This window comes from Pipra filicauda, unplaced genomic scaffold (genome assembly GCF_003945595.2).
Source record: "Pipra filicauda isolate LSUMZ 115617 unplaced genomic scaffold, ASM394559v2 scaffold23_size5868930_pilon, whole genome shotgun sequence".
In the NCBI taxonomy this organism is placed as follows: domain Eukaryota; kingdom Metazoa; phylum Chordata; class Aves; order Passeriformes; family Pipridae; genus Pipra; species Pipra filicauda.
The window spans coordinates 2,996,096-3,140,274 of NW_024104354.1; the positions used below are offsets into that span (position 1 = coordinate 2,996,096).

Below are 144,179 nucleotides of genomic sequence, written 5' to 3' on the forward strand. Positions count from 1 at the left end.
ATATTTCTGGAAAAATCAGAAGTATCCCTTCAACTGACTTATCCATTAAAACTAAGCCTTTAAAGTTGTGTCTGGATTGCAATAACCAAGTTATTCACTAGGCAAAATGGAGACGGCCTGCAACAGGTGTTTTATGAAATGATGAGGTGCTTGAGTGATGAGTAACAGATATGGGTTGTGCTGCATTAATGGGAATAAGAATACTGAGAAATAGTAATGCTCCTGGATGCTGATTTGACTTTACAAAGTTTAGGTGACTTCCCTAGGGTTGCTTTACAGAAATTTGTCAGCATAATAGTTTTATTGTGAAAATATTCTATCAAAATTGCAAATACTCACTTTGCAATTTTAGAGAGAAGTAGCTTTCTCTGTCACATTTCATCTGCTATCTAAATCCTTGATTAATTTTTTTTTTGTCTTCATAGCAATTTTCAGAATTACCTGTCTTACATTGTTGTTTCAGAACTACCTTTTAAGTTCTCATCATCCTATATAGGAAGTTGTCAGTGTTTTTCTGGTAAGTTCTGTGTATTCTGTGTATTGCAAGGAATGGTGACATCTACAATTTTCTTGCAGTACAAAATGAGTTCTAGGTACTTAATGATATTTCAAAATTCATATAAAGACAAGAATGTATCTGGGAGAGAAACATTACATGTTTGCAAATAATCAGGTGTGTGATGGCATGAATGTATGATGACATGAAGGCTAATGAAATACGTGTTACTTTGAATAGCGATCTCACTATCTACGTAAAAGGATGCTATGAGTATAGTTGCTATTAACTCTGGGGCTGCTAGCCACTGTGATATGCCTGTAATTCCCTGGAAACTAGATTTGATAGGTATAGGATCTTTTAGGAAGACACAATTTTGTGCCATTTCTGCTCTTGGAGATCAGCTTAGATATTATGTGAATATGTGTGTATATTTAGAAACACATGTTGCTGTATTAATTAGTTACTAGCGTAACTAATTTGTATTGTCATGGACTTGTAATTCACTGTCTGGCTCTGTAGTTATATTTATTAAAATATGTTAATACTCATTATGTTAACACATCTATGAAAGCATTCCATTACTTGTCATAATTTGGGAATTACATTTGAAATTGGAATATTGTTGCTGTTTAAAGTTTGACCTTTTGAAACATGCTACTGATTTTTAGAACTATTATGGCACCATCTGCTGACCAATATACAGACTGGCAATGTCACCTGGTTACCTCTTTGTGAATGAACTTCCAGTTTAGGAAGCAGAATCATGAGGAGAAAGGGTGATTCTTTTAGTTGGCTTACATTTGGGAAAAATTATTTTTAGTAGGAGATATTATTACAAAGGCAAAAGTCTGAATCATAACACAGGTTTAGTTGTCTAGTCACCTGGATTATTGCTTAAGGCTTCTCCATGAACTGTAAAGCTTTAAAAGAAGGAATTTGAGGGTTTTTTTGCTATATGTGGCATATAGGATTGTTCTTGTTTATCAAAGTGTTACCTTTTAAGCCTACGAAGAGGAGCCATAACAGCATAAGATGAGTTCAGGCCCCAGCTCCAGTGGTCTCGTCGCAGCCTGGGAAACCAATGGGCTTTGACAGCCTTCTGCCCTGTGGCTACTGCAGAGATTCATAAAAAAGCCGACTCTGCCGTCTGTCTCTTTAGTTTCTGCAGTTAACCTTGATTTTTTTTTATGCACAGTGGTCATCAGGGAAGGAGCAAACTGAAACAGTGTCACATTTGGTGTGTAAATACCTAGATTTGAGTTTAATTGCTAGAGATAATCTTTGAATAATCATTCAAAAATAAGTGATTAGATTTTATGCATGTAAGACATACCCATTTCCTGTGGGTTTGCTGTTGTAAAATTTTTTTATCGTGTTCAGTAGTTTGCTAAAGTGTTGATCTTTGACTTTAGTCTCATCTATTCTTTTTTTTAGGAATGTGCTTAAAAATGAATGTAATCCAAATTATTAAATTCAATTTTCAAAGTATATTTGTATGTATATATCGTTCTGTGTCTTTATAAATACAGATAAGGATGCAAGTTCCCATGGGAGAACTGGGGCTTTCTTGGATTGATATTTGACCAGAGAACAATATTTAATTGGGAACCATGTGATGTAAATGTCAGGTTGATATAACTAAGCTGATTTTAGGGATGTTTTTGCTTTCTTAAGGATCTCAAAACTGAAAACTGCTTTCTTGAGTTGTTAATTTATTCCTTTGTTCCCAGCACTCCATGTCTTTGCAATTGTAGTAATCCATCTAAACAATAACTAAATGGAGAAATTGGATTAACTTTTTGCCTTTTCTGCTAATAGAATGTGTGCTGGTTATACTGGTACCTTCAGCAAAACAATGCTACACAGAACTATGGGATGCCATGAGTTTTCTTATTTACATACTGGTGATAAAATACAAGTTTTAAAATTTAAAAAATCTAAAATAAGGTTATTTAGTTAGTACATTCAGCCTGATTTGAAATATAAATTATTGTACTCATCAGAAAATAATTTATGCTTTTGAAAATATCTTCTAGGTATAGTACCTGGTTTCCTCAGGTATTACCTACTGGTTAAACTAGACTCATTTACACTCTAAAATTTGAATGAATATTCCAGCTAGGATTTTACTTTTTTATGGTTTTTACATCAACAAATCTTATGTGTCGAAAGCAGCAAGCATACTGTTGATATAAATGATGTGTCCTAACAAACTGAAATGCGGAGCAGTCTTCTGCTGTGCTTCAGAGTATTTGGAATATTTATGAAGGTAACAATTTTAAAAATAAATATGGTGCTCCAGGAAATTACATGGCTTTTAGGTGCACTGAGCTATACTTTATTTCAGAAGAAGTAGGTTGATAATTTATTTTTTTTCCTTCTATGACATGATGGTTTATCTGTGAATCCTAGTAGACTGGTGGAGGTATAACTATCAAAACAATTTTTATTTCTTGAGTTTGCTATAAATTTCAGTGGCAAACTGAAAAAAGAAAAGTTTACGACTACCTCTTTCTACTTTTTTCTACTTTATGTACTCAGAAAATAAGTAAAATGAGATCCAGAAACGTATGGAAAAAGGATTTGGTTTGTTCATCTATGCTGATAAATAAGAAATGCCATAATAGAAACAGTGAATTAAAACGTGGATCATCACAGAAAGCTTCATTTCATGGCAGTTGGTTTTAGCTCAACGTTGTCTGTGATCTTGGAACTATTATTTTTTTTTTCTTTCCCTTTCTCTCGCCTTTTTTTTTCTTTCATGTTATACTTGGTATGTCTTCTTTTTATATCTTACCTATAGTGTTAGGAATCCTTCTGGTCAGAAAACTGCATTTCAAGAATTGCTGCTAGGAACTGGAAGAAAGGTATCAACCAACTGACCAATCTGTATATTTGAGAGGAAAGAGTGGTAAGGAAAGAAGTTAGCATTCTGTTCAGCCTTCAGGCCTCAACTCTGGCCAGCATTAGTATCTTCTCAGTGGAATAAAAAATGGAGAGGAAGGGATGAATGGAGAGGAGAGAGAATATCTGTTGTCCTTAGTTGCTTCCTGATCAGCACCCTTGCTTGGGGAAGTTGTAGAGTTATGATTAGGGCAGATTATCTGCTCCCTGATAAAGTGTGACCTGTTTTAACAAAGTCATTTTCTCTTCAGCAATTGCCACATTGTTTCTAGTACTTTTTGACATCCCACCCCCACCTTGGTCCTTGCAGTTTGAGTAGACATTCAATCTGCATGAGCCAAGTTTTCTGGAGGATTACAAAAGATACAGGTGTTATCACTTGTTTTAATGTGCAGGGGTTTAATGTCAATTGCAAAATCTATCAAGATTTTTCCCTCTCTGTTCAGATATTGGTAATACTTCTATTTGAGCATCTCCCTTAAGATTCCTTCTCTGTTGTCTACTCTTGCTGCAATATTCTTATTCTCTTTTCTCAATGCAAAATGAAATGGATTTAATGTTACCTTGCAATACAAAAAAGGTAAGATGAGGAGAACCCTATCCTGCTGCAGCTGTTATAGAGCTTAAGAAAATTATAGGGGCAAAAATATATACTGTGCTTAATACTATGTAGTAAGAGCAAATGAGAGTTTACTTGGAGACAGGAGAGGAAGAGAACACGATTGAAATTTAGAACTCTGAATTCTCAATCTAATTTGATTTATTTCTTCTCAATCTGAGACAAATGCTGTCTGCTTCTTATTTCCATTTTCTTTCTGGCGCATTATTGGCTGGGTGGGATCTCGTGAGATCTTTGCTATCAGTGCAGGAGGGGATCAGGAAAAAGCCCTTTCCGGAAAACGGTGATTACGTGATCTGCTTGACTACAGTGAAAGTAACATCAGAGGCTTTACAAACTGCAGCAGTAGACTGATGGCAGAACTCCAGTGTTTTGTCTCTCCTATCTCTGTTTTTCGGTGAAGTAAACACTGGAGGATCGGACAGAGCATTGAGATAGGGAGTATGGTGAAGGTAGGTAGACCCAATTTTCTGTTCCTCGAAGGGTGACTAATCCATGCTTAAAATGCAACTCTAGAAAAAAGGTTATGTAGTAGAGAAGGTAGGCATTTTGGGAAAACTATGCCTTGTACTGTTGGTCAGTGCCCTTGTTCAGTAAATTCATCTACTTCTTCACAGTTCATTCAGACTACTGAGAGTATAAAGAAATATACAGGCTTAGGAAACAGGTGTGTTTTGTTTTGTAGGTATTTCCTCTCTATTCCTAATTTTTTTTTCCTTGGAAACGAGTTTATATGAAACTGAGCTCCTGAAAGAAAGTGCCTTCTGCTGTAGGCATCGAATGAAGGCTTTAAGTGGACATGGACAGACCTATTCAGACAGCACAGGGGCTGTAACAAGGTTCCCTTGTTTCTGCAGTATAAACCCAAGTTTTCCTTTTAACTATAACTTTATGAAAACCTGGACACATTGAGATGCAGAACCTTTATTTCACACTGAGCAAGTTTGTACCACCCACTGCTTTCCTGTCTAAATTTAATCAGTTAAGATGTGTAAACTTGATGTCCTCAGTTTCTTTTATTGTTAGAACAATATCATAGAATCATAGAATCATAGAATCATAGAATCATAGAATCATAGAATCATAGAATCATAGAATCATAGAATCATAGAATCATAGAATCATAGAATCATAGAATCGATTGGGTTGGAAAAGACCTCCGAGATCATCGAGTCCAACCCTTGGTCCAAATCCAGTCCATTTACTAGATCATGGCACTCAGTGCCACGTCCAATCTGCGTTTAAAAATCTCCAGGGATGGTGAATCCACCACCTCTCTGGGCAGCCCATTCCAATGCCTGATTACTCTCTCTGTAAAGAATTTTCTCCTGATATCCAACTTAAATTTCCCCTGGCGGAGCTTAAGCCCGTGCCCCCTTGTCCTATTGCTGAGTGCCCGAGAGAAGAGACCAACCCCCACCTGGCTAGAACTTCCCTTCAGGTAGTTATAGACGGTGATGAGGTCACCTCTGAGCCTCCTCTTCTCCAGGCTAAACAACCCCAGCTCCCTCAGCCTCTCCCATAGGACTTATGCTCCAGTCCTTCACCAGCCTTGTGCCTTCTCTGGACCCGCTCCAGCCACCTCAATATCCTTTCTGAACTGAGGGGCCCAGAACTGAAACAATATCAAGGTGTGGCCTCACAACGCGCAGAGTACAGGGGAAGGATCACTTCCCTGCTCCTGCTGGCCCCGCTATTTTTGATACAGGACAAGATCCCATTGGCCTTCTTGGCCACCTGGGCACACTGTTGGTTCATGTTGAGCTTCCTGTCAATTAGTACCCCCAGGTCCCTTTCTGCCTGGCTGCTTTCCAGCCACTCTGTGCCCAGCCTGTAGCGCTGCAGGGGGTTGTTGTGGCCAAAGTGCAGGACCCGGCACTTGGCTTTATTGAACTTCATCCCATTGGAATCAGCCCATCTCTCAAGTCTATCCAGATCCCTCTGCAGAGCTCTCCTGCCTTCCAGCAGGTCGACACTCCCTCCCAGTTTGGTGTCATCAGCAATGTGTTTACTTTGCTCAGTTCAAAGGAATTTTCTAGAGATGTCTCCTTTTGACCATATAACCAAAATGTGATCTTAATTTTGAGAGTGGTAGATAATGAATTTTTATTAGTTTGTACATTTATTTTATGCATTTCTTCATATTTTGAAAAGTAAAAAAGCATGCAGGAAGTATAGTGGTTTTCCTGTTCTTCTTTGAAGATTTGCTTATCAATTTTTCTGAAATTGTTTTAGCTACTTTGTGAGAAGGAATTAGTTCTATTTTAGAGCTATATGTGAAAAAACCCCACACCATCTCTGTTAATAATGAAACCTGAATTTATTAAGCAGCATGGATTGTTATTCACTAATCAGCAGAAATTTTGATTTTTCTCTCAGGAAAAGTTGATTTTCTATATATATTTATTTTTTTGTTTGATAACAAAATTTTACATTATAACATTAAGATAGATAACCTACCATTAGGTAAGAACAACAGCATTTCTGTGTAAAATTCCAAGGTGATAGCAAAACGTAATTTGACTAGTAGTAGCTTTAAAACTAGCATACTAGTACATAGCTTTAAATAGCAAATTCTTGAATCTCAACCGTCAAATGGAAAGCTGCCTTTCAGAGGCCTGTTACCTCTAAGATAAATAATACTTATATGATGTTTGCTACTCTATCACAACAAGCTTTATTAATATTAATAAAACTTCAAGTATTTTATTAAAAGTGATAGAAATTACATAACTGTAATACTTAAGCTTGAAATATATTTAGAAGTCTCTAGTGTACTAGTAAAGATACTCACTTTTCATTTACATTTCCCCATAGGGGAATGTTTTGGGTTTAGATGGTGAAATGCTAAGTGCTGAACAAAGAAACACCCACAACATTGGGTCTCAAGAAGCTTACTTAATATGAATTTGTAATAGTTCAAGGCTCCTTTGTCTAAGCTTCTTTATAAGGTAACTGTCAAGATTTTTTCCTTTGACTTAGTATTGTTCATCTCTTTTGTCAGAATGGCTTCTCTTGTATATTTCGGCATCTATTAACTTCCTTAATTTTTTCCCCCCTCCTTGGGAATAGCTTAGTTTAACTATTTCTGACTGCCTGTGAATGTGATTTGGAAAGCTGGAGGCAAAGTATTGCTGCTGCCTTGTGACCTAAACTAGTTCCCAGTTGACTTCAAGTGCAGTTAAAAGTGTTGAGTGAGTTAATTGCATCCAGCCTGAACTAGATAACCTACTTGACTCTTTTTTTGGGCAGGGGTGAGGCAACAGCTGTTGAGTTTAGCAGGAGTGCAGAACTAATAACCTCTTGACTCTACAAGCATGCAGTGATCACCATCAGTTGTAATGAAGAGGGTCCAATGTTGTAAAGATAAAAATGTTATGTTGTAAGTAACCTGCTAAACTTCAGGCCAGACAAACAGACCATCAGTTTAAAATTAATTGTTTTCAGAAGGGTGTAAAAAAAATGCCAGTAACATCTAATGGAATCTAACTATTTTAAACTTGTGTTGGACCCTCACATGCTTATTTTTGTTGACTCACTTCAATACATTGGATAAAGAATAGTTATATTACATTTTCAAAGCAATGCAGCAAAATCCAGTGCCATGCAGATAACAAAATTTGTTCATTTTAGTTAATATTTTTTCAATACATATTACTAATGTTAAGATTAATTATTATTATTGCATATCCTGTTGTTACAGTATTATGATGTCTTTAATTTCACTGAAGGAAGAGTAGTTAAAAGTGATGAGAGTATAAGCATTATGTATGATTTTTTTTTGTTGCTTGATATGAACTCCTGATTAAGAACGCAATGTTAATGTAAAAAAGTATGCTTGCCAGCATTATTATTAACTTCAATAGTATCACTGACTTATAATTTCCAATTTTTTTTTATATTCAGTCTAGTGCTCACCATCCTTTTGTCCTGTTCTTTGGTAATCTTGCTCTTTCATTTTCTTCCAATAATTTCTTTCAAATTGGTAAGCATCCCTGAATAGTAAGGGGGTTGTATCTGCTAGTTTTACTGGAGAAGGTGGATACTCTTTGAAATTTTCAGTTTCTGGGTCAGCCGGAGGTGCCAAGTAGAAAGAGAACTGAAGTTACATAGAAGACAAATGCATTTCAGTGAGCACACTTAAATTTTTATCAAGGAGAAGGAAACTATTTCTAGATGTATCTGTCTAGCTTGGTCTTTTACAAGTCTGTACCTGCAGAGCACTAAGTTTTAGTGCACTGGTTTTACTTGTGAACTGAGAATTTGAAAAGAAGTATTTCTTTAACCCTAATAAGTTTAATAATCTACAAGAGTTTCCAAAATACTGCAAATAATTAGTCAGTAAAAGTGGTGATGCTGTGTAACAAAACTGTTTTTGTTGTTGCTTTTTTTAGTGTCAGTTGTGACGATGACAACTGAAGTTGGCTCAGAGACTGAAGTAAAGAAAGATTCTGAGCAGCTGGGACCAGACAAAGCCAAGGACAAGCCTGAAGAAGCATCAGAGACTCCAGAAAATCAAAAGTCCAAGGAAGCATCCTCTGAAGAAGCTCAAGATTCTTCTCTCCCAGAACCAACTAGCCAAAGTAGTCCAAGTAGCCAGAAGAAGCAAAAAGCTTCACCTGAAAGCAAGGGTATTTCTCGTTTCCTTCCCCCCTGGCTTAAGAAACAAAAATCATACACCTTGGCAGAGCCCAAAGATGAGCCCAAGAAAAAGGCCACAGGGGAAGAACAAGTAATTGGAGAAAGCGAAAGCCAGACACCAGAGGGGGTGGCTCAGCCAAGAAAGAGCTTGGAAGAAGCAGCTGAAAATCACCGTAATGCTAAAGCAGATGACAAGGAAAAACAGTCTGTCAGCAGTGCTGAAACACCACAGGTACATGTGGGGAAATCTCATAGATACTTTAGAGTAATTTTAATGAAACCCAATTCATGACTTATGTAATTCATGCAAAGCTTTGTTAGTATCATATTGGGGGAAGAAATGATAGCTACTCCAGTAGGTAGGCTTCAGTACTGGTTTTTGTGAAGTTGTATGTCAGTTCTTAACATTCAAACTTCATATTCTAGGTTGCCAAAGATAAGGTGCATAGAGAATGTTTTATATGAGGAGGGGCTGAACAGTTGGTACTAGTCAGCCTGGGGAAGAAAAGGATCGAGGGGAATCTTACCAATGTTGTATGCAGTTAGATGACGAAAAACAATGGACCCAAATAAAAACCATGACATTACATCTCAAATCTCAAACAAATTCTTTTTACTGTGATGGTGATGGGACCTTTACTTGGTAAGGAAAGGATGTAGCCCAGGTGATGATGGTGCAGAGGATAGGCCTCCCACGAGTAATAAAGCGATGGGTCAAACACTGAAGCAGGTTGTGGATGTTGTGGAGTCTTCACCTGGGAAGAAAATAAAACCTCAACTAGATATGGTCCTGGGGTAAACGTCTCTACGTGCCCCTAGAGGGGCCCTAGGCAGTTGGACTAAATGATCATTGTAGGTCCCTTCTTCCTGCCTCCTCCTTTCTCTAGCAGTACATGCTGAGGAAATTTCTGACATTTCTTCCCAGTACTAGCAGAAAGGATTGAATGGGTAATCACGTCTCAGCCTAGGCATTAGCTCTGTCTCTGTGTAGGGAGGAAGCGTGTACCTTCTTATGAGACCTGTGGATCATCTGAAGAAATTTGAAACAAACAAACAGAAAACAAACAAACAACAAAAAACAAAAAAAAAAACCCAACCAAACAAACAAAAAGAACCACCAGAAAAACCCAACAAACACCCAACCCAAAAACAAGTGAAGTACAGTTTTTGACAAACTATGTTTGTCCAGTTTAGCTGGATTTCCAGAGGGATGGCAAACCCCCACATCTCTACTCAGAGATCAAACCCTTAGCCTGATGCAGGACATGCTCCCAAACTGACTGACTGCAAACATTTTGAGGTGTGAAGTACCTGTTATTTCCTTGAAGAGGTTTTTTTTTCTTGTTGTACTCATTTTTAGAAATGCATGAGCCATTTCCCTCAGAGAAACGTAATAAAACAAGAGCTGGAGAACAACAGTATTCCATCAGAGTGAGGGTCCATCTGGCCCAATACTTGGTCTCCAAAGTGACTAACCACAGTGGACTAGATGATGATGAGGTCCCTACCAACCTCAACCACTCTGTGATTCTGTATCACTTGTCCTTAATGAATGCTAGGTTTTAGTTAAGTATAACTTGCTTCTTGAGTTCTTTCTCTTAGGAAAAAAAAAAGACAATAAAACATAGAAAAATTATCTAATTTCAAGGAAAGGAAAAAAGGCACCTTCTGTGGTTTGAGAGCTAGAATATCTGGTCCCCAAGGAAGACCTTAATACTTGTGCTGGTTGTTGTGCTTCTAGTATGTGCATAACTTTAATGAAAAATTAATGTCTTATTTCTTAGTAGCTTATAAAAGAAATGTACAAGTTAAAAACATCCACCTTCCTGACTTGCAGTCATTGTTTAACTGTATTTTATATAGCTTGTCAAAGAAGATGGTAAAGAAATGGAAGTAGAGAAAGTTGCAGAGAAAAAGGAAGAAAACAAAGAAGAAAAGGAAAAAAGGGAAACAAAAGAAGTGCAGACAGCTGAAATTAAAACAGATGACATTCCCCAGAAATCTCCCAAGAAAATCAAAACTGTGCAGTGTAAAGTGATGCTTCTGGATGGCACAGAATACAGCTGTGACCTAGAGGTAAGGCATCAAGTCTCTATATAAAAGAGCTTTTTTTCTGCAGAGAAAAGGAAAATTTGGTTTTTTGTAGTAAGTGTTTAATGCTATCACTAGAGGTCAGTTAACATTTCAGTTTAAAGCTCCATCGTTAAGACTATATCAGTTTATTCTTAAAAACTCCCTCTGAGGTACATGAACAAATCCTTTCAATGCTGATCACTTGACAGCTCAAACTAGATTTTTTTTTTTGTAAGACATTAAAATTTTCCTGAAGATGTAGGGTCTCAGGTACTAATGAAGTTTTTTTTTTTGAGTTAATGCATTAATTTTTTTAAAGTTATCTCAGCTGAAGATCTGAAGTTTAAAAGAAGTTCTCTTCAAAGAAAAATTCTGCTACAGGTATAAAATGTATTCATTTTTAAAGCTATGTTCTAGTTCTGAATTTTCGTAGTTGCATAGCTCTGTTTTGTAATTCCATTAACCTTTGCAAACGCTTGAAAACTGTGTTCATAGTGCCTGAAGGCTTCAGCCTTGAGTCTCAAAGGTTGTATAGGTGATATTTTCAGAAGTTCTTCTAGCTAGTAGCACCACAGGCCAATACTAATAATGAGTCTTGGTTCCCTTACACAGCTGCATCTTAATCATAAAAGACTATCTGCCTTTCAGCAGTTGTTTTTGCAGGTCAGAGCTCTAAGCTGTTCTTAGGTCCAATTATTTTTAAACTTTGGGGAAATGAGGAATCCAGTGAATTAAATAGCTGGTGAAGTCTGTTTGGTTTTCTGATGGTTCATGTGTTGCTTCCAGTCAGTCATTCTCTTTGTGAAATGTCTCATTGGTAGTCATACGAGATGGCTCTAAGGTGATGAGAAGTTTCCATGGCCAGATAAGCTGCTAGTTTAGAATATCATAATTTCCATTTCTGGGTTCAGTAAGCTAAAGATGTGATGATGATTCAGCATGTTCTGCAAAATGGTACTTGATGCAACACTCACAGCAAGTAGACTTTAAAGTGAGTGTTAGAACCACAGTATGTTGGTAGTTATATACAGAATTAATATTTTTTTGTAAGAGGTGATAATTTTCTTACTTGGGTCAGTTCCTCCTTTACATTTCCCTCCTGTGTTTTACACTGGAATATCTGCTTGTTTGAAGTGGAGGGAAAGCAGTTGTTCTGGGCCACACTCCTGAACATAGTTGTTATATTTTGCATGGTGAAAGTAACTGATCTGCTATGGTGCCTAAGCTGAATATCTGAGTTAGAAAGAAAAGTTAAAAATCTCTGCCTTTTCAAAAACTAGACATCTAGATATATCTTCCATAGTGATCTAAGGACAAAACAGTGCCAATGTTATGGCATTTCCTAGACTGAGCTGATTTCTTGAAAATATTCTGATTTTTGTCTAATGTAAATTATTCAGTTTTTGATGTAGTAAACACAACACAAGCCACTTGGTGGTGCGGGCTTCTGATTGAAGCCTTTTGTCTGCTCTTGTGCTGTTTCATTTTTTCCAGTGTCTTATCAGTCAGTCCCAATGCTGTTTGATTGTGGATTTCATTAGACTCCCTTAGTATTTTAATTGCTTCTTGTGTACAAATCCTTTTGTTCTGTGATATAGTACTGGATGGGTACTACTGAACTGTTCCTTGCAGAACTAATAGACAAGACTAAAAAAGATGCTTGTTTTTTAAGCCTTTCAATTTCATAATAACTTAAATCTTATTTCATGCATTAGTACAGCTTGCTTTTTAAACCTGTTCTCTAATAAAACTCTTCCTGTCAGCAAAAAAATTCTTATTTGTTGTTTATCAATGTAAAATACTCCTTGGGAATGTTTTGCTGCAGTTTGATGGAATTTTTAAAGTTTCTGTTCTATAGTTGATACTAATACAAGCTTTCTAAGGCTTCCATTTATAAATTTCTATTCTTGATGTTAAAACTGAACAATTTCAGTGTATGTTTCTTAAAATACAGTATTTTAATCCTACATGGATCTTCCCAGATCGTGTCAAATATAGAACACTGCACCATAAATTGACTATAAAAAGCAATAGTGAAGCCTTCATTAATGTTAGTTTGGCTTGCTTATTTTTTATGCTGTGGTTCCAGTAGAACATGGAAAATATACTACAGAATAATTGCTCTCTGCAACACATTGTGTAGGGAGTTACGTACTTATGGTCTAAAGTTGCAGGAATTTTGTCATGAGAGGTTCTTGAAAAGTTTTTATTTATGTATTAGTATCAATATGTATGGAGAAATATATATATATAAATTATATATAAACCAAAAATTGACATAGATATAGTACTAACCCTGGAGTAATTGTTGGTTTTGTTTGGTTTTCCCCCCCTGCATAAATGTTGTTTATATCTGCATGGTATCTCTGTACATTAATTAAAGGCTATATGAGTTTTATCTTCCTGGGCTTTTCCCCATCCTAAAATGAGACTTAAACGAAATTGTGGCTTACCACAGAGCTAAGATACCATTTTGCATTTATAATGAAAAATTCTATTCTGCAATATTTTAAGTCTGTCATGATTCAGTTAAGTTGTTTGATAAGAAATGTTTTCTTATTACTTGCAATAAGAGTTTGCTGTAAGAACAGAAGAAAAAATTAATTCAGGAAGAGAACAATGTGGTATAGAAACAATTTGTTTCGTATGTTCATTTAAATAATTTGTAGGACATGAGCAGTGCTGACTGCAATTTTATAGATGAATTCATGTTCTTAAATACACGTAGAGTTTTTTTATGTTCTACTACTGTGCCAAAATATGTAGTGTCAGAAGGCTGCTTCAGTCCTTGGGAGAAGACTGTGGTACAAATCCTTTTTTAACGTTTTCAGGACAAAAAGATGTTTGGAAGTAGTCAGGATGGATTTACAAGGGGAAACCATACTTTCTACAATGTGGTGACTGGTTCTGTGGATGTGGGGCGATCTGTGAATATAATCTCAGCTTTAGCAAGACTTGACATTTTCCCCATGGTTGTTCTAGGCATAGGTGTTCTAGACAGGTATGGGCTAAGTAAGTGTACAGAAGGGTTTGCCAGAAACTGGCTTAAGTTGTGATCAGCAGCCAGAAGTGTAGCTGGAGGTATTAACAATACTAAAGGCATTGATACCAAGGCAGTTAATGATCTGGATGATGGCACAAAGTGTGTCCTCAGCAAGTTTGTAGGTGATGATAAATCTGGGAAGAGTGGTGGTGATATATCACAGGGACCTGGATGAGCTGTAGAAATGGGCATGTAGGACTCTCATGAATTTCCACCAAGAGGAGTGCAAAACCCTGCACCTGAGGAGGAATACGACCAAGTATCAGCACAGGCTGGACTGACTGACTGGAAAGCAGCTTTGCACAGAAAGACCTCTGTGTGTGTGTGTCCTGATAGAAAAGGTGACCGTGGGCTAGCAGTGGGCCCTTGCAGCAAAAGTCAGCAGCTTCCTGGCCTGCAGTAGCTGGATGCTGGCAGCAGGTCAAGGGAGAGATGGTCCTTCACTCACTGCTCAGTACCTGGAGTGATGGGTCCAGTTCTTAGCTGTCCAGTGCAAGAGAGACTTGGACATTCTGGAGACAGTCCAGCAAAGGACTACAACACTGATTAAAGGCCTCAAGCATCTGATATCTGGGGAAGGACTGACAGAAGTGGAACTGTTCAGCATGGAGAGGAGGAGGCTCTGGGACGTTTTAGCCTTGTATATAAATACCTGGCTGGTGGATGAGCCAGGCTTCTCAGTGATGCCAAGGGACAGATTGAAAAGAAATGAACACAAACTGAAGTACAGGGAATCAACTGAGAAAATGAATGTGAGTGTATATCAACTGAGGGTGACCAAACACCAGAACAGTTTCCCTAGAGAGGTTTTGGAGTCGGCACCCTCTGAAATCATACAAATCTTTTAAGACAAGGCCTTGACCAGCTCACTGTGAGCAGGAATTTCAGAATAGATGACCTCTAGAGGTCTCTTCAGACCTCAGCTAATGTACATAATTGTAGCTATATTTCACTGTTGTAGGAGAATAATTCAGGAATTATTATAAATGTGTTAATAATTTAGTCTGTATAATGCACATGGCACATGTACTGTCAATTAAAAACTGATGGTAGCATGAATAGTATCAACATACAATTACTGTTAAAGCAGTAAACCCAGTGGCATACCTGTAACTTCATTAAGTTGACTAACAATGTAAGAATTGGAGAGCTGGTATGCAAACTGCCCCTAAAAATATTGCACAGATTCCTGGTGAACACTACCATCTTGGCATTCTGCAAGGAACTATCTAATGTGCTAGCCTAGTAACTCTTCTTCCCGTACCTGGTCTTGGTGATTTGAAGCTCTGTTATGTTGGAGGGTTTCACCTACTGCCTGTTATGGTGTGGCAAATTTATTGAGGTGAAATGATGTTTGAGTTAAGCACTTTGAAATATTAATCTTCATGCCAGCTGTGACTTAAAATTTTCACCTCAGAAAGATATTTCAGATACCTTTGAAATAATTAGGTGCTATTGCTGAAAAAATGAGTGTAAAAACAACATGTTTGAAAGTTTAGAGTGTAAATGGAAACTTTTGTTTATGTCATCTTAGGTTCTAAAAATTCATAGTTTTGTATATTGCCCTTTTAGCAAGATGGTTACTTCTCACCTTTTTCTGCTTTTAGCAAAAAAAGAGTTCCCTAAAATCTCAACTGTTTGTCACTGTTGTCCAAGTACCTGTTTTTATCCTGTTTGGTTTTGGTTTTTTTTTAATTTGAAGTAAGAAAATAAATTCCTAAATAATTAAGAACAATTGGAAGACTGCACTTTGAGACTTCATACTGTTTGGGAGGATAGATGACTTCAGGCATAATATCCATAGCAGTTTGGATTGACAGCTTCTAAAATAGCAGCTCTTTTGTTACTGCTCATTGAATTCCATGATCTATGCCAGTTGTTTAATCTGACAGCTATCTCTTTTATTTCCTTCTATTTTCCCTTGTTTTAAAAAGTGATCTTAGAATAGATTCAGGTTTTAGCTGTGCAGTTCTAACAGTTGTTTTACTTTAATTTCCGTTCTTTTTTCTGTTCATCTTGTTTGTAATTTTTCCTGAAAGAACAGAATATTCTGTGTGCTTAGGAAGAAATGCCATTTCAGTAGACCAGAAACTGCTCGCTAAACTGCTGTCCACATGATAGATTTCTATCCTGCTTATATTCCCTTTTGCTTTGTGAGCTTAATTTAGTTTTAGATATATTTGTGGCTACATTTCTTCAGCTCCAGTGCTTTAAAACACTCACTTAATTTTTTATAGCATGAGTTTTTAATTTTTGATACGGAAAGAACAAAACCTTGTTTCGTATAATGTCTTGTAAAAAAACATGTACAACTATCCCCTGTCCTCACTTTCCCCCACTCAACACTGAAGCTGATTTTGTTCTTTATTTTGCTAGGTGACATGTTCGGTACAAATTAAATTAGCTAAATTTCTCAAAGATGACTGGATGTAAAAAGAATTTTTCAAGCTTAAAAAATGGATATTTCAACTCAATAAGGTGCTAATAAGCTTTTAAAGAATACGTAAGACAATTGTATTGGAAAAAAGGTTATAGTTTTTGCTTAAGTTTGGTGTTTAACAATAGAGTTGCTGAGATTTACAGTAAGCAGCAAAAACTCTATAGAGGTTGTCCTGGACCAGGCTCTCCATGCTTCACTAAACGTTTTTAGAGATTTAGTATTTATCAAGTGGGAAGTGGATATCCTAACTTGCTGAAAATTGAGTTCAGCTTGTGTTGGTTTATAAGTAAACTGGTGGGAGAAATGAACCCAACTCAAGAGAGATTACAAGTCAGAGTTACAATTTACAAAAAGATTACAATAAATGCAATGATACAGAGAAAACTGGTTTTAACCCACAAAGACAGGTGTATAACCAACACCCTGGGACAAGAACAGAACAGTGTTTGTCAACCCCAGTGCTGAGCACCATGTGGCCGCACCGGGTGCAAAGTGAATGAAAAGGAAAACCTATTGATCTGGATGATGGTTGTGGTCCTGTTGAAGTGATGATCACAGTCTTGTCAAGAGTGGCAGTCACAGTCCTGTTGAAGTTCTGGTCCTCCTCTGGATCCAAGGAGTGGTACCAGAAGTCCCAAAACCCCAAGACTACGTATGCTCAGGTTCAGGTGGTACCTCTCCCAGGGCAGGGAGTTTCACAATGGGTGATTTAACTCTGAGTCATGGGATATTTTTGGAATCTTTGGTCTAGGTCCTGTCAGCTGCCTATTATGCCAGTTCATTATGGCCCATTAGCAGAGATGACCCCTCAGACTGGGTGTGAAGGTGCTAATGCCTCTCTGGAGGGGAGTTATCACAGCTGAGTCATTGGTGTGAAGACAAAAAGTACTCCCTGCTTGTGGTCTAAGGTGTCAGGTGTGCCCTGACCAGCTGCTGCAAATGATCCATTATTAACAGTCCATCAGAAATGACATAGAGGGTGTAGAATACACAGTTTTGGTTATACCCACATAGTGATAAACTGGTCCTGGCCCCTGTAACTAGAACAAGCTATATTCTGAAACATTTGAGTTCTGCAGTACAAAACTGAGATAGGTAGAGAGATTAATTTAAGTGAATAGGTGAAGTCCTGTAATTGTAGAATGACTGAAGCCAGTTTGTGTTTGTTGACATACTTGTTTTATGTCCTGGCTACCACAGAATGGTATTTGTAATAATCTTCATGTTCTCAAGAGTTTTTTTGTCTTAGCAAGACGAGATTCCCTGTAAGCAAGGGTTAATGGTACATTATTGTCAGCTGAAAAGGGCAGAGGAAGTAGGTTTTACATAAGGAAATCATATATTATGTCACTGTCACTTTTTTTACCCTGGATTCTTCAGAAGAGAGTTAAATTTGGGAGCAAAGATAAACCCATATAAATTGCAATCCAATTATAAATTTAGTTATAGCACTAAAAAAATTGCATGGATGTACATTTTGTTCTACCTGGAACAGTTTCAATTTATTTGGAATGGATTAAGTAAATGTAGGAACTTAGCATCTATTACGTTAATAAAAAGGGATTTATTACAATTTAAAGTCCAGATAAAATAAAATTTGTGTAACTTCTGCATAACGAGGCATTTTCTCAGAATCTATATTGAGTCAAAGCACTTCTTGGGGAAAAAAGTATATGTGACATGCAGAATGCATTGAGAGATACATTAGATTGAAGAAAAACTGATTTTTGGGACAAAGCCTTATGAAAGTGAATTCCTGTGTGTATCTTCTCTCTGACATGTTGTGTAATTTGCTGGTGAGTGGTACAAAATAGAAATGGATGGGAGATGCTCAGTTAGAAACAACACAGCTTTAGGATGTTGAAATAGTAAGCTTATGCATGAAATTGTGGGGAGAAAAAAAGAAAGTTCATGGTGAATTAGTTTTCAAGGTCATATAGAAACATCTTTGCAAATGACTATAATTTGATGCTGTTCTTCCATAGTTCAGAATTTGTCATCAAATGTAGTTGTAGGAGCACAGGTACCCTTCTTGCCATTTGTATGTTTTGTATTATTAATGACTTTAAGCTTTTTTTTGCAGCCACCTAGTGTTCTTTGACAGTGGAGGTATTTTTTCTGGCTTGTTTCTGCATGTCTTTCCCATTGTCCAGGGCATGCCTGACATGGTTATGTTTGGCTTCCAACATAAAGCAAATCTCAGATATTTGTCTGTTTTGAAGGTTACTTTGTAAATTAATTTATCACCTTTTGAAAGTGATCTGTTCTTTTGCCCCTAGAACTCTTTATTTTGCCTTAATAGATCTTCTGACTGGTATCAACTTGCCATTTTGAATTTTAAGTCAATAAATGTTTATCTATGGAACTGTTCAAATTGATATTTTGGTCTCTTTTGTGATTATTTTTTTTCCCATCTGTCTGTAATTTTACTTTCATAGATGCAAATTTGAAGGACCTAGTTTAGTGCCTTTCTTGAGTATAGCTTCTCTCAGTATGCTTGTCTGAATGACAGTTCAGATACAATGCCTAAGGTGTTGCCCAGAAGTCCTAAACCTTGTACCAAGTGAAACCTGTTCATTGTTGTTTGAAATTCTCACTGTAGTGTTCTGTGGTTTTTGATCTTTCTCAGAAGTGAACTGCAGTCAATTCATCAGTGCTGCGCTGTAATCAGATGTAATTCAGATGATGATTGTAATCTTGGATAGTTGATAAAATGTCTTGTGGTGTGTAAATAATTATTATGCATCTTGGCTACTTGCTCTGAGGAATTAAAAACTTTGAGTGGGAGTAGTGTTGTGAACTTTTTTATACCAGCCACTCTTCAAACTTACTTTATATTGTTTTTTGGAACTTGTAAAGTTTCATGAAACAGCAGAATATCCTCCATTAAAGTGTTATATTTAATTCCTTTAAGTTTTATCTTCTAGTTCCATAAGTCCACAGGTTGCATATTAACAAAATAGATTGATTTTCTGTGTTCTGTAGCTTTAAAGGAATCTTTAGAAAGAAATCACAAAATAGTATTGCATGCAATATACTTAAACATGAGTTACATGTACACAATATGTGCATTCATAAAGCATGAGCAATTCATTTAATCATTTTTGATTAAAATTATGGTAGCTTTTAAAGATAATTTCAATTTAGCCTCAGACTCTTCAGAGTAATGTGTGAATGCCTGGAGAGGTGGAAAGAGGAAGAAGCTATTGTTGAATAGTTCTGGAGCAGCATGACTTAATTTTCATAGGCTGTGAACTGTTAAAAAACTTTGTTACCCTTCATTACTTGAAAGAGAGTTCAGTTTACTTACAGGAATAACAGCGTGTAAGTGTATCACAGGCTTGTCAAAGTATTGGAGGATGAAAGCTATTGAGTGATATTTGCCAAAAATTGTGACCGAGTCTTTGTTCTTGTTTGAAATGACAGAACTGTGTTAAAGGATAAAATAACCTAGGATCATGATTCAGTAGTGTCATATTTGAGATCTAATGGCAGTTGAGATTTAATAGCTTGAATGAATAGACTGTTGGAATGTTTGACTTAATTTCTAGAAGCAATTTTAATTATTTTTTTAACACAGTGCAAGTGACATAATTTTGACCTACTCCTTTTCTGATAATTGACATCTGTGGGAGGTGTAAGTTATTAATATTTTACGGTGCTCTGCATGTGCCTCTTATTTTCATGGGGGGAAGTAAACTTCCTTTTTCTCCTCTCCTATTCTGTGGTTTTGTAGATAGTCATGAGGAAATTGTCATTAAATTTGGTATCTGCAGCAAAGACCTGTTCAGATTTTCTGCTTCATATATAAACTGTGTTTTAGTGAAGAGTAACAGTTTAAACAAACAAAAAGAAGTGCTAAGTGCATAATGATTACTAATTAGAAGCAAATGAAGATCCTATTGGGTTTGTTTACTGCATTCAGTCAGTGGTCTAATTAAGTATTTATGACAAAAGGCATTTAAAGGATGCCAGCACTGACCGTATTTTATGCACGTATGAACAAGTGAAATATATTGGAGTTGACATAGACTCTGTGGTTGCCTACAGTTTGCTAATACAAAGTAAAAATGTATTTGCTCAATGTACAGTTAAGATCAGTCTTTAACTCTGAATTAAGAAAAGTCTGAATGAAGTTGATACAGAACAGATGTTTAATTATAGTTGAGTTTTGATTTGCAAATCTTTTTTCTGACTGCTCAGATGTGTAGACTAGGTTTATTCAAACACTAAGTGGTCTGTTTAAACTATGACATCTTTTATTTAGAAAAAAGAAAAATAGGGATGATGTTAAATTTGGCACATTTTTTAAAATATCTGTCTAGATTCAACAGACATCACTGGAAGTAATGTTTGTGTGTGAAGTCATCTCAGTCCCTGGATATTCTACCTTCCTCTGCAGCATTGAGCACGACCCCTTGCCGGGGCTCCTTTGGGCCATTTTACTTAGGTTCTTTCCTGCTGCTCTTGCACCTCCAAGGCACCACTTAAGCCTTGGCTCTCCCCATCTTTTTGCCATTGCTAGTTTGTAGCAGGAGAGAGCTCCTCTATTCCCTTGGTTCTCTTTTCCCCAGAGGTTCTTGCTTGTGCAGAGCAGCCTGTGCTTGAAAGGCTTCCAGGTTGGCTGTGCCATCAGGAGCTGCCACTTTTCAGCTCTTCCTGCAGGCAGTAGAAGTGTGGGACAGGCATGAGAGCACTTTTCATGCATCACTGGCCTAGAAGCACAGCAAAGCAATTTTTTGGAGCCAAAAAAATATGCTTGTCATTGATAGGTATCATACTTTTGAAAACACCACAAGCTGTTGCACCTCTCATGCTCTTTTGTGTATGATCAGTTTCCTGAGACTTGAAGAATAAGGATCCATAGAGAGAGTGCCTGGCCCATATTCCTCCTGCTTCTTTCTGTGACCTTGCCTTTGCCACACTGCAAGGGACATTTATTTGTTTGTTTGTTTTAAGTAAAACTGAAGAATGCAAGGAATTCAAGGACCTTCATGTTCTTCTTAAAGTGTGGGCCCCAGAACTGCTCACAGTACTCAACGTGAGGACAAACCAATCTGAATACATCAGGATAATCACCTGGCTGCAGATGTGGGTTGTGTTAATGGTTGTGAGCATTGGCTCTTACACAGATTGAGAAAAATAAAATGAAATCAAATCCCTTTTCCACCTGTAGCCTTCGTGTCTTTGAAAATGTTTTTGGAGCTGAAAAACCCTTGGCATTTCAGGCAAATACCAGTCTGATAATTATTCAACTCATGGTGAACACAGGGAATATAATAATTATGCTATGTTATACATATAACTATGCATGATAAACTGTGTCTGTCCAGGAGAGCACCTCTCTGCAATGCAGGGCCCAGGCCCATCCAAGAGATGGGGGCAGACATGGCACACCTACAACATAGGCAGGGACTGAGGGCCCCAGGCTCAGCCAAGACACATCCCCGGGGCTCTTGGCAGGGAGATGGTATGGGTCTCCGGGGGGAGGCTGCTCCCAGACACTGAGGCCTATGAGCACTCCCAGGATCTTGGCAGAAGTAGACTTGCAGTGCTCATGTGCTTTCCTTTAGACATTTGTGGTTAGCCTCTTTGGAGACCAAGTATTAGGCTAGATGGACCATTGCTCTGGTGGAATACTGTTGTTCTCAAGCTCTTGTTTTATTACATTTCTCTGAGGGAAACAGCTCAGGCATTTCTAAAAACAAGTACGAGGAGCAAAAAAACTTCCCGGGAAAATAATAGGTATTGCAGACCTCAAAATGTTTGCAGTCATTCAGTTTGGGAGCACATCCTGCATCAGGGTAAGGGTTTGATCTCTGAGTAGAGATGTGGGGTTTTGCCATTCTGTGGAAACCCAGCTAAACGGAGTGAACACAGAACACTTTCAAAAAATTGTACTTCACTTGTTTTTGGGTTGGGTGTTTGGGGTTTTTTGTGGGTTTGTTTTTGAGGGTTTTTTTCCAAATTTCTTCAGGTTGTTAAATTGTCCTCAGGTGAGCCACAACTGTCACCTCCATAAGAAGATACATGCCTTCTTCCCACACAGAGACAGAGCCAATGCCTAGACTGAGATGTGATTACCCATTCAATCCTTTCTGCTAGTGCAGCGCTGGGAAGAAATGCCACATAACTTCCTCAGCATGTACTGCTACAGAAAGGAGGAGGCAGGAAGAAGGGACATACAACGATCATCTGGTCCAATTGCCTGACCACTTCAGTGGTCAAAGCATGTCCAAATGACCCTTAAACACTGGCAGACTTGGGGCATCAACCACCTCTCTAAGAAGCCTATTACAGTGTTTGATCACCCTATTGGTACAGAAGTCTTCCTCATGTCACATCTTCCTCAGGTCACAACCTCCGCTGGTGCAACTTTGAACTGTTCCCACATGTCATATTACTGGATCCCAGGGAGAAGAGCTCAGCACCTCCATCTCCTCTTCCCCCTCCTCAGGAAACTGTTGAGAGCAATGAGGCTACTCCTCAGCCTCTTTCTCTGTAAACTAAACAAGCCCAAAGTCCTCAGCCACTCCTCATAGGACACTTCTTCCAGCCGTTTCATCAGATTTGTTGCTGCCCTCTGGACACATTCAAGGAATTCAAGGACTTTCACATTCTTCTTAAATTGTTGTCCCCAGAACTGCTCATAGAACTCAAGAGGAGGACAAACCAATCTGAACACATCAGGATAATCACCTCTTTTGTCCAGCTGCTTAAACTGTATTTGCTGCACCACAGGATGGAGTTTGCCCTCCTGGCTGCCTGGGCTCCCTGCTGGCTCACACCGAGCCAGCTGCTGACTAGCACCCCCAGATCCCTTTCCATAGGGGTGAGCTCCAGCCAATCCTCTCACAATTTGTACTTGTGCCCAGCATTATTCTGTCCCAGGTACAGAATCTGGCACTTGTTATTTCATGCCAGTGATTGCCCGATGCTCCAATCTATCCACATCCCTCTGTAAGGCCTCTTGTCCCTCAAGAGAGTCAACAGAACCTCCTAGTTTAGTATCATCAGCAAACTTGCTAATGGACCATTCAACTCATGCATCCAGATCATTGATAAATATATTGAACAGAACTGGTAGCCATGTTTATATTGCATTTGTAGCTGGCAACTCTTGTATAGCCAAAGAGATCCATAATATGCTAATTCCCAACCACATAGAAATTTCCGTTGTGTATGCCTGCTGCATTTACTTTGCTCTGGTTTGCTCTTTTTGTGGGAAGGAGGTAAAGGACAGAAACATGCTGCCTCTGATTTTATGAAGTGGTTGCTTTATGAGGTGGCATCTGTGATGCCTAAATACAGGCTTGAAATTGATATTGGAATAACCTTGGTTACATGCATGCTTTCTATGTTCTCACTTAAAAAGACATAAGTTTGGGGCAATTTAGAATACTGCTGTTCTGAGTACTGTTGTGTTTTAAACTTCTGGCTCTGTGAGCATATCCTCATTTCTCAGCCTCTTGGTATAGCTAGGATCAATACGCTCCTGTTCTTGTGGGAGCCAAATACGAACTTAAAATTTTACTGCCATTTCTGTGTTAGAATTTGGAATATGAAGATTTCCTTGTTTTCAGTGCTAATGTTTGTTGTGCTATATACACATAGGTATGTGGATATACCTATATATGAATGTATATCTATCTATACATATCTAAGGATAGTGATTATAATTTTACACATTGGCTGAGACTATCACGTAACATCATAACCACATGGTAGAAAAAGAAATGGAATCCAGTTTAAAAAGTAACAACCTGTGCAAACCATGATGCTGCCTTCTTAAGAGTCCCCTGCTTTTTTATTAAAAAATTTCTGGATCACCATAGTTGTTTTCAGTTCTTGTTTAGAAACACTCTACTGTCTCTTGAAGCATGGCCTTTTCTAGAAAAGGTATATGTTATCATATAATTAAAACTATGTGGTAAATGCCTGTCCCCAAATGGATTACAGAGAAATCACACTTGAAAAGTTTGTTTTTGCAAATTAAATACCTTTTCATATTTTTAAAACTATATCTCAATATTTATTTATAAAATTTAAATAACCAGGGGTCTTAGAATTTTACAAGTAGGATCTTATAATGAGAACCATTGCTGGTACTGAGAGCCTTCATGAATCCATAACAGAGCTCTATAAATACCAGTTTCTGATACTATAATGTCTTGTACTGCTTTGTGCTGCTGTCTAGAACATCAGCTAACATAACTTAGGCTTTGTGGCATGGTGGTGTCTTTCCTTATGTGGAAGAGCTATAAACTGACAAAAAGATGTTTAAAGATACTGCGGACACTGCTAATGTATCCAAGCTCAGTGTTGACTATGACTTTGTAAGAAGAAACTGCTATATTTTACTGTTACACTTGCAATATATTTCCTCTAAATTTGTCTGCTTTATGTTTCTATATGTCAAAAGCTTTATATTAACTGTGGGATTTAGTATATGAACTTTATAAAAAGGGCAAGTAATTCCAGATATGGACTTAATGATAGTTTATATTATTTTTGCATTACTAAATATATTTCCTTTACTGAAATATGTATAACTGGAACTTGCCTTTGCAATGTGTGATGACTGACCTGCACATTGACTTGGGGAAAAAAGTGATATCTATTACATGCATCTAAGCAGGCTCAGATTCTTCAAACCTATTGCTTATACTTTTCCTGCTTTCAGTTTATTTCTTTTCTATACTGGCAATTTTTCTTCTTAAGGGGAAGCTGTCAAGAAAATTAAGTCATTACTTCAGACACTTACAGGAAGTAGTCATCTGTCTTTCTGAAAAGTAAGATTTTTGAAAGTGCTGGAAAACTTAAGATTCCTAGCTCTGACTTCTGAGTTCCACTGCCTTGTTGTGCTACTTGTGCTATTGAATGTGTTCATTTTATAATTTTGTTTCTTTGAAAACTTTCTGATCTTTGTGAGTAGAATGTCTTCTGGACAATGTGATTTTGAATAAATAAAGCTTTGGATTCTTGGGGAATAAGCCAACAATGCCATCACTCTTTGTTCGGTGCATACTTTCTTTTCTCCCCTCTTCCTCCCCTCTTGGCCTTTAACGCCCTGTGCTGTGGAGCTGAGCTGAGGACACGTGCTGAACTGGGGCCTGTTGTGAGCACTCTGCCACTGTCTGCGCAGACAAGGGCTGCAGTGTCGCCAGGGCTGCCTACACAGGGGCAGTGGATGGCGTTTCTGTGGAATTGCAGTGGTGGATGGCATCTACTGAAATCCGTAGGATAAGCAAATACAAGAATTCCTTTAAGCTGATTGGCCTCTGAAAAGGCCATGTTGTGGCATCATTGATAAATACCACAAATAGCAGACCAGTCATGAAGGAGTTGCTTTAAACTGGGAGGCTGCATGCCATTCACATTCAGATTTTAACTTCCCACCCTTGAGTATGTGGTGTGAGCTGTTTGCTCTAAATCTTTGTCTCCTGTTAGCTGCCGTCTCTAGCACAACAGTCCTTTTCCTTAAAACCTGGCACATAAAAGCAGGACCTGGGACCCGCTTTTCATTACTGGCACTACAGACATATGGAATTGCCCTTGTTTACGTTTCTGGTTTCAGGTACAAGAAACATAGAATGATAGAATGCTTTGAGTTGGAAGGGACCTCAGAAATCTAGTTTCAAGCCCCCTGCTAGGCTGGGACACCTTCCACTAGACTGGATAGCTCAAAACCCCATCCAACCTGGCCTTGAACACTTCCAGCTTCTCTCCTTCTAGAACCCTAGCTTATCTGGGCAAACCCGTTCCACTGTCTCACCACCCTTACAGAAAAGAACTTCTTACTAATAACTAATTTACACCTATTATTTCAGTTTAAAGCTATTACCCCTTGTCCTGTCACTACATGCTCTTGTAAAAAGTCCCTCCATGCTCTCATATAGGCCCCCTTGAGGTACTGGAAGGCTGCTGTAAGGTCACAAAAACAGATAAAACTTCAACACTAACTGCAATTTGCTTAAAGTCTAGTAAGACTGAGCTACAGCAAGTGGCCTTTTTAAGACACTTTTTAAGAATGTGTTAAAAGGATGAGTAGTCTTTTATTATTATAAAGTAGCAGACTACAATACTGAAACTAACCACAAATAAAAATGTGTTCTTAATTTTATTTCTTTGTTACAGACTTGCACAATTAGTATTTTTAGGAAGACTAAGCTTCTGGAAGGCTTGGGGTTTTTTTTTTTTTGAGTGTCCAATGGAGTCATTGGGTACTGAGGGAGTTCATAAATATAGAGATGGAAAGCAGTCCTCATTTTCTGCCCCTCAAAACCACTGCAGTATGGAGAGCTAGACATACTGCATATGTTCACCTTGCACCTGTATGCTACTTCTCCTGGTCTGAGCATCAACTTTTAGTGGTCTGCTTGTTCTTTTTGTCTCTTGAAGATGAGACCACACTTTATTTTTTCAGTGCACTCATATCACATGATTCAGAAGTCATTGAGATGTATACCAAAATGATAGAGATGCTAAAGTTAATAGAAATGAACACTGTAAAAACTACATTAATTTTTAGAAGATAATACAGAGAAAGTTGGCTCAAATAAAGAAGTCTTCCATTATTTTAAAAGTAAAGATTTACAAAAACTGAGACTATTTAGTGGTACTTAATAGGGCAAAATATTTAAATTGGTTTAGGTACTGAATTTTCCTTGTGTATTCAAATAATTTTTTTTTTTAATATATTGAAAAAAAAAATTGAAATGTCTCTGTTTTTGTCAAGGATATTTATAGCTTTCAAATACGGTGAACAGTGTATTGTAAGAAAGCTTATAGCTTTATAATCTGCTCTATTTATATTTTAAGTGTTCCTGAATAATATAATCAAATAACACAACCTGTAATTAAGGACTTTACTGATTTACTTATAGCAATTTTCTCTTTTTTCCCCCCCGTGTTTTTCCTTGATTTTTTTTTTCTTTCCATACCCTTCCACCCCCAGAAAAGAGCAAAAGGACAACTGCTGTTTGATAAAGTATGTGAACATCTCAATTTACTGGAAAAGGACTATTTTGGGCTGTTGTTTTATGAGACTTCAGAACAGAAGGTAAGCCTATATGAGGTTTTTGTTTGTTTTTCGTTGTTGCCATTCACTTCAATAGCTTAGTGAGGTATGTTCTATTAAATGTATACCATTACAAACACTTGAGTGAATTTTGCTGCCTTTGCTCATATATGTGTAAGAATGCTTTATTCAGGAATGTGAAGGAAATCTAGCCCCTAAATCTGTGACTATTAGGTCTTTGATTTCCTTTCTTATTAATTTTAAGCTTAAAGAAAATTTTGGCATTTGTAAAGAGGCTGGAGGTGACCCATGACTGGTACTGGATGCTAATTTTACAAATGAGTGGTGTTTGATATGACTATGTTCAAAAAGATCTCTTAAATACCATTTGGTAACTTATTTTCAGTCTTCTTTTGTACTTGCTGATATGCTAGATAGTTGAGCACATCTAGATTGCTCAGCTGAGAAAAGTCTTAAATGAATTGATGGCATGTGTTCCATTAATTATCAAAACCAAATTTGTCTTTCCAGCATGGGCTGGCTGTTGCTTTCTCCATGAAATAAAGATATATGTGTGGTCATCTTTATCTTCATAAAAAAACCCAGACTAATAACTGCAAATTGAAGTGGAAAAAAATTGTATTTGTTTTTGATCTGTATTTGTAGCAGAACCATCATTACATTATACATAGTCTAGAAGTTTTTTGCTTTTTTTTCTATCATCTTCTTTTTCCTTCTATTGTGTTTGAAAGTAAGTCTAGTTAAGTGGTCTGAATAAATCTGAATTTCTGACAACTTCCATTCAGATAAAGCTGTTTTCTAGAGTTATTTGCTTTGCTGCAAAGCTTTCTTTGCAGTATTGAGCAAAATACTCAATCACTCTGTATTAAGGATCCCCACATACAAAACAGGCTTGTATTTTTACTTAGGTATTTAATTTTTGTTCTTGATTTGTAAACCATTTCTAGAAATAAAAACTTTTTTGGTGTAACAATGAAGAGCATCTCAGTTGATCTTCTGAGTAATATCATAAACCTAATTTTATCTGTTACTTTAACTTGTTATCCCTTTATTTCTGCTGCTCACTATTGAAAAGCTATGCCGTAAATGCACAGAAAAATAATATAAAACAGCAGTCTGATCTCTGGCAAGAGAGGAAAGGTCTAATAGCAGACCTGGGATCCTCGAGCTATTCCAGGAAATAGCCCACCAGAGAAATCTGGTCCTATCTGTTATGAGGACTGAACAACCACAGTTGTTGGATTTCATCTTTGTCATACAGATAAGTTCTTTGTGTTATTTGGAGAAACTTTAAAAAGAGTCTTCTCTGGCAGATTTGCATTTCCCACCTCCTACTCTCACAGAACTTTTTCTGGGTTTAGGGCCCTGTTGTTTTTTTTTTTTTTGTTTCATCTCTGTAGTAAGTTTGAATTCCTTCAGTGCCAGTTCTTTCTGATGCCTTTTTTTTTTTTCTACTGTTATGACTATTGCCTCTTCAGATTAAAATGTCACAAATCTCTGACCTCCAGGCCAGTCAGTACTAAATGCTGAATGATGTGTTTTTCCATTCTTGTGGACTCATCACAGCCACCCATTTATTAGCCAGCTGTTGAAATCCATGGCAGCTGTGGTGTGTGGAAACTGAATGCCAGGCACTCTTTTGAGCTGCTCCCTGATGCACCACTGGGGTACCATTGGAGGAGGAGTCCCATTAACTTTTCTCCATGGGTGTTCTCTGCAGCTGGGAGAGATGTTATGTCTTCAAATCAGACTGATTTTTGTTAGCTTTAATACACACTTCAAAACTATTTAAGTCAGATTAGTCATTAATTATTTCTTTCTTTTTTACAAATGTTAAATTTATTAGTGTAAAGTTCAGTTAGGGATTTCATTACATTGGACCCTCGAAAGTTCATGAATGCTCCATTCACACTGTAATTGTTGTGCAGAAGTGTTAGAAAGCTTCTGCTCTTACTCTCTGGGTGCCAGCTGGAAATGCTGCCTTTCTGGATTTGTACAAAATACTTTTGTAATTGTAGAGAACATTTTGTTGTTCTTTGACAATACATTACTTTGTCTCATCTATAACCTTACCATTCACAAATTAAACAAATAGATTTCTGCCTAGTGGAGCAAAGTAGTGTGTATACACTTTGTCTTTTGCTTTGAAAGACAGACCTGTCTATTCTGCATTAAGAGCTCTAATTCAGGGTAGATTCTTTCATGGTATTTGTTTTATCTGTCACAAAAGACACAAATGCAAAAAACCCTACCTCTGTAATTATGCCTATAAATGGAATATAAGCATCTGATTTTATTTGACAGAACAGGAATGAAAGTTGGTGGCAAAGTCTACTTCCAATAAGCTTATTTCAGACTTGGAAAAATCAGAAAATTAACTGTTTAACTTGTGTAAAGAAAGAATTATTCTTCTCATCCTCCACTATATTCTTTTCTCCTTCTTTGTAGTGATAAAAGATAAAGCATTGAAAGCAACATACTCAGGAATGCTAGTTTTCTGCTGTAACTATGCCATGCTGTAGTCTGTATTTTTTTTACTTTACGCTACGTCTAAAATGTAAGAATTTAAGCTACTTCTAGTTATCTTTGTAATTGCAAGAATATGGCTGTGTGTAATTTCAGAGTGGAATTCATGCCAAAACTGAAAATCTAGGATGATAACTGTAGCTGAAGTGAGTCTCGGTTAAAATTATTTGAAGACTTAACGTTGTCTTCCAAGGCCTTTCCATGTCAAGGTTCTTTCAACAGATAGCAGTTTTTCTGACTTAAGCAAAATAAATAGTATCCAGAATTTTGGAGAAGCTTTGTAACAATGTTATGAACTGTGCCACCTCTGGAAAAATCATAGTAGCTATGAAAAGCAGAGGTCACAGACTTCTTAAAGCAAGAGATATGATATTCTCTTTTTTTACATTAAAATTGTAAAAAATTATAAAAAGGGTTTTTTGCATTTGATTTATAAACAGTATTTATCTAATATATACATGCTGCACTTGTGATGAAATCTACTTGAACGAAGGTCATTTACAACAGGGAACTCAATATTTTGGGTCATATTCATAGGAGCCACATTTTCTATTAGCAGAGGTGATCTATCTTAAAGATTTGCATCAGAAACTATGCAAAAACGTAGTTTCATGTTCTCCTAATCCATACAGACCTATGAAACTGTAGCCTAGCATATTTGTCTCTTTCAAGTGAATTGGACTTTGGGTACAAAAGCCTGTAATAGAGACTGAGGGACATGGTATTGGGAAACAGTTTTGCATCTGGAATTTGTTTGGTACCACAGACTGAAAAAGGTGAGTCACGTTATACTCAGTATCCACTAGTTAGGCAAGAAAAATTGGTATAAGTATGCCTTACTCAACATTTGTGCTGGCACTGAGGGGTCCACTCAGTCTTTAAAGCTGCTAATACCTGCAGTAGTTTAGGAAAAAGCAGATATTGTCCTTGACCTCACAAGTGAGTTTATAATTCTTCCCTACCTTGCGCATTCTGTCTTTGAAATGTTGCAAGGCCTGCTGTCAGGCTGACTGTATGCAAGTGTGTTTCTTCCATATATGTGCTTGAATATGTATGTCTGGCCATGAGAAATAAAGGTTCAAACACTTTATGAAGTAACTTCTCAGTAACTGTAGTTAAAAGGCTTATGTTTCTAGTCTCTCACACAAATTGTTTTCTAATGTGTATGGGTAAAATTAGTAAACAGGAGTTACTGATGAATATATGTGACTGATTTCTTAGTCTCACTTCCCAAAGTTAAATTTTTGGATGATCTGTCACAATGCCATCTCTTTGCATGTATCAATAGTAACTAAAATGCTATGAGCTATTTAATAGGTTGCACAGATTATATTAAAGTATTTTTGGTATTGAGGATTTTAAATGCTGACTGTGGGGGTTTTATCTTTTTATTTTTCAGAACTGGCTAGATCCTTCGAAGGAAATCAAGAGACAAATTCGAAGTAAGTACTTCTGTATTCAGATGTTATGCTCCTTTTATTTCCTCACAGAAATGAAGATAAACTTAATAGCCTGGATGTTGACTAAATTGTATAGTTAGAGGTTTAAAATAATTTTTATCTGATAATGGTGTATTCAACCTTAAAAGAGAAAGCAAATCTTCTATTTCTGTCTGCTGTCTAAGAAGGGCAGAAAGAATCACTCAACTTTTTGCTGTAAAAGTTAATTATTTTACTGACTATTGCCCCAAAATTTTCCTTTGTTGCATGTGACTAATGGTTGATATTTTTGCATTCTGAAACAGTAGATGCTTTTCAGCTTTGTGCTGATATTTGAGTTATTACATGGAGAATGTCGTCTTGGAAAGGTGGTCGTGATTGTTACCATAGGACTTTATAACTTCAAAGACTCACCAGAAAAATATGAAACTCTAAAAAGAGAATTAATATGTCTTACAGGAAATGTATACTCTTCAATACTGATCAGTCCAGCATTGACTTTTGTGATATGTCCATTTCCATAATGGAAATGGAATAGAGAGCATAATCTCTGAATGTCTCACTGCAATGCTTTTCAGACTGAATCTGTCTGAAATGCCTTTCTACTTCCTATACTCAATACATGATGAGCTATTTATTTTACCCCATTAGCATAAAAATTTGTCAAAGCTCTTCACTGCCTGGGGTACCTTCTCCATGGGGACTTTATGGAGAGTAAATTTAGGTGATACCCTGCCTGAGTCTACATATCACAAAATAAGTGGCCACTAAAAAATGCTAGACAGCCCACTGCCCTTACTGAACTTCTTCCCATTGCTTTACTAATTTGTGGCCAATCCAGGGCTTTTTGCTGATGTTTTGTTTTTGATGGAAACCTTTTGGTAATACCTGTTGGGAAACATAACTGGGGAGAAGAGGATGATGACAATACTTACATGCCTAAACTTTCAACACAAGAATTTAAGTTAAGGAACTGAGAATCTAAGTTAAGGAACTGACTGTACTTGTAATTAAGAACAGCAGGGTGTTATACATAATGATAAATACATGGTTTCTTTACTATTGTTGACTCTACTGTTTTAAGGCAACACTCAATTTTTCCAGAAATCATAGTGTTGTTAATTTTGTTTTCTTTAGATCTTTGCATATTGAGGAAATCCCTTACTAGGAAGGTGTGGTTTATATTTTCAGTATAGAAATCAAAGTTACAGAAGCTTCCTTGGAAACTGTTTTTTTGATCTAACGTATATATGTTGTATAACCAAACTAGAACTATTAAAATGGTGAAGATGGAAGTAGTAACCATACTTCTAATTAAGGAAAAGTTACTGGTGTTGTAACTTCTTGTTCTGCATGTCTTTAGTGAAAATCTGTTAGTTGTCCAAATATGTGCACTAAAGGCTGTTTTGTTTTGTTTTTAATAAATGACAAAATATTGAGGGTGTTTATACTTTCTGTGTCAACTTTGTTGATACAAATGTTGATACTTATTTGTCTTCTATAGTGATTTGCAAGCTATCTGGCCTACAATTAGTGTCAAAAATTTGAAGTGTAACAATGGACCTGAAAATTTTTGAATTCACTACGTAGTGTTTTTTTAATACTGTATCATATGCACTACCAAAAAAAATATTTTAAGGGGATGTGATTTTTCATACAGCGTGAAGACCTACATTTTATACTAGAGAGCAAGTCCAGTTTCTTGAATTAGGAATCATGACCGGGTTTTTTTTCTCCAATCTATAGTATTTCAGAGTTGATAGGCATAATAAAGCAAACAGACAAGTAACAACAGAATTTTAAGGATTTTAAAATGAAACTTGCTTACGCCAATTTGCAGTCGTGTTCCTTGTAATCAGTCTATTAAAGTTTCCAGATATTGGAATGTACTCAGACACATTAAATCCCCCAGACACATGGGTATCAAATAGTGAGACTTTTCTTTGTTTCAGGCTTAATTCTAAATATATTTGTCTTTGAATCAAGAATGGAAATCTTATGTACAAAACTACTCATTAAATTTAAGATACCCGTAAAACCTATTAGTCCATTCGAAGAAACTAATTTCTTTTTCTCTTGTGTAGCACAAACTGAAACTGAAGCACTAGCATGCTAGATAAGTGCATCTAGACAAATACATTAATCTGAGCACACAAAGGTAACAAATTTGGAAGTGTAGTTCAGCACATCAGTTTGCAACATGATATTTATAACAATCTCTGTCTCTTCTAAATGCAAGCAACACCAATACTCTGCACATTGGGCATGTATGCAGCACCTGTGACTTGGGAAGATGAAATAATAGTCCTATAGTCTCCCCTAAGTCATTTTCTGCAGGCTGTCTCTTGCTACATCACAGTCCTCAGGCCCTTTGTGCGATCTCTTATTTGTAGAGGTTGGCCTTTGGCTGGGCAATTATGTGGGATCTCAGCAATTAACGATGTTACTTTGGCTAATGAATGTGATCCACAAATTACTGTCTCTGTTCTCAGGACTACAAAGGTGACAAAAATCTTGTTTGCTTTCAGCCAGCCTGATCACTTCAGGAAAATGAATTCTTGACTTTTTTAGCTCATGTACTGGGCTGTCCACTGGCATGTGTTAAAACCTCTAATTACTTCTTTCAGGGACAGGTGGGTAATTACATTTCTGTCACTTCTTCTTGAAAATTGCTACATCTAAGGTGGACTCAGACTTTTGCAAAACTGAGAACTTGTGACAGCTTGAATCCTGTGATGGTACAAGCAGTAGCAACTCACCTTGGAACAGTCTACTCTCAGACACAGAGGGTATGGTGGGTCACCCTTATAAAAAACTCAAATTGGGATTTTATCAGTTTAAACCAAAGGTAATATTATGTCAATTAAATACTTTTCTAGTCTGCAGCACAATTAGTATTCCTATTGCAAAAAATACTTCTATATCACATATTCTCTGTATATCTTATGAAATGGAGAGGGTTTAGATGTTGTGAGGGCACAATAGACTGGGATACTAAGGGAAGTTTGAATTAATTAAGAAAGAGCTTGCATTTTAAATGTACAACTCTGACTGTCAGTCTGATTTTAATGCTAACAAATGTATGGTTATGCGCAGGTACCAAAATATGGTGGTCACTTTATGGAGGTTCCCTTTATTTTATATTCATTTATTTTATATATATAACTATATATTTGTAAGAGTTGTAGCCAATTTTGATCTCAGCTAATTACACTAGAGTGTAGCTTGTTATTGTTGAAGAGAACTAAGTACCTGTGCCAAGGGAAGAGATTTCCTGCAAAAGCTGACACATGAGAGATCATGAGTAAAAGCCAGAAAAAGCCTTTACTGGAAAAAACCCCAACTTAGTGACTTTTCCCGTTTAAAAGGGATGAATCATGTTAATTGTATGCTGCTAGCTGGTTTGTTCTGTTGTATTCTTTTTCTCTAAGAATGTGCCTAAAGTTGCCACAGAAGCATTTTTGATGTAACAAGCTGGCTGGAAAAAAATTTGACATTTCTGTAGCCCATACTACTAAACATCAAAACACAGAGAGCCTTATCAGGGACAGAATGCTAAATATAATTTTAAAACAGGGGGTTTTTTTTGTCTTTGCTACCAACTCAGTAAAAAAACAGTAATAATGTGCATTATTGTGTGAAGGCAATTATGTTTGTATGCCTGGGCTGTGCAGCTATAAACAGTATGCTTTAGTGAGAAGTATAAATATAGACTGTGTACATTGTATTATATTTGCTAGTCTATATTTAGGGGATAAATGTGCTTTCAATAATGAGACAAAATATATGGTCACAAACTGTTCAGAAAATATTTAGTACAAAGTCAGCTTCAATATTTTTTCAATAAATTAGCAATGGAATGAGGAGACACATGGAATTTTTTGAAGTCCATACACTCTGAGAATTTATGGACTTCTTAGCTTTTTATAGAGAATGTGGTTTTTTAATTTTGTTTTGTTTCAAACCACTTCTAGGTCTCCTGCTTTCTGCAAGTTAACTGTAGAAATGCTGACAGGAACGAGCAATGGGTTAAATAGGAATTCAAATATGACTAGTTGAACTGCAGTCTTAGACCAGGAAAAATTGCTTCATGCCAGGAAACACTGCTTCATTCCAGGAAAACTTGAAGACTGGCTTAGTATCTGTGGGGAAGAACACATCCTTCATCCAGTTCTCCACATCCCACAGCCCTGTTAAGATTACATTTCTCCCTTAATGCTTTTTGCGTAGATATTTTGGCCCAGTTCCTAATATTCATCAGTTTGGCTTACTCAATATCAGCATCTTTTCATTAAATGATGCTAATTCTCTGGTAGATAAATAATGGAAGTAGGTAAATCTATTCCAACTTTAACTGTGTTTATTATGCTGTATGCATTAATCAGTGTTAGACTTCTTTTTTTAAAGGTATTTTTGTCTTAATTCTGTTTTGCACTGTATTGCAGTAGATGATGCAATGATAAATTAGGCCTTCTCATTTAAGGAGTCTTGACTTATTTTGTAAACAAAATTGTCATTTTTCTGACAAGAATTTGACAACTGGCAATGTTAAGATACAATAAAACCCTGAGCTCTCAAAAAGAAATAGTGGCTTAGCAGCCAGGGGCAGAATGAGGTTCACTCTTAAACAGAAATTGTAGTGCTTCAGTGAATAGTCCTGTCTGAAAAACCAAAACAGTTTTTGAAATGTTGGAAGACATTAGGAGTTTTGACACAAAGCACCTCTTTACCTTTAATAGTTATGAGATTTTAGAACATGTTTTTTTAAAGAAAGTAACCTTAAACAAAAATGTTAGCACTTTTTTCTAGCATTGTGTTGTACATCTGCATTGTACTTAGTAAAACCTGTTAGAATTAGGGATGTTCTATATTTTGGTAAGGTATTGGTACTTTCCAATTACAGTACTGGTAGATCAACATTCTGAAAATGTATTTTAATTATTGATGTATGACTTAGTTTTCAAATCTTAAAAATTTATTTAAAAATAGAGTGAGGATTAAAGGCAACATTTTATGCTTTTTCAAATTATTAATCTAGTATTAAAATTTCAATTTTAATTGAAAATGGAGGAAACTTGAGCAAGAAGAATTTAATGATAAGCGGGGATATGATTTGGGCGGGAAGTAAAATGTGAGTGATGGTATTTGAAAGAAGCAAGTGGTTTATTGTCAGTCTGCTGCTTTAATTTAATCACACTTTTGCTTAAAAAAATGCATGTGTTGTTAACAGTTCTAACACACGAGAATTGAAATTTAAAATACCATTGCTTTTGTTGTTGCTAGATGTGGTGTTTACCAGAAGAATATTTTAAAGTGGGAATGGCTAATATTTTTTGTCTTCCTTGCATTCTCAATGAATAATTTATTATCTTTCTGTCATATACAACACAGATCTCATTTTGACATCTTGTTCAGAGTTACTGTACAGTCTCTCAAACCAAGTCAGTTTAGACAGGACAACTCTGTTATCCTTGGAGGAGTTAGAAATAAACACAAATTCAATTCAAGTGCCTTTGAACACTCAATAGCTTAAAAGTGTTAAAATATTATGATAGTTTTCAAATTAAAAATGTCTTCTGATATTTGCATAAGGTACTGTAAAAAATTATCTTAAAGTAATTTTTAACATGCTAATCTTTCACTGTGTGACTGAGTTTCTACTGGCTAATAAAAATAATCTATTCTTCTTATTAATGTCCTGTAAAAAGACAGAAAAAAACATTCTTCGAGATTTCAGTGATTAAGATTTATGTGACTGGCTAACATTTTTTTTTTCCATAAGGTTCTCTCTTTACTTGCTTCAACATATTTGAAATTAACAATCAGATATTTTCATGTTTAGGTTTACCTTGGATATTCACCTTTAATGTGAAGTTTTATCCCCCTGATCCTTCACAGTTGACTGAAGACATCACTAGGTATGCACAGTTCCCAATTTTAGACTTAAAATTACTACTAGTCTAATTGGAAAACCATATAAAATGTCTTCTTCAGTTTCTGGATGCTGTACACTGTAGATGTTCTTACATACATCAACTGCTTTTTGGAACAAGGTTGAAAAGGTAAAGTGAAAACTTCTGGAGGAAACCTGAGAAAGAAGAATTTAATGATAAGCGGGGATATGATTTGGGTGGGAGGTAAGATGTGAGTGATGGTATTTGAAAGAAGCAAGTGGTTTATTGTCAGCCTGCTGCTTTAAAATAAAACAAACAAGGGCATTGGTGGTTTTGAGCGCAAAGCTCAGGGGATCCAAGGCACTTCAGTAATAATCTAGACTAGATTGATGAAAATGTGGTTTTACACATATGGATTAAATAAAGCCATGAAACATAATAAAATGTGAAAATAATTATCTTCCAAACTTCTTAGATAGAAAATACTTAGAATGCAGTGGATACTAGGCACCTAAAATGTAGCATTGTAAGAGTAACATAATTGGGGACTGAGTGCAGGGAATTGACTCATTTTTTTCAGGAGTTATGGAAAACCTAAATACTTAGTTTTAGTTTAGAGTTAGCTGAGACTGCTGAGGCAGGATGTATGTTACTACTACACATTGCATCGGATCAGTCTTCTGCACAAAATAAGATAGCTACACAAGTATGCAGTTGATATATTGCTACAAATAGTCTAAGACATTCAGTTCAGAGTATATTTATGAGAAGCTGTGTTTGAAAATTTTCAGTAAGTTGGTTGGCTTTTCAATTGTGCATTCAATTGATAAAAGCAATTCTGTTATATCTTAAAGCTAAACTCCTTAAAATTTAAGTTTCACTAGTAAGACTTTTTTCATTTACATTAAAAACTATATGGAGGATATTAAGCTGATTGCTAACTTGTTAAATTTGGTAGAACACTGCAGTTCCTGAAATATTAAATTCTAATACATACATGGTTTAAGGAAGGTAATTATGCTTTCAGTACTAAACTGGATTTCTTTCGTACATTGCCTGACTTGATTAGCTTGTGAACTGCAAGGGATGTAAATGTTAGAGTTTTAAAGCCAAAGGGACATGTCAAAGAAATGCAGAACTTTTTATTTTTAAACCATAGATACCCACAGGCTACAATGTGAACTGAAGGAGTTCCTAAGTAAACTTTTGTTTAAAACTACAATTACAATTTACATTGGAAATCAGAATTTTTCCTGCTTTTCACACTTTTTAGTGAAAGTAATATTGACTCTTAAAAATAAAGTGAAATTTACTGTGTGATAATAATGCTCAAATAATGTAAGGTGTAACAAGTTATTAATGCATTGACTTACTTTAAAATATTCTTACATGATTACATGCATCTTGATGAATTCTGTCATATCTCTTATTAATTTGCTATTGGTAACACTTTCTCTATTCTTTGTTTCCCCCACCCCCTCCCCCTTCCTTTGTCTTCCAGGTATTTCTTGTGCCTACAGCTTCGTCAGGATATTGTATCTGGTCGACTGCCCTGTTCTTTTGTGACTCATGCCCTCCTTGGTTCATATACCCTGCAGGCTGAGCTGGGTGATCATGACCCAGAGGAACACCGCAGTGATTATATCAGTGAATTCCAATTTGCACCCAATCAAACTCAAGAAATGGAAGAGAAGGTGGCTGAGCTACACAAAACACACAGGTGTGTCAGATACAGTGGGATGAAATGAAGCCATCGTGCTTTGTCACATTTATGTCAGTTCTGTTAAGAGTACGTGTAAAACTGCTGAGCTGAAATTATTGTTACTTTGGAAATTGTTTGTTATGTAACCAAAAGGTCTTAGTTTTCTGTTTTTGAAAATTTCAGTTTGAAAAATAATAAATTCACTAAGATCTCAGAAGAGAACTTTGGGAGAAAATATTTTTATCTGAGCACATCAATTAGTTTAAGCAACATACAGCTAGAATATTTTGAAAGAGTAAAGGTGAAAATCTGTGCTCAAGGAAAATAATATGCTCTGAAAGAACACTACCTGTAGGGCAGAAATGCTCTTGATACCTTATAAACTGAGGTTTTCTATGTGTCTGAATTCCAGGATTGCACTCAGTTTTGACTCTCAGTTTTTTGTGAGTAAACTCAAGGCTTATTCAATGGTTTTAGGGGCTTGACTCCAGCACAAGCGGATTCCCAGTTCCTAGAAAATGCTAAGAGACTCTCCATGTATGGAGTGGATTTACATCATGCCAAGGTATTGGAGATTGGTTTGGTTTTTTTTTTGTTTTATGATAGACATGCTTAGTATTAAAGAAAACAGTGTATATATAGATTATTTTTTAAAAAATTATATGCTTAATTCTTGGTTATAAGCCTTTATCTCTTGGTCACAATAATTACTCAGTTTATAGCTCTAACATTCTTAGAACTTGTTTTATGTCTAAGTTTATTTAGTACATAGACTTACATGCAACTTGGAAGTAATATTTTATTCATAAGAGCAGATAAATACATTTAAAATGTCAGATTTTTTTTATGCCAAGGAGATGTTGGGCCATAAAGTAAAGCCTGAAAGAAGATATAATTGTTTCCATAATACCATGAGAGTTGAAAACAGATGGGGGAGGTCTTGGGGGAGAGTGTATTTTGGTGCTTTTCTACTTCTCTGGGTAGGTCAAATCCAGAATCTCAAATAATTAGGAAACTGAGGTATGCTAAGCATATAAGTCATACATTTAAAAAAGGAAAAACAACACTTCTAAGTACTGGAGAAACGTTGTTTAATTTTGTTTTGTTAGTTATGCCAGTGAAGCAACTTCTTGATGACAGTGTTGGCATTTGATGTAGTTGTTTTGTTGTTGGGAAGGACATGAGATTCTGCTGTATTGTGTGGGTATCAAAGCATGATCAGTAAGTGATTAGTTTTGTGGCCTGTAAAACTTGCATCAGATGCTGTCAGTGGAAGAGAATGCTCAGAAACCTTTCTGTTACTTCCTGTATCTTTACTGGAATAGTAGTTGACTGTAAAAGATCACCTTGATCACCAACTTGTTCAGACTTACACTGACTGCTTTAAGTTGGAAAGGCCTATTTTTAATTTTTCTTCTTTTAATATTTGTTGAAATTATTGGTAGCACACACACTGGCCATACCCTTCCTTGCTTTTATGTTGTTAAATTAGTCCCTATTACCAGAATATTGAAGAATTTCCCAGAACTGTGGCATATACTTTGGCCTATGAGTGCCAAAAACGTTCAGTTGGAAGCTTTTCCTAAGAAATTAATACACTTGGCTATTTTTTATTTAAGAATCTCATTGTCAGAGTCTTCCAGGATGGAATATGAAACATGTCCCAGTTACATTATTTTCCCTCTAGGTACGTCAGCAATAATTGTATGGAATGTTATTAAACTGATTTTTATGAAATTGTCTCATACATGATAGGATTCTGAAGGTGTGGATATCATGCTGGGTGTATGTGCTAATGGTCTGCTGATTTACAAAGATAGACTCCGGATAAACCGCTTCGCTTGGCCAAAAATTCTGAAGATTTCATACAAGAGAAGTAATTTCTATATCAAAGTCAGGCCAGCAGAAGTAAGTAGCATCTTTCTGTCTTATTTCTTTTGTGAGATCATTTCTATCCAGCAAAAAGAAAACATCCTCAATTTTTCCCCAGTTGCCTTCATAAGCTTATGAGGGATTTGAGCAGAACTTAGGAGTGTTTTTTTCTCTTCAGATTCTACTGATTGTATTAAATACTGTGACTAGTAAATGCAAACCAAGAAGAAAATCTGTTTTCTTTTGTTAATAGATGCCATCTTGTAATTTTATGGTTTTTTAACGTACAAAGCTAGTTACACTGGCCATGTTTTTACTGTCTATACAAACCTGCAGTCCTGGGAGAGAGACAGCTTCTCTTCCTCTTCAAGTATAACTGTTCACCAAATGTCAGTAAATCTAGTTTGTGGCTGTAACCAAAGGCTTGAGTTCCTGTAGGATGTTAGAACCCTGTTAGCTGCTGTGGAAGTTGTGGATTCAACTTTCTTTTCAGTTACCTACAAAAGTTTGTGAGAGTTGCTGGGGGGGGGGGGGCAGGAGGCTACATTTTGAACACATTGTAACTGGAAATTTAACAAAAAACGAAAATGTCAAACACTGCAATACTTTTTTCAGACTATGCTCTAAAATATTTAAGGTAGCTTTTGCTGTGTGAATAAATAAAACAAAAGAGAAGTCATACCAGCTTTACAATACTAGCATTGTAGTTTTGTAAGTTTTGGAACACAGATGTATTGTTCTTGCAGTTCCTGATGGTGTGCATAGATGAAATACTTTTGCTAAGAAACTGTTATACAGTGAAACAGATCATATAATCTTAACACTGCAGTATGCATTTCAGACTCTTATTAAATCCAAAGAAAGTGTGCAGCACATCCTGCAGTACCATTGCTTCATGCAGTTTAAGTACATTGGTCAACTAGTCAGAAAATCAGCAAGGAACGCTGAAGTATTATTGGATTTCTCAAGAATCATTAGTACAGATTAGGAAGTGTTTATGTGATTATTACCCATTATGACTTAGCCCAACAAGTATAATTCTTTTAAAAGGCTGGAAATTCTGATCTTTTTTAGATTTATGTTTTTTTTTAATCTTATGAAGTCTCATGACAAGAATGTTACAGCTTGATACAGTAATGGAACTATCTGAACTCTACCTATTAATTAATAGCCAGCTTAAGGAAATGCGTTAACTTATTTGTGGATTCTTTCTAGCTGGAACAGTTTGAGAGCACTATTGGGTTCAAACTGCCAAACCACCGGGCTGCTAAAAGGTTATGGAAGGTTTGTGTGGAGCACCATACTTTCTTCAGGTAAATGATAATTCTCTGCTTCCCCCACTTAACAAGGTATGCTCCCCCATTTTAAAGGATATGAGGAAAGTAGAGATTTCCCCCATCTTTGCCCCTAATTTTTCAGTCCAGTAACACTTCTTAGAAGACACCCTGACAATCACTGACTCCAAATTACCAATTCTTAAAGTCTCAAGTACAATTAACTGCTTTATCAAAACTTTCAGAGTGCTAACAGGATGGAACTAAACAAGTGATTGTGCATCACTGGAGATATTCAAGAGTTTTCTGGATGACCCATCGTGGTCCCTTCCAACCGGACTCATTCTATGGTTCTGTTATAAGATTTCCTGAGAGATTGACTCTGCAGAATGACCATCTAGAAAGCTACTCTACATCTTCACAAGAAGCTCTCAGGGCTTGACAGTAATCTTCATTCAATTAGCTTTAATGTTAATATTCAATTAACTTGAATATTCTGCCGAGTGTAAATGCTTACAGCTGAGTTTTTCCTTATTTATGAGCTGGGCTGAGTTCACAGTCATTCCTCGAAGAAGATAATCCCTTTAAAAATAGACTATTGTTTATAGTCTGCATTTTTTTCCCCAGCAAATGAGGAACACCAAAAAATTCTGAATTGGTCATTGAAACTATCAACTATTTGTAAATGAGCACTTGACAACAAGCCACAGTCTGCTTCTTCCAGGGAAAAGGAAATTAAAGAATCTTCATTTGATTTTTATAATAACACACATTCCATGAGGGAGTGCATGTTCCCCATGCAGCCTAGGAGTCACAGATGTAGGTTGAATCTCTTATGGATTGGATAGGCATTAAATCCGAGTTTCTTGCTTTAAAGCACAGTAACTAGGGTATGTAAAGGGTAAGCTTTCTCTATCAGTAGCCTGTTTGTTTTAAAAAGAAGTTGTGTTTTAAGGTAGACGCAATCCTGTTACTGAATACACTTGCTAGATTGAGAACTTCAGAAAACTTGGAGACCAGGAGACCTAAGTAGTTGATTACTGGAACTGTCTTATTGGATGGCTTTCAGTATTCAGATTTTCATTGAATGTAGCATAATCTTGAATGCAATGTTGGAATTTATTCTGATATTGGCAAATTTCAGCATAAATCAGTCTTCAAATGCTTAATTTAGAAGCACTTCTATTTTAAATCCTGATCAGAGTTTTTTTTTTTCATGTTAATAGAATTCATTAACTATGTTAATTAACATAATCAAGCATTCTATTCTTCTTGAACATTTGAAGTCTGCTTTGGCTGGTGTCTATTACTATAAATAGCATGCAGTTCTGTGCACAATGAAAAGTTTTTATCAATACTCTTCAAATAGCTCATGCAGTGATTTACTTTGCTGGTAAACTGTATAACCTAGTTTTATAGTAATAAAATAGAATTGAGTAAAGAAAAAACAAATCTTATTCAAGTCAAAAATCCTAAACTGACCACTACCATTTGCAAGTATGAAAGTTTTCAGGAGCATTAATAGGTATGAGATGATCTTATTACAGAAATTCTGACATAATAAAAATAAGTGGATTTTATTCCAATCAGAAGTGGCTTTTCCTAACCAGGAATGACATTACAACAAGAATTATGTAATAAATACTTCAACCATTCTGTAAAATCCATATATTCCACTGATGTCATCTGACGGAAAATCCTCAGAACGTCTCATCCCGATTTAAAAACAGTAAAATAAATCCAGCTCTATTTTCCTCCAAAGATAAAAAGCAGAAAGCAATTGCTGCAGTGTGTAAAGCTTGTGTATGATGCCACAGTAAATTGTATACAGTTTAGATGTATATTTTTAGCTTTCAAATTTCTTAGCATGCCCTGTATAACATGGTAAGATTCCTTGTGTTGTCTTATGTAATGTTTCAGTTTTTCTCAAATAACCACCTTAAGATAGATTTTCTTATGTGTAGGAAATTCAGCCAATATATGAAGTTATTTTAAAAAGTTGCAATGAAATACTGAAATATTGAAAATGACAACCAAAAGGCATGGTACTCACTTATTATCAGCTCAAACTCATGGGATTCCAGTACCATTTTCAAAGAGCAACAATCTACTTCAAAAATATAGTCAGACTATATATCTACATTAATCTTTTGAGGTAAGCTCAGCTGGCAGCTCTGGATCTTAACCAGCATCTGCAGAAACGTGCTTATATTTACACTTTATGGGATTTTATTTGAAATTTTCACAATTGTTTGTGTCTCCTCAGAATACCATAAAGTGGTAAAAGCATAGTTTTCAGTTATTTTATGTAATTAAACCTGTAATACAAAAAATCCATTCAAGTGCCCTTAATCAGGAAGTAATTAGTTCTCTTGTTTTTTCCACATTAAAAGATTAAAAGTTTATCTCAGCAGGGTGGAAGATAAAAATGGCAGTTAATGCTGTAACCTTGCCAAAACTGGAAAATCAAGAACAGAAGGAACCTTGGAAAAACCCTTTTAGCCTTCTTCCTCTTAGTGCATAATGCATTCTCTCTTGGAAATAATGGGGAGAAAGACTGTTTTACAGAAGCAAGGAAAGTGAAGCTCCATATAGTTGCAATTTTATTACATAAGCAGCCTTAGTGCAGAAGGGTGGATGAGTTTGTCTTGAACTGTTTTCTTTAAAAATGTGTTGGAACAGATTAAGATTCAGGTGTGTGCCTGTGCACCTTAGGCATGGGGGATTGGATCCTTCTGGCTAGTGCTATTGCAAAGCCATAAACATACTCTCTTAGAGAAAATGGTAATCTACTGAGCTGTATTGTTTGCATGGCAAGGTTTTGGTAGTGGGGGGGCTACAAGGGTGGCTTCTGTGAGAAGCTCCAGAAACTTCCCTTATGTCTGATAGAGCTAATGCAAGACAGCTCTAAGATGAACCTGCTGCTGGCTAAGGCTGAGCCCATTGGTGACAGTGTTGATGTATTTAAGAAGGGGAAAAAACTACTGTGCAACAGCAGTGGCAGCTGGGGAGAGGACTGAGAATATGTGAGGGAAGCAACTGTGCTGACCCCAAGGTCAATGAAGAAGGAGGAAGAGATGCTCCAGGTGCCAGAGCAGAGATTCCCCTGCAGCCCTTGGTGCAGACCATGGTGAGGCAGGCTATCACCCTGCAGCCCATGGAGATCCATGGTGGAGGACCCCATGCTGGAGCAGAGGGATGCCTGAAGGAGACTGAGACCCTGCACTGAGGAGGGTTTGCTGGCAGGACTTTTGATGGCATGGGGAACCCATTATGGAACAACCTGTTCTTTGAAGGACTGCACCCTGTGGAAGGGACCCTTGCTGGAGTTGTTTGTGAAGAACTCCAGAGCCTGTGAGAAGGGCTCATATTGGGACTTTCCTGTAGGACTGACTCCCATTGGAGGAACCCTACTCTGGAAGAAGGGCGTGAGGAGTCCTGCCCCCTATGAGAAGGGAGTGTCAGAGACACTGATGTGTGTGATGAATTGACCACAGCCTCCATTCCCTGTCCCCCTGCCCTGCTGGTGAGGAGGAGGTAGAGCAAATTAGGAGTAAAAATTAAGCCTGGTATTTTTAAGATTGGGTTTATTTCTCATTACCCTACTCTGATTTGATTGATAATAAATTCAATTAATTCTTCCCCAAGTCGAGTCTGTTTAGCTCATGATGACATCTCGACCCATGAGCTTCTTGTTGTATCTTTTTCTCTCTGGTCCAGCTGAGAAAGGGGAGTGGCTTTGGTGAGACTCTCATATCCAGCCAGGGTCAACTCACCATAGTAGCTCACTATCTTTTTGCTAGGTATCTGAAAACTCTTCAATTTTACTGACATATCTTTAGAACAACTGTCATAGTTTTCAGAACCCAGTACTGGATACTGTTTTAACATATGTTGATCAGATTCCACTGACACAGATATTCCTGTGCAAATGCTTCAAAAGAAGAGAACAAAGTCAGCTTACTCTGAGGTCTCGCTTGCTAATCTGTGCCGTCCTCAATGCAAAGGGCACAGTAATTGCTGGTTCTGCTTGAAAGAAGCTGATGTTCAGTGAGCTGCTCATTCTTTGCAGATCCTCAAATCAGAAAGCTCTATTTGCAATAATCTTGATAGTTCTATACAGAGAGAGAATAGGCCGTGGAGACTGCCGTGCTAGGTGAGCATGTATTTGCAGCATTACATTGATCCAGGAAATGACATCAAAGGCCTTGCCAGAGAAGTGGGGACTGGGAAGAGTTCTTGCAGTGATGACTGTTTATCTTATCAAAAAGGATGGCACAGGTACAAACAGTATCCTCGGTGTTGCAGTTGATGGCTCAGATTTCAGAAACAAAGTACAAGCCATGAGGGTTAGATGAATATGAACTTTGAGATCCTCAGACTAAAGGAAATTCAGGGAGGTATAGAGGACCTGTCTTCAAACTCATGTGATGTCAAAACCTGGGGGAACAAAACAGAATCTCTTACAGCCAATTCTGCCACATTGATACTTGGACTTTCTTGACATTGACTCCAATATTTAAGGTACAAACATACATACCCAGCATTAACAGTACAAGTAACTGAAGCTCTTTTTCACCCCTTTCACAGTATGGTTTTCCCCCCCACTCCTTATATCCAGCAAACATCAACCTATGTAAATGTATAAATGACTTTGTGAAGAAACCAGTCTGACTGTAAACTGTTAGGCTACTTACTGTTGGGTCACAACTCTCCAGCCATCTCAGTCTTTTTGCACTTGATACAGCATTCTATACAACTTTGAGATGCTATTCCCTAACTTTGAGGAACAAGTGCTGTATTGGTACCTCAGAATATAGGAAAGACAGTGGAAGTGAAACGTACAGTTTTTACTATAAGTAACATTCTAGGGAGAGAGATCTGAGAGGTATTCTGCATGGACCTATAATGGCCTTGGCTTTCTACAAAAAAATACAATTTAACCAAGATAGCACCATGAGAATCCCAGATGCTTAGTCATACTGTGGAAAAATGTGATGGTTATCAGTGTCACTCCAACTGCAAATAGTAAATAACATGCATTGTTTTGGAAGGTCTTTGAAGAGTTTGCAGTAGAATCCTTTTTTGGAGACCACAAATTATGCACATGGACTGAAGCTGGAATACAATAACTAGCTTTAAAGTACCTAATTAAATACCTAAAATAAAACCCTTTTAACTGACTTTCCTCATACTTTCTTTCTAGACTTGTATCACCGGAACAGCCTCCAAAAGCAAAGTTTCTAACCTTGGGTTCCAAGTTCCGCTACAGTGGACGTACGCAAGCACAGACACGGCAGGCAAGCAACCTCATAGACAGACCAGCTCCGTACTTCGAACGCACGTCAAGCAAACGTGTTTCCAGAAGCCTTGATGGAGGTATGAAATTTGACATATTTTTTCAGTGTAATGATTACATTGTGTGCTGTCACTCTGATCTGACCAACATTCAAAAATATCGACATTATGGATGGCCAGAAGGTCAACTGACAAAATTTATGAATTTCAGTTTCTAATGGGTGACGTGTGAGGAGTAGCCACTTCATGTATTTATCAATGTTAGGGGACCTAAACAATAAGTTAAGTCTCTGCCTAAATTGTATGGCACTGCTGTGAATATATGGAGAATTCTATTCTGGGTACATAGCATCCGTGTACACTACTCATATCTTTTTTTATGGGATAGGCATGCATTATAGGCTGTTAATCAGAATTGTTTGGTCAGTGGCATCTTTTGGGATCTAGGTTGGCCTGAATGTCTCTACAATAAACATAAAAGGATGAACAAGTTTTTTTCCTAGTTTTCTATCATTTAGTTCAGTATATTGCTATTCTTGTATATTTATTCAATACCTTAGTGTTTAGTTAAAAAATTTTATGTTGACTTTGAATAGCTAAAGGGTTTGGGGTTTTTTTGTCATTACTAGAGTTCGGTTTCTTTGAGCAGAAATACTGTCTGGTTTCCTTTATTGGAAACAGGCATTCTTTTCAAAGGCAAGTATGCCAGCAGTATGTGTGAGAGATGTATAAGCACATGTCTTACTCTAAATGACTTCTGTAATGATAAATAATAGAATAACTCTTCAGGAAAATAACATGAAGCTTCACTGGAATAAAAGTGAACCATAACAATTATGTAAGTTTAGCTACAACTGAGCTGTCAACTGCACCTTATTTTCTTAAAAAATCTTCTACTTACAAGAGTTTTGCTTCTGCAAATATTCATTCTTCTATACTATGACAAATGAACAAACTCTGACACTTGCTTGGAATACCTACCAAGTCTTACCTTCTGTGAACCAAAGTAGAAATAAGAGGCAAACATGCTTGCACTGACAGCATGTGATGAGTCCATGTGGCAACCAAAAGTCTTGTCACCACATCAGTGTTACTGTCTGACTCTGGTTTAGTTCCTCTTCTTCTTTTGGTTAGAAACAATTTAAATTCTTCCCAGCTCTCAGAGGTTGTATAATCAAGACTTTCTGGGATCCGTTGTACATCATCTACAGAATACAGGCGTGTGTGCACATGTGTTCAGGCCCAAACTTTCACTCTTACAGAAGCATCACAGTTAAAATTTTGAACGTCATGAAACATTGCTCTGAAAGCAGCTTTGCACAAAAGGATCTGAGGATTCCCACGGAACAAGTTGAACATGAGTCAACACGACTGTGCCCTTAAAGCAAAGAAAACCGACTGTATCCTGGCTTGTATTAGCAAGAGCACAGCTGGCATATTAGAAGAAATTATTATCCCTCTCTATTCAGTACTTCGTGAAGACCATACCTGAAATACCGTGTCTATCTTTGGGTTCTACAGTATTAGATGGGCGGTGACATATTACAAGGAGCCCAGTAAGGGCCACAGAGCTGGCCAGGAGCCTGTGATATATGAGGAGAGGCTGTGGGAACTGTGATCTTTCAGCTTTAATAGAAGAAGGCTGTAGTGACATATTGCTGTTTACAGCTACTGACAGGGAACATAAAGACAGAGTTGTGTGTTTCTTGGAGGTGCCCAGTGATAAGGCAGGGGGGACTGCCTGCAAGTTAAGACACAGCAAATTTTAGTTACAAGTAAGAAATTTTTGTTTCTTTGTTTAAAAAATACCTTGGACATGCTCAGAACTCAACTGGACAAGTCCCTGAGCAACCTGGTTTAACTGGACGTTCTCTGTACAGGAGTTTGGACTAGCTGACCTCTGGATATTCCTTCCAACCTAAGTTACTCTGTGATTTGTCAAAAGTTACTTCTGGAACTTCAGGGATGTACACCCAAAAAATGCTCTATTTGCACCCAAGAAGGGATCAGAAGCTTAAGTTGCAGAACTTACTACTTATAGAGGCCCCCTGAAAGCCTAACATCCCAAATGCCACATTTTCCATTAGCTGGTTTTGACTTCTCTGCAGCTTAAGGGCATCTCTGGTATGGAACTCAGACTTTTCAGAAGAGGATGTCCCTCAAAGGTACTCCAAGAAACACCTCTTCCTCTCAACTTTTTGCACCTTGGCTTTGTAAAGCAAAGGCATATGGAGGTATTATAGGACATTACTAAATTAATTAAGTTTATATCAAAGTTGTGTTTATTAAAGCTCCTTAATTTAATTGAATTGTCCTCTATTTCATTACTACTATTTTGACTAAGCCAGTCATCATGATTTAAAAAAAAAGAGCCATCCTTCCCATCAATCCTATTACTCTGAATCAAATAAGAGGAAAACACCCCTAGTTTAAGGCTTTTCACTCCCTTGTGCTTTGACTATATTCAAGTGTACATATTTAGTATTTCCACTTTCCATTTTTTGCCAGCATGTAGAGGGAAGCTCTTACTCTCATCGAACCCTTTGTGCAGTTTTGCTAAGGTTCCAGCGAAAAATACTGTTACAGTTATATGCATAGCTATTTCTATATTGCATTAAAGTAGTCCTCTCAAATAGTGGATTTCCACAAAATACTGTTGCTTATTTCTTTTTTTTATGGTGATTTACACAGTCCAAAGAACAATACCTTCAGTTTATTTTCCAAGACTAATCAAGAAGTTGATAAATACCTGTTTGATAATGTGAGGGTTTTTTCCCCTTGCATAGTAAGTGCACATTTTACAACGAACATTGCTGTTCGTATCAGTGCAATGGGAACCATAGACTTTTTATAAAGCCAAGAAGCTGACAAATATTGTATCACTCAGTAAGTAGTTTGTATTACTCATTGCTGACATCATCATAAACCACTTTTGTTAAGAAGACTTAAATCCAAAATGTTTCAACTTACCCCAATTAACCAAAATTATTTTGTTCTCCAATAGCTCCTATGGGTATCTCAGACCAAAGTCTAAGAGACTTCTCTGCTACTGGAGGCCAGGCTGCTGGAGATAAAATCCTTGACACTGAAGCTGCTGGTCAGGCTAATTTAAAAGAAGGTGGCAGAGAAGAAGATGGAAGCCCAGTCAAAACTCCACAATTAGAATTGACTCAGGATGGAAAGGTATGGCTGATTTTCACACCAAAATTATTTGTTCATGTGGTGTTTGTCCATGTATGGTTATTTAGTGTCTATTGCTTCTGAACATCATACGGAACATCATATTAAAATATTCAAGTAAAATTGTCAAGTGCTTTCTGTGGGTTTACCTTCATGTAAGTGTATGTAAGCAAAAGAGAATACAAACTTCTAAATGGCACTGAGCTAGGGTTTCTTTTATTGCTATACATCTAATTTGAATTCTAGTAAGCTTGCATGAGTTCTTGAATAACTGTTTCAAAGGGTAAATAATGTTATTCATTTCCTTAGTTTGTTCAGATTTTAAAAAGAAATGCTAATATACATCCACAGGTGTGTACATTCTACAAACTACAGAATTTTCTACATTCTACACCCAACTACAAAGTTGGAGATATTATGACTGAATTTAATTACCATAGGTAATAGTATTATTTTAGTAGCCATTTGAAGAATTATTTCATCCTTTAAAAATTTGTATGTTGACTGAGGTGTAGATTTCTGTGAAAAGTTGAGTACTGTGATCTGTTCCTGTTGCACACATTTACTTGTCTTGTTTGTTTGAGCTATAAGGGAAATAGGTCAAAAAATTAAATTTAGATTTTGTATGATTTGATGTAAAAATTTTCTCCTAAAGTGTCAACTAAAATCTGCTACTCTTTCTCTCTTACGGATAATTTCTTTTTCAGCAATTCTCCAGAACTTATTTTAATATTTAAAGAGTAATTTTGTCTTCAAACATTTTTGCAAGTTAGCTACCCATTTTATTCCTAGCGAGACTGCTGAGTTTCTCTGTACAGTTCATATGTTTCCACTGCATTCAAGTCTAGGAAGACAACAATACCATAGTGGCATTTTTTTTGTTTGCTGGCAAGTTGAAATACTTTTGAATTAGCCTAGAAAAAAGGCACACAGTTTCTTCATGCGAGAAAGATGGTAAAATAAATGACTATGTTTTGCCTTTGGGCTTGATAATTGTGATACTCCCTTGTTTGTGTATCTTTCAATATTTTAATCAGAGGAGAGGAGAAAAAAAAAAGAGACAGTATTTCAGGAAGTTGTTCCAGGAAGCTGTTCAGTAAGGTTTGTAACACATGCCTATTCTGTGAACAGCTTTCTTTTTTCCCTAGCGCAGATCTTTCTTTTTTCTTTCTGGCTCTCTTAAAGTCTTAGAGAAAATAGTTATAAACCCAAGAATCAAATACCAGTTTGCCTTTTGTGTACTGCACTGTCCTCTGACCTTTCTGCCAAAGCTTTGAATGTCTGTCTGCTTCCATCTGTTTTGTGACTATTACAGTTCAAAAGTGCACAGTTCTTTACAGCCTGAGAACAAAAGATTCGTAATGGGTTCCTTTCATAATTCACAGAAGTAAACAAGTTGGCTGCTTATAAAACACAAGGAAATTTTTGTTTTTATTTCTATTGCTTTAGTAGAGCTATCCCTTCTTCTAAGTAAAAGTTTTCACTAACTAATAATTTCTTTTTTTTCCCTCTTCACGTGCCTTCAAACTTGCATTTTTTGTTGTGCTTTCATTTTCCACTGTGCACAGAATTTTTTTCTTCAACTCACTCACATACACCCGTCATCACTACCCATCCATTCTGTGTCATCTCATCTTACAAACTTGTCACCTGTCCGTGAGATAGACATGCTTTCAGATATTTCAGAGGAAGATTCCTTTGGAGAGCCCCTCCTTACCATCCCAGACATTTCAGAGTGCAGTTCAGTGGAACAAACATCAGATCATAATAAAACTAAAACAGCTTCACCAAATCATATCTTTGAATCTATGAGACCCCTAGCTAGTCGAGGCTCCCCTGCTGTTGAGGGAAAAATCCATACAAATGACTACAAAAGCACTGAGCTGTGTGTCTCATTCAGCTTCTTCAGATGCCTTTCTTTTAGTTTCCGTTCGCTGCTCGATGAGGATGGCTATATTACTTTTCCTAGCCTTCCTGATGTTTGCATCTCTTTCCTCCCACCTGGCCTTCAGCACTATATTCCTATTACTTCTCCTTCCTTCATCCCCTCTTTTCTCCTTATCTTTGTGCTGCTTCTGTCTGCTTTCCAGTCTATTCCTTTTTCACTCACATTTTCCCTTCCTCTTGCTCTGTCCCTCTGCTACCTGGAGCCAAAGGCGAACTCCTTTAGTGGCTCTAATGGCAGTGACCTGAATGACAAAGCAGAGGAAGAGGAGGTGTGTAATTTTGTTGCTTAAATGTTGACACTTGCACATGGCTTTTAGGCTTGTTTTCCCAAGGCTTGCTCAGTTTTGCACACTTCCTAGTATAGAGATATGTCTATGTACATGCCTGTAAATATATATATAAATACACACACACATGCACGCACATGTGTATATCTGTATCTTTTTAGCATCTTCTTTGTGAAAAATTGCCATCATGGGATTTTTAGTCAATAATTTTTTGCTTGTGGTTTTTCTGCCTGATTTCCTTCAGCATGCATAATTTCATTCAATTCTACAGATACTGAGCTGCAAGTGGACTTGCTTTATAGTTCAAAATGTTTACGAGACCATAAATCTGAATACCGAAAGTCCTCTGTGTAATAACAGATGTTATTATTTGATACTATTTGCAAGTTCTACTTGCACTATTAATTTGTTTTAAAATGCATGTCTTCCGCGTGCATTGACTGGAATGCACATCTCTAAAGTTCTATTTAGATCTGAAAAGTCAAATTCCTAAAAGCTGAAATCAGAAAACTGTGAACACTTTAAAATCAGCAAATCAGTTTTTTGTTATTCCAGATTTCAGATGTTTCAGCCCTGCAAGGCTGTGTGCAAAGTTGAGTCTGTCCATGGCACTTTTTCTTTTTCTACATGCTTTAATTTCTAGCAGCAGTTAAGGTGGAGACTGATTTCATTCATTAGCTGGGATTGCAGTTTGTGTCAGATTGAATCACTGAAGTCTGAACATTCTTTGGAATACACTGCTAAAATTGCTGTACAGAAGCCTCAGTCACATTGATGTGTTGCTCTGATCATCTGGAGTGGCTGACAAAATGCCTCCTTTCCTTACGTCTGCTGCGCATGTTACAGCACTAGGAAAAGGTCTTTTATTTTGATCCTCACAGGAAATGTGAAACCGAATATTATAGAACCAAAAAGGAGGAGGGCCTGTTTAATGATACATTTAACAAAGTTTGCTAAACGGATGTACATGTTAAAAACACAGTAAATATGATATGATGTCATTATAACACCAGTCTAAGTTTTTAAAATAATGAAAAAGTGACTGTAAAGATTTTCTCAATGTTTCTGTAACCTAATTCAATCCATAATTCGTAACATAAAGTTACAGAAAACAGAACTCAAGATAAGTCAGAAATTAATAAAAATGCAAAAATGTGCATTCACGCAGAATCCAAAATACAACAGTATGAGCAGTAAGTAAACCTCTCTTCAGATTTACATACTTGCAGAGTGTTGACTTCGACATGCATCTTTTCTAATCTGAGCAGTTGATATTTGTATTTGTGGAAAGACTGGGAAGTGGTTTGCTTTTTAAAGGATGCTGTTCCTTAAGGCATTCAGAATACTTGGAGAGAAGATACGAAGATTAGCTACCATTTCCAACAGAGTGCATTGCAGTTTAAGAAGGAATATACTCACCTAAAAAGGAGGAGAGGGGTGTAAATAACTAATCCCAAGACAGCAACATTCCTAAAATATTGAGACAGTTTGTAGATACAGTATTCAAATGTTTGACTTGAACCCTAGACTTTTCCCAAAAGAACTCCTGGATTAGATTCCATTTTCCCATCAACTTGTTGCAGAATTTCAGTTGCTTACCATAGAAATTATGCATATCATTTTTCTTTGTTACTCATTCTTAAATTTTCACCTGAGAAACACTTAAAAAGTACAGCAAGAAAGGGACGCAGGGTGAAACTTCCATTTTTCATGTCGCTTGTGCCAAAAATTACTTCAGCCATTCTACAACAATGTAGGTGAAAGAAGACCAAAGTCGCTTAATTTCGACATCTGGGGCCGAAACAGTAAAGGTCTGTAAATACAGCACGCTTTGCAGCATTTACAAAGAGATGAAGCCTCTGTGTTAGTCTGTAAGCATATGTTAACACTTCCTTTTCTTGATAATTTGTCATGTGCTCACATAGGTGGAATACGAAGAGGAGGAAGCACAGCAGAAGGTGGTTGGTTTTTTTGTGGTTGCTTTTTTACAATTGAACTTGGCCGTAGCTGCCTGCCTTGTTAGCACCCTATATTTTCCGTGGGTTCTGTCTGTATAGTGCCTTTTCACCTAACCATTTTATTTCCTTTTTTTAACTGTCTGATTATAAGGGTCCTTTTTTATTTATTTGCTGGTCTATTTTATGTTTCTTTTTTTTTTTGTATGTGGTTTAATTTCACAGATCAATTCCTTGAGAGTAGACGGGGAAAATATTTATGTCAGACATAGCAATTTAATGTTGGAGGTTTGTATGTAATGCGAAAAATACTCTCCATTCTCACGGGCTGCCAGGCTGCATGGGATGGGAGGTCACTTGCAGGCTGTTACGGACACAGTGCATGAAGTGCATGGGGAAAACCAGCTTGGAAATGTTGCATGTTATCATTCTAGTTTCTGAGTTTAAATTAAAAAAAAAAATAAATCCAAAAAACCCCACAACAAAACCTCATCTTGAACCTTGAATGTATATTTGTATATTTTTGCAAGATATCTTCAAGGTGGCAATTGGGAATAATAGCCCTATTTAGATAAAGCAAACACATGGGTCCAATTCACAATTCTAAATGGATTTTTGTACATTGCTTCTCAGTGTCTGCATCTTCTGTGAGCAGGGTTTCTAGCTTTTGCCAGTTTAATCAACCTTTATCAAATACATTAGCTGAATAAAAGGAGTTAGTAAGGGTCAAGCATAGAAGTATAGAAAACTAGTTCTGGTTCTGACACTCATTGATTTTAGGAGCATTGAGAAATGATGCAAGGATCAGCTATTCAAAAGTAATGTTTAAATATCTTCTGAAATCTTTGCTTTACTTCCATTTGAAAAACAAAAAATAATTTTTGCTTCCTTAAGGTTGGCTTTCACTGAAGATGCACAACAGCAAAGCACTATGAACAGTATGTTCATGAGTAATGCTTAGTCACTGAAGTAGAGATTTTTATTATAAGAATTTTCACATAGACTGCTAATCCCAATTATTTAATCAGAGACTGTCTGTAGTTATAATCAGTATAATTTAACTTGTAGTTAATAACTTAAGCTAATAACTGAAGATATCTTAGAAAATTCTACTGCTGTCTTCATTCATCCAGATGGGGCTATAAATAATTCCCTTTGTCACAAAAACGGTCTCTTTAAAAGTTAGTGGTTTTGTTCAGTAAAAGGGAGTTGTATGGATCCCAGTAACCCAACTAATGTTTTATGGCTTTTTGCAGCTTTTGATCACTATTGAAAATTTGCTTGTATATAACTTACTAAAGCACTGGAGGTGCGCATTTCATAACTGTGCTTTGATCAAGTCCAAGAAATGTGCCTTGTGTCAAGCCAAGACAGGTTTTAAAATAATGACATGATTGTTGTATAATAGAATGCCTTTGGCATAAGATTTTACTTCACTCAGGAACTACAGACTTTAGGAGGACATATCTAATGTCTCATTTGTTAGTCCAGGATGAAAAGTGGTCTTGTGAAAATACAAGCCTACTGAGCTGCCAGAAGGGGAGAGGTTCAAGTGTTCAAACTGCACATGGGATTATTCACAGAATTAGGAAATAGATGTGCAGCACCAAACCCTTACTGGGGCTGAATATGCAAATGAAAAGAAATTAGAACTAATGAATTTGGGGGTTGGATTTTTTATGACCTAATGTGAGGCGTCTTTGCATTGTGATCACTGATAATAAAAATCCCAACCGAGTTAAAGTAAAATTTCAGAATGATCTGCTAAATAGTATGTAAAATCTTTGTACAAAACCCAGATTCATTACCTACATTATTATTTCTGATTACATTCTTTTGACAAAACTTCATTAATAATTGTCTGCAGTGATAATATTTAATTTTAATCTTCTGTCCTTTAATTCTTTACTGAAAATGAATTGGAGGCTTAAACTTGAATTTAACTACAGAATACTGAAAAAATCTTTTTGTGTTAGAGTAAGCATAGGCAACACAGGCTTTTCTCAAGACCTAGAATACTGGAAGGAGGACACATTATGAAAGCAGGGTGAAATCTGCTCCCCCCACCAAAGCCCAGCCATTGCATTGAAAGGATAATGAATTTCCAAGAAAGCCAAGCAGATACATTTTCGTCTGATTACCAGAGCAGTTATGTTTCTGCATATCTCCTGAACCTTACCTCTACTTTGTATCTGGTACAAAGTGAAAAACTAGCTTGTAATTATTTAATCCAAGGTACTGCAGTTTAGCCTCAATGGGTCATCACAAATCTAATTTGGTATTCACGCTGTGGTGTCTTCTTTGGCATTGGCCTATGAAGGTGCAATTCAGAGAGATCATTTCTTTGGTATTGCCATGCACAGAAACTGTTCCTACTTGTGTCTGTCTGCTGCCAGGTTCTTAAATGTGGAATTGGCAGATAACAGGTTTTAAGTCTTGGAATCTGATTCCTCCAGTAAGTTTAAGCCTACATGAGAGGCACAATGAGTAGTCCCTCTGAAGCTAAGCAGGTGTTAGCTGCTTGCATATTTGGCTGTGTAGTACTGTGTTCACAGAAGTAAGTATTTTTCATGGAGCTTGTAATAGCAAGAAAGATGCATTTTTATGCTCCTTGGGTTCAACTATTTTTACAGCTACCTTCAGTTATGTTAGCTGTGCAGTATTCTGAAACATTTGCATCTGTACTTGCAAATTTTAGATGAAAGCAAACAGCTACTGGAAATTATTATTGTTTCAAAGAGCTAATAGTTTCATATTTTGGATGAAAGTAGCCCTCTGTTAAATAACCATACATGGCATTATTCTTCCTTTGCTTTAAAATATGAAAGAAACAAAACAAAAAATCTCGGTCCCTTATATCCTTAAACTTTTTTTATTTTAAGGCACTTTCCCAAAGGTCACCTCTTCAGACACAAGGCACTTTCCTTGGTTTGGTTGCTTTTGTTTCCTTTTTTTTTTTCCAGTTAAGTTTGCTTTTGTTGTCGTGTTTTGTCCTACTTTGTTTTATGTTGCGGGTTGCTAGGACCTGGATAAGACCCAGGACGACTTACTGAAACACCAGGCTAGCATTAGTGAGCTCAAGCGCAATTTCATGGAATCCACACCCGAACCACGCCCAAATGAGTGGGAAAAGCGGCGTATCACACCTCTGTCCCTACAGACACAAGGGGTATGTCACTGCAGACACCTCTCCGCATGCGTTCCCATACAACCCTGTATGTAATACAGTAAATGCAGTTTGTCCTTTAGATTAACATTTATTTGTCTAATGTAGTGTTTGTTTATACTAAGTATACATTAACTTTTTTACCACTTACTATTGGGCCTGACTTTTTAAATAGTGTGTGGAATTTTATTTTTCTACATGAACAACTGAATTAGAAGAAAATGGAAGCAATGGCAATATTTTCCGGTATATTAAGGACATCTTAAATTTCACTCTGATTTACACAGATTGATGGAGATAACTTTTCAGTGATAGAACTTTTCCCTCCTTTTTGTCTCGTTAACTCTTCATAGACAGCTTGTGCATAAATACACAAATAGTCTGTGTGTTGTTTCAGAAGGACCTTTACATGATCAGTTAATGTACAGTGTTGACTTCTGTAGGGCACATTTAATGAAGTTCTTAAAATTTACTGTCTTAATCCTCAAAAGCCTATAAAACAAATGTATCTACTTTTTCTCTATACCTTCTTTCTGACTGAACATTGAAACAGCAGTATGGAAAACAGTTTTCTACAAATATCATCCTGAATGCTCGTGGCAAGAAAACTACCCAAATAAATTTCTCTTGCTGTTGTGAAACTTTTAGTTTTATTGGGTTATTTGCAGCTTCTTTCATAGAGTAGCAGAGCAAATCAGTCTTCAAAAACAATCAGTTTATGTTGTATTGTTATTCTTTTCTATCAGCATGGTTCCCACCCTTCTCTCCTTAAATGTATTGTCATATCTCCTTAAATTTTTAAGCGTTCTTTTCAGTCCTCAGAGAGGTATGCTTTCATTTAAGCAGGCTTGATGCTACCAAATTATTTTTGTTAATAGGACACTATTTCAGTAAGATATGTAAGCAATCTGAGCTGTGAGTATGTCCATACAGATAACAGTTACTGACTCTATGGATCACTTCTTTAATGGCTATTTTGTTAATTTACGGTCACTGCCAAGAAATTCCTCAAATTCCTGACTAGTACCTTAATATTTCTATACATAGCGCTATCTGCACAGGTACAGATGTTGGTCATATTTTCAAATATTCATGACACATTGGGTCATTTAATAACTATATAGCTAAATATATTTTTGATTAAAATAGACATTTATGTAGAAGTGTAACTTAGTTTTTATTATGTGGATGTGTGTATTTTTGTGTTGATTTCTTTGTATTGAAGTTGAGGCCTCCTTCAAGTTATTTTATCTGTTTGTTTTTTTTTTCCTCATCTAGTATGTTCTGTCACTTTCAGATGATTTGGTTTTATATTATTTATAATGTATGTCTGTCTCGTTGCTTGTTGATTTACACTGGTTTTATAAAATGAAAATTAAATAGAAAAAAGGGGACCACATTTTCCAAGTGAAAACGCTGCCTGGGAAGGAGAAACAATGGATTGCAATGCCATGGATTGGTGGAGCAAAACCTGAGGAAACCGATAAGGTGGCTGCCCTGAAACCTACTGCCTTTTCGCTGTATCTGCTGCGGGCTAGCTTGGGCGCTTCTTTCTTTTTCTTTTCTTTCTTGATGGAAATAACTTTTTAAAGCCAGTACTGAAAGGATAATGTCGGGTTGTAAACCAGGATCTCTGTGTGTGTATCTGTATATATACACACATGAATGCCAGCAACATTTTGCTTAAACATCAAACTAACCGCGAAGTTCTGAATTGCTACTATTTGAAAAGAAAAACAATTCTTCACTGGGAAATTACTGTATTTGATGTGACAAGGATGACAGCAAAATATGTATTTCCATTCTATATGGAAATAATTGCCTGCAGTTATTTGACACTTCACATAGGAACCTTTTGCTTTATGTGTTCACTGTCGAATCATTATTCAAATCAATAATGCTTTGCTTCAAAGGCAACCCGGTTCTGAGTACCTCCACACTTCTGTACCTCTCTTTTCATCCAGGAAAAGAGGGAGGTTTTGTCCTTGATAAGCTGGTTTAACATCTGTGCAATGAAAAGCACTATATAACCAGTGGGACTAGTAGCAGTGTGATAGTGATGATGAGTAGCAATTGTGATGTTGCTTTTTTACGTCACTTTTGGTCTATTAGGTTAATGTGAAGCTGTCAGTCCTATTTCAGTAACACATAAAAATATGATGATTGGGAAACTGTACTTCCATCCTGAATTATTTGTTGATGGATACAAAGAAGTCTGTGTTCAAGTCTTTTGTTATCCCCAATTTATAAATTTGCTGGTATTAGTAGACTCAGTCATATCTCTGGACTTTACGTATTACCTGTCCTTTAGGATAGTTGGACAATAGACGAGAATAAAGCAGGGATACCACTGCTAATATTCTTTCTTTTCATCCTTCTTTTGCTCCAGTAGAAATACTTGTAAACAAGTAATTTTCTGTGTATGAGAAATGTTGCTTTGGGTACACCTCTTTTGTGCCACTGTTCTTCTATGTCACCGTACTCTCAAAAGCGCACAGCATCTGTGACTTAATTAAAGAAAAATCATACCACATTGAGATGTATGTCACAAATAAATACATTAAATGTTTTTATTTTATGGATACCCACAATATTTTTTTTCTTTAATCCATCTTCTGCAGCTCGTAAACAGTATTTCATGTCAGAATGTATGACTGTGTACCAGAAGGAATTTGCCAGGAATTTAAACATCTTGGCAGGCTGATACAAAATTGATGAAAAGTACCAATTCTATCATTTAATCATTTTTACTAAATGCCTCCTCCGGGAACAGGGGTTACATTATCAAACAAATTGTGTGACTAGGGTTTCCTTTTTAAAAGACTGGAAGACCCAAAAATTTGAAGGCGATAAAATTCAAAGAAGTGGGCTATGTATCTCTTCAATTGTATATATATAAGAGGTGAGGGTGAGAAAGAGAAGCACACAGCCTAACCACATACCAGATAAAGATTTTGGTTTTCCCTTGCCTTTTTTTTTTTTTTTAAAACTGCTTTGAGTGGTCAGAAAACAAGGTACCAGAGCATGGTAAAAGGAGGATCATGAACATTTTTGCCTTTTAGTGTAATATGTTAATAGATGAATGTTTACTGGGTGTAGTAAACTAGGGAAAGAAAGTGGGGGTGAGGAACGCATTGCCCTGATGGATATTCAGTGTTTCATGAAGGCAGATTTAATAACTTTTCTTAGCCACGTTTGAGGTAAACTTTAAATTTTGTTGTAGGGAAAACAATATAGGGGTTCTTTCTCTTTTCCTTCTCTATTCTTCTGCATGCCATATGTGTTGCAGGATATGCATAGTAGCATGGTGTAAGTTCTGTTAGTTTCGATTCTACATCACTACTCCCACAGTGAATCCACACAGGCTGCAGTTGTCTGCTTGGCACCTTGGCTTTCCTCTGGCATGTGCTTCTGCCCTGATTCTCTGTAGTGCCCTTTTCTAAGACTGCAGTGTCTCTTATGGAATGTTGTCAAAATGTGTGTTATGTCCCTGTTCAGTATTTGTACATTGCTGGCTTTTTATTTTAACATCTTTTACTTCTAACTTCTTATGAGAGCTTGTGGAACGAAATCTGGAATAAAGAATTTTAGCCTTTTCAGAGGGCTTGTACCCCCATGAATTTTTAAAGTTTGCTTACCCATACAGATTTATAGTCCTACAGAAAATAGACCAGACTATAAACATAACTTATGCTTTAAAGCAATTATAGACTTTTATGTATGTTTAAATAAAACTAGTTTTCCCAGTAAAATGGGAAAGGGTTTTTGAAAACAGATTTTTAATAGACACGAATTTGCTTAGGTTATTTGAGCATTTGAAAAGCCTATATGTAACATTTATTATAAATAAATAAGAAGTATTTTAACATTTCAGCATTGTGTGTATGAAATCCAAGCAAACGTGTCTGACAGCTCTGGGCTCTGTGCCAGTTGGGCATTAGGTGGTGTCAAAAATGGATTTTTAAAGGGGGACAAACCCCCGACAGCAAATGAGTTACCACCTAAGTAAACTGCTCTGTTTGGGAAATCGGTGTGGACGTCGATGTTTTCAATTCCCGTAGTGTGTTGTGCATGGTGGAGGCACGGCTGTGCTGTGTCCCCCCCCCAGCTTGTCCTCGTCTCGCCCCGGGGCAGCCCGTGCCCCGCTGCTCCTGCCGAGCCTTTCCTTGCCTTTGTCACGTCTCTCTCTCGCCAGACCTTTCCTTTGTAGGTGGCTGCCGCTCCGCTCGTCGCTGTCTAATTCTTTCCTTTCCTTTCTCTGACCCGTCTAGAGCCTAGAAGAGGAGATAACCTCCATTTTGTTTAGTAAGGAGGGCTTTGGCGCCAGCACCAGAGGGCCCTTCGCCGCCGCCAGCCCGGGGCCAGCAGAGGGCGCTGCGGGGGAACAGACCGGCGCCAGCGCCGCGGCCGCGCCGCCGCCCCAGGTGCTTGGGCGTGGGGTCAGCATCCCCTCCGCTCCCAGGGCACGGAGCCCCCGCCCTCCCGGGCCGGGATGGGGCTGCGGTTCTGTGTCCGAGCCAGTGAGCTGCCTACTTGCATTAGAGCGGAGAGAGATCCAGCTAGAGAGCAAAATTCTGAATCTGCAGCGCTCCAGAAGTAGGAGGGAGTCGGTCCTTGTTTAAACTTACCCTCCCTAGGTGCTTTCCTTGGTAAACAGCAGTAAAAGCTAGGATTAAGTCACAGATGATGTGTGATTTTTGTGTTGTTATGATTTGAACTCTTTAATTTTGCTGCAAACTGTTCACTAAAAATATCATGGCTAGGCTTCGCAAACTAAAAATACATTAGATTAAAAAAACCCCTACCCTACTTACCTAATGTTATCATTTACAGTGGGTTCTCTGCGATATCCATCACAGATCATTTTGTTACAGAACAAATACTAATATAGCTGCTTTAGTATCATCATTTTGCCTCCAAACTGAATTTTAATGGGATCTTCTTGGTAGTCATGTATTGCTGTTCTCACAGCTTGCCTCCCTAAACAGTCTTATCTGTTAAGTTTCATAAAGTAACAGACCAAAGATGAACAACTCTTAAAACCATATAATAATGTATTCCGTATCTTTTTTAAATTATGATAAACTGCTAGTAGAATGTTAATTTATTTTTTCTTTTTATTTTCCCTTAACATTATTTGTTCTTAATTCCTGATTTAACTGAGTGAAGTAACTGCCTTGATAGCATCACAGGCCAATGCATTCATGCTTTTTATTTTCAGGCTTTCATAATTCAATTCTTATGCCAATTAATAATATCCGCAATTCTTACCTACTTTTGATTAAATATTTAAAAGAAGTGTAAGGAAATGAGCATAGTTCTATGTGAATGTTGCAGTGAATATGCAATATCTGTCTAGTATCGTGTGTATATACATTCTTAAAAGCTTGCTTGGAGAGTGTTGCACTGTTGAAAAGGGTTATGCATTGATTTTTGTCCTCTGATTGCTTTTTGTTCCACAGAGACATGCTTCCAGAGCAGAAGGGCCTTGTATTGGAGTCAGCAATGCTGATAAGGTTCTACAGATTTTTTTTCCATGACTAAATTTGGCTCTTAACTTTTCCAATCCATCTTCATTCTTCCCTTCTTTCCTTTTTCAGTTAACCATCACAACCATCTTTTGTCTTCTACATGACATGAACCAGCCATCAACTAATTTTGTTTATTTCATTTTTATTTATTCATATACTCTACTTTTGTTTTTTTTTCCCCTCATCCATGTTTTTTTGTGCAGAGTTCACATGAGACTCTGGACATAGTGGAGGAGAAGAAGCAGGCAGAGTTTGGGATAGAAGAAACAGTAGTCGTAGACGAAACCAACAAAGGGAAAATGCAAGTTGCCACTGATGCTGGGGAAACATGTAAGGTGGAGCATCTGTCAAAAAAGGACTCGTCATCATTGCCATCAGATAGTAGCAGCAGCAGCAGTAGTAGTGAGAGTGAGGATGAAGAGGTGGGAGAATACCAGCCACATCATAGGGCAATTGAGGAAGTCATCAGGGAAGAACAGGAAGAAGAGGAAGACATGAAAAGGAAAGAACATGAAGAAAAAATACAGCATGTGGAAGCCACACCAGAAGGCAGTAAACTAAATGTGCCAGTTGAGCACACACAAGTTACAGCCGAAGATTTGGTCCAGAAAAATACAGTTACCGTAGCTACAGAAGAGAAGAAATTGTCAGAGCAAGTTAAGCAAGATTTAGGTCAAGAAAAAGAGGAGGAACAGCTCAAACTCAATGGAGATGTGTCTCATGTTGACATTGATGTTGCACCACAATTAATTTGTTGTTCTGAGGTAAATGGTAGAACAGTATGACAACTAGATTAAGCAGAGATATATCTTGGGGTGAAAAATATACCTGCCTTTCTTCTTCTCCTATTCCTCCACATCTTCTGGCATCCAACAAGATTCAGATCATTTGGAAGGGGAAACCATTTTTGAGCAGTGAAATTCTGTCTCCTTCAGTTATGGTTTCTGACTTTTTGCTAGAACTGAGTGAGAATCACCAGTAAGGCAAACCTTCCGAAGACTGATATCTCTTTTTTTTTATCTCCTCCTTATTTTATATGCACTTACATAATGTATATTTATTATTTTCATGTTTCAAATGTTTTAAGTCTTGTCTTGTCTATTTGTCAATTGTTTTTGACAAGTCCATGACAGGTAATTGTGATTGGAAAGCTATTGAAATTAGCAATTGAAATCAGAAAACAATCGTCACAAATTTTTGTTCCTTCTTCCCCCCCCATTACTCACTGCTTTTCTTGCCTTTTTCTTTTTTCTCCTTCTATATTATGGATTTATAGGCTAGAATATGTATGGCTAGAAATTGCATAGGTGAGAGCACTGTTAAGTGATGAGGCACATATAACAATGTTTCTATGAAGTCTTCTAGTGCTATAGATTTTAAGGAAGAATGCATGGATTCTAAAGTTCATTACTGGGCAAACTTTATAAAGAAGCAGAAATGGAAAAAATTAAATGCAGAGATGTATGTCTTTGTAAAGTTGTCATGATCTCCTGAGTTTTTCAACAATTAGATGATTTTTTTGGTAGTTATCTACCTGCTTGTTCTTGTAACAGTGGCAAATTTTTTTCGTTACTTTTAAATCCAAACAACTTCTTTGCATACACAGCTGTTATGATTAATGATGTGAAAGAATTAGTTTATTAGACCTTTAAAATTTGCAGGCACCCATGCTTCCTAATAGCACATAGTTTAGGGAAAGGGGAGAAGAGCTGCTGTGTATGCAAGAGTGTAGAGGGAAAGAAAGGGGTTTTTTTGTTTTTTCCTGGGATTTCACCCCATGTGTATCCAAAATCAAAAGGAGATAGCAGCTGATGCATCTAGAAAAATATCAAACGGCTTTAGTTCATAAAAATATTGAAAATCTGCTCCAATGAGATAAGTCATGAGTTCACTAGCTTAGAGACCCTGGGTTAATTGCTTTCTTTGTGATGTTGCAGAAAACACCACTAGCTAACTCTAAATGGCTTTGTCAAAAGAAGTGGTTGACTTACAGAATTCTTACATTGAATGTAGACTGCTTAAAATCCAGTTGTCAAAGATGTTCTTCTGTTCCAGAAGTAATACATATCATAAAGTTAAACTTTTATGTAATTTCCTTGGAATTTCTAGTCTTGATTTGCAGACTAAAGAATGATAAGTATTTTCCCAGATTCATTCTAATATGAAGTTTATCCATCTGAGCTAGCTCTTAATTTCTTTATGCAAACTAAGATTTTTTTTTTCCCCTAGTGATGGCTTTTACACATTTTCGGTACATGTGTTGCAGCTTTGTTTTAGCAGTTGCCCTCTATGATATGTACTGTTGGCTGAAATACTGAACTTTGGCAAGGTTATTAGGACGTTAAATTTTCTTACAGTGTTATATAGATAGATGTTATGTAGAGGCCTGATGTATTAATCTTCATTTCATTTTCTTTATTGCATGCTTTTTGATTGGGAAGCCAGCCAAATATTTATCTTACTATTATGATTTTCTTGAGCTTTTGGTTGTGTTTTCTTGGTCCACTTTACAAACTTCTTCTATCTTTTTGAATTGATTGATTATTTCTTGCATCACAGCCTCCAGTAGTGAAAACAGAGATGGTAACCATTTCAGATGCCACGCAGAGAACTGAAATCTCCACTAAAGAAATTCCAATTGTGCAAACAGAAACTAAAACTATCACATATGAATCTTCACAGGTATGCTGACTGGCTTGTTATATTGTTTGCAAACTTATTTTTATTCCAGTTATGTAGATAAAAATAGATAATGTCCAAAAATGCTTTTCAAAAGCACATACTTTTTTGCTAGCAGATAAGATTATACTTTGGCTATGAATTAGGTAAGTAGACAAAGCAGTATTACTTCAGAAGTTCAAATTGTTTTTTTTCTAAATAAAGATTTAGTTACTGTCTGCGAACGTGTAACTCATTTTTAGTCTTGGAAACTTGATTAAAATATCTCATTGCTCCTGAAAGGAACACATAACTGTGATCATGAAGTTTCCACAGGAATGAACCATGACAATAGTCTTACATGATTTTGTAAACTTGGATAGTTTCTCTTTAGATTTCAGTTCTAATGGAACTAAAGAATATGTAAACCAGCCTTTTCTCTTGTGAAAACAAAATTTTTAAATGCCAAAAGACAAAAATACCTTTTTTTTTTTTAATTACAGCTTGATGGCAGCGCTGGTGGCGATGCCGGCATGCTGGTGAGTGCGCAGACAATTACGTCAGAGTCCGTTTCTACTACCACAACTACACACATCACAAAGGTAAAATATATTTAATGCCTTTCTTAACTAAAAAAGACATCAAACCCTCAAAACACAGTCTTGCATGAAGTTTCTCATCTATCTGCTAATTCATCGAAGAAAAGTGACTTAAAATGGAATGGATTCATTCCAGGCATGTGTGAGAGTTAATCTTTCTGTACACAGATTTTTGAACAGAGAAGCCTTAAGAAGCAGAAATATCTGGGAACAGGACAGGGAAAGGGGGAAAAGTATCATTAGTGGTTTTTTAGTATTTCATGTAGGTCTTATTTCAGTGTTTGACAAATGAATATGTAACTAAATTTCAGGACTGAACTAAGTTTCAGTCCTGTCATCACTCACTGACACCCTACAGGATCTTTACTAATGTAACTGGTTTGTCTGAGGTCTGCAGGAGCCTTGCTAGTGGCATCAGTTTAGAAGGAAGAACTGAAAGAATGTTTTCTCAGCCTTTGCATTGATGATCCTTGTGCTCCTAGGTTTAGAGCTCATTTAAAAACAGATCATTCCATTAGATTACTTTGCAAGCATATTTGAGTGCTGAATTATTTACTCTGCATTCCATGCTTGGAAAGGAAAGGAAAACTCAAGTGTTAACAGGATATCACATCTGTTTCAGTCTCATATACCATTTCGTACCAGAGTATGTTAGAACAACCAAAGTGTGATGATGATTATTGTTAATTTCTGTAAATATTTGTCAAATTTTAGGCATGCTGTGGTGGGTTGACCTTGGCTGGATGCCAGGTGCCCACCCAGCCACTCTATCACTCCCCTTCCCAGAGGGACGGAAGAGAGTAAGGTGGGAAAAAAGAAAACAACTTGTGGGTTGATATAAGACAGTTTATTTAAAGCAAAAAGCAAAGCGAAGGTTGTGCGTGCAGAAGCAAAAGATAGCAGGGTTTATTCTCTGCTTCCCATGAGCAGCGATAGTCGGCCACTCCCGACAAGCAGGGCTTCAGCACACATGACGGTTTCTCAGTAGGCAGCCAGTGGAGACGATGAATGCCCACACTCCTGCTCCTTGCCTTAGCTTTTATATCTGAGCTGACGTCGTATGGTCTGGAATATCCCTTTGGTCAGTTTGGGTCAGCTGGCCTACTTGGGTACCTTCCCAGGATCTTGCCCTCAACTAAGGAAGGAATGTTACAGTGCTGATGCTGTGCTCAGCAATAGCCAAAACACTGGTGTGTTATCAACACCCTTCTAGGTACCAGTGCAAAGCACAGCACTGTGAGAGCTACTGTAGGGAAATGAACTCCAGCTCAGCTGGACCCAATACACATGCCTAACCAACACAGTTATGAACTCTTGTCTTTGAATTCATAACGTCTTTTTCCAAGAAAATTACAGGAAGCATTGTTTAAGGTAAAGAAAACGGAAGAGGGAAACAAAGTGTGAATTTAGGATTTCTCTCCCTCCCCCAAAACACAGAAGTTTCACAACATGGCAGAATCGAACAGTAATTCACTGCTCACTGGATGTCTAAAGATTAAAAGTTGTATTCACAAAATTAGTGGAAAGATAATATTGGAAAGAGAATCATGTGAAATAAGGAATCTCAGAATTGAAAATGGATGTACTTTGCTGTACAGGCTAGTTAACAGGTCCTTTTCGGTCTCCTGCTCTCTTTTGGAATCATTAAGCCACCACCTTTTTAGGAAAAAGTCCTTAAAGTTGCTTTTTACTTTAGGAAAAAGTAAATTTAACCACAGTTTTGAGAGGAAGTTTATATTTACTGTCAAGTTCAAATGTCAAATAATCCTGCTTTTTGGAAGGAACCATTAAAGAAAATAGTTTCAGTCTTGTCTTCTACTAAAAAAATTACTGGGATTACCATGATGCAGCAGATCCCTATCTGTTTTAAATTGATGATAAGTGGTCGGTAACAAGATTTTGAATTTTCTAAACTAACTTTCTGTTTTACATCTCAAGCTGTTCAGTATTGATGAAGGGACCTGCTAAAATAATTTCAATATTCTAGTGGTGTTTTTAACAGAGTGATCTTGGATCTTTTCTAGTATGGTGAGAATATTTAAGTAGTAGTTTATTCTTTCCTCATATACAGGCTGAGTGAAAAGAAAGGCAAACAATGTTATTTCTGTGAGAATTTTTTTATAAGCTGATCAATAGAATAAGAAATTAAGAAACAAAGCACAAAATTATTCAGCAATGTGAAATTGGTTGAAAATATCTCACAAAGATCCTTGAATGGCAGAATTGAAAAACAGATCGTCTTTGTATTTAAGGGCATAGGATTATGACTGTGGAAAAACCCATGATAGGTCAGTTGAAATAAAAAGAGAAGACTGCTGAAATTTCCGTATTGCCAGATTTATATGGTGGAAGAAGTTGGAATTACAGTTTGTCAAACATGAGCTCCAATAACAGAAGTAATTCTTTACTGTTTGATTTTTCTCAAGTTTAGCAGTTGCTAGAATGTGACTAACTGTGTAACTGAAAAAGAAAAGGATGATTTAGCACTAAGAACATTTATTACTAATTGAAACTCAGACACAGAAATTTATTTGCTTCAGTGCAGCAGAAAGGAGTGCTATTATTCTGTGGAAGTACAGAATAATTAAAAGGATTTTTTTTTCCTGCCATCTGTAGATGGTAAAAGGGGGAGTATCAGAAACAAGAATTGAGAAGCGAATAGTCATCACTGGAGATGCAGATATTGACCATGATGAGGTGAGTATGTAAACTGTTACCACTTACAATGTGTTTTTTGTAGTCTATGAGATCTAGATGATATTTCAGAAACCTGAAATAAGGGAAAGTTAGAGAATAAGAGGAATAAGAGGATATAGAAAGACCCTAAGACTGTTAATTGTGCCAGAGTTATTAAACAGTCATGTTTTGTGAATAAGGAGCCTTTTGAATATAAGTGAAAAGAAAAAACAGCATTTGTAAATTTGCATCACAGATCATGTGAATGGAGTTTTACTATTTTTAAAAGATTGCTTTTTTTTGAAAGAGACTCAGTTTATTTAATGCAGCTTTTGCCATTGGGAGGAAGAGCATTACTGAAATAATCTTATTTTGATATGTTAATCTGGATAGATGGGAGTCTTTACTGCATTATGTCAGCAATATCTGAATGCAGCACTCATTTTGACTGAAAGCTTTGGAATACATTAAAGCATAAACTGCTTGAATTTAAAACTTAGGTTTTGACCTGTATTTGTAGCAATATGTGTAACAGAAGTGATTGTTGATCTGCTGGAATCTTGTGTAAATACGTTTCATATCCATCCATAGTGAAGCAGTATTTTACAATGTGTTAGAAACTAAGGTTAAAATCACTTCTGCGTGCCCAATTAATAAGGCTGAATTTAAGCAGTACACAGGAAAATAATTGAGAAAATTCAATTATCTAGTTTTTGTAGTGATGATTACACAATTTTTGTTTCATCTAAGAAACTATGGTAACAGACAGTCAACAGTCACTGGATAATACAAATGGAAAAGTCTACTTTCTGCATAAAGTTGTATTGAATCCGTTTCTAACTTTATGAAGGCTACACAAATCAACATAACAAAACAACTTCAGAATTGTAATATACTGAGAATTCTCAAGGAATTTATTTTCACGTTTTGATTTGCCTCCAGAAAGTGGCTCTTGACAAGTTGAATCTCTTCTTGAAACTCTTAATTAAATGACAGGACTGTTTAGCATCAGGCATGACTCTTGTTTGCCTTGACACAGATGCCTGGAAAGGTCTCAAATACCTGTAGTATACCAGACAATTCTGTAAGCCCTTCTTTATTTTAAAATAACTGAGTAATTAAGTAAAAAAAAATGAAATTATAAAAGAAGGAGTACAAAATACAATTCTAATCACTGAAGTTTAAAGCAGCAGTGAGCAGCTTTTAAGAGATTTAAGAAATGTCTACCACTTCAGTGAATATGGAGCTCCTTAAATGCCCAAACTACATGCTGGATGTTTTTTCTTTTGTCTTTTAGCTCCCTCCATCACTTAAAACAGTTTTCAATAGGATAATAATACTCTAATTTGGAGTCTCAGAATACAAATACTTGTATGAAGTTGTTGTAATTTAACAGCTGGAGACAGGGTTTTTCCATTGTTTATGGTTTGATGATAAACACTGATTCTTAAATCTTAACAGGCACTTTTTTAGAAATCTCATTTGTTCTACAGAGTTTACACTCAGCATATTGTAAAAGAGAAACTAGTAAAATATAGTTGGGATTAATAATTCAACGAACATTACTAGTGCCCATGTACCATGTATGTACCACATACATTCTGGATGTATTTCCTTAATAGGACTTCAAATTCATTATCATATGGCAGGGTGGCTAATGTTGGTGTTTTCAATGTCTCTTCAGGGTTTCTTCTCTCCTTAACACCTATAGCTCAAGAAATTGTCACTTTTCTAAATTAAGATAAACCTTTTTGTTGCATTATATTTTTCTTGCTTCTCAGAGTATTTTTGAGGGTTTTTTTTAGTTGTGGTTGATACTAAGGTGAATAGTGAGCTTACTGTTGCCTCAGAATGCCTTCCATTGTCTTCTGTTTTTTTCTTGTGTTAGGTTCCAGCAGTAATACAGCTCACGGAAATAAGATGTAGATGAGGGCAAGGAATAAAAGGTCCCAGGTGCTTTCTTGCCTGTTTTGACTCAGAGGCTGCTTTTATGTGGTTGACCGTGATGTAGAATAGACTATTACATTTCAGTTAGAAGGGACTTTAAATGGTCATCTAGTTCAACTGTGTATATTGGTACATCTCTTCGGAAGATAGAATTTCTTAAAATGTGGAGGAAGGATTATAAGAAAGCGAGTAATACTTATTTGCGCTTCCCTGAGTTAAGCTAGAGAAATTTCTCTTTAACTAGAACAAAGAGAAAAATGAAGTTCTTATGCTGAGAAAGAAATTTCTGTTATGATCTCTTTCTAGAGTTTCAGTACCATACTTAGTATACATTCCAAAGAATCTTTCTATTTTGTTCAGGAAACTAAAGGGAACTCCTGTTTTTCCATCCTGTCTTACATTCTTGTTAGGGCTTTGTTTGCTAAATCTGTTGCAGAAGTTCAAAGACTTCTGAGATATAAGAATACTTTTTTTTCTCCTGAAATGAACTAGAAAAGTTATCTTACAATTTTATGGTTATTTGTTACTTCCCTTAAATCTTGGTAAGTTTTTAGTATAGTGGGGTGGGGTTTTTTCCTTTTGTTTGGGTTTTTTGGTTTGGTTTGGGGTTTTTTTGTGTTTTGGTTTTTTTTTTTTACCCTTGCTCCCTTCTCAAGTTTAGGAATTTACACTTCTGAAAAATTATGACCAGATTTTCCAAAGCTACTCTACCCTTCTCTGGATCCACATGAGTGTCCTTTTGGTGTTGTTGAGTTCCATATTTCAAATACATTTGCAGGCCCTGGCACAGGCAATCAAAGAAGCCAAAGAACAGCACCCTGACATGTCTGTGACAAGAGTGGTGGTGCACAAAGAAACTGAAATTGCTGAGGAAGATGAAGAGTAAAATAAAAAATGTCCTCAAGCAAATACTTCAGGTAAGCTTATATATATAATTACCATAGGAAAATTTAACATCAGTTTTCTGTTGCATTCGTGTCTTTCAGCTGAACAATATGTGGCATCTTTGAGATATGCTATCACTAGAGGGTGAGTTGAAACAGGTCCTAATAGAAGACTGTTAGTGTAAGAATTTTTAAGTCCGATCTGACATTAATTTTAGTTGCAAATGTTCCTATATATGTCTCCCAGTCTTGTCACAGTACTCTCATGACGTTTCCTACAATGTTGGAAATGAAAAAAAAAAAAGAGGAAACCAACAATACTGCCCTTTTTCATGGATTCAATAGAAGGATCAGAATGAACACTGAATAAATCTGCTGATGCACTTTTTATAGGCTTTTGTCTTAAAGCTCAGTAACCATTTCGGGGTGCAAAGCTTCAGATTTCCTTTGTTTGTCACACTGTTGATATGAGACTCAAGCTTCAGTTTTTTTCAAACTTGATGGTTTTGTTAATTGTAGGTTCAGATTCAAGAAAAAGGTTTTGTGTGGGATGGTTAAATATCAATGGGAGAGATTTATAAAGAAATAAAGTTTAAAAAGCAATGGTTTAAGTCTTCATAGGGAGACTTCTGACTTTTGCTGACTCTGTATTTAGCTAGAAGAGCAGAGGTGTTATTGGCACACCTCAAGAGAGATAATTGTTTCAGTACAATTGCAAGCCTTTAATATGCGCTCTGATCAATGTTAATGTAGGAGGAGACAAGGTAAAAGAAATACATTTTGTGTTTTTTAAGGAAATTAGAGTAGTCATTAGAGATTCTTATTTCCTCAGCTCGGCATTTTATACAGTGGTGGTTGTAACCCGTGGACAAGAGACTTCTAGGTCCTGTGCAGGCATGCATTCCCTTAGTATCAAACGAAGCTTTTTACCGAAGGAAACTAACTGTCAAAAATTTCGACCTGCAGCTTTAGCAGACTACTAGACATCATGAGCACAGTCACAAAGTGCCAGGAATATATGGAAAATGAGACACTGACTTGATTCCAAATTTGATGTAACCTACCATAGAGGAGGATGTCTTTCACATAATCCTGATAATTCCTTATGTTGAAAAGTCTGCTTTATTCCTGTGCCTGAGTATCACTTCTGGGATCCAGAAGAGAAAAGAAGCGAGCAGCAGTTTGAGAGGATATGAAGTGCATCTATTGAATGCTGTTCCATGGAAGATGACCATTATCAAGGAATTGGAGTCTTCCTGAACTAGTCTGATACATATTTTCAGCTGAAAGACATAGACTAAAGCCTTAGTTTATTGCATCTATCTACAAGTCTTTCTTTTCTTAACATCCGGAGATGTTAAGATGTTAAGGAGATCCCCAGCCACACATGCCTATGTGTGGCTGGGGAAAGGGAGAGCTAGTATATGTTGCCAGCTGTTGACATGTGTATGATCCGTTAAGAGACTGCAAGTGGTGAGGTATTAGGGAGAGAATTTTTCTCATCTGCTGGCAGAATTGTTGGGTCTCATTACTGCACATTTCATTTCTGGGAGTTTGTCCTGAATTCCTACTACGTGGAGCACTGCATAGAGCAGCAGTGTTGAATGCCATGGAGAAGCCTGTGAGGATAAGAGTAGGATGCCTGCTCTCTGCCTGTGGACAGAAAGTTTATGCACCTTCTCTGTCAAAAGTGGTTCCAGTTGCCTTTCCTGACCTCATAGAGATTGTGCTAGAACTACAGTGTTTTGATCATGTGTGTTTAGACAGTATCTTCTGGCCAGTTTTCCTCTGAGCTTCTCAGAGTGTAAATTTACATCATTTTCCAGGATGTAAATCACAGTGGAACTAAGTTTGAGCTGCCTGATAGATTTGGTCAGATTATTGTGTGTTTGGAAAAGAAATAAATAATTTTTGTTCATAAATGTACAAACCAGGTAAATAACATGGATCAAGTTTGGAAGTGCTAGGTCAACAGTCATTTGGATATTAATGTTATAGCATTAATACTTTTTAAAATTATTTTCACATTACATAATTCTAGAAACTGGAAATAACAAAGGACATGGGAGTTACTTGTGAGAAAGGATTGGGAAGAGCACCAAAAATGAGGCAGCATTCAAAGAGTTCCTTCCATTGTCTGAGGGTGGGGTTTTTGCATTTTTTTTGAAACATACATTGTGGAATTGTGTTTGCAGTGTATCGGAGTGTGTCAGATATTCTTGTCTGAGTTTGCCAGTTACTTTACAGGCTCGTGGTCTGAAATGCTTGCGAGAGAATAAAAGAGAACATTTCTTCATGCTGCTTTGGTATCTGAGACCTGGGGGCTTGTTTGACTGATGATGCCTTTCAGTTAAACATTAAGGAAAAGATTTAGTAGTCTAAACAAACACAGGCCACCTGAAGCACCTTAAGTATCTGTCAAGAGCCTTTTGCTCTCCTGTAGCAGCAACTGAAGGGTAGGTGGGACTGCAGAAACAGCTCTAGAAATTGTGCTTAGGCAGTGGAGTCATGCCACAAATTTTGAATAGTTGTTTCTAAGGTGTTGAAAGCTCTGCCCTCGTGACTACAGCAATATTGTTTTTGTAGACGTGTTTTCTCTAATGAAAGTGAAAGATACTGCATTCTGATTCTGAGGGATTACTAAATAGAACAAGTACCTTTATTTTTTATTTATGCACTAGGTTGTGGATTAAAATTTTCGGTAAACTGTGCAAGAAGACACTATTAAAATAACATGAGAATTTTGGGGAGCAAAGATTAGTACTTGAAGAAAATGTAGTACTGTTTGCCTCATGATTGAAGTGGGTTTTAGTCAATGCAACATTTTTTTTATGAAATTACCTTCTTTCCCCCCCCCCAAACCCCCTCTATAGAAAAAATTACTTCTTGACTCTGAAGTGGCATTCACATAGTATCTGTGACCAAATGGTTATGTAACCTTCTGCCTCATTTTCTCTTCCAGAAGTAAAAATGATACTGACCACGAAGGACTGTAATCATTCCAAGTCATCATTACTCTACCGAATCCACCAAGGCTAGCAACGATGACCAGATATTCATGACTTAAATGCCAATACCAAACTCCATTTTAACATCTTTGGTCTATATTCACTTACAATCTTTCTTGTTTATTTTTTATAACCAATTCTTAACAACCTTAGAAATTTTTTTAAATGAAGTTATAGAGGGTATGATCTTCTTTTGCACAAATACTTGTGTTTTTGAAATTGATTCTTAAGTATATGAAAGTGAACAAAAGAAGCTGGAAAGCATTGTTCACTGGAGTAGGTGGTAATTGTGCCGGAAGGAGGATCTTTACTAATTTAGATATAGGGTTTTTTCAGATATTTCAAGTGAAATCTCTTACTGGAGTAATTTACAGAATTTTTTTCAGACTATTCTGGTAAATATAATGATATCACATAATTAAGTTTTTTATAAAAATACAACATTTGCTAAAATTTGAAAAAATATATTTCTTTGAATAAATTTTATACTGGTATCTCTGTAACTCTTTCTGTTCTAAGGTTCTCCTCTCTGTGGAGCAGAGATGGTATGGCAGTTTATAGAGGAGAAGGAGTTGCAGACACATTTCTTCTGACTGAGCACTGTGTTCTTTTTGCACTTTGGTGCCAATGCTCAACTTCTTGCAGACTTTTTTGCTGTCTGCAGCATTCCAGATAAGGAAAGAAGGACAAACAAAATATCTTTCTCTTCTTCCAACAAGAGATGATCTAGGCAGCTTAAAACCGTAGTGCTTTTTTTCTTACTGTGTCCCAACTTCAGTACTTCCATTATTTGAATACATGTGTAGAATGCTCGCTTGCTATTAAACTCACTGTCTCCATGTTAGAACTGACATTTCTGTTACAGAGAAGGTATACATTTCACATGCTTCCTCTAATGGTTAGTGCAGGTTTTTAGGATACTGAGTAAAAGTGTAATATGGACTCCATTCATAAAGTAATAAGAGAGTACCATCAGTTGAGACTGCCATTGAGAAAACCTGTTAATTATACTGGGGTTTATTTTTAATTTGTTCTTGCAGAGGGGTTGGTTGTTTGGGGTTTTTTTGCTGTCGACTCTGTGTATAGTTAAAATGCCAAATTAGATTTATAGCAGCTTGAAGTTGTATTAAGTGATATTTTGCTTTCTGTAATTCTGTTATAAAATAAAGTTGTTTATTCTCTGTATGACTTTTGGCACTCAGACATAAGATTGGAGGATATTTAAAGTGAGCAGATTACTTATAAGAACTGCAGTTCTAGAAGTCACAGAACCTTGAATAGCAGGGATTAGTGCAAGTGGTCTGCAGGGCTGCCGGAAGGGTGGCACAATTGCCTGGCTCCTAGTACAGATACTAAAGTATCAGTGTTTTTAAGACATCTTCCAATAAACATCCTGGTTTCTGTAGTTTAGAGAAGAAATCCTCAGATGCCAAAACAGAGGAGATTTGGACATCGCAGTACAAGTTAGCCTCAGTCTGCAAATGGACATACTATGATCTTCAGATAACAAAACACATCTAAAGCTTCTCCCTACATTCTTTTTCTCTTCTGAGCAATGTATTTTTGGTGTTAATCTCAGTTTAGATGGCTGCCATCTGTCAACATGCTTGCATAACAGAAGTTCTTATTAGTTTTGACTTTGTATAATTTGGATAACATAAGACAACAGTAACAGAGATGTTGATTTCTATACGCATATGGGTGTTCTCAGTCACATCCCACATTACCCAGAAAAATAGCATATAACAGGTTCACCTGCTTTTCTTCAAAACCTCAGATGTTCTGCCTTTCAAAAGGGGAAAGAGAAACCCATCGGGCCTCATAACATAAGGGCATTGTTGCAACACTGTAAGAGGGTTGTTGAGGAAGTGGCAAGTTTGGGATATTTAAGTGTAGGTAAAAATAGATACACATTTTGAGGGATGTCTTAGCAGATATTCCTATAAAAGGATGTAAGCTATATAAAATCTTTAAGGTATTTTTTATGTGGTGTAGTATTAGTTGTAGATCTTGTTTGATAGTAGGAAAGCATATTGAATTCCTTATTGATTTGGATCGTCCTGATTAGTTAGACACTAGAGCAATACTTTTTTGCAATTGTATTTAATCCCTAAAACTGCAAATATAATATTATTGAAATAAAGATGTTTCACTGAGAGATGTCTTTCTTCAAATACTAATGAGAACCTTTTTCAGGGAAAAATTAATAGTGTTTTCAGGTCAGCATAGCTTGTGCACAGTTGTGCTTCCATTGATTAAATATGTACTAATTAAAGAGCCATTGTCATGCAGAAAAACATAAGCCGCAAGTGTGATCAGTCCTAAAAATAGTCAGGTTTTACAGATTCTGATTGTATGTAATTATTATTAATTGTGCAATTTTGATGAATTTTCATTCTTACTTTTTTAATATATGATATATCTATAGCAAAAACTGCAACATGCAACAAAAGAAATTGTTCTCAAGGCACTTCACAAGCCAGCTTTATAATACATGGGCAATTTCAAATACAATTAAAGGGCCATTCAGCAATTAATTCTGCTGAAATACTTTGAAAAGCAAGTCATGTGGGTCCTACACAGAGTACTGAAATCATGATCACCTAAGGGTTTGTAATGAATGTTGGAATTGTTCTACAGAGTGTTTCCTAGATAAAGGTTTCATAAAGGACAAGTATGCAACTCCAGTGACAAACTTTTAAAAAACCAAAAGATTTATTGCTTAAAGCAAAGAGCAACTGTAGTACAAATTTTTTCTTGTAACATTCTTCTATTTGACAATCAAGCTGAATAACAACTCTTAGTTTGGCCACAGAAAACATCAAATAGATGTAATAAAATAAATACCGTGACAGATGTCAAGAGTCTGTGAGATTTGATGGTGTTCAGAATGACAACTCACTGTACCTTTGGCCAGGATGCAGTGGAAGCTTTGCAGCTTTTAGGCATGTTAACCATGGAAGTGGGTTACTTGGAACTGCTGTTATCCCACACTGTCAAACTGACTACATCTGTGGAAGGTTTGAAACTTTGATTTTCAGGCTGCTCAGTTGTTTGGGATTTTTATACTGCACTTGAATAAAGATACTTGGAGTAGTAATACTAGTACAGACTACAAGCATTAAAAATATGGATAATTCTTGTAGTGTTAAATCCTACCAGAGTTTTTGGAGGTAAGTATATATGAATGGCTGTACTGGACCAGGCTAAGTGACTAACTCTCCCACGTCCCTGACTCTGAGGCTACTGGTAGTTGCACGTAAGTATAAATACTGTACTACAAAGTACTTGCCCAAATATTCTTCCAGCTTTCAGCAATTTTTGAAGACTTACTGGTCTATCAGTCTTCTGTATTTATCTGCCTCTGGATTTTTGGCTAATTGCTTTTTGAAAATTTTCTCTGGCAGGCATTTTAACCATTCTGTTTCTTAACCAAAAGGAAAAGAACCAAAACCACCTTTCATGTCTTTTGAACCTGCCCCTGCTAGCTTCATCTGACAGCATCATTGCAGATACTAGAATAGGCACCTAGCAGTCATTCTCTCCAGTCATTCCCCTGCCAACAGCTATTCCACAATTCTTTATCATTTTATCATCTTTTCTGTACCTTTCCAACTTAAATGTTGAGACTTTAAATTCTATTCTGGGAAGTGAAGAAGGAACAGTCACAGGCAAGAAGGTTTTAAACATGCTTACTGGTTGTAGATGGAATGGAATACTAACTTCACATTATTGCTGGTGACAGGAAGACAGAGAACTCCTCAGTAAAATCAATAACTGAAGACAAATTATTTCCTTGCAAGTACTCTTTCCATACATATATTTAGATAAAGCTTTTATAATTTATCTAGTCAAATACTTAGTTCTATGGTGTTATTTAAATACTTTTTTTCCTTTTTGAAGGAATTATATAGGATACAATGATGTGTTTCATGCCAGTAGCATGAAAACAAAAATATTTCTTGCTGTTATTCAGTAATGGAACTGAAAACAAGAAGGCCTGAGAATTTTCTTTACATATTAGTTACTAAGTCTTGAATGTCAGATCCTCCTACATGTTAGCAATTACAGGTCAATAAGCAGTTGTGTCAAAGGCGCCCACTGTATCTGTGTGTCATTATCTTTGGTATCCATACCACCATTTTAAGATAAAGTGGTATTAAAGAGTGATGTCACTTCTTGACATTTCAGATCTCTCCATTCTTAGACACTTTGTGAAATTAAAAAAATCAATTTTTGTAAGCCTTGCTAAAACTTTCATTCTGCATTTTTATATGTGATCCTGGCCAATCTGTTCTTGGGTGGTGAGAGAAAGGGTGTTTGGAATTGTGTATGTTACAACTCCTTTAGCATCTGATCAATATCCCAGATCATTGCTTTAAGAAGGCAGCATCCTTAAATGGAGAAAGTTAAATTCTTTGCAGTGGCTGTCTCAACTTACCTGCAAAAGATTGTATTTTCAATTGCAAACACCTGGTTCTTCACCTGTTCAGTGCAATGTATTCTATGTTATTTGCGTAGTGTCATGAATTATGTAATAATTCATGAGTTATTCATGAATAATTATTACATATTTCATGTAGTATTAAAATAGGAGAGGACTTAGGTATAGTAAAGGTACTTGCTCTTTCAGTCCTCTTCACTTCTCATAAACTTTGATAAATTACGGTGTTTTTTTAAACCTGTGGTCATGGTCTCATTAGTGTTTTTATAAAATGATTCCAAGGAGTTCTTAAAAGTCTGTGAGAACTGAAATTGTGCAAACTCACACAAAATCTCAGACAAGGCATTATCCACTCTGTTCTTGCAGGACTGGAAATGACAAGCAGCTTTAATGGAAGTTAATTACAGACAGCAATCACTAGCAGACAGGGACGGTAAACATCAGGGACAGTAATGATAGTCACTCATTCTTCATCAGTTTGGGTTTAAACTTGAGAGTCAGAATCAGAGAAGCCAAAAGGCAATAGAGCTTTCAAACAGTTTGAATTGCATTTTTGTGGGTTGTCTTCCACAGCCAATATGAGGTACACCATTACTGTGTATTTTGCTTCCAAACTTTATGGAAAGCGTATTTTATAAAACTTACAATCTTTCCCAAAGTGTACAAGCTAATAAAAAAATCAGTTCCCGTTCATCACTCAATTTCCTGGATGTCAGTGCTTGATATGACCTTGCTATTTATGCATCTTCAGTTTATTAAGACTGCCTGCCTTGTGTGCACCAGTTCAGCTCTCTTAGGAGCTCATTACATGGCTTTCTTCTTGGTTGGCCAGGGAAGGGCTCATGTGCAAGGTGCTGTCCCTCCCCCCAGATCCTGTGTCATGTAAGGGAACTGATACAGCTTATTGCAGGAAGTCTCTGGTCTCTGCTGAGGTGCACAAAGTACCACTTGCTTGGGCCCCTGAGAAAGCAAAATGGTTACAAGAACTTTTTGAATGGCAGCAGCCATTTCATTTGTACAGCACAGCACTAATTTCTTCTCTCTGTTTTGTTTTCCTCTGTGATATTTATCTACAGTTGGTTATTTTTAAACTTGCAGACCTGAGTACTGTGTTTAAGCTTGCTTCCTGAGACGTGAGACTCCCTTAAATGTCCTTGAGTTCTTGTATTTGTTGTCTTTTTGTCCAGATCTCCTGGGTTTCTTCCACTGTCCACGGTGATTCAGGAGGGCATTTCTGGGGTCTTGTGCCATGGCCAGTTCCTCATCAACTGAAAAATAAACCAAACAACACAAAAATTCCATAAGAATATACTGATTTCCTATGGTGAATTTTTATAAAGAAAAGGAACTAGCAAATATTAGTAAGAACAAATTTATTGAAATTGAAGGTGTCCAGTAGCACAGTAATATGTTTGCCCATGTTCCTAGAAGAAAGTCTTCCAAGTGTGAGATTGGAGCTGTTACTATGCCAACTGAAATACCAACACAAACTATTTACATCAGCAGAAATACTCTATTTTCATTTGCCTCCATCTTTCAATCAGACTAAAATGGTTAAACAACAGCAAGGAGTGTAGTTAGCTTGTGCAGGCAATTCATATTCTGCTTCACTGTGGCTGTGCTGTGAGAACTTCAAATTGGCCTGATCATTCTGATGCTGCCTGTGGTACAGACAGACGAGAAAAACCCACATAACTGGACATCTTCAAAACAGGATGGTGCTGTTGGAGGTTTGGAGATTATTTGAAGAGAGATGGAGAAAAAGAAAAGAAAAACAATTAGAGAAAGAGCCCAGTTAGCATAAAGCACTTGTCATTTCTTGTTGTTCAGGAGAAGTATGTGCTGTTTTGTTTGTTGATTTGGTTTTATTTATAAACTATCTCTGTATTGATATATTTATGCAAAGCCTCTCTCTTGCTGCGCAGAGAAAAATTAAGTGTTTATTCAACAACAAAGCAAGACAGTCTTGCTTTTAGTAATGCAAATTTCTCTTTTTTTTTTAAGACATCTAAGGAAATAGGTGCCTAAAGCCTGCTGAATTTCTGATGTTCTGTCAGAGAGGGAGTTGGTATTTAAAGGAGTCTGTTCTCAGGGTTATCTGTAGTTAGTTTTTTCTCTCCACCTGATGGTCTTAAGCTGAAGCTGGTTCTGCTTGCTTGCACAGGGAGAGCTGCTCAGGATGTTTTGTGTGAGTTGGCTGTAGGCCACATCAGTACGTTGGACTCTTGACAGTCTCAGCTCAAGAAAAAGGTGGTCTTGGAGATAAGGCTGGGACTGTGATGCCCTAAGTATTAAATAGAGAGGAATTCATCTCACATCCACTTGAGAGTCCCAGCCAGAACACCTGTGACCGGCAAACTGAGTGTCTCCTTCCCTGAGGCACTGAAAAGCCACATGATTTCCCTTCAAGCATCCTTCTCAGTTGTGAGAGGAGCACAGCAGCAATATTCCTATGGCAAATTAGTCTGCCAACTACTTCATTCACCGCTCTCTTAGAAACCTTGATTGCTAATCTCAGAAAATTTAGGAAACAGTTGCTTGCTTAAACTCCTTACAAATACAAAGCTAAAACTTCTGTGCTTTAAGAGAAGCAGGATTTAACACCTGGTACTGTAGATTATTTACAGACCTGCAGAAAGTGCAGCTAACAAGGATATAGGTGCTGTGAAAGAAGGTAGGACAATTGATCATGCATCATGAATCAAATGTCTGTGGGTTTTTATCAGATGGGCTCTTCTGGCTTAATGAAAGTATTGTCTGAGCCTCAGCAAAATAACTGAACTAATGGAATCTGTAACCCACCTACTTTTCCTCTTTTGCTTGATCCTAGCTGGAAGAGCTGCAAGAGCATCACCAGGTAAGAGGAGTCCGGTAGTAGCTCAGTATTATTTAATAGTAACTAGTTTCTGACTATCACATATGAACACACAGATGAAATTTACTGAAAGGGAGAATCTGTGCTTTTATTCAAAGTCAAAGGCAATAATTTCATTAGCTTCCATTTCAACCATTTTCAAGCTCTCAGTACTTAGCCTTCCCATTCCTTCATAGATATGGAATTGTATGATGTCTTGGCACTGCACTGTTTTTTGGTTGTTGTGAAAAACTCAGCACCTTGCTCTTAAGGATAATCTATAGCTAAAGGCAGGGCTGGGTTAGGCATGCAGAACAGTCTTCCCTAGTAGATTAATTCAGCATCTGAAAGCACATCTTGAACAGGAAATGTTTGAGTTTTTGCAGCCTGAGGGTAACTAGTGGTGTTTGCTCATATAAAAACAAACACCCTTCCTCTCTGTTAAAGCCTCAGATCTAAATGCCTGGAGATATTATACAAAACAGGAACTTAATTTATTTTACATTTCTGGGTACGTGTGGCTTTTCTTACTTTTAGAACTGTTAAATGGCCTAAATTTCAGGATTTCAGAGGACTGCAGGATAGAGCAAACTTAACAAGTGCACAAATTACAGTGCTTGGTCTGGTATCTGAGTAAGGTTTCTTTCCTAGCCTTGCGCTGGTGGGCAGATCTAGTCATCTCCTGTTGGGCTGTTGCACCCCGGGGCAGCTCAGTGTGAGGGCATCAGCTTATCTGCAGAGCCCTGAGGTCAGGAGTGGCCTGTCTGCCCCAGTCAGGTCTCTGCTAGAGCTGAAACATGCAATGTGAGCATTGTGGACCATTATCCCAGGCAGGATTCTCACCAAGTTTCTGAAGCATCTGAAGTTTACAAAGAAAATCTAGGCTGTCATCTTAGCTCTCCCGACACTCCCTATGGGAAAAAGGTTCAAAAGACAGATAATCTGAGGAACAAGCTTAGCCCGATGTCTGCGAGATGATGTTTTGGAAGGGCTGAAGGAAAGAAAGGTTGAAGACTCTAATCTGAACGTGCCCCAAGGCTGGCCTTGGCAGCTGGAACCCTAAAACAAAAGCAGAACATATGTGAATCTGCTGCTGCAGCTGAGACCCAAACCTAGAGGCCATGAAGATCATCCCATTAAAACTAGGACAGGGTTTTCCCTTCTGGAACAACTTGCCTACAACAAGTGAAGCCCAGTTGTGCTCTGTGAGCAGCCTTGATTTGCAGTACACAGGTGTGTTGCAGTCACTGCACATTTGTTATGGTGTGGGTGTTTCTTGTTTTAGTTTTACTCTGAAGATGGATTTTTGAAGTGAGTATAAGCTGATTTAAAATAGAAAAGGCATCATGGCCAATGTGCATTTAGGTACAAAGTAAAAGCAAATACATACTTTTGAAAGAACACAGACATGCCCCCAGTAACCAACTACTTATGGGTGTAACTGCTGCTGCCTGTCTCACTGAAGACTTGCACAGTTCAAGCACAGAAGAAAATCATATATACTTTAATTGCCCTATTCTTTCTCTCCATTTTGGTTGCCCCTCCTATAGTGCAGAACAGTAAAATCTTCTGTAGGATGGTATGTAAAACTGCGGAATTTTAAGTGAGGGTTCTAAACAAATACCTGTGTTATTTTTCAAATAGAAAATGGTCTAAAATGCAGTACAACTTCATGAAATTGTTTCTGATCGTAGTTCTCTTCAGTTTAGTTAATGGTACAAGCGAAAGTTGCCTGTTGGATGAGAAGCTTTCTCTGCCCCCAAGTCCTGACTCACCTTCCCTTAATTTGATCCTGAAGTAGGCAATTAGCAGCAGCAGGAGTAAAGTCACAGGCATAAAGATCCCAGCAAAGAGAACGTAGCCAGGCAGCTCCCTCAGAAACACCGACAATATGTAACTCATGCTCATTTTCCTCTGTGGCAACCATGCCAAGCAAGATCCTTAAGATCTACAAGTTTGGACCTTATTTATCCTGCTTTCTTCCTTTCCCCTCCCTCCCCCGATCTGCATTCTGCCCTTTGCTCAGGCCATAATCTCTTTTCGGACTTTGATTTGTTTGTGTAGGCCTGTGATCCCCTTGGGATTGGAGTTCACCCACAAAGTTACTCAACAACAAAGTTTGAAAGTGCATATTGAAGTAATGTAGGGCTTTGAAAGCTTTGGATATGTTGGGCTGGGCAGGGCTCGATATGTAAGGCTGCTGCCTTTTGAGCAGTATGGGTTCTGTCATCTGTAAACACTGTACAGACCATTTTGAATAATAAGCACTCTCTTTCTAGATATATTATTAATTTTACGGTAGATGTCAAATTCTCATTCAGGGTGAAGCCCTTGTTACACATACTGCACAGGCATAAATGTGGTCTCTGCTCTAAAGAGTTTTCAGACTGGACCATTGCGACAAGGAGCAAGTGACTTAGGGGGTGCCATACCAACAGCATCTTTTCCAAGGAGCAGCTGCAGAGCAGTGAAACTCAGGAAGGTTTCTTTCTTAGCTAAGTTGAAAATACATGATTTTGAGAGACCAGATGTGCCAAAGAATTCAAGAATGTTTTAAATGTCCAAGTGACTGTGAGATGTTCAGTTTTTCCCATCTGATCACCAGCCTGTGGTAGAACTGTGCCTAGGATGCATTGATCATCTTAAGCATCTTTAAAAAGATGATTTGTCATTTTATAGTCCTTCTCTACACATTCAAAAGACCTGCAAAATTTTGCAAAAAGATCCGTTTAGTAGACCTGACACCTTGGAAGTGCTATTACATGGGTATGCCATTGCATTGACTTCACAGAGGGGCAGCGCAGAAACGAAATGTTTGGCCTGCCTCTGTGTGTGTGTATTGGAATTCTTGCAGAGACGTACTTCGGGTTGTCGGAACAGTTTAGTCTTAATGAATCACAGAATCATTTAGGTTGCAAAAGACCTCTAAGATAAAGTTCAACCTTTAATATGAACTTTCAGTCTCTGGCTTATCAAATCTGATGCCTAATGAAGGCCTAAGGTTATATTAAGCATTGTGGGTTTGGGTTTTCAGCAGCTTGTTATGACATGGATGAAAAAATCTGGCTCACTTCATGTCCATGTGAGAGATAGTAAGGGTTTTATTTGTTCAGTATCAACTAAATCTAAAACCAGATCATGAGCTCTGTGTGAAAACAGGCATTTTGTGAGCAGTTCTCTCTAAGCATCCAGAAAGGATATACAAGATTTCCTTGACTAATTGGGTAGGTGGGTAGGCTGGAGCCAAGAGGAAATGCAGTTAATTTTTAGACTTGCAGGGAAAAGAGGTATTTCTCTGTTCACCTTGTTTTCTTCACTTACTGTTCTCAAAAGACAAACAACGTCACCTAACAACTATTTGAATTTGTGATTTTTTTGAATTGTAACATATTTGAGATCCTCCCTTTTTGACTCTAAGTGATTGAGAATATAATGTTTACAGGCAAATTCCTTGTTTTGTTAATCACTTGCTGTTGTAATTGAAAAAAGAGCAAAGAGAGTGTGCCTTATTTCTTGCTTATATTTGTTCAGCTTCAGCTTTTAACCTTTTTGTCTAATTCTGCTTTTTCCCACAAGATGTTTGACCTCATTTATAAAGTGCTTTATGATCTACTGATGAAAAGCATGGATTAAAAGCCAGATGGTGAGAATATTAATATTATTATAGGCCCATCTGTTGCCAGATAATTCCTTCCTTGAATAGATACCTGTCAGCTGTGATCAATAAATTCCTTAGACTTTTTTTTCTTTGTGCATAAAAAGTTAATACAGATTTTTTTTTAGACTATCATGAATGTTATCGTTCTGGTTTGCAAAACAGTTGCAATGTTTTGATGCACCCTCTTCTGGATTATTTTTTAAATTCCTTCCTAACTACTGTTCTTAAATAAAAATATCTTGAGTAATCAAAGAGCTCAGTCCTCAAGAGTGAAAATTTGTGACTGAATTCCAAGCCTGTGACATTACAAAATGAGCCTGGAGGGTATTTCTCTTTGATATATGTGTTACCACTCACAGTGATGTTAATGAGAGCTAAATACCTGCATACAAGGGCAAAACAGTCACTTGGATTTTTAAATTGTTTTTCTTTGTGTGGCTGTGATACAATTTCTTTCTGTCAAGCCAGGGAGAAGTGACAAAGTACGAAGTACGTAGCTGCCTTGCTTGTCACACCTGCCTGTCGTGGGACTAGACAGCTGATGGATTGGAAGTGATTAATTTCTGCCCAGCAAGAATAAGAAAATTCTCAACCCTCTGCATTTGTACAACCTCTTTGTGAAATGGCAGGTGCCAGTTCTGGTCACAGCAGTTTCATGAGGAGCAAAACTTGGCTCGTGGCTGCTCAATGTGACAAACGTAGTGCAAGTTTCTGTACTGAAGCAAGACAAATGCAGGTGGAAACAAGGTTAAACACATTTTTACCTTGAAGGCAATTCCTTTCCTGCCTGAGTCAGCTGGGATTGTTTGTATAAAGCCAAGGGGAGCTCTGGTGCCACACAAGACTTTGGCAGCTCGGGGTTTCTGCCCTCCAGCAAGCCCCTGTCTGCAGCAGCAGTGCCTTGTGCTTCTCTGCTGTGCAGTCTCATCTGTCACAACCAGATGAAAACTGGGAAATGTGGGCCAGGCATGGATTAGTAACACAGGAACATATGGTTTTCTGACTGATCTGTGAAGTTTGGGTGTATTTGAGAAAATAGATGGATTCACAAGCTTTGCAAACATGTCACTGATTTCTCACCAGCTGGAAAAAAGGAACCGATTGCTTGTCACCCCTCTGGTATTGCAGGGTGGGCCTGCTGAAAGTTTGCTTTCTGGCTAATAGGGATTTCAGCCATTTCAAAGTTTTCCTTCTGTCTTGAATCAGAAATTTCATTCCCTGTGAAATGGAATTTAAAAAACATTAATTTTAGGGCCACTAAAACTCTTATTTCAGCTGTATCATTTTTATTATTTACATAAAATATGAACACAAATGAATTCATTCAAAACTCAAATTACTTTCTATTTCCCAAACCTGCCAACTAACATTAGAAATTATGAACATCCCACCTACCTTGTTGGAAGGAATTACTTTTACTGCTCATCTTTGTGTGTGTGTTAACCACAAGTTTTCTTGTTGAATGTTTTGTTTTAATTACAGTTTCCAAAGGAAAACTTTTTCTTGAAATTTCGAGATGACTTTACAAGAGAATATAAAAAGGCAAGGAAGTACACCAGCAGGTCGAAACTCCTGTTCCTCTCTGAGCCAGTGTCATAATTGGCCCCACAGGGGTGGATATTCCCACAGGATGGGTGTTGGTAAACTGGGTCCAGTGCTTAGGAAACACATTTTGGATGGAAAAAAAGTATCAGTTCCTTAGACTATCAAGATAAAGGTCTTCCTGTAAAGTGTATTAATTTTATTAAATTTAAATGCTAAATGAACCTTTAGATCTCATCTTTGTCCGGATGTTCTGCTAGAACACCAAAATCCTTTATTCTCCTATTCAAGATAAATTCAATAAACACTATTAGATCAGGTAGTTTGATATCTTTATTATTACAGGCAATTTCATTTCCTTCCATGTCCTTTGCAGAATCCAATATATTGATTAAGGCTTCTTTTTCCAAAAAGCATTTAGCCTTCATTTGAAAACACGAAGAAATGGAGAGTCATCTGTCCTTTCCATACCTTGTTTATGATGTAAAACACTCACTTCATGCCTGCTTTAGAGCTTGCCATGCTTCTACTTTCAGTCACTGGTTCTGCTTGTGCCTTCCTCACTGTGTTGGGAAGTTTCAGGGGACCTGTTATTTTTTTCCCTGTGAAAGTACTTATGCCTTGCAATGTCACTTCTCAGTCCCTTCCCTCTTAAGAGACACATGCTGTTCTTTAAATTCCTTATGGCAGGAATTATGGGGGTTTTGCCCATCCTTGAAATATCCGTGCTGGTTTTCTATGCATTGTCTAATTTTTAAAAATATCTTTTGAAATGTGGTTGCAATCTCATAATAGTGTCACCTGGGACACTCCTAAAAGTAAATTCACATCTTTCTTCCCACTTGCTACTCAGTTTTTCACTCATCAGGAGGGCTTATGAGTCCTGATTGCTGGAGCATTTGGAGACACTTGCTGCATTACACACCTGCTCTGAGTCTCAGTCTTCTTCAGGATTATGGTTTCCCAGGGCAATTTTTTGCAATTGCATGTTAATCTTTTTTCTAGACGGAAAATTCTGCTTTGGAAATGTTGCAGTAGCTTGTCTTGTGATAAACCCAGCCTCTCACAAGTGATTCAGGTCATACAGCCTTACTGCTTATTACTTGTCCTTATTGTTTAGCATCAAGTCTTTGATCACCTGCACTTTTTGGAAGTGCTGACTTTATATCAATTTTTACTTTGGGTCTTTTTCCTCTCCTACTTTGCCTATTTTCTACTTTGTTGCTTTACTAATACAAGCATTTGTGTCTTCATGTGGTAAATTGCTTCACATTATCGATCCAGCTGAAAAGCTGCGTAAGCTGTTTCTGGGCTTTGAGGGAAAGTATTAATGAGATTATTTTGAAACTGGATCTGTTTTCTGATTGAGTTTGAAAATGGAAATGGCTCTGCTGCCGAATGCCTAACTATCCCCTCACCAGAAGCACTGCAGCGGTTCCCCTGTGGATATGACTTTTAAGATCCCTGCAACAGTTCCTAATTCATTATTTGTGTGCTTTATTGATATAGAAAAGTGATTACTGTTTAATGAGCACATCATGTGTTACTAATTCAAATGCCTTAGGACATCTAGGTGTATTGAAGCTGTGAGTGACTTAATCAAACAAACCTGTAATCTCATTAACAAAGCTATTTTGCATAAACCATGCTAAGTAGCTTATTTATGTTCTGATTCTCATTCTCTTTGAACAATCTTTGCATTCTTCCTCACTTGCATTTTGGTTTTTTACCTATAACTAGGCCAGATCACTTGAGCGTGGGCAGAAAAATAATGAGTTTCTATGTTTCTCAATATTATGCTTAAAATTTATGAGAAATTAGCATAAGTTTAAAAAAAAAAACAACAAACCCACACCTTCTTGGCCAACTTCTAGCCCTCTTCCAGGCTTCTTGATTTTCAAAGTTAAGTGCTGGTTATTTAAATTTCAGCTTCTATACAGAAACATCTGTCAGTGGTACAGGTGGATGAGCCTTCTTTTTGAGTACAAACCAAAACATTTATTGAGAGTAATATGTCCTATACATTATTACTTAAACCACCTTTTTATGAGATGCTGTGAACATCTCTCTTGCTTTCAAAGTAATTTTTAAAGAATGAAAAATTCTAATTGTTCCTAATCCTTTACTGTTATTATTTCTTTTTTTTTCTGTCTTTCCTTTTACCCAAGAAAATAATGTTATGAAATCGCAATGTTTGCCCTCTCTAATAACTCAGCCAATTTAAAAAAAAAAAGTTGAGAGACATAGAAAACTCAAAGCAGGTTACTTAACAGTACTGTGAAATCAGTGACTCTAGAAGAAAAGCTGCAGTTAGGGCCCAAATGGAGGGGAAGGAGAGCAGAGTTCAGCCCCTGTGTGTTCCTCAGCTCCCCTGTAGGAGCAGGACACCAACCACTGCCTCCATACCCATTGGCCACACCATGCCAGCATCTGTAGCCACTCACCCCCAAGGGTATCACAGGGGAGATGGGTCCATCAGTGGAGTCATTGCAATAGTAAGGAATATAGTAGCAAAGGGTACAAACTCATAGAAAACTAGGCTTCCCTGCTGCTGCTGTTTGTGGGGGGAAATTATTTCTAGTTACTGCCTTTCTTATTTAACCAGTAGTTACTCAAAGTGTATTCTAAGTCATGCTTGTCCTTGACTTGAAATATGACTCAACAGATAGCCAACAAATGTTTCTTTTAGGATTATTATTTGTGTTTCTGTTAAATACAAAGTATGTTGGATGTGTTATTAAGTTAACAAATATTTACCCTTTCCATCAAACAATTTTGCTAAAATTTTGGAAATAGCTTAATTTCTAATGCCTGGTTTAGTGTTTGTATAGTTTCTTGTTAGAGTTGCCCACTGTTCACCTGTATCTAATCGGCTGATTCCCAATGGCTGCTCTGTAACCAGCTGCTCTTCACCAGTTCCAGTGCAGGGATTATCTCACCTGTACCTGGCATAATCTAGTCCTGCAGCATCCCTCCCAACTGCTGAATTCCAGATCTTTCTGTCAGATCATTAGAAGCTGTATGACGAATGCTCTCTGCGTGAGACTTCGAGCAGCAGTCTATTAAATTGAAGAGTGTCTTTATCTTTTTAATTAAACACTACAAAACAAACCCAATCTCTTTCTGTCTCATCTCATGGACAGCTAACAGCTGCCTGCCAGTGTGCTTTTCTCCTTCATTAGTAAAGATGAAATCAATGTAACCTTTAGACACTGTAGATAAGAGCATGACGGGTGATAAATGGTGCTGCTCTGACACCCCAGAAAGGCAGAGCAAGGTTGAACTGGGAATAGTTGTGTGGTGGTAACACAGATTTGTCTTTTTATCTTACCCATTAATCACAGTCCCAGCTATGATGGCACTTTGCTGTATTAGTTTGCTCACATAGCAACAAACAAAGCAAGATATGCTTCTAGAGACTAGGGTTCAACCTTCATCTGGTCCCCTGACTTGTAGCTGATCTTGAAACCACTATGTAAAGGTCCATAGAAGTATTCAGAGCAATTGTAAAAGCTAAGCTGACTTATTTTTTTAGCTGGCTTGGTTTCAAAGGTGTTATGCCCTTTGTTGCCTCTTGGTTAGCTGACACTCATTACTTTGCACCATCACCGCTGCCCTAGTGTTGCTACCTTACTGTACCTCAGGGTGTTTTGAGTCACCATATAACCATACAGAAAAGCACTGTTTTAGTCTCCCCCACAGTAAGAGATGATGGAGAGCAGGCTATGGTGCCAAGATTTACAGTAGTGCCCTGCCAGCTCAAGAGGCTTAACTGGAAATGCCTTAGATGCCTCTCCATGGGCAGCCTGACCCCAGCCTTGGCTGATTTTTGGAGTTTCCCTGTGCAGAGCCAGGAGCTGGACTCTGTGAACTTTTCCAACTCAGAATATTGTGTGATCCAGCATGGGGCTGGACTACTGCAGTGACACCAGGCTGGGGCAGCCACAGCGTGGGTGGTGAGGAGGGCTGCCCAATGACACAGGTTGGTTTTAACCCCTGTGAACAAGTTACGTGGGGTGGTACTAATGCAAAAGCTAGTTTTATTCAGTGGGTAATCATGCAAAATAAATGTAGCTGTATTGAATTTGAGACATGGCTCTGCAAAGTAAAAAAGTGGCATCTTCCAGATCAGAGTGATTTTTAGGAAATGTTAGCTTATTTGGGTTTACTTGTGTGCCATAAGTGACTCAAGCTATGTTGCCTCAGCTGCTTTTCGGGACATCTTGAGGGTTTTGCAGCATCTCAGTTTCAAGGTCCTTATTAGACATACTTGAAAAACAGCCCAGGTTTTCATAGAGTTGACAGAGCTGCAGAAAACTTGAAATCCACATTAAAAGTATCTGTGCCACTGTTGCCAGTAACCTGTCTTTTCCAGTTATTCGTTACAAGTCTGGCAGACATTTTATGTAGGTTTTCCCTGCAAGATCCCCTTGTAGCAAGCTGAACTGTGACTCCCTCCCGCTGCACAGCCTCCTTTCCAGGAGAAACAGGGCTCTTCCGTGCAGCCAATGCCAGGGATACAAGCTGCTGGTTGAATAGGGGTAAGCTTCAGCTTCTTGAGTAATTTATTGGGCTAAGGCCTAATGTAACCTTGGGTGAAAATAATTGACAGTGAAATGAACAGTATAGGAAGTTAGTAACACTGAAGGGGGGGGTGGGGGTGTGTACACGGCTGCCTCCTCTGCCACAGCATCTGTAAGGAAATTAAATCTCTGCGTTAGAGAAATTTTCAGCTACTGCCAGCAAAAGCTATGGTTAGTTTAATGCATTTTGTCAGTTATCTAGTACTCAATTAATGTGACATGAAATAAAATGGTGTGAGGACATATCATTCTCTGTTGTGTATTTCTGGTGAATGCTAATTAATTTGTCATTCCACTTTCCTCACTGTACATTTACCCAGTAATGAGTTCCAGCCATCTGCTGACATGAAATGATCTTTTTTTTTTTTTAGCTCTCCCCAGAAAGGAGATAGACAGACAGCCCTTCATGTTTTTCCTTATACTCTAACATATCCAGAAAACCTTATGCTTAACACTGACACTGGTAACAACAAATGCTAATTTACACATGCAACTGTGTAAGACCAAGGAAAGAGTTTTTAACACTACATTGTTCAGTGATTTAAAATAGCTGCTGTGAATGTTCTGCCTTAGGGAGCTTCACATACTGTTTTAAGAGAGCAACAACTGCATTTTTTTTCCCTGAATGAGGAATGCATTCTAAGGTCTTTTACTCAGAAGAGTGATAAGGTAAATATAGTCCGTAGTCATCAGAAAACTGCCCCATAGACAGCAGCTTCTCTAGCATAAAGGAGCTTCTTCTAGGATAAAGGAGCTGCAAAGTGGTAAAATAGAAAGAAGGGGAAATAATTGCAACAAATATTTCCTGTTTGAGAAAGGCATGAATGCTTTGAGGATCTACTGCCCCAACTTGCTGACTTTTCACATTTTGGGCCAGATTGGTATTGAAAATGTTGATAGACCCTATAAGATTTGATTGATACAATGGCAAATATATCTGTAATGGGAGCCAAGACTCTTTATCTGTTTTGTACAGCTGTCTTAAGACACTGGTTGCGTAGTTGATCCTGAAGGATGAGAGTGAGGGGAAATGAGATCTCTTTCGTTTAGAATTCCAATAAAATGTTTAATGACTCAGGACTAGGGGATTGATGAAGACATAGTTTTCTTATCTTGTAAAATTCGAAGCTCATAAATGCACTCTCTTCCTCTCTTTTTGAAGTTAAGTTTAGACTAAAATGAAGCAATAATCTAATGGTGATATGAGCACTCATTTATGATAACATGGTAAGGCATTTTGGGTTGACCAGGAGCTCAACCTGTGAGGCTTCAGAACCTATTGTATAATCTTCCATTGAATTACAACTGGTGTTGGCAACTGAAAATTTTCCATAAAATAATGTTTTTGACTAAAAACTTGCAATCCACCCCTATTTTGGTCCATTTTCATGCCTTTCATAAACCTTCACTGTTTCTTAGCCAGGTGCTCAGAGACAGTGAGTTGGAGGTCAAGCAGAATGCACAAATACTGTTCTTATGACATTTTTTTTGCTACTTCAGAGATTTGTAAGAGACTATACCCCTTTGCAGGAGTCATGCTGGCTCTTCCAAATCAGGTTGTATTTATCTGAGAATTGAGGAATCCTGTCCTTTTATTTGCTTGTTAGCAATTCTACTAATTTTCCTGTTACAGACATCACCTTTACTTGTTCTTTTACACTAGAGTTCTCAAGGTCTTTTGTAAAACTCAGTGTTCTTACTACGCCATCAGGCCCTGAGATAGCAAGACAGTTTTAACCAGTTACCTACCACTGTTGGTACCTAATCTGTTTCATCCTTGATTTCTCTTAGAACTCCTCAGGAACAATGGGAATACCTTAGTGCTAATTTTCAGTTTTTTTCAGTAACTTCTACAGCTACTTAAAATTTCAGATATTTGCTGCCCCCTCATTCTCCACCCAGGAATTCCAGCATGGGAATCGCCCTGTTTTCTTCCAAAGTGAATACTTACAAAAGGAATTCATTTAGCTTCCCTGCAGCAGTGGCTTGGCCATGGACTGCCCTCATAGAGTTGTCTGATCTTTATTTAAAAAGTATTTAAAAGTATTTTAAAAGTATTTAAAATGAACTTTTTAACATGAAAGTACTTTGACTTCTTGAAAGAATAGAAGTCACAAGTGTCAAGAAGATCAAATTAAAAGGATAGGCAGGAAGAGCTGTGGGTGTGCTTAATGCACTAAACACACCGAGGACTCTACCTCACAGTGTGCTATCAAGCAAACTTTAGCTCATATGGACTGAAAAGTGTATGAATGCGGAGCAGCACTCTGACTACTCAGTGGGTATGTGCCCCCAGGCAGATTTTTACCTGCTCTGTCAACATGTGGTGACTGATCGTTCTACTGGTGAGCAGATGCCTGCCTGGGCAGTAATCAGGGAGCAGCTGTAAATTCATAGCCTGCTCTACTTGGTGACATAGTTTTGTCTTGTGTGTGTGTGCGTGCATGCCCAGGAAGGCTATGATTTATCAGTTCTTGAATGTCTGGGCAGTTTTATTGTTTACAAAAACAGAAACAACATGCCGTCTGCAGAGCTGCAATCATCTGTAATTATTGTTGCAGCATACTTCCTCTCTGGTAGATTGAAAGGCTCAAGAGAAAATAGCGAAAACACGTATTTTTTAAGTTTTCTGATTCATTTTCTTCCCCCATCACCCACACACTGTTTCTTCCATTTTTGCTGGCTTTATCTTGGTGGCATTATCTATTTTCACTTATAGTTAGTTGTGTGACAGCAACCTGCTGATTTCTCAATGATTTCCAACAGCATTTATTATCTAGCACTCTTCTTCAATCAGTGGATTGCAGAAGTACAGTGCACTCAGGGATACTTGGATAATGGGTTACAATCAACATTACAGAGATTTGTTCTCCTGTCCCTCTGCAGTGCTTATTTGTGCATTTGGCAGAGTCTTAAGATTGACATTTGAAGCTGTAATAGGGCTTTCTATCTGAGGGTCCCCAAGTGCTGTGTGAAGCACTGATAGATTCGCTCTCTTAAATGTGCTGGGACTGCAGCGCCTCCTGGGAATGCTGGAATTAGTGATTCTAATTTTACAGTAACAAAAGTAAGATTTTATCCTATCTTAACAAATTTTTAGTAAGAAAGAAACTTCTTTATCTTCTAAGCATTTCTTGAGATCCCCTTGATGGATGGCACACAGGGCAGCTGTAGCTGGCAGATTTCCCTGGAGCAGGTTGGAGGCAGAGATTAATCTCATTTAATCAGAGTGGCAGAGTAACTTTATATTTATTTGGTCATACCCAAAGAACTAAGGAACATCTCCTTTGTCACAAATCCATGGGGAAAAGGTGGGATGGCACATTGACAGAAAAGAACTGCAACTTTCTCTGGACTCTGAACACAAGGGAAGGCAATAGTTTGATGGGGTCTGTTTGTCTGAGTGGGGAAGAAGCAAAAGCAGAAGATGGGAGACTATCCAAGGAGATGAATTAGAAGAAGTCTTTGTGGCTTAGGCCTGAGAGAAGTTGTGTTAATGGCATTGTTGGCTACCGAGAATTTGGAAAAGCAAAGCCCTCTTATTTTTTGATTACTAAATGGAGTCATGTATCTCAGAAATAAATAGACATTTCTGTCCCTACTTCACTTCTCTAAATCATAATGTAGATTGGATATGCTGACTACTAGCTGAAGTGGAAAGAGATGAAAAGAATGACTTCTAAAACTTACTGTGGTAAAAGAGGGTGAGGAGCACATATGCTCCTCCCATTAAGCTAAACTCTGTGCTGGGAGTAAGAAAACCAAGTTTAAATACTAGTAGCTAAAATTACAAGGAATTAATTGTGAAAGCAAATCACTCAGCTTACTGCTCCAGACATTATTTGAAGTTACTGGGAGAAGTAGTGTTAAAGATAATATGGATGGACTACTCTATCCCAGATATTTATTAGCAGTACTCCAGTACAATTTAGGGAAATTTACCTAAATGTCAAGTCTTCTGTCACTGTTGATTTTGTTTAACAAAACAAAGTTAACATCATCAGGGTGAAAAAAAGACTTAATCGAAGTAATTTGCTGTACCTTTATGAAAGTTCCCGGAGTATTGAGAAGCTTTCAGGGTAGAAGTGTATCTTACAGAAAGAATTTACTCATAAAAATTAGGCTTATTTTAAAAACACTTGTAAAAGTTGATGCTGTGACCTTCTTGCTGACTTCTTGTTGTCTCAATGAATATGAAGTTCTCTTCTCTATGAATTTGTTGTTTCTGCTGAAGAGGAAGAACTCTTTCCTCAAATGCATGAACTATTTTCTGCAGGTAACTGCTGAAGGGAAGATGAGATAGACATTGTTTCCCTAGTAACCATTTGGAGATCCGCTTATTTTACTCGGTAAATTGTTATTTTTCTCTGCCTAAGAGTATTTCTTCTTTTAACTCCTTCACACACATACACCACCCCCCCCAGATGGTCTTTATCATTCACTGTCCCTCTGCTTTGATGAGCACATAGATACAATCTCTGGACAGGTATAATTCTCACCCTAGGTGTTTTCCAGCATTTGAGAGTAATGTAAGAAATCAACAAAACAGTACAGAAAAAGTTTTCAGGAAGCTGTCTAGGCAATACCCCTCCTCTGAGGCAGGGTCAGGAACATCTGTATTTCTTGAACATGTCAAAATAACCTATTCTTTAAAACCTCTGAGACTGAGGCTCCAGTAACCTCCTGAGGTATTGCCTCCCTGGGGTACCATGTAATGAGTGGTATGCTGAAACTTCCCTACTATCTAGCCTAAATGTCCCTTCAAATTAAATGAGTTATTGTTCTATCTTTCAACAGCAGTTGATTGCTATCCTTTTTTGGCACACTCTGTAATTTTGCACTCTGGTTTATTTGTCTTTCCATTCCGGTTTTGGAAAAAGCTGTTTCCCCCCTTCTCCTCCCACCCCACTCCCCCATGTGTGTACCTTATTTTTGAAAACTTTGTAATTGTGGCTGTTCTCTGAATTATACCCAGCCTTTCTATACCTTTTTGAGAATAACCCACTCAAACTCCAGCTGGAGGCCTCAAGTATTCCCCAGAGTATAATACTCTATCTAGCAACATTTATTGCTGATACAGTCTTTATCCTGGCCAGAACTGTGCCTGCCATATCTGGCAAGTATGAGCCACTAAAAAGGATGAGCATAGTAGAAGAAAACCAGCTAAGGAGGAGAACGTGTAGGTTGATCCTACAAGGGGGATCAAGAGGGAAGTGACCTGGATACTGAGGCAATGCTAGAGGGCCTTAGACTCTCTGAAAAGTGAGTCATGAGACAAGAAAGGAGAGTGGGTCTGTCTTCAGAAAAGATCTTGAAAGCTCAGGAAGGGGAAATGTCTTGGTAACTGGGATCATCCCATACAATATGTATGAACAACATCTTTAGGAAGAGGTCAAGTAGGAGAAAGCCTAAGGAAGTGTTGTGAGTCTTACAGAAAGTCGGACTTGTATAAATTCCTAGGAGCCATCTTTCTGGGATTAGTCAGTCTAGTAGGTCTACAACCCTTGGAAAAGGTGCTCCTCAAGAAGAGTTCCTATGGAGAGGAACAGTTGCCTTGGGGAAAACTCATGGAGTTGTACCTACATAATGGCTTGGAGAGGAAATAACAGATAGGAAAGAGTGGAAAAAGAGCTGAGGACACTGTCACTAACCCCTAATGGAGGAAAGGAAAGGTGGTTCTGGTGACTCAGTCCATCCCACTTTTGCAACAGTATCTATTCACTTGCAGGTTTGGAGCCACAAAACCCCGTAAAGCTGAAACGTATCTTGGCCATTCCCTATGTTGTATGTATGTCATTCCATTTTACTTCTAGCATTTTACTTCTTTCTACTTTGAATTTTATAATTTTCAGACTATTCCTCCAATTGTTCACATTCGTTTTAAATCCTAATCTTCTTATTTTGGCATGACCTACATGCTAACCCATCACCCAAGTCATTGATAGGAAATTAGCCTTGAGACAGACTGTGTGACCTGACTTTAATGACTCTCTCATTTAAAGCATGTAGGCTAATGTATAAATGCACATTTAACTTATAGGCTTTCTATCAAGCTCTTTTCAGAGAACAGAAATGGGACTGTATCAAAGGCTTGCTAACATCAAGACATAGTGCATCAGTAGTTTCTTTCCCTACGTGAGACTAGTCATCTTTTCAGAGAAAAAGATGAAAAGGTTTCTCACAGCTTGTTCCTGACAAATGCAGTGTTATTGAGGAAGGACCCACTTTCAGGGTTGGAAACTGTGCAATGACATCAGTCAAAATTGTGGATCATCATCTTCCTTGATAAAAAGTTAGTGGTTTCTTTCTGCACTCATATCTTTAGACAGATGCAGTTTTGACATCCTCTTTCTGTTTAATTTCTTGTCAAACACGTATACTAGCTGAACTACAACCATTTTCTGAATATGTTAGCTAGCCCATTGACATTAATGGGGGATTTTCTATTGCTGTAATTGGCCAGGGCCCTAACTGACTACAGCTGAAACCATGATTGCATGCCAGCAGGAAAGAATAATTGTGCTCAGCAAACATTACATCCTGGCAGTTGCAGCTGAGCCCTGTAGCTCAAGTCTGTTTTAGCCTATATTGGTTCAGTTAACAGTTATTTTATCTTGCAGTAACTAAGGTGGTTATAAAGCTATTTTGTCCTTGATATTAAACTATATAAATAATACAAATGAGCTGAAAGTATATTTTAAAACAAGTAACGAAGGACTTAAAATATCTTTGCGTGCCTTTCCTGTTCTCCATTAGCATACACAATAACATTTACTGTCCAGTTTGCATGGAAAGAGGCAATATTAGAAAACCTCAGGCAGTTTTTAAATAATCTCCCTGTATGTTTCCTTTCTCATGTATTTTCCATTCACCTTTTTGTTCTTGGAGTTTTTTTGTTTGTTTGGGGTTTGGTTTTGTTTGTTTCTCTTCCCTTCTGCTATCTTCTTATCCCCTTGTTTTTCAGTTGAATAGTTTGGTGTGGTCCATTCCTGGTCTGGGACAGCGGAAGGAAGGAAGTACCTGGAGCTAGAGGAATGGCTCACCAGAGAGTAAGGTAGCAGGGTTTATATTATACCCAGTGGAGTATAGAAGAGCCCAAATAGTCTTGTAATGGGATGTGGCCTGCTCTGAAGAAGCTGGTGACTGCCTGGTGCAACTTCTTCTGCCCCCTCTGGTGCAGGAGCTGGCTTTTAGCTTTTCAGGGACTTTCTCATTGCTCATGGATGCAGATGCCATCTGGTCGGGGGGCTGTATTTCAAGGGATGAACTGGAAGTATCTGATACAGGTCATTAGCAGTAAAAGTCAACTGTACTTCCATCCAACTTCACACTAAGGTAAAATATAAAGCCCACAATGTGTTTGTGTACTTTGGAGGGCAACAATGTCTGTTTTCAAGATAGGTCTGAGGAGTAAAGCTTGGATAGCTTGTGAACTTTTCTATGCAAGGCTAAAAGTTCCAGAGCAAGCCTATATTCTTGGTGAATGGCACACTGCTCCTAGAAGTAGCTTTTGTATAACTAGGTTTCTCCTTTCTGCTGTTCTACTATTATGTCTTCCTGGACAATATTTACCCTTTGTCTGTAATCACATCTGTTAGGAGGGACATTGCCAACAATACTTTTGAGGGCATATGATGCTCTTTAATTAAATGTACATATTCATAAATGTGTATAGAGTGTGCTCTAGTTTCTAGGCCTACAGCTATCCCCCACAGCTCCCTTTATTCATCCCTTCATCAGAAAACTAGAAGGCTTTTTTCCTAATACACTAGGCATAAAAAAAAATCCAAAAAAACCGGAACCCGAAAGTGAAATAATGGAACTATGTGGTGTGGCTTGCAAAGTGCAATGAATTTGAATCTTGGAATGGAAACCTGCCTTCCCTTGCAAATGAAAAAAAAATAATTAACTAGGTATTTCATATAGACAGATGGTCACCTTCTTCTAAAAACCAGGTATGGGACAGTTGTGAGCTGAAACATGGTCATGGTATCCAATATATGGTAAAACTGTGAGAGGTAATGTAGTAATTTTTTATTGTTTTATTTTCATTATTGTATTGTTTTCTGTGCATGGAGTGATTCCCTTCTCAATTTGTACTTTCATAGTGATCCACTTTTCAATTCTTATTTTCTTCTCTTTTTGAAATACCTGCTGCGGGAGATAAAGTGTTTTAGTTTTGCTCTCTAGTATTGCAAAGAGAAGTATTTTTACCAAAAAAATAGCAAAGCTTTACTTTTTAAAAACTTCATGGGTGGGTCATGCTGGTTTTTACATGAACACCAATAACACAGCATGCAATGTTAGTTGAAAACATTTTGTTGTGTTGCATTAATCTACTGCCTATCATGGACTATGTGTTCAGGAAGCTTTAAATAGAGCTAAATAAAAAAAGCAGCCTCAGGGCCTGCATAACCCAAATACACGGCAAGAGAAAAAAAAACCCAGTAGACCACAGTAGTCAATCTCTAGCAAAGGGACCCTGGCTTTTGGTAGTTTTGAAAGTTTTAAGAACTAATCTGAATGCAGTTACGGAGGCAATTTTAAGGTGCTATCTTCTGGGTCACCTTCCTTGCATTAAAATGTAGTAACTTGAAACTCCATGGGGATGTGATACAAACTGACACTGTGAGCCTATCAATCTCTTGGTATTGCTCAGAAAAATAGGTCAAATAGGTGGGAAAAAAATGGGATATCTTGGAAGAGTGAAGAAGTAGCCAAGACTAGATGCTCTATAGCATATGAAAGAAGCAGCATGGATAAATTGCAAGATGAGATTCCAGACTGATGCTCTAGAAAGCACTCTTTGCAGGTGTGCTCTGAATGGAGACAAGCAGATGAGGGAGAGGGCATGGTTCTGCCTCTTGGAGCCAGGAGGAGGAAGTTACAGAAACAGATGAAAGACTGTCATTATACACACACTCACAGATGCCTTGTAAGATTTTCATGGCTTAAAACTTCAGCTGTTGCAGTAATCTTTCACAGAATAAACCACTGTCACTGGAGAGAAAATTAAGGGCAAGATGAGCTCACAATGTTAGATTTACATTTTACTGTTAAATCATAAACAAGTTGAGATTTCGTAGTGGAATATTTTCAACTTTACTCTTAAGGGATTCACAAAGAAAATATCTCTTGAAAAATTTAAATTATGTGCAATATCGACATCGTTTTATGAAGAAAATTGCAAAGTTTATGCTAGGTTTCTGTGTTACAGACTTAGTTTTACCCAGAAGATAGGAATTTATCTGGATGAAGTTCTAGTGACAAGGTGAGTTTTGGTCTCCCCTGGAATGAGAGGAATAATTTCACATTGCACTAGTCCCATAAAAATCCACCTACTGCCGTGCTTACAGCAGCAAATACAGCAGGAGGGAACAGAGCCCTCCCTAGTTACTTTGCATTGGCTTCCAAAGAACTAAAAATGTTTGGAACAAAGAAATTTTCAGTAAAACTTGGTAGAAATTCAATGAGAGAAGGAAATTCAGCACACATCTCTTCTAATTGATGGTCTCGGGGTCAGGCATTCAAGTCAGTCTTTGGACTTTTCTAAATTTCTGGCAACCACCACTTTGAGACATGAGCTTGCATATATGAAGTGATTAGATGAATTCAAAAGGTACTATACAGTCTAGTACCACTTTTCCTAGCATATTTGATGTTTTCCTTTAAAACACACCAGTGCTTAAAATTGTCAAGGATTTCTTTCTAATTATATACATCTTTCTGAAGTATCTATTGAATGACTTTATTAAGTATGGTTTGTCACTTAAAAATAAAAACATTTTGTAAATAAACTTGGGAAGGAAATGAAGGAAATTCCCAAGGAAGGGGAAGGATTTGCAATATACCATACTATTAACTAACTATGGTTTTAATGTTACAACAATGTCTTGGGGTCCAACAGAGTTGGGGAATTCTCTATATTAAACACGTAACAGCTGTCCCCATTCTGGCTGCGTTAAGGACAGAAGGCAGAGACCAATATTTGAAGGAAAAGGGAGTACTGCTATCTACTTTTTACATGCAGTGGTCTGGTGGAGAGAGGCTAAATGACTGGCCAAAGGTCAGATGGATGGACTTTGGTTACAGTCAGAAATAGAAGCATGATGGCTGGAGCACTTAGTCCCTAGACCAGCCCTGCTCTCTTACACCCCTGATTGCAGCTAAGACGCTTGTTTGTAACACAAAAAAACTCAGAAAGTTTGGTTCAGATAAGCATTCATTCCTCTGTTTATCTTGGCCTGACTCAAACGCTCTGACTCCTCTGAGCCTGCAAAGTGCATGTCTTGCAAGAACTTTTTAAAAATACATTTCTGTATTTTAAAAGCCAGTTGGAAGTGACTGCTAACAGGGATGAAAGTTAAAGAAAATGTGAAGTGAATAAACTGACTTGCAAATCCCGATATGATTTGGTCTGTATGATTGTCGTGAAAGTCATTCTGGTTCCTCTTTTTTACTCCCTCCCATGCACTGGAAAAAAAACAAACTCATTTACTTCCACATTCACTAGAACTGAAAAAATTAGAAAGGAGATGTTTTGCATAGACTGTGTGCCTAAAAGACTGCTGGCAAAGAGCTCCAGTCCTCATAATTTCTGAAGCAACCAAACTGCTTGTTTATAAATTTGTTATAAAAACATTTTAAATGGTATTTTTATGGTAATACAAATAGTAAATAATGTGTAATGTTTCATTAGTAGTGAGGTTGGGTTTGGCAGCAGAAAAGACACAGCACTATCATTAGCAGCACAGAGGTTTTATCAATCTGATTTGACTGTGGCTTCTGGGAAGATTTATACTGGATATGCTTAGAGGTTCAGTGCAGGTATTTGCAATCTGTCCCCATGATAAGTCGTAACAGGCTGGTGGTGCTATTCAAAGCTAATGTCACTGAGAACTTCCCATTACACAGACTATTTTCACTTGCTTAAACTTCACAGAAATAGAATCACTGAATCAAAAAATTGTTTAAGTTGGAAAAGACCTCCAAGATCATCAAGCCCAACCTTTGACTGAACACTACTTTGACATCTGGACCATGGCACTAAGTGCCACATCCAGATGTTTCTTGAACACTTCCAGGAATGGTGACTCCACCACTTCCCTAGGCAGCCCACTCTAATGCTTGACCAGCCTTCTTCCTGATATCTAAGCTGAACCTCAAGCTCCCCAGGTGCAGCTTGAGGTCATTTTGTCTTGTCCTGTCACTAGTTGCCTGGACGAAGAGACCGACCCCCCACCTTGGTACAGTGTCCTTTCAGGTAGAAAAAGAACATGCAGTGATTTAGGCCTCAAGTGGAGTAGGAATTTTCAAGAGATCTGGAGAGAATCAGGCAGCAGCAAGAGTTGGACTTCTGAAGAACAAATGGAAGAACCTCTGTCCACCTGCCTGTCCTCTCCCACAGCTGCAATGAAACCTGAGATTCCCAGTACGCAGCTATTTGAGCCATGACCTGGCTTAGTATCCCTCTGAGCAGCTTAACGTCTGGTCTTATTAGACCCACCATTAGTTATAGCAGCAGAAAGAGTGATGCCCCCTTGGAAGATAGGTTGCAGCTCCACAATTCAGTTCATATTTTAAAACTAGTCAAGAACTTCAAAACAAAAACAATATTAGTTTTTAAACGTAAGTTCATGTGCCAAGCTAATGCATATAGCATCTTAATGCTAATTGCATCACAGCCAAGGTAAACACATCTGCATCTTTTTTTAAAGTCATGGAAAAAAAGGAAAATAATAATTAAAAAATTAAAAAAATAATAAATAATTGAAAAATAATAATAAAAAATTGAAAAATAATAAAATGTGAGAAAAAATGTTATTGACTGGTAAATTAGACCATATAAGAGACGGATCTAATTTCTGAATCAAATGAACTTAAATTAGCCAGGCTTTTAAGGTGCTTTCAAAGCTTCTGACATCTTTCTATTACCCTGAATCAGTTCAAGCATTGTTTCCACATTAAGAATAACAGTTTTACTCTGTTTAAGCATGTTTCAAAATTTTTTCCCTGTAATGAATCTGGTATTTAAATGCACCTTACTAGTTCAACTGAGGATAATGGCAGGATTTTAAGCAGTATTTTTACTGATAGAAAAGTTTTTGCAACTGGGTTTTTTTTGTTTACTTGGAGTTTTTTTAATTTTTGCGGAATATTTTACTGTCATACCCTCTATTTCCTGCAATAAAATAGAGTTTAAGTGTTTCTCTTGCCATAGAAAATTAATACAGATAAAATAATATCAGCTGTTTGGTTTCTCTCTTCAGTTTTGATGACCTCCCCCAGGTATGTGACTATATTTTGTGTGTATGTACAGGACTGTTGTTGGGTACTGGCATCTAGTGTGATGCAACTTAAATATATGTTGGTTTGATCCTATTTCTATTAGTATTTGCAACAATCTCTTGTTGGAAATCTGTAAGTGCAATTTCTTTGCACTTACAAACTTGACTAAAAATTTAAGGAAAATTACCTTTATACTTATCTAAGGTGATAAATTGATCAATGTTCCTCTATAAAAAAGGCCTCAACCTTATTTGTCAAATGGCATTAAATATTTTTCATAATCTTTACATACTGTAAGGAAAAGCTGTTGCTGGGGAGTCTTGGATGCTTCCATGTGGTTAGTGATTGCTGATTTCTAAATGGTGACAAACGTTTGTTCACAACTTAGATTTAAGAATTCAGTGTCAGAAAGCAACATCAGAGACATTGTGAAAAGTGGGGGAAAAATTTGTGGAAGCTCTGCAGAAAATCTGCTCTATGTTGTACTTTTAAAGTTTTTTTAATATTTTTGAGATTTTTTTGAAAGGACTAAAATGTTAGACATCTCTGCGTTTCTGTGCTATCAGCTCCCCTCTTTCTGAGCCTTGGTCTGCAAGGACTGGAGTTATGGTAACAAGTACCCACAAAGCAGTGAGAAAGCTGAGATAAAAGGACTCTGATCAGAGAAATTCAGACTCTGCTCTGCCTCTTGAAACCTTTCAGTCCTTAAGTATGGTCAAATGGTGCTCTGTGTGACTCTTTCATCCAGTCCCTAAAGGAGATGGCATCCATCCAAAACCTTGAACCCTTCCCCTGCCCCAGAACCTCTTTGGTGAGCTGTTGCCCTCCTTGTATTGTGAAGTACTGACTGCTGTTGTCCAAGATGTCCCGATGGCCTGAGGGAGGAGGGGTTATTTCACCTCAATAAAGGCTCAGTTTCAAGCCAGTGTGACCTATGGATCAGATCCTGCTGTAGGATGTGGCAACCATAGATCATGATTTGCTGACCCTGTTTTGTGCTGTTCCAGCACAAAGCAAAAGCTCATATCCTGCTCATTGGCAGGTTTTAACTCAGCTTTCCTACCTTGTCTCAAAACACCCTCACCCCTCTTGTTAGGCATCAGAAATGCCATAACAAGTTCTCATAATTCCAAGGCAGACTACTTTTCTGAAGAGACAAGACAAAAAGTCAATTATGATGGTGACACATGTACAGATGAGTTGGTGTGTTAGAGAGCAGCATTTGCTGAGAAAAGCTACTGCCCAGTATGAGCCATTCATTTGCCATTCCTGTTGTCCCTTTTCACATGAACTTCTCCTGGAAGGACTTCCCTAAGGGATGTAGCATGACCACATTGCATTTCTTCTCTCCCAGCCAAACTACAGGATAGAACTGGATATCACTCTGATTTTTGGGTAACATTAGCCCAGTTCAGTTGTACAGTTTTTATAGATCTCTTCCTCTTCAACTGCCTTTTGATTATGTGATAGCTAATGGAAGGCTGTGTGTTTTCCTGGGTAGGGATGGGACTCTGAGAGATTTTTCATCTGCAAAACCATCTTGGGGGAAGTGCCTTGGTCAAGTATTGTTTCTATATGTGCAGAACAGCCTTCCTTAGAGGATCTTGAATTGAGATGTGCTGTAATAATTGCTTTGTCTTTACTATCATTGCTGAGCACTGGCCCTAAAAATAACCTTGAAATGCATTTTTACAACTTCCTTACCTTTTCTGTCCTTTGAATGCCAAGATCTCCTTTGAATATCTCTGAAATATTTTATTTACTTGACAGACTTATGGGATGTTAAATGCTCTCTGTCTGTGGTCCAGGCCCCATAGTTATTGTAATACAACTACCTTTAAATTAATAAAACCATAAATTCATGCCACTGACATTGTATAAATATTGTTTATAGGTGAATGTTTAAAGGGAAATACAACCCTCTTTAGCAATGATGTAACTGCTGCAGAACCTTTCTCACCTCTATCAACTTTCCATTTCTTACATGTAAAGAAAAAATATTTTCAGTGCTTAAATAATGTGCTTTGCCTCAGACAGGTGTTAGCCATTACACTATTAGCCTATCTTATTCTTCTGACATGTGTCCTGAAAAGCAAGCAGGATTATTCACAGACAATTAAGTAATCAAGGACTAGAATTTGTCTTATAAAATATTTATTTTGCTTAATAAGTTGCTATTAGGCAGAAGTTTCCTGAATCTTTGATTTTTTCATGACTGAAGTGAAAGCTGAAGCTCATCAACCATAAATAGTAGACCTGCAGAGATCTGCTCTACTAAAAGCTCTGCAACTAGAATATCAGCTTCCTAAGAGGAGCTCTGCCCACAGCTATGTGTTGTCCTATCCAAGAGGAAAGCTCCTTCTTGTGGCCTCTGATCAAACAGTTGTCAGTTGAACGACTTGCAAAGTTGGTCTTTGAAATTACAGTCTTGTCAAGACTGTATGAACTATGAAACTATATTCAAACTATATTCATTGCTCTTAGTTTATTATATCTGTATCAGTAGCAACATTTTCTTATTAAATGTTGCTCCAACTTTATTTATTTTTTGTGGGATTTGCATCAGTAATAGGAAGGTATGCTGACAAGAAGGCTAGATAATTATGTGAAAGGCAATTACATCTTAACAAACCATTGAAATACTATCATGGAACAAGATTCCTTAACAGGTTATAAGCTAGGAATGCAGCACAAAATTTCCTATTTAGACCACAGTAGTGAAGTATGTTCATGTTATTCTCTGAATATGTTTCAAGTATCTATCAAAAGTCAAAGTGGCATTGAATGTTCTTACTTAGCCTGCTAAATGTACTGAGAAATACAGCACTGAAGCTACGAGGTTTTGTTGCACAGGAAATATGAATTCTTGGTGTTAATGTCACCTTACTCAGTATTGCCCACGATCTTGCTTGCTTTGTGTACCCTCTTTGTGACCATGCCCACCCAACCTGCATCTCAATATGACAATGTACAGAGAAAAAATGGCAAAGGGTCTGGGAAATCAGCCCTTGAGAACTGCTGCAGGAAATATTTTCAGCCTGAGAAGGCAGTACCTGGAAGCTGCATGCAAAGAGAGCTCTGGTCTTCCACCACCCATGCTTGACCCTGCTCTGAATCCATGGCTCTTATGGTAAAATTTTCCTCTCACCCTGCCCTAACTTTTTACCTGTTCATCTCACAGGGAAATCCCTGAGACAGTGCTTTCCTTGACTGCTTCCAAGTTCAAGCTGAAAACTGAAAGCAAAGTCAACATATCCAACACAGCTCCGTACAAATGAACCCTCACCACTTCAGTGCCAGCGGCAGTCCTGGAGATTCCCTTGAGCCCCCTTCCTTTGCTCTCCTTTTGTTATCTTAATCGTCTGGAGGAAAAGCTGCTCTTAATTTACCCATATATTTCACTTTAGTTTATCCAGCAGCTCTCAAATTTCGAGATACGTTTCCGTACAGCAGACGGTGGGGATAGGAGATCTTGACATATTTACTATCACAAAAAATGGGATAGCTCATCTCTGCGATCTCTGTGGTCTCTATGAACCAGAGATGCTGTGTGACACTGTGTGTGTGTGTGTGGCAGTATGTAAGCAGTAATTCTCTTCTTTCTTTCAGAAACTCTTGCTCAGAAGGATCAGACCCTGAGAGGGGTTTGGGTGACCTTATAAATCCACCAGGATATTGTCTTAGTGAAGAGATGAGTCTCATGCTGTGGTCTGAAAATTGAGGAAGGGGAATTTATTCTGCTGCTGTCACTACTAAGTGCCAAAAATAGCAATGAATGCTTGAACTGGTGAGAATAACTTTTTCCATAGAGAATGTAGGGCCCTGTCTCTAAAGAGCTGTTGTGAGTTTCCAGTATTTTTGCTCTGACTTGCCAAGTTTTGCCATGGGTAAAAGTGCACATGGTATGTCTTCCAAGCATGCTGCTGGGTATGGTGACTTCAAAGGAATATGTCATTTGTCATCATTATGGAGTATAGGAAACACTAAAAGGATTACATACTATTATAGTTTCCTTGCAATAATCACATTACAAATTTTCTTTTAGTAATTCTGGGCAAAAAAGCAATTTAGAAAGCTGTAATAACTGCTCTTATGCTTGAAATAAATTGTCAGAGCAGCATTAGCACATTTACATCTTAGTTTTGAGGTGTTTTGGGTAATTTACCATGTGTGTATGATCAAATGAAGTCTCAAAGTAATATAAAACCTGTTCTTGGATCAGGGGAATGATAGCACTGATACCTGGAAGAGAGCTTTTCCAGAGAGGACCTCTCTGGCTGGGCTCTTTATTAAAAAAAACTATTGTGAACCAGACATGTTTGTAGCCTTCAACAAGAAAGACTGAACGCATGGTTTGAACATACATTCCCTAATGGTGGTCCCAAAGATTGGGTTGAGGCATATTCCCGTGCAGGGGCAGAGAAGCTCCTGTTGCCATTAAAGAGTCTAAGAGGTCTGCTCCACTAAGCCAGTCCAGCACCTTTACCCTATCCTTAGTGGAACAATGTCAGGCATAGTCAGGGTACAACTCTGTGTCTCAAATTGCTTCTCTTCTTTCCAAGACTTATTTTCAAGATACCACAGTGCAACCATAGCTACTCGACAAACCTAAGATGTCAACCTCCTAAACAAGTTTTAAAAATAAATTATTAAATTTGCATAAATCTCAGAGCTAAAAAAAGCTGCTATTGGATTAAATACACACAGCTGCTTAGTCTGTTTGTAATCCCATTTCCCTTATGGTATCTGGCAGTCAGAGCATAAAAAAGGCATTCTTGAAATTAAGTTATTTCTATATACAAAAGCATCTGGATACTTGGGACTGAAAAAAAAAAAAAAAGGGAAAATGAATGTAGCACAGATATTGCGGTGCTGACTAAAAGATAAATGCTTTCCAGGAATGTACTGCTGGTTAATATAATCTTGAAAAATCTTCAGAAGACAATAGATACAGAGAAAGAAGACTGCATATGTGGCACAACATTTCCTTTTAATCCACCCTTGCTTGAAGCGAACAATATTTTAGGTTACTGATTCCAACTGGTTTTCTTGGAAGTCAGGGTTCAATTTACATTTATCGCTGCCTGAAGCTATTTTGAGGAATTCAAATCAAAGAATAGCTAACCTTTAAAGCTGTCTCAGAAACGACACAGAAAACATTAAGCATACTTGTGGCTTGCACTTGTGTCGTTTGTTATTATCAAATTTACATTGCCTCTGGTTTTGAAATCTCAGGGGAACATTTTCTCTGCAAAGTGGTGACTTAAAATGTAAATGTGTTTTCTGAAATGCATTTTGTTATCGTTTCTGAAATACTTTTGATTTTTTTTTATTTCTTCTTTGCAAAACCAAAAAAACTACAGAAAACAAACATGTTCATTACCCTTACAGTGACAGTTTAAGAAAGAAAGAAACCAGCCAACCAGCAAACTGTTTTTGAGACTGTGGAGTTGAAGTAATTGTCATAGTAGGTCTTCAGAAATGACAGATTTTGAAGGCCTTCAAGAGATATGGATGAGTTTGAAATATGCTGTAAACCACAGCAGGTCCCACACTAAAATAGGGCCAGCTGGCAGGGACTAGGTCTGTGGATCTGATTAGCAGCTGCACACCGGCACTGCACCTCCTTTTCAGGAGCACACTAAGCACAAGTGGGCCTGGACCTCTGAAAGCAGCCTGAATGAATGGGAAGGTGTTTCTGGTGCTTCAGGCAAAAAGGACCTGACAGTCTGTATCCTGGTCTTATCGTGGCAACAGTGTCCTGGAACAGCTATTAGCATGTGCACTCATGTATTCCCATTTCCAGTCAGGAATAAAAAAAAAAAAAGAGAGAGAGCATCTAGTGTCTGATTTTACCCCAGTCTCGAGCAGTTTCAGTGTATGTTTGAATTAGCTGATAATAACCATTAACTCAGAGGAGTTAAAGACGGTGACATTTGGACTTGCTTTATTTCTTTAAGGTCCAAAGATAAGAAAAGTCCTTATTAACAATGTATCTTGTTTGAGATTTTTTTTTTTGTCTGGAAAAGCTCTACTTGTACCAATCACAAAAGGCACTGAATTCTCTGTAATCTCAAGAGATACTAATTTGCAATTTATAGGGTATTGTACAACTCTCTGTATGTCATAGAAGCACAGCTAAGAAATTTTTGTTCTCAATCATTTATTCACAGTTTCCTCACTTGAGCTGATTCAGCTTTCTGCGAGACTGAACTGTGAATTGGATTGCTGAGATCATCTGAGTTCAAAAAAATCCTACAAAACAAACCAAGAAATAAGTCAATGGAACAATTAGTGTTTAGCTTTGACAGCAAGGAGCAGAGAGGAGCAGGAAGTTTTGCAGCCAAAGGAAAGGTACATAAAACGGCCTGAATTTAGACCTTCCCCTGACCTTTAAAGAGAGACATTGGGGTGAAGGGGAAGGGAGGCAAGCAATGCAACATAGTGCCACAGTATTGAGTCCCCCTTTTTAAACTCATCCAGGCTCAATATCTCATCCACAAGGAGTATCAAACTCAGAAGTTTTAAAAACACTTTAATCACTAAACGTGTCTAGTTATACCTCTCCATGGTATTCCCATGTGCCTGGGCTAGGACAGCATATGCTTTCTATGTTAACCCATCAGAGATTTTTGAAAGTGTACAGTGGTGTTTGGAAAAGCAGAACTCAAAGGAATAAGCTTTTCATGCCAGCTGCATCAATTATAAGCAGCTGAAATGGAAGATAATTAACATCTTCGGACAGCTCATTATCAGTGTAGAAATTCTGATAGAACTAAGTGGGGGGACCCAGACCATTTTTCCATCTTAACAGCAGTTTGAAAGCCATTGCATACTCTCTGTTGAATGACAATAGCCCTTCTGAAACTGAAATTTGTGGAAGTACCTTCTTTCCATTCTTGCATCTGTCTCCATCAGCCTCCCGAAGCCACCACCAAGGACTAAAAGTGATCCCATTGTCATGCTGCCAAAATAAATGAACATGAGCCACAATTATCCATAATAACTATTCAGCATTAAAGCAGTAGGTAATTAAAGTAATCCTTGCTCCCTGGTGACACATGCAGCATGACTGAACAGAGGTACCACGGCAGCAGCAGAACCTGTCTTATTTACTTGCCACTTTGGTGCCTTGTCCTGCAGACTGATCATCTGTTGACTTACTGACAAGCAACTGAGTTAAATTAGAATGAATATTTGTGGTGAAAACGTTAACTTGAAAGTATCTGGTGTGATAGCCCATAAAATAAAATCAATATGCTTTCAGATTCATCATGTCTCTCCTGGGTCTGTGGTTGATATTGCTGTGGTTTTCCAGAAAGTGAAGGTGCACTGCAACTCAGCTGCCGGACTGAGGCTGGGAAGCTTTAACCTGGACAGGTCAGAGAGCAAATATGTTGCGTGCTACAGAATGGGTTGCTCTGAAACCACCTCCACTGAGTGTTACTTCAGCAGCTCTGGAAAGGGTACTTTAAAACAGAGAAGGCAGTTAGAAATGGAACAAAATGTTGATTTAAATTATCTGAGCCAAGCTGGATAGGTCCTAGCAGAGGTGTGCCCTCTTTAGAATACCAGAGAACCATAGTGCCACAGCTTTCTGGAGGGAGGAAGATCTCCCTCCTGCTGGACTAGCTCTGCTTGCTGCATGCCTGATTGTGGAGTTTGTCCATACTCAGCCTTCCAGGCCCTGAAAAAACATCATACAACAAGCAGAAGTTGTGCCTCTTGCCTCCTAAGGCCTGATTCAACAGAAAGATTGCTCTCTTCTGTGATTAAAAGTCTTAGTTTGAATAATAGCTTGAATTCAGAATAAGTTGATGAAGGGCAAAGAATGGGCACTTTTATTTTTTTACTTGTGAGATTTCTGTCTTTTTGCATTCATACCCCAAAACAAGAATTATATCTCTATCCTTTATGCTTTTGTACTGTTCCAGTAACATAGATATACACTGAAATTAAGAAATACAATGTGAAATGCTCTATATACTCAAAAGATGCTATGTGACAAAATAACAGTTTGAGATAAAAGATAAAAAAAAAAATTATTGATGAGTGAAATCTTAGGCCAAAGTAGCTGCTTAAAAAGACTTTGGAAGATGGAGACTGAGCACACTTAGCACGGTCAGCACTGTCCTTCCTGCAGTGTGCTGGGTGAATAAGTGAGTCTGAGGAAGTACAAAGTGAAAGCACAGGTGGAGATGGGATTACACTCATTCTTTACAATGGTGGCAAGGAAAAGTTTGCACTCAGAAAAAATGCCAAGAAGCCATCAAATGAAGAAGGAAACAAAGTTCATTTTAGCTTTAGCATAGTTTGGATGGGAAATTAAACTGAACAGAAAGAATCATTTTTTTCATCTCATTGGTGTTTCACAAGATGGTATGCCAGACAGGGCAAAAGCCTGGCAGTTGTAAACCTTCATCTCACAGTCTGCTCTGCACAGAACTTTTGTATGATTTTGGAAACACTCTCTCTACATGCTTCTGCCTTCTCCATGCCTCTTGTGACATGAAGGTAATTAATTCCTGAGGATAGGAAAGGGAAATGTGGATACATGCTTCAAAGCTTCTGAAGCACTCAAACACAGTAATGTGTTCTCTGCTGCTAAAATTCCTGTATTCATTTCTCCATTAGTTAATTGGAGTTAAGGCATCACTATTCACTCATGTAAGCTAAGTGGAAAATAGTTGCTCATTCTAGATGTGCAGCTCCATGAAGACAGGAATTTCAAAGGCTAAACTATGACCAGCTGATAAGTCTGCCTGGGAAAGGAACAGCTACTATTGTTGAAGATATTATTCGGTTGCTATAGAAACCTCTACAGCATGGAATGTCTTATATGTGAATGGTATAGATGAAGAAGTACAGAAAAACATTTTAATACACAAGACCAAGAAACACGCTCTTTCTTTTTGTACTTATGGGAAAGAGGAAATATATTTTCAGCAAAGATTGCAGTTATTTTAAATATTTTGTTACTGGGACATTTGTTCTCAAGCACTATCTCCTCCAAGTTTTGAGAAAGGAAGGCACCACCTCCACTCTGATTGCAAGCAGTATCCTTTAATTCTTTCTCAGCAACCCTTGAAAGATCTTTAAAATACTTAATATTCACTCCCTCTGCTCAGAGTTTCTAGATTATTTAAATGACCTGAGGAAAAATGTAATTTAAGCCACCTCCGTGCATGCAGGTGCCTGGACAGCAGCTCAGCCAAAGAAAAACACAAACAAGAGAGCTTGTATTTTCCAAGCTTTTTTTAAAACTTCTTAAAATGCTCACGGCGCAACTTCAGGTTCCGGGTCCATATGCAGATGAACATGGTGGCCACACTGGGAAGGTAGCTCAAGCAGGCAGAACCCCCCAAAAAAGTTTAATTCCTCCAATTGTTTCCCTAGTTAAAATCCTGCATGAGGGGTGAGGCAATCTGCCATGTGTCCTCCATTTCAGCTCTGATCCACTCGTGAAAACAACTCCAGGTTGTAAATGTCCCCAGCCCAAACCCTCCTAAGCTCAAATCCTCAAGGAGATATTTGTGGTAGTTAAAATGTGCAGGCTGTAATTCAGCTAGAAATCATGCAGCTTCCCAAGAAGACAACCTCCTTATTTTCCTTTACACAGATTTGCATTATGCTTTGAATTAGATCTGCAGTGATTTGTAGCCTTCTGCTCCCAAGTGACCTGCAGCACTACTCAGACTGGGCACCGCAGACTGTGCTTCAGTCCATCTTTCCAGATGTCAGTGTGTCTAAGCCAGCGTGGGAGGCAAATGCTTTCCAGGGTCATAAATGTCTGAGTTAAAATTGCCTCCTCAATATCAGTTGAGCTGTGATATCAGACTGTGCATGTCGCAGCCATGAAATGGGTTAGCTGAAATCATCCAAGGCAGTGGCTTTACCGTCAAGAAGTAAATTATATGCACAGTGTGTCAGTTTTGAATAAACCTTAAGTTTTAAAGCAAACTTTGCACAAACCAATTGATGCTCAACAGTTTTCTCCCAAGAAAAATATTCAAAGTGTTAATGTATTAATTCTATTTTTAAATCACACTTCCCTTAGTGCACTTCTGTCTATGTTTATCAAGCCAACAAAGCAAAAATGTTGTGATGACAATCTAGCAAAATATCTTGGTTTCAACATGACCTCTACTTTTAAGAAGTCCAAATATAGCTGATCTGTACTAAACTTCTGAACAATACCAGATTACTAGATACTGAGATGTCAAGAGGTGGTGGTTGGTGGTGGTGGTATGAAACTTTGTGTTTTTCAGGCAGCTTTCAAAATGGTCAGGTTTATCTCTGAAATCCAGAGACATCTCATCGAGAAGAAAGGCACCAGAAAATGAAAGTTTGATAAAGCAGGGAAGTGTTCTTTGCTCTAGCTATCCATCTTCTGGCTTGGTTGTTGCAGGGTCCACTGCTGTTCATGCAGGGAGCAGGGTTTCAGGCAGACACTATCAACACTCAGCATGTGCTTGAGACCTTTTAAGACACAACCGTGGTGATAATCAGATTATCCGCATGCTTAGCAATGAGATCGAACAAACGTCCTCGGCTGAATTCCCATTTTTGCCGAGATCAGGGCAAATGACTCAAAACACGAATTGCAGCCATGAATGCAGTTCTTCCGTTTCTGCTCCCCAACACCCAAGCAGTTGTTTCTCATATATTTTTTTGCCTTTTTAGAGTGATGGAAATTCTTCCAAACTCCTCATTAGTGTATTTCAAGTCTTGGATAGCTTGTGAACCTTTCTGTGTCCTCGGTTTTCTGGACTTTTTCTTGCTCCTATTAAATTTTATTCTGGCTTTGCCATTTCCAATATGTTTTCTGTTGTTTGTGTGGGTAAACAGAAGAGGATTTAATACTTGCTTTTTGTGTTATTGTGGCATTCAACAGTCCACAGTCCATTTTCTTATACATGCAGAAGTAGATTTTGATCTAATTAGCTAAGTAAGCATATGGCAAAAAGCATAACTGATGTGTTTATGAAAAGTGGGCCAATGCTTGATTTAAATCAGAACACACACAATGTGCTCTGAAACTATTAAAATGAATTTTTTTGACACTTTAACTGACTTTGGCTTCTGTATTTACAGGTCCCGTAATGCTTCTTACATGTGCCTTCAATTTTTTCCAGGTTTTGGTACATCAGTTTATGATACAGTAATATGGAAAGAAAGTTGGAGGTTCTTTCTTGCTTGTGTAAAGAAAATATTTTCCTGTCTTGTTCACATATGGTGAAGCATGGAAGTATGCGGCCAGCTTTCAATATTCTGAATGTTCAGATAAAAATAGTTTTCTCAGCTGAGGTCTGAAAAACCACCCTTCTAACAGACTAGTAGATTTTTGTTACAGTCATTAGAGTATTTCATGTTATGTGTCTTATCCATAAGGAACACCTATGAGCATGTTTCACTGACTAGATCCTAATTAACAGGGACCATGATTAGCCTTCTTGAAAATCATTATAATTACTATTGCTGAAGGGATTGACCTCTCAGCTGAACTCTGTGCTATTCAACCAAGGGTTTTGACATGAAGCAAATGCTTCACACTGGGAAGTACTACTTTAGCTGAGGCAATCCATGCTTTTAAAAAGACAGATCACTGTAATATTTACAGAGGTAATCTACTCTAATAGTTTCTCATATTTTAGTCATCACAGCTGAAGTTTGTGAGAGAAAATTCAAATTTTTTATCCCATCATTTCATCAAACAAAAGACTAGAAAAGTTGCTGGTGAGAGAAGTCCATTTCCAGATCAGAAATGGAGGTGGTAGTTGCTTAAATACTATTTAAGGACATATTGCTGCAGGTTCAGCTTGAGTATATCGACTCTTGGACCACCTGAGAGAGAAGCTAGTTGTTACTGCAGAACAGAGTTAGAGACTGGCACAGAGAGAAATAAATAGCAGATGGCTATGGTAGATGGCTGAGAAGAATGTATCCTAATAGAATTTTATGTATGAAACTGTTTTTATTGTTTTACACAGAATATGGTGCATAGTGCTTTCCAGGCAGGAAGGATAACAGGCTACACCTCTCTAATCTTGCAGAAGGTGAAACTAACTATAGATTTGTGTTTCTCTAAGCAAGAATGCAATCCATCCTTGTTATCAAATTGGCTGTCACTTTTTACAGTGTTGTCAGTATAAAAAAAATCGTTGTCATTAGAAGACACTGAAATCACTCTTAATTTTATTATCCAGAGATCCAGGTAAAAGTACATGATATTTGAAGACACTTTTGCTTTTTTTGTTAATGTCACTTTTCTTCTGCGTATTGCAAACAGATTGTAGCAATGCAAGTTTGCCTGTATTTAAATCCCCTTGAGCTGAAAGCTCGATTGAAGGCTGAACTGTGATCTCTTTGTGCATGAAGAAAAGACACTCATTTATTTATATTAATGTCAAGCTTGTCTACTGCACTTTTTTATTCATCTTAATTGAATGTGTCTGCAGTAGCAGACAGGGCATGTGCTTAAATAGGAAGGACTAATTGGAAGAAGCTGTCAGGTTAACAGAGATTTAGCTGGAAAGCTTGCACTTCAGTCAAAAATTTTCCTCAGGATAAGCTTGCACCATTTATGAAGGCGTATGGATGCATGAAGAAGAGAGTAGGTAGATACCTGTTTGGGAAATGCGTAAGGCTGCTATTTAACTGCAGTGTGTCTTTTAATCTAGAATGAATAAAATAATAACTAGATGAGTTCCTTGTAGGTTTTTGAGGCTTTCATAGTTTCTTTTCATCTTATTTCGACTCCTCTGTGCTTTAGACAGAGGAGTTGGTTGGTTTCTTATGTCACCACTGAAGTAACAGGCAAAAGCAGATACATTCTCCATCTGTTACATCTCACTGCTATGGCTGCACAGCTGGGGAAGCTTGTTTCTACCATCAACTTACTGACAAAATATCTAGTGTTAGACTGAGTATATAAACACAGGACTAGTCTTGTAACTCTAAATGAAATTCCTAGAGAAGATAACGAACTATTTCTAATGCTAATATGTCCTTATTTAAATTAAACTCAAACTCTTTTTTTCCTCCCAAACATGTCTTTAGCATGTTATCATAATAACCATATAGTTTACTCTTTTAATAGTGGATATCTAAACACTGTTCAAGCCTAGCCTTATAAAAATGGTGGCATTGATGCAGACCTTCAGTTTTGAGAGGTCTCAGCTGCTCACCGGTCTCCAATACGATCAACTGTTTACAGGCTGTATCTGGCACAAGAATCTATTTTTGCTGATGCTTCTATAGTGCCCTAGCTAGGCAATGCAACAGTGGTATCCACTGGGAACAAATTCTCATAGTGTTTCAGGAATGGGAGAAGAAAAATAGCTTAGAGAGGCAAGGGGAGCCAGAAGAAGTACTTGCTGCTGACCTTTGAAGTGGACAGGGTGACCCATTAGCCAGAGGCATCCCACTCGGAGCGTGAAATACTGACTAGCATCAGGAGCTACAGGCAAATCCTCAAGCTGCTCTCAGCACAGTGACCCCTCCTTACATGGTACTTAAGTGCTGGTTTATATGGTGATACTTTTTATTGTTATGTTTGTAAACAGGAAAATAGTTAACCTATTTTTAGCTCTCATTTTATACCACTCTTTATAACAAGTGAGCTGCCCCCAGGCTCTCTGAATAAACAAGTGGACTGAGTGTGCCATTTTCCAATGCTTTTATATAGATAATAGCTTTGAGAGAAAACTCTGTTACCCAGATTCTTCTGAAATGAGCAATAGCGTTCTTCCACTAAGAACAGGCTACCCGTTTGCATCCACATTCCCAGTTCTTACTGCAGCTACAGATCACCTAGCTGCATTGCTCTTTCTCAAAATAGATGGTATGGAAGCCCTCCTGTTCCCAAAGGTTGCTTAGGCACTTCCAATGGAGAAAAACTTCACTACAATATTCATATTAGGAGATTCCTTCTCTGATACTAACAACATTTTCAGTCAGCTTGATGGATGCAGTGCATTTGCACTAACACACTAGCAATTTTATTGTTAAAAAATAATGAAAACAGCTATTTTTATACTCAATGTAGTTCTATCTGGAGAATATTCGAAATATAAATTAATATTCTAGAAATGTATCTATGTTTATTTCTCCATAGATCTAAAGGAAACCGTAAGGAAAATCAACCCAGAAAATATTTGATGTAGCATTGGGATCTATATGCTTTCCCTTTATTTACAGGTAAATTCAAAAGACATCTGAAAAAGTTTGGAAAATACTTGTTTCACTTGGTTCCATCATACTGTTGCTTTTCAGTATCAACCATGGTGACCTCCTTGGATCTGGTAAAGTTCATAGGCTTACAAAAAGAACTGAATGCTTTATGAAACTGCAGCCATGGTTTAATATGATTTAAGACTTGCAACATTTCATGATTACATTGTACTGGGAAGAAATGAATATTTCTGCTCCCATTAAATTATACTGGAAAGTAGCATCAGCCTATTGGAAATTTCACCTTCCACCCATTGATTCTCTGAGTTAATTACTGTTGTCATTGGTTCCAGCTCTGAAACCACACTGACTTTCAGGAAGGATGGTCTACTCTGGCCTCAAATTGGGAGGCCTGGAGACACACCATCTATAACGCAGCTGTCTCCTTTGAGAACACACGCAGGATCACTCTCGAGGACAAAAGGCAACGCAGAAAGAATCGTGTTCTGCAGAATATACCATCTAAAGAGTCTTTCTGCTGTGCCTTTTGCAATCGGATATGTCTGTCTCGTATTGGCCTCATAAGTCACCAACGTGCCTGTAACAAATGTGGATAGAGCCTTCCCAAATCTTCATTCGCGAAGCCTAGCCATGATGATGGTTCCAGCTCAGCAAGTCACACCTGTTGAGCAAGATATTGCAGGTAGATGGTCATAAAATAAAATATGTTCTTAAGCCCTCTTTCTCCTTTGTGTTTCTAGTGTGCATTTGATGTTACACTGAATAGAGCCTTACGGATTTACATACATTTAAATTCTTGCTCTGTTGTGAACTTGTCCCCTACTTGGATCATTTAACATTTCAAACAGATAACACTTATTATTATTTTAATTTGCAAGATCTTAGTGCCTTAGCCTGTTGGAGGGCTTTTTTGCTCTCCCGCTGGCACTGGAGATGCCTATTCTGGTTTTCGTTTGGTCAGAAGTGACTATCATAAGTGGTACTATTCAATTTTGCCACTTGGTGGCACTAAGAAATAACACAACTGTTCTCGGAAGCGATGCTGTAAAACATGGCCAAGTGCCAGGTGATAACCGAGCACAGTGGCCCTCAGAAAGGAAGACACCAAGCGAGAAGAAATCCCGAAGCCGTTTTGCTTGTTGTAGTTGTTAGTACGTTTTTAGCATAGAGCATTCCTGCTGGGATGTTCCTTCTGTACTTGGGCATGAACAGCAAGTCCATTCCCTTGCTGTTGGCTCTGCTGGGAGGTGTTCTGTACTCCTTGTACATTTGTTACATAAGAATCAGCTATACTTACGTAGGGGGGCTTTTGCTGGAAGTTGAAGAATTTGTAAAGCCTTAGTATCCAGTGCCTTAGTTCAGGCATTGCCAGAGAATTTCTCTTGGACCAGGAGATTTGCATGATTCTCTCTGGGGAACCCCCCAATGTAAATATTATTCATTACATTGAATAATATTCAATGTAATGTTTCATTAGAAGAGACACAGCAAAGCCATGTAAGGAATAAACTTACTCCAGAGTGTGTGTATATGTGTGTGTATGATTTGACTATGACTTACAACCACTACAAGTAGAGAAAACAAAAGAACTGGACAGGTTCTTTCTCATCTTGGTGGATAATACCCAGTAAAGGTCAAGTGCTCTAGGAACTGATTTCATTTGTGGTTACATTCCATCTTCCTGGTGTAGCTTTTCTTTCAGATGTGAACTGAAAATTTGTTTTTCTCTTTCCCTCTGCATAAAGATTTTCTTGCTGGGATTATTTATTCAGAACTTTTTACAGGGGCATGCAGGGATGGGACAAGGAGGGAATGGCTTTAAACTAAAAGAGGATAGGTTTAGATTAGATATTAGAAATAAATTCCTTACTCTGGGGGTGGTGAGACACAGGAAAATGTTGCCCAGAGAAGTTGTGGGTGCCCCATTCCTGAAAGTGTTCAAGGCCAGGTTGGATGGGGCTTTGAGCAACCTGATATAGTGAAAGATGTCCCTGCCCATGGTGAGGGAGTTAGAACTGGATGATCTTTAAGGTCACTTCCAACCCAACTCATTCCACAATTCTATGATTCTATGAATTCTGAGCTGTTTTTTCTGTTTGATATTTTTTCTTCTGTCAGATGTTCCTTGTATGTGTCTTTGAGTGCATGCTAGTTTTGGCTGAAGTAGAGTCCATTTTTTTCATAATAGGTGGTATGGGGCTGTAGTTCGGAGCTCTTACTGAGCACTGCTTATGCAGAGCCAGGGCCTTTTCTGCTTCTCACCTCACCCTTCCAGTGAGCAGGCTGGGGGTGCACAAGAAGTTGGAAGGGTACAGGGTCAGGACAGCTGACCCCAGCTGACCACAAGAATATTCCATACTGTATGATGTCATGCTCAGCACACAGAGCTGGGGGAAGGAAGGGGGGAAATTCAGAGTAATGGCATTTGTCTTCCCAAATCACTGTTACGCATGATGGAGACCTGCTTTCCTGGGGATGGCTGAACACCTGCCTGTACAAGGGCAGTGGTGAATGAATTCTGTATTTTGTTTTGCTTTTGTGCACAGCTTCTGCTTTACCTATTAAACTGTCTTTATCTCAACGCACAAGTTTTTTCACTTTTCCAGTTCTCTCGCTCATTCAACTGATAGGAAGTGAGTGAGTGTGGTGCTTAGTTAGTGACTGGGGGTTAAACGACAATAGAATCCCATTAAAGCTCCTATTAAAGAAAACCAAATTATAATAATTATTCTTAGCCTTTTCAACAGGGAGAGGTTTTCAGAGTGAAGAGACTCTAGGGATAAAAAAGGAAATAGACATCTGAAAAGCAGTGTTGTTATTTAATTTCCCTGTATTTCTAGAATTAAAGCTGTGTCTATACTATTAAATAGTATTATCAAATAGGATTACTTTTATAGAGCAGAGGAACTGGTGCTGAGAACTTGATGTGCAGTCCATGTACCTTTCAGAGGGTATGAGCTCAGGCTTGGGACTGCCCTGTGGAAGGACCACACCTCTCAGGTAACTTTGTTTTGGGCAGAGTCCACTTCCTGCCCTCCCGATGTGAACTGAAGGCTAGCAAGTGAAAATCCTTGGGACATTTACTACAGATGTGGCCTCCCAAGATGAACAAAACTGCTTCTGTCTTCTGATACAAGAGCCAAACTCTCAGGCTGTAGGTGATGCAATGGAACTGTAAATGGATGCTATCACAATATGTTAGTGAGGGTAATGAAATAGGCTGGCCTGCGAGTATATTACAGAAAAAAAATATTCTTCATCAGTGATTTAAACCTGGATAACCGGAAGTTATTACCAGCATCTGAGTATCTTGCTGGGTTAATATAATCAGTCTAGGAGAATGGTGTTCATGTAATGTATATCAAGCGTTGCTGGCAGTGACCCAGTCAGTGCTAGGAAGCAGATTTTTGTGGTTAGAATGTCCTGGATAACTATTTGGAAATTGGAAGAGCCAGAGATAAGACTGTAGAGTTGACAGACTCAAGGAAGGGCAGGGACAGATGCTGTGGTGATGGGTGGAAAGAGTTAAGGAGAGGCTGAGAAGCTGGATGGGAAGTTAAACCAGAGAAATCTGTTTTTTTGCCATCCTGAGCTTGAAAGCTTTCCACCCTGACAGATAAATGCATGGCCAGGAAAAGCTGTATCTGCACAGAACTGCTTAAGCTCAAAATAGGAATGATCCAAAAGTAATTGAAACTCTCAGAGTAGAAGCCCAAATGAATCTCTGCAGGCACAGCTGTTATCATTGGGTTTGTACCTCACCTGGACCTTGTCCACAGCAACTTATAGTTTCTACCATAATGAGTGTTTGACGCTAAATAAAAACAGTCAGATCAGACCCATGTTATTCTTCTAGGAAGTAATAACTGAGTTAAAGACATTCTTGCAAGAGCTCCTCAGGTTTGGTGAGATGTAGTGTAGTTAATCACTTCGTTAATTTATTCATCTGTGGCTTTTACATAGCCCACTATAACTGATAATACTGATTACAAATGTCATGTCAGAAAGACAACCATATCACTGAAATGTGGATATGAAGTCATGACTCCTGGGTGCATTCCTGGTGTGTCAATATCTGGCTCCTAAATATTATCAGAACCTCAGTTTTTAAGTTTTACAACAATGAGCTGTATCTCTGTCAGCAGCAAACATCAGCTAAGAAAGAAATGACCTTTAAAAAAAAGGCTTTTCAGAGGTTGACTGTGTACTGTTGACACTATGAAAAGTAACCAACATATTGTAAAAATCACACTTTAAAAACAAAGCCAGGCAAAAATGTCCATTAGGATTATTCGTTCAGCAAAACCAAAATTGCTGAAAGGTATTCCTATACGACACTGATGCAGTAGTAGGTTTACTTGGTCATAAACAAAAGCTGAGGCAATCACTTTGCCAAGCAACTCATTAATAACACAAACTGTCTTTAATAGTCAAAACCAGTGAAACAGCAGGAGGGCTCTCATTAAAATGACACATTCCTCTTTAAAGCAGCCAGCCATTCAAAGTAATAGTTGTTTGGCAGTATCTTTAAGAAAAAAAATTATAAAACTTTCTAACATTTGATGTTCACTGAGCATGAAATTTCATCTGGCATATTGGTCTGTGACTTTCTCCAGTGACTTGCTTCTTGTTTACACTCGATTTACATCTCATTTACATGGGAAATCAAATGTGTGAACTGCCTTTCTGTGAACTTCAAAGCAGACAGTTTTACATGTTGGAAGGGTTCACGTCACTGTGTGATCATACTAAAATAGCAAGTAGACCACCAGAAAAAGATGCTTGCTGTACAAACTCCCTTCCTCCTTTTTGTTAATGGTGATGGAAACTGCCTCCTAAAAACTAAAAGAATTAAAAGACTGCAAGATTACATTCACTCTGCTGTAACCTAGATCCATCATTAGCCTCAACAAGTTTCAGCACCACCGTATCATCATCAGAAACTAAGGATGTTCACCCTTGCTTAATTGCAGTTGTTTGAAACAGCAGTGGGAACAGGAGCAGCCCATTTTTATAATGGCCACCAGAAATGATGGAGTGGTCTCCAGACAGAATTACTATAGGAAACACATTAAGATAAGATACATTTTTTCAAGCTAATTGACAACCATGTAAAGGTTAATGCTAAAATCAACTCTCAGCAAATGCTATAGGTAATTGCTGTGAACTTGCAAACGTTAATTATAGCTCACATCGTTCTGTACAGAACATCTAATTAACAAATGAAAAATTAAGAGCTTAACATCCTGATCCTGCCCATACCTAAAGCTATATCACATTGTCACTGGTTCCAAGGTACCAGAAGCTTCAATATGAAAGGAATGGAGGGTGGAAAGTATGACAAAACTTTTAACTAGCCACTATTTCAAAGCAGAGATCACTGAGTCTGACTTCCATACTAGCAAAGCTAGAACAAAGCATAATAATAGAAAGGTTAGATTTTTGCAATGGCATAGAAATATAATAACTTCAAGAGTTCACTGTGGAAATATGCTGCAACCTGTGTTCCAAATGTTCTTGAAGAGGGAGCAAATAGAAACATGATGATACTTTTTACTATGGAAAAATCAGAGTAATCCAAGCTAGAATTAATTGAAACTGCCTCAGAAAAGTCACTCAATATTGAATGAATGGATTAAAAAGAAAAAAGCTAACTGAAACATAAAGTGATACAGATGGAGGGGGAAATGATGCATTTGTGATGACAGACCTCATTATCTATTACCAGTCAGGAAAGAGATCTTGTCATCATTCTAGAAGCTTCTGAAAGCGTCAGATCATCACTTAGCAGTAGCCAAAAGGACAAACAGTGTCCGATTGATTTTTAGGAAGAGAGGCAGAAAGAGAAAATACCTCAACGCCAGTATAGAAATCTCAAGTATTTTTCAGATCTTCAGTGTTGTATACAATTCTAGTTGCCTGCATTTCTGAGGAGATGGAGAAAAAGCATAGAAAAGAATATAATGGTGATTAGAGGTAAGGAATTTCTTCTGTGGATCCCAAGATTTAACCTCTTCATCTAAGACAGATTCTCTCTGAGAGGGAATAGAGCAGAGATTTATTAAAATGAGATTAATATGAAGAATGTGGTCATAGCACAAAGAGAGACGCTAAATGAAATAGTTTGGAAGCAAATTTAAAAGAAAGAGAAGAAAATACTTTCATATGTTGTTAGTCAATTGTTGAACTACTTCATTGGCACAGGAAGATTTGGACATCAAGAGGTTAAATGGACTCAGAAAAGTGATTAGTCAAATTGATGGAAGGAAGTTTGTCAAAGGCTGTTAATAACCATGATGCATGTTCCAGCTCTAGAAGCCTCTGAACAGGGGCTAGCAAGGGGCTAGAAGTGGTGGATACATTACTATGTAGGCAGACTTTTCTTGTCATCTCTCTAATCATAGACTGCTTCCCTTAGTATCCTTTGACAATATCCCTTTGAGAGTAGCCTGTAGGCAAACCTTTAGCTGAAACAGTGTAGACTCTGACAGGGCCTCGAATCAATGTTTTAGCCAAGAACATACCCATTTTTTTTGCAAAACAGAGAAAAGACAAGAGTCCTGACCACTGTGGTCACTTCCACTCACTGCAGGGTGAGTAGCTGATATCAAACTTTGTGTTCGTGCTTCTTGGTGGGTTTGTTTGTGGTTTTTTCGTTTTGTTGGGTTGTTCTAAATAATTTTATGCGTCTAGCTGGTAAGAGAAACAACCTTTCTAGAGAGAACTGAAACCTGTATTTGTTTGTATCTCCTGTAATCGCAAGCTGTGTTAAATGGGATACCACACACGAAGGATTTCAGGAAAGGGAATTACACTATTCTGTAGTTACTACTTTACTCCTTAGGTATCTGCCATTTCCAGTACCGTGGTTTTCAATATTTTTTTTTGTTAAAACCTTGAAATTCCAGTTGACAGTTATACGCTTTAGGAAGAGACTAAACCTGTTTAAATTTTTATTCTTTGCCACTTTTTGTAGCTCATAATGTAACTAGTGTATTTGTCACTGAAGATACAGGGCACTGTAGATTTCAGCATTAAGACTAAAATGCTTGTAGGAACATGTGTTTTTAGATAACTGGATACTTTAGTATTTTCTTCCCATTTATGGAAGGGTTTTCCCTCTAAACATAGATAATGTTCACACTGCATGATTTGTATGTTATATTCCAGACTATTTAAATCCAACTATTTATTTGTACCTTTCATTATGCTAAATCCCTTGTTAGAGTGTGATTATTAGCATAAGACACACTTATCTGTGTGTATGTGTGTATCATATCGCTGAATCATTACAGCTGACATGTGAACCTTTATTTCTGGGCATTGCCAAAAACAATGATTAAGCTCTTTGGCTTTTAGTCTTCAGCTGTCTGTGTTGGGTAGGAACAAAAACCAAACCAGCAGGTGCAAGGAGTGCTGACCTTCTGCTTATTTTCTGGCCAAACAGATTAAATTATTAAATCCAAATAATGTAAAATTATGCAAAACTAAGCAAATGGATTTGAAGCCTGTATTCTCCTTTTTCTTCTTTTATCTGAATGTTAGAAGTTTCCCTGCCATACATAACTGCACATTTTTGGTCTTCAGATAAAAGGCAAATGAGCTCCATCTATCAAGCTAGACTTTAGTAAAGCCTTTGCAACCATTTCCAGCAGCATTCTCCCAGAGAAACTGGCTGCTTATGGTGTGGACTGGTGCGCTATTTGCTGGGTAAAAAACTGAGTGGATGGCTGAGCCCAGAGAATGGTGGTGAATTAGTTACATTCAGCTGGTGGCCAGTCACAGGTGGGGTTCCCCAGGCCTCAGTATTGGAGCCAGTCCAGTTTAATATCTGCATGGACAACCTGGACAAGGGGATTGAGGGCACCCTCAGTCAGTTCACAGATGACACCAGTTTGGGCGAGAGTGTTGATCTGCTGGAGTGTAGGAAGGTTCTGCAGAGGAATCTGGACAGGCTGGATCCATGGGCCGAGGCCAATTGTGTGGGATTCAACAAGGCCAAATCGACACTTGGGTCAAAACAACCCAGTGCAGTGCTACAGGCTTTGGAAGGAGGGACTGAAAAGCTGCTTGTCAGGAAAGGACCGGGGGGTGCTGATTGACAGCCAGCTGGACATGAGCCAGCAGTGTACCCAAGTGGCCAAGAAGGCCAAAGGTATCCTGGCTTGTGACAGAAATAGTGTGGCCAGCAGGACCAGGGCAGGGATCGTCCCACTGTACTCAGCAGTGGTGAGGCTGCACCTTGATTTCTGTGTTCAGTTTTGGGCCCCTGACTACCAGAGAGACACTGAGGTGCTGGAGCGAGTCGAGAGAAGGACAATAAAGCTAGTGAAGGGTCTGGAGCACAAGTCTTACGAGGCGTGATTGAGGGAGCTAGGGTTGTTTGGCCAGGAGAAAAGGAGGTTCAAGGGGACCTTATTGCTCTCTACAGCTACCTGAAGGAAGGTTGTAGCCAGGTGGGGGTTGGTCTTTTCTCCCAAGTAAGAGGTGACAGACTGAGAGAAAGTGGCTTCAAGTTGTGCCAGGGGAGGTTTAGATTAGATATTAGGAATTCTTTTTTTTTCACAGAAGGGGTTGTAAGGTTTTGGAACAGACTACCCATGGAAGTGGTGGAGACATCATCTTAAAAGGTTTCAAAAAACATGTGGATATGGCACCTGAGGACATGGTTTAATGGTGAACATTGGGTGGTGCTGGATTGATGGTTGAACTTGATCATCTCAACAGTCTCTTCCAACTTTAATGATTCTATGATTCTATGATCTCCCCAGTCTTTGAAGATGAAGAAACAAGGAAAAAAAAATCTCAAGGTCATTGTATTGACTTTCTTTCAACTCCACTTTAGAAAAAAACAGCCTCATTTTTACATTTCCCCATCTCCTATTTTCCACCATCCTCTTTCCTTTACAATCTCCAGTGCTGCTTAAAGAGTGCATTTTCTATGCAATAATTTGTGTGTAGGCCTATCCCTGCAGTATGCGTTGAGAGGAGACCAAAAATAAAAATCCTATATCCCATCAAAATATGAGGCCCTTTTGCAAAAGAGAGGAAGGACTTCAAATCTTGAGTCTTGTACCAAAATTCGTTGTGTCTAAAGAAAAAAATCAAAAACCATGGCATAAAATAATGTCTAGCATTTATTTTTTTCACTTTTGTAATGGGCTTGGTGCAAATAGTGGGAATTGTCCTTATGGACTACTTTCAGTGTCCAGGAATATGAAAGGGACTATTTGGGTTTCCACAACATAGACCAGTGATTAAGTCCTGTACTCTTTTTCAAGCTACTTTCCTAATGGAGCTGATAGGAATTTTGCCTTGAATTAAAATGATATGTGTGGGAGGACTGTGGAGTGACACCCTGAGGATATTTAGGCATGGCAGACACTTATTATGCACTCAGAAATATTTCATAGTGAAATGATATAAATTACAGATGATAATATTTCCTTCTATACTGTTTCAAAAATAAAACACATAAAGAAATTTATCTGTAAAGTTGCTATTCCTTGTCCATTCCTTCCTTCAAATGGATCTGCATTTCATAATTTGAAAATGTCTTAAGGTGACTGTTTCTCTCTTTTTTAATCTCCTGTTGGACACATCTATTTAATGCAAATTCTGGAAATGAGGGAAACATCAGGCTTCTCACTTAAAAGAAAACCATGCTGAGCTAATCAACATATCACTCTGAAAACTCATGTAGGAGACATGTCTGCCTTATATTAATTCTGAAATGTACTTGAAAGTTGTTTTTTTTCTGAGTCTTATTGTTGGAGACAGGTATCTTGCTAGAAGGTGACATTGTCTGTGACACGGGCGGATAGGGAGCCTCACTGCAAAGAAAAGTTGCCATTCTGTTTTATAACAAGTTGGCTGCAATGGGAAAACATGACTTTGTGTGGCTTACAAGTTTCTGTGTAAAACACTGTGGGATTTCTTTCACTGAGCTTCACCAGTGGCTCCATTGACTCTATGGATGCAGGACTGATGCACCCACATGCATCAGTCCCCCAGCTTCTGCTGGCTGAGATGGCAAAGTTATATAATGCACAGGAAAAGAATCAGGATAAACTGGTTTGCTAATCCTTTTCTGCAGTATGTATTTTTAGCTTTTGGCTTTTTATGAGCTATAGGACAGGAGATTTAAGGACAACTTGCCAATGCACAGCTTGCAAACATGCCACAAGATCCTGCAATGGCATGCAAGGCTACCTTGAGAAAAAGAACTGAAATGTAAAATACACAGAACTCCCCTAATTCAAGTAAAGTAGTGTCTACTCTCATGAGAGAATCGTGGGTGCCAGAGGTTTATATTATTTAGTGCTGAGAAGCTTAATAAGAGCCACGTGTCTGAAGCTGAAGTTGTAATGGCATTTCAGTGCCTCTTGGGTAGAGGATAAGACAAACACTGATTATGAGTGTTTGCAAAAATGATGACAGAGTGAAATGTAATGAGATTTGATGCTGAGGTGGCCAGAGTAGATGACACAATGGTTTCTTCTGTTTTCTCAGATGCTGTGAAAATCTACATGCTGTTGTTTAGCTACTTGTAGTAGTATGTCAGCATCTCACCACTGAAAATTAATAAGCCTTGTTGAGAAATTTCGTTTGTTTCTTTTATCTTGCAAAGATAATTAGATAACTGAGATAATCAGTTGTTTGTTTCCGAAAAGACTAAATCCAAAAGTTTTAATAACATCAGTGAGATTTTGCTTTAAATTTTTAATTATATAACTTGTAGAAATTGGTCTAAGCTATAAATTTTGATAATTTCAAAACTTGTTTTTCCATGTAGGCAGACAATTTTGATAGCAAGGGATATAATGAAAGAGGAAAATTGTTGCACATTTTCCTTCTTATCCGAATTTCTCCTATTTTTCCCTTTTAAAGTCTAACTTCGATGTACTGTTCCTTTGCATGAATCATTGCTAAATTTTGAGTAATCTGAAAGATCATGCTCTTTATATTTGATACAATGAAGCTGTAGGACTCCATTGGCAGTGAAAATATCAAAACTGGTAATCTGGCAGTTCATCTCCTCACAAGGCTTCAAACAGGCTAAAAGGATTAGGTGAAGTGAGAGCTTTGGTACTAAATAACCCAGTTTACCCAAAACAATGCATTGAGTTTCATCGGAAAGGAGGAATTCAATTTCAGGGCATTTCTGTTGATGTCTAAAGCTCCTTAGAGCTTGATTTTTTTTTTTTACCAATAGCTGTAATTTGTTGGCATGAAGAGATACAGCAGGTAATACTTGTTTTGAATGGGAGAACTCATCACAGAAACAAAAACAAGTAGAGTACAGAGTCTACTTCATGTTTCAGCTGAAGGTCCACATTCTGAAGTAGCCACAGCTGATCTTGGAAATATTGTGTATCTTCCTTTGGTTTAAGATTAACTAGTTTATCAACTAGCTTACTTGAAAAGTGAAGATTAGAGCTAAAGATCCTTAGTATTGCATAATTTGCAAATACTGCTATTGCATTCTGTTTAGAAAACACCATCCACATAGATTAGTGATGATTCTACTGTTCCTGTTATGAGAAGCATGACAGGACATTACTTTAGTATAAAATAGATGTTTTAAGTTGAAGGGTTTTATTCTTGCCTTAATTCTTTAGGGAATAAAAATGATCCTTGCATCTTTCTGAAAGGGAACTGTTCACTTGAAGTGCTACAAGGGAAATTTACAGAACCTATGAAGTAGAAATACCACCTCTGAATCAGTTTCAATATATTTATTAATGATTACAAATGAGGAATAGACTTTTTACTTGCATTAAATACTACGAAATTTCTTTAGAGAGAAGACATAGGAATGCCTTAAAGAAGCTTGCAGGATAAAACTAAAATTAGTTGCCAAGTATAGCGGTACCTTCACTTTCTACAGCTGGCAATATAGATGCTTTCAGCTAATTCTGCTCCAGGATGTATTCATGAGAATGTAACTTGTGTATCTTCGAGGGAAAATCGGCATTTTTGTAAGGAGGTTAGGTCCTCATGTCCTGATGGCTGAGTAATACAAGACAAATTATTTCCTTAGCTCTTTTGGCATTTTCTTAAATTGCAGATAAAAGTAGAATGAGAATAAAAGTTGTGTATTTAAAGCCGATAAAAAAAAAAGAAAATAATTACAAAGAACGGTAAGGAAAACTCATCATTTGTGTCTCTGTGTTCACATGAAGATGAAAGGTTCTTGCAGAACTGTCCATTCCATGCAAAAACTTCCACTCATATTCACATGATTGCAAAATCCCCATCTCTCTTGCTCCAATGCAATAGGCCTCGGGCAGCATCTAACAGAATGGAAAGAAACAGAATAGCCTTGTAGACCTTGGCATAACTTCATGGGGGATGAAAAGGACTCTGAACTGAAAACCTTGGTAATTAGGATCAACTGATCAATGACAACATTGGGTTGGTGCTTAATAGCAACCTGAAAAGTTACTCAAGTATTAGGAAATACTGGGAAAGAAATAGAGAACAAAAAAGAAAACGTCATTCTGTCATTGCAGAAATCAATGGTTCTCTCCCTTCACGGGTAAAGTTGTTAGCTCTGGTCACCTCTTCTCTGAAAAGAGGCAGAAGAATGAGACAAGTTTTGGAGAAAGGCCACAGGCACTAAACATTTTCCACATGAGCAATGTTTAAATTGTTTGGGAAGAAAAGGAGTACAAATTTGAGGATGACATGACAGAGGTTAAATTATGAGTGCCATGGAGAAGATTCAAAACCAGAAGCAGATTCAAAACCAAAAAAATACACACCTTTTCATTCAACAGATTGCAGCCCTGTCAATGGATATGTGATCAAGAAAGTTACAGGCCTTCTCAGAGAGACTGTATTACTGGTGAGCAAAGAGACAAACTACAAAAGGCTCAGGGAAACCCTGGAAGGTGGGAGGCTGAACAATGATTAACCAGGGGGTGTTTCACTAGCAGTAAAAATTATTCCCATTGACCAAGGATAATTGATACTTCTCCATCAGCCACTATGAATATTGCTGAAGTTGCATAATATTGCTAAAGACAAATAAACAAATGCTGTTTAGATTTCCTATTATTTAATAAATTTTACATTCTAGAATGAAGGGTTCTGTAAGAACCCCAGAGGCTGACACGGCTACCACATATATCTGGACTTCTCAAAATCTAATCAATGTAATCTAATCCCAACAATGTGTTAGAAGAGGAATTCTCAATTTATTTTTACTTTGTCCTCCAGTGCTCGTACAAATACTTTTTACTTGCAAGCTTGCTCTCATAATCATGTTTGTTCTCTTTGTGTGGGGCAACCAGATGCACTGAGGAAAAATTCTGATCTCACCAATAATGAAAGAGGTTATTGAACTAAAATTAAAGCTCTTTATCCAAGGGAAAAAAAGAAGAAAAATTGTGATGAGTCAGTACCTTGCACCAGGAAGAGCCGTGTCATATGTTGTACTAATTGAATACCAAGCTTCCTTACTGAAAATTTTCCAGTGCACACTTTTTGTCCAGCCTTGACATAATCTGGAGGATATAACGTAGATCGTATGAAAGAATAGGACCAGATTTTGTGATTTCTTCTGAATGATTGATACATTATTTAGAATCATCACATTTCTCTTGATTACAGAAAACGTTACCGCTGTCATTCTTCCCAGAAGTATCCTTTCTCAGATAAAAGAAATTAAATAAAAATAAAAAATTAACATACTGCATTACAATTAGGAATTAATCTAACATGATATTTTTCCTTCTCATTTACAACCTCTCCTTCAATATCTGCTAGGAACAGCCATCTTGGATTTCATTTTCCTAAATAAATTTCATACTTAATTGCCCTAATTACTTTGACTTACTAAGAAAAGTGACTTAGGTTTGCAGCTATTGACTGTAACTACTCATATGTACCCAATTAAACCACTTATGAACCACATTTTCTCTCTGTGGCTAGAACTAATAATAACTCAGGAAGATCACAAGCAAATTTGGTTCTTAAAATAAGCTCAGTTTCCACGATAATCTTTTGAGTATATATTTTATGCATAATTACTAATTTATTTTTTTCTTTTTATGCACCAATTAATTTCACAGTTGTGACATTCATGTACCACATTTAACCAAGTATCAGGCCAAGCTGGCTTTGCTGTTTTTCAAAAAAGTCTTTTTATGATAGGTGTTCCATATTATTTTTGCACATATTCTTACACTTGGAGTCAAAGGTCATGAGTGGCAGCAACCAACATGGAGGAGAGGGAAACTGAGGACAATTGGGACTAAAAGAACATAGGAACCATCTCGACTTCCAGCTGTCCTATGAGTGATGGATGTGGTCTCCTTTACCACTCGTCTGCCCCATTTCAAGTAGACATTGCTTATGAGATACCTGTCTGTTATTTATTTCTGGAGAATGCCTGATGAACAAAAGGCAAACTTTTTTGCCATTTAGGAAAGACCAGAATTATGCCATAGCTTGGATAAATATGCTACTTGTGTTTCATGAGTTAGCTCTGCAGGGCAGTGCAGTTATACTCCACAGCCTTTTCATAAGGCTCTCTCACATTTTTTCCCTGTCTTTTTGTGACCCTACCCCACTTATTCTTTGGATTTGTAATTTAACTGTCATTAAATAAAAGACTCAGTCAATAGACTTTTGTTAAAGTAAGCTTTTTTCATCAAATCACTGTGAGATTGTGTGCCTTCAGTAGGAGGACAATTTGGGCTGCAAATACTTCTACTAAGAAGTCACCTTATCCAACGAAGAACAAATCAAAATGAATCAGATGCAGGGATCTGGATGTTGAAAAGAAAGAAAAATCTCATCAGGAGCTATAAATGACAGTCACCTCATTGCAGAAACCTGCACACAAAAGCCTAAGGTACAACTGGCTCAGCATCAACTTTAACTGGATCTAGGGGTATGTGTTCACTGCTATGGCAGTCAAAACCTCGGTAGCAGCAGCCCCTGAATCTGTTCTTCCGCCACATGCTGCTCACAGCAGAAATGGGGGAAAGGAGGAGGGAGGACTGTCCTCTCTGCAACTTTCCAGCTCCCTCATGCCAGCTGCTGCCAACTGTTGAGCTCTAGCAGCCCAAAAGTACCCAAACGGTACTTTGAGTTTTTTAGTCTAAACATCTTGTTTGCAGCACTGCAACGAAACAGGGCATGCTGACTCTTTTTCTAGCATCTTAAATCTCTTGCAAGTTGAGAAATGAGGGCAAAGGTTGTATTTTGGAAGACATCTCTACAAAAGGGAATTTCATTGCAAGTTATAATTTCTTTTCTTTTAATAATCCTTATTAGAATTAGATCTGTAGGTATTTCATAGAAATAACCTGAAAATTAGCATTATAGACATTCTAGATCTGTTGGTTTTGTTCATATTTTAATACTAAAGGATCATGATATTTTGCAAAAATGTATCTGATTATTTTATTTGGAAAATTAGTAAAATCCTGACAAAAGGCTGGTGGTCTGCATTTCAGGAAATTACCTAAGAATGTCTTCTCTTTATCTGAGACAGACATGCATCAACATGGTCCCTTACATGCCTACAAAGTCCACTGAATATCAAACAGCTTCTTTGGATTTTATTTGGCCTTGCAGCAGGTTTTTCTTTTGCTTTAATCTTGAAAACCTCAGTAAAAGAGTTTCCTGTCTGATGTAATAGTACTTTTTAATCAGGTCTTTCATTATGAGCTGCCCGAAACTGAGTGTCTGCTTTTTTTAAGTGACAGGTAGATTGAAGGATGACAAGTTGACAGGTTGACAGGAGAATGACAAATGTGATAAAAAAATTGGATAGTCAAATGTCTTAGTCTGAAGGAAAGATAGACATACTGGGAAAGGCTCACCTTAGAACAGAGATAGGAAAATTGAGAGGAAATATATAGAAAATGAAAACCAGTTTGTTTGCTAGACAATAAAGGCAAATGAATAAACTTCCTGAAATGATTCAAAGAAACCTTTGGTTAATTTTTTTTTTAACTGAAAAAGGATATTGCAAACAAGATGCAAAACTTCCAGAGAGGGATACTGTTAACAGAACCAATGAGAGTTATGAAAAAGAGATAATAATCAAATTGACAAACTGCAAATGCAGCATTTACAGCTGTGAAAACTCCTATCCATTCATACTCTTTTTGTATTAAGCCTCACTGTTGCAAATTTAAACTGATCTTTCAAGAAAGTACCTGAGATAAAAGTGGTGAGGGGCGTGAAACAAAGCCCATGTACTGGTGGCTTGCAGGATTTCTATCTGTACAACATCCACACAATGCAGTATGGACAGTAGATCCCTCCAAGAAATGCAAAAAGAACAATAAAAGTGAATACACTATCTTGTAGCAATTATGTATGCTATTTAGAGAAAAGGCACCTGATGGCCAAGTATGAAAGAAAAACCTTAATTGACAGATTCATGATCGAAGACTGATAGCTGCCTCACAGCTATCCAAGTGCTATCCCACAGTCTAATCTAAAGTCCTCTGGAAGAAGTGAGTCTTTCCATTCATTTGAACAAGCTTTTGATCTAGCCTTGAGTCTCAAGAGAAAAAGTGTGTACACTACTAATGCTAAAACCCAAGGAAGGCATCTAAGTGTTCCTTACATACCAAAGGATAGGCAAACACTTCTGCACTTTACATTTCCAAATTGAAAACTGCTAGGAAAAACCAGTGGTGATCTTGGATATTTAGTGGAAAGTAAAAGCTGGGTCTGACTAACACATTTTTATGTAATCATTACAGGCTCTGGGGAAATTTGCCATACATTCACTGCAGCAATCTGTTGTCAAGAGCTTTATGCAGTGAGAAATGAGGTTTTCATGAAACTGAAGTTTATAGGTAAAAAAAAAAAGCTCACTTGCTTGTTACCTCAGATCTAACTTTACTGCACAGCACATTTTCAGTGACAGCTTGTAACGCAGATCAGATAATATGCTGAATGTCATGGAAATGATTCAAAATGTCAAAACAAAGCATAATTATTAAAACAAATCAGAGTGAAAGGGAAAGTGTAATAGAGCACAAAATGAGCATACCTATAAGAAGCTATTTTGGTCTGCAATTTTTTTGAGAGCAACATCAAAATGATAGCACTTTAGAGTGTTTGTTTCTTTCATAGCCCTGGCTTCTGATTTTGACATTGCAATACCTGTGAGCATACTTATACTTAAAAATGTTTTAGAAGAAGTAATTTCAGGTTGCCTATACTTTTTTTTTTGAATTGCACATCCTTTTCTGTAGAGGACTGGTCTTCATGACTTAAGTGGGCACATTGGCACAGCTTTCAATTTAGCTGATAACACATGCTGTTAACCCAGAAGGAGAGGTGCATAGCTAAAATGCTGCAAAAAATGCTAGAGTAGGTGGAGTTTATGGGCCACCTAGTCAAGAATTTTTCTTATGGGATAACACAAATGTTTGTCTAAAGAGGCACTTAAAAATGAAAATATGACCCCCATATAATATACCTGATATAAAGGAAACAGCTGCTTGTCTTTAATAATACTATGAGAATTGCTGAGACAAAGTAGAAGAGTTTTAGGTCAGCAAAAATTTCATTACTGTTTTCATCGCTGTACAATAGAGCTGGACAAATCACAGAATCACAGAATATGCTGAGTTGGAAGGGACCCACAAGGATCATCGACCAACCCTTAGTCCTTCACAGAACCATCCCCAAAAGTTACACCATGTACCTGAGAGAATAGTCCAAATGATTCTTGAACTCTGTCAGGCTTGGAGCTGTGACCACTTCCCTGGGGAGCCTGTTTAAGTACCCAACCACCCTCTGGGTGAAGAACCTTTTCCTAATATTCAACCTAAACTTCCCCTGACACAACTTCAGGCCATTCCCTTGGGTCCTGTCACTGGTCACCACAGAGGAGAAATCAGTGTCTGCCCCTCCTCTTCCCCTCACAAGGAAGTTGTAGACTGTGATGAGGTCTCCCCTCAGTCTCCTCTACTCCAGGCTGAACAGACCAAGTGACCTCAGTCCTTCCTCATATGTCTTTCCCTCAAGGTCCTTCACCATCTTCTTTGCGGTGCCCAAAACTGCACAAATATTCAAGGTGAGGCCACACCAGTGCAGAGTAGAGCAGGACAAATAATTTGCAAAATTGTCTCCTTGTCTGCTACTGGAATATCAGTGAAGATCATGATTTCCTTCAAATATATCCGCAGCTATATGCATGCATGTTACTGTGCCATGTTACTTACCAGAGAACACTAATCTGTAATAGACATGGTGTCAATGGTCACCAAGGACAGAGAACACTGTGGTCCCCACCACTGTTGGTGTCAACCTTGTCAGGTGCCACTCTAGAGATGTCAAGAACTCTAGAGTTAGAAAATTTACCTTGAAGCAATCTCAGTATTTAAACTGCTCTAGATGACCACAAGCTTCTGTGGTGAAGTTTTAACCAGGATTATGGCATCAAATTCAGATCACTACATTTAGCCTCATAAGTATCATGTCAGGAGTTGAAGCCCAGGTTCCTATGGCAACACACTCTACATAACATCTAATTGTGTTTCCTTAACCCACTGCAGTCATTGTCACATCTTGGTCCTCTTTTATAGTAGGATCACACAACATAGAATGCTATTTTCTATCTGAATATTTGTTTATAGGCTATACTGTCCTCGACAGTCTTATTCCACCTTTATCTGGATTTGTATTGTGCCTGGTCCAGTCTCTTTCTTATGGCTCTGGTAAAACTGGGTCACCAGCTTGGCAAGCCTCCATGGGAGCAATACACAGGCACCAGAACTCCAGGGAGGCAGACCGGATGCCTCTTTGAGCTACATTTCAGTACAGCTCCTCTGGCCAAGCATGTGGTATTCCTGTAGGCCTCCAGTGTGTGGAGGCAAAGGCAAAGAAGCTTGTCCAGTCTAAACAAGTGCAAAGAGTCTGCGATTGTAGCTATTTAAGTAATCCATTTAATCAAGCAGATGTGTGTGGTAATATACACAGTGTGCTGGCCTGTGTGTAAGTCTATGTTCCCAAGCTCAGAACAATCAGCAGAGCATTCCCCAATATGGAGGCTGGAGTACTGGCAGACAGGAAGAATATTAAATGAGACCAAGGAGTGGCATCTGCTGAGTTAAGGTAATATTTATCAGTTGATGTGATGGCACTGTTCTTCATATTAGTGAGTTCATACTGATATATAGCTGTTCTGTCTGGTCTACATCCATAATTCTTCTATATTTTGCATATTTAATTGGAAAAATGAACTGACCTCATTTAGGTAGGTGATCTGTTTCTCATATCTATGCCAGGAGACAAAGAAATCAAACATTTTTTTTAAGCTTGCAAATGTTACAGAATAAAATTAAAAGTATGTTTGAGCAATGAGCAGCAGAATGGTAATGTTCTTCAAGAGTTTTATGTTCACTGCTCCCTGGGAAATAAATAGTGTCTGCTATTCTAGTATTGATTTTTCTTTCTTCATCATACTTAGTCAAGCCTCTCCAAACCAAGCATCAGCTATTCTAATGAAGACTGAGCCAACGAGTAGGAGGAGGGTGAAACGTATACTCAGCCTACTTCCTTGACTATCCCAAGTGACTCATTTTAGTAATTCTCTTTGCTTCCAAGTGACTTGTGTCACTGCTGGTGTTGCAGACTCATGCTAAACTCTTTAGAGGTATGACTTCAGTTTAATCCCAGCATTTATTACACAAAATGAGCTATTATTTCACTCATTTTTTAGTTAATGTCTTGGTCTAATTTATATATAAGTTTCAACAAAGGAAAATAAGGAGAAAAAGCCCTAATGTGAAATCACATATTTACTTTAGGATGCCACCGTGTGCCACTGGCATCATTACTGGGCTCCTCTTCGATACTTCCTTACCGCAGGCTTGCACCATCACACTGGTGAGTGTGTACATGTGTCAGGGGGAGGTGGAGAATTCTCTCCCTGTTTTTCCCTTTGGCATGGAGAACATGACACAGAGCTCTGGCAGAGCAGAAGAGCACTAAACTGTCTTTATACAAACCCTTTGTCAGGTAAAAGGATGAAAATTATGTCGTAGACGCATTATAGTGGTGAGGATTTTGTGCTTTTTCTTTTAACAGATGGTTTATAAAACTATTGAATACAGCTACATCAATTCTGACATGGTGATAATCCTTTAAAAATTAAAAAGTTAATAGCTTTTTTGGCTCAGGGAGCATGTTTTACATACTAGACATTCTGGCCCACATAACATGTGACAATCATGGCTTTCCAAGTCACCTTGACTTTTGAGGTGAGTGGGAGTTCTGTCCATAGAAGATTATAGGAGTAGCTTGAAGGCACTTTTGGGGGAATCATGCAGCTGCCTACCCTTCTTGAATATGTTTACCTCACCTTCTGGCTCAGATGTGAACTCTTCTCAATTTATCTCACATACACATTAAAAAAAAAAACAAATCAAAAGAGGAGAAAGCCTGTTTTTTTCCTCAGTAAGGAAAACAATGTATTTAACAGGATGCTTCTGGCTCCTACATAACCTTACACAGACAGAACGGTTTACAGGAATGAAAAAGGTAAAAAGATATGAAAATATTTTAGAACAAAATTCTGTGAGTACCCACACTTCATAATCTCTAAAACAATACAATGATTGTTGTAAAAACATCATCATTTATTCATTACTTTTTTTTTTTTAATCCTGGAAAGTGATTCTCTGTAACTAATAAACTGTATACATAAAGATAATAATGGCTATTAAAAAACCCTTAATGGTAACCACTATAAATTAAGAAGGACGCAAACACCAGATAATAACTGTGGCTGTGTTACTGGAATTTTTATTTCTCATTTTTTCTGAGGGCTCAACAAAAGGTGTGATTGTGCTGTCACTGAAAAAAATAATTACCCAATGATATTTATTGTTAAAACTTGGTAGCAAAAATATAGGTAAAATATCCCATGGAGACCAGAGGAGACCTGGCCCCCACAGCTAAACCTTGGGGCCCCGGGAAGCATTGGGGCTGAGCAGAATGACAGGAGGAATTCCCTTTCTCTCTTAGTACTTTTTCTCTCTCTCTAACTAGAGTTGCTTCACTATTTCCCATACCTAATAACTCCTTTTCCAAACACATATGAAACTAAGCAAAAGTTTTTATCATCCAAGTTTTAACAAACTGTGTAAAGTTCTTCATATCTGGTTTTACATCTCTTCTGTCTACCCTCTTCATACTGCCCCTGACAGTGATGCTGACTTCTGTGTCTGAGCTGTGTACGTGTAGTGCTGTTCCTCTGCCAAGGCTTCTCTCCTGTTTTCATTTTCAAATTACCACTTATTTCATCACTGATAAGCACTAGAATCCAAGGTTAATCCCAAATGTGGACTCAAATGTCTTGAAGTGGTTCATTTTGAGTAGAGATACTGATGACAGTTTCTTTCAGAATATGTGGTGCTCGTGATTTGATTTTTGAAATGGTAACCTCCCACTGAGAATTAGAGGACTCTTGAGTGCTTGGCATGTGAATTCTATAATTGTCCTGAGAGAAACAGGAGGTAAAAGATACACACAGTGCTTGAAAATATCACTGCAATCCCCTATTGCCAACAGGTTTTTACTGCCATTGAATAGCAATTAACCTGAGTCTTTAACTTGATGAAATATATGTTTGTGGGATATACTCTATGTTTTCACATGTTCTTCCTAGGGTCTCATCTTCTCATGTTGAAGCTCATGGGTAAATGTGAATAGGTTAAATAAGAAGAAATTTTAGAATAAACAACTTTTAGCAGATACATAGAATTGGGAGTTGAGGCGTTTGTGATTCTGCAATGTATTTCCTGAGAAGCCATTAAATCTCTTTTTGCCTTGACTCCATTGCCTTCTTTAACAATAGTAAAAATATACAGATTTTATATATAAACATCTGGTACTATTTTTGTAATTTTTTTTTAGTTTCTCAATTTTTATGTTATTTTCTGAAGAATTTTGTATTCCACTAGTAGTAAGAAAAACTTTTGAAAACCACTAGCATATCTGTTTTACAAACCTGCCATTTTCCTTCACTGATTGCCTTTCTTCTTCATTGTGGATACCATGGTTATCCTTTCCTGAAAAACCTGTTTTGCCTCCCTTGTTTTCTCAGTTTTTGTTAGGGCAATGTTCTGTTTCTCCTTTCTTTCATTATTTTTATGTCCCCTTCTTTGAGCATTACACCTTCTCTTTCTCTTTGATGTTTATTTCTTATTATATGCCTCTCTTGTTAGTTCTCTCATTTTATTGGTCAGAAAACTGAAGATACAGTGTTACCTTCTAAATTCTATTTGAAGTTATCTAGTGGACACATTATAAGTCAGCATAGCTCTCCTTTTCTTTGCTTTCCAGTCTTTTGCACATCTAACCTGAAAAATTGCTCAATGAAATGAAGCTTATGAAATTTCAAATCTCTGAAGTTATGCCAAAAGAAAGAAAAAAAATTTAAATTTTCTAAGGAATTATTATAGTCTATTGTGAAACACTTGAAGAAAAGAATTCTCTACATGAGTTCTCCAAGTAAAATACCTATTGCACTGAAAGCAGTCCAGTTGAGTTTGCAGCCTGGGATTTATGACTGTTGAGTGAAAGTAGAAGGCAACTGCAATTGATGCAATGCCTTTCTGAAATCTGTTGGCCTGGGGTCATGCTGGAGAGCTCCATGGGGAATAGACACAGGGAATTTATTTCATCTCTCTTTTTCAAGCCCAAGGAGATTTCTAGAGAGGTGTTGCTTTTGATGAGGTGTCTTTCATGCAGGATCTGCTCCCATGGGAGCAGATGGACTTGTACAGTATGGAGCAGGACCCGCAGGAGGAAGACTCCCATGCCATCTATGACGGCACAAAGCTGCTGGCTGAGCGGATGGAAAAAACGCTTCCACCTAGTCCCCAGAGCCTACAGGGATTGTGTGTGCATCTCCAAATAAAGTGGCAGAAAAAACCTTCCCACTTCAAGGAGACATCTGTCAGTGCATGGTTGGAGGGAGTACTACAGAGCAATTAGGATCAAATTAGAAATAATTTTCTGCAGTGGCAACAAGCATCGTGCCAGGCGCATATTTTTTTTCATACAATCCCTTCTTATACTGATAGCAAGAATGAAGAGGTAAGCTGCAGATTTGGGAACATGTTTGTTTGTACCTGCATGCTGGAATAGTCAGACCTGAGAGGGGTTCCCTGTGCAGTGGAAGTGTGTAATGCCTTACAGCAGTATTTGCTGTAGTTTATTAAGACATGTTGGTGTATAGAACTTCGACAAAATAAAACAAATCTCATACAAGTGAGTTTCCTTCATCCTCAATCACAGTGAAATCATAGAATCATGGAATTGTTTAGGTTGGAAAAGACCCTTTAGGATCATTGAGTTCCAACCATTAACCCAGAACTGCCAAGTCCACCACTGAACCATGTCCCTAAGCACCTCATCTACACAGCAGAGGTCAGATTAAGTTCTATTTGGGCTTAGACCCTTTTCATTTTCTTTCTGCATAACTTCATTTCATCCTTGCACTCCTTCTGAATTGCCTGTTCCTTGTTTTGAAGGTCATAAAGTCTCTTTTTTCCCCCTGAATTACAGCTAGAGCTCTCTGTCCTGCCTGTAACAATGAACTTAGGTGCCTCAGTTTACTACAATAATATACACTTTGTGTTGTTTTCATCTTAGTCAGAGGCTGACTGTCCTAACACCTGCTATAGCACCAAATCTCCTAAGAAGGAGATTGTTTAAACAAAACCTGAAAAGTCTTAGTGTGTAAAAAAGGAGGATTAAAAAAATAAAAAAGCAGGGGGGGAAAAAGTTAATTAAATTGGCCTTTGCTTAGCGAACTCCTTATTCTGGCCAAATCTAAAACTTCATTTGGCAGCATGGGCTGAAGCTTAGCATTCACACCCGCTGAAGCATCAGTCATGGTGTTAATGTCATCTGAATATATACTCTAAGTGGAATCTATGTTACATCTTAATTAAGCCTTTATCACTGTCACGTTGCTGTCATTAAACAGAAACCAATTCCTAGGAGCTGTCCCAGTACAGTATGCAAGCTCCAGTTAAATGAACAAGCTTTCATGTTCAATATGACTGGAACATGAGCCTTGGTGAGTATTATTAAATCCTATATCATAGCAGAAACAGCCATCTAGTTCTAAATTGAGCAACTATTTCAGATGCAGGAAGAGACAAAGCATTTTAAATGGACACTAGCTTCTTCCATTTATTAAAACCTGTATTATGTCTGTGGTGATGACCTAAAATACTCAGAAATGGAAACATTCTTCCTTGAGCTACCACTAGTCTCATCTATTCTATCACATTAACCTTTCATAAAACAACAGAATAAAATTAAAGAACAAAATCCTTTGTACTGTTCATAAAAATTAATTGCTTTCAGGAACACTGTGCACCAGCAGAAATCAATGAATGGTCAGGCTTAGACACAGCTTTCTGCCTTTTGTGATCTGTAGCAGCTTCGCTAAAGAACTATTATATTTATCAAACAGAGCACACAGAGCGAAAAAATAGCATCAAATATAGAAAATCCCTGTTCTTTGAAACTGAGAGTCGTTCTTCAATTATAGGGACTGATTTGGGTATTACTGCTACAAGTGGGATGTAGGCAGAGTCTGTAGACCAACATGTAGGCGTACAGTGCCCATAACTTGTGCTTCTCCCTCTAAGCCCTGCGAGTGTTCGGGAGTTCAGTGCTGCCCAGAAGGGCCTTTGGACACAGAATTTCCCACATTTTAAGCCAACAAGAAGGATATCTCCACCAAACGCTTAATTTATCACAGACTTTTGTCTAGAAGAAAGCAGATGGTGGCTGCTTCTGGCCTGGAATGCATTTAGAAGCACAGGGTACTGGGACATACAGGATAATGTGCCCCCCACACAGAGCAAACTGAGGAGAGGCAGCAGAGCCACTGTAACCAGCTCACCTTACCTGCCCTGCTGGGGTGGCAAACTCCAACTCTGTCTATGGCCACATTGATACAACTTGCTTCTGTTGTTCTTTGCATAATAGCAGGGCTACTCAGACATACTGATAGGGATGGTTGATCCTGGGCCAGTTGGCATGGGATATATCTGTTATGTCTCTATTGCCCTGCTCAAACCAAAGGGATCTCCCTGGGACAGCACTTGAGCTCGCTACAGACAGGAATTCTAATTTATAAACCTTGCAAAGCAAAATGGAAGATGTTCAAATATCATATTTCATTTCTCTTCTAGCATGGAAGATGTTTAGGCAATGCACCATAATAGATCGTTAAAGACTCTCACAAAAATTATACTACATTAAAAGATTTATGTTGATGAGTATTTCTGGGTTGTCTGATGAGGCTTACCACATTTTTGACATAAATCTAGGAAGAAAATTACCTTTAAGCTTAGTTATCAACTAGAAGAGACAATGTTTTTCAAATCTTGATTTTGCATTTTTTTTCAGATGAAATACAGTCAGTTAACAATATATATTCTTTATTTTGCATCTTAATGGTGTTTCATTAATTAAATACTTCGTTAAACTGAATATTTAAC

The 144,179-nt window shown here is 37.7% G+C and overlaps 1 protein-coding gene across 5 annotated transcripts; it reads left to right on the top strand.

Moving 5' to 3' along the window:
- The first annotated feature begins 7,379 nt into the window (after nt 1–7,379).
- Nucleotides 7,380–77,246, top strand: EPB41L2 (erythrocyte membrane protein band 4.1 like 2). Of its 5 annotated transcripts, XM_027751500.2 has the most exons (23): nt 7,380–7,404; nt 8,417–8,895; nt 10,527–10,739; nt 27,177–27,281; nt 31,186–31,228; nt 37,068–37,143; nt 38,621–38,839; nt 39,299–39,386; nt 40,577–40,729; nt 41,909–42,006; nt 47,174–47,346; nt 50,270–50,448; nt 54,860–54,922; nt 57,657–57,803; nt 59,184–59,288; nt 62,072–62,224; nt 63,263–63,316; nt 63,535–64,095; nt 65,891–66,013; nt 66,493–66,591; nt 69,205–69,285; nt 71,990–72,128; nt 75,058–77,246. In XM_027751500.2, exons 1-22 carry the CDS (start codon nt 7,395–7,397, stop codon nt 72,095–72,097), a joined length of 3,330 nt encoding a protein of 1,109 aa, XP_027607301.2. In that variant the 5' UTR covers nt 7,380–7,394; the 3' UTR covers nt 72,098–72,128; nt 75,058–77,246. The 5 variants fall into 5 exon arrangements, with proteins under 5 accessions (XP_027607301.2, XP_027607370.1, XP_027607388.2 ...); XM_027751569.2 differs by lacking the exons at nt 59,184–59,288; nt 62,072–62,224; nt 63,263–63,316; XM_027751587.2 differs by lacking the exons at nt 54,860–54,922; nt 57,657–57,803; nt 59,184–59,288; nt 62,072–62,224.
- Nucleotides 77,247–144,179: the final 66,933 nt, after the last annotated feature.

What these genes read in the sequence shown, in the direction of transcription:
- EPB41L2 (XM_027751500.2), top strand. An exon ending in GAGCTACACAAAACACACAG is followed by an intron (nt 38,840 to 39,298) that starts GTGTGTCAGATA and finishes CAATGGTTTTAG; the next exon opens with GGGCTTGACTCCAGCACAAG. An exon ending in TTCCAGAAGCCTTGATGGAG is followed by an intron (nt 47,347 to 50,269) that starts GTATGAAATTTG and finishes GTTCTCCAATAG; the next exon opens with CTCCTATGGGTATCTCAGAC.